General features: G+C 40.1%; 4 protein-coding genes across 7 annotated transcripts; 1 reads left to right on the plus strand and 3 right to left on the minus strand.

The window, feature by feature from the left end:
• Positions 1–1,254: 1,254 nt before the first annotated feature.
• nrap (nebulin-related anchoring protein) lies at positions 1,255–22,888 on the plus strand. Of its 2 annotated transcripts, XM_061027970.1 has the most exons (43): positions 1,255–1,418; positions 2,224–2,318; positions 2,457–2,544; positions 4,973–5,077; positions 5,293–5,400; positions 5,531–5,635; positions 5,781–5,885; positions 5,997–6,104; positions 6,188–6,295; positions 6,540–6,647; positions 7,429–7,545; positions 8,275–8,379; positions 8,544–8,651; positions 8,996–9,100; positions 9,246–9,344; positions 9,473–9,577; positions 9,724–9,831; positions 9,938–10,045; positions 10,151–10,348; positions 11,331–11,435; positions 11,533–11,631; positions 11,713–11,817; positions 13,212–13,319; positions 13,426–13,583; positions 13,714–13,867; positions 13,968–14,072; positions 15,424–15,522; positions 15,777–15,881; positions 15,958–16,065; positions 16,294–16,407; positions 16,499–16,696; positions 16,888–16,992; positions 17,289–17,387; positions 17,558–17,662; positions 17,753–17,860; positions 17,967–18,278; positions 18,366–18,470; positions 19,658–19,756; positions 19,873–19,977; positions 20,092–20,199; positions 20,533–20,844; positions 21,619–21,774; positions 21,868–22,888. In XM_061027970.1, exons 1-43 carry the CDS (start codon positions 1,353–1,355, stop codon positions 22,159–22,161), a joined length of 5,415 nt encoding a protein of 1,804 aa, XP_060883953.1. In that variant the 5' UTR covers positions 1,255–1,352; the 3' UTR covers positions 22,162–22,888. The 2 variants fall into 2 exon arrangements, with proteins under 2 accessions (XP_060883953.1, XP_060883954.1); XM_061027971.1 differs by lacking the exon at positions 4,973–5,077.
• A 42-nt stretch (positions 22,889–22,930) lies between these two features.
• LOC132955921 (uncharacterized) lies at positions 22,931–34,624 on the minus strand. Its single transcript, XM_061029012.1, has 26 exons — positions 34,494–34,624; positions 34,355–34,382; positions 34,173–34,268; positions 33,799–33,909; positions 32,921–33,037; positions 32,709–32,825; positions 32,433–32,604; positions 31,756–31,847; positions 31,406–31,667; positions 30,746–30,888; positions 30,524–30,661; positions 30,272–30,325; positions 29,536–29,681; positions 29,301–29,455; positions 27,657–27,669; positions 27,263–27,473; positions 27,067–27,177; positions 26,620–26,739; positions 26,253–26,369; positions 25,785–25,956; positions 25,290–25,381; positions 24,939–25,185; positions 24,703–24,845; positions 24,259–24,396; positions 23,309–23,451; positions 22,931–23,090 (listed from the first exon to the last, which is right to left on the minus strand). The coding sequence occupies exons 1-26, from the start codon at positions 34,575–34,577 to the stop codon at positions 22,935–22,937; spliced, it is 3,378 nt and encodes a 1,125-aa protein (XP_060884995.1). The 5' UTR covers positions 34,578–34,624; the 3' UTR covers positions 22,931–22,934.
• Positions 34,625–36,112: 1,488 nt separating this feature from the next.
• Positions 36,113–80,620, minus strand: dnmbp (dynamin binding protein). 2 transcript variants are annotated; one of them, XM_061028926.1, is made up of 17 exons: positions 80,466–80,620; positions 68,862–69,016; positions 67,430–67,552; positions 62,729–65,002; positions 44,306–44,514; positions 43,663–43,762; positions 42,730–42,877; positions 41,587–41,604; positions 40,346–40,545; positions 40,124–40,254; positions 39,925–40,029; positions 39,248–39,376; positions 38,814–39,146; positions 38,506–38,694; positions 38,177–38,375; positions 37,378–38,072; positions 36,113–37,214 (listed from the first exon to the last, which is right to left on the minus strand). In XM_061028926.1, the coding sequence occupies exons 2-17, from the start codon at positions 69,004–69,006 to the stop codon at positions 37,029–37,031; spliced, it is 5,184 nt and encodes a 1,727-aa protein (XP_060884909.1). In that variant the 5' UTR covers positions 69,007–69,016; positions 80,466–80,620; the 3' UTR covers positions 36,113–37,028. The 2 variants fall into 2 exon arrangements, with proteins under 2 accessions (XP_060884909.1, XP_060884910.1); XM_061028927.1 differs by lacking the exons at positions 62,729–65,002; positions 67,430–67,552; positions 68,862–69,016; positions 80,466–80,620 and adding an exon at positions 55,316–57,179.
• Positions 80,621–85,884: 5,264 nt separating this feature from the next.
• Positions 85,885–101,979, minus strand: cpn1 (carboxypeptidase N, polypeptide 1). 2 transcript variants are annotated; one of them, XM_061028346.1, is made up of 10 exons: positions 101,377–101,979; positions 98,404–98,600; positions 97,810–97,893; positions 96,294–96,449; positions 91,506–91,682; positions 91,298–91,409; positions 88,386–88,525; positions 88,002–88,101; positions 86,622–86,740; positions 85,885–86,409 (listed from the first exon to the last, which is right to left on the minus strand). In XM_061028346.1, exons 1-10 carry the CDS (start codon positions 101,612–101,614, stop codon positions 86,299–86,301), a joined length of 1,434 nt encoding a protein of 477 aa, XP_060884329.1. In that variant the 5' UTR covers positions 101,615–101,979; the 3' UTR covers positions 85,885–86,298. The 2 variants fall into 2 exon arrangements, with proteins under 2 accessions (XP_060884329.1, XP_060884331.1); XM_061028348.1 differs by lacking the exon at positions 97,810–97,893 and having other exon boundaries at positions 101,377–101,953.
• Between the last annotated feature and the right edge of the window lie 990 nt (positions 101,980–102,969).

The following is a 102,969-nucleotide window of genomic DNA, read 5'->3' on the forward strand; positions in this document are numbered from 1 at the left end:
CTGATCATTCTCCACCCGGTCTCATAACTTCTTTACATCCTGTACATTTGTGTTTTTAATGTTAATTTTATCGTTGTGTTGTTACTTTGTTGTTTTTATCTCTGCTCTGTAAGGTGACCTTGAGAGTTTTGAAAGGCGCCTTTAAATAAAATGTATTATTATTATTATTATTATTATAGAGTCATTCTTAGTAGCGGAAATAGTAGGCTATTTTAAGATATCTAAAACTTTATTTCTTCTTGTCGAAATTTGTTAGCCTATCTTTTAATCCTTAAAAAGATCTACAACTTCATTCTTTCTGAATGAACCTTCTGGATATCTGTAACAGAGCATATATCAGATATCTACAATCCAGTTGTTTCGATTCATTATTTAAATTTTGGATATTCAATGACATTATGGATATCTTAAATTATATGTCTTTTTGTATATATATATTAAAAACCATGACTAGTAAATGTATTTTAAATATATGAAATTTGAGATTTATTTAGCAGATAACCATAATTTTAATTTCAAATATCCAATATGAACAACAAATCTATATCCATAATGTCATTTTGAGTACCCAAAATACAATCGAAGTGTGATAGCCTAATTGATTTCTCAAATATAGTTATTGATAGGAGTGTGTTTGTTTGACTATTAGTTTTACAACATGTTGTATCAGTTTAAAAAAAGACAGTCAGTGTGTTAGACCAGCTTATATTTTGCTAGACTGCTTTATTTAGTATATACTCATGTATGATCTCTGAATGCGTCACAAATTCGGTCAGCATTAAAGAAGTAACATTGAAAAAAACTGCATTAAAATTTTGATGTTAATATTTCTTCATTTATTTCCTTATATTCCTGTTATCACTTCTGCTTTTTTCACAAGTATGTCAAGAGCTGCTTAAATACTAAAATCATTTTCTTTTTATGTGTCATTACACCTTCTTGATGAAGTTTAGTCTTTATGTCGTAGTGTCATGACGAGGTGAAGTTGACCTAACCGTCCAACTGTGGATCATTACACATATACAGTGACATTTCAACTCTGTCTGTCCCTCTCTCTGTGCAGACAGACAGCTGGACTCAGCCAGTCCTCTCGCGTGCTCCATGGAGGGGGTTGGTCCATAATGGGACATGGTGTCAAGTAAGAGTCAGTTCATAGTCACAGAGCTAAGTTTACCTCCACCAGAGACGCACTACACTACGGTCTGGGAGTCACTGGCCGTCTCTCTTCTAAACTGAAGCCTCTCTGCCTGACTGACCTGACTCTTGTCTTTTGCCGACTTTCCCACTTGTTCTTTACACAGGTCTTTTGATATTTTTTAAAAACATTTTGGAGAAAAGGACAAGCATCCATCATGCAGTCCTGTGCCAGATGTGGGTTTGTGGTCTACCCCGCTGAGAAGATCAACTGCATTGACCAGGTAACACGTCGAGATACTGTGGAGACAGTTTCCACATCTTCCTTCATCACTTTTTGACAGTCATTCCGAATAATTTTGATCCGATTTAGAACTAACAAGAAAGTTAGATTTCCCAATTAAGTATAGTACGTTATAAACGTTCAAAATAACTGAGGGGATTGATTGTATGTTTCCAAATCAACTTTTTTTTTTACTAAAAACATAAAAAACATGTAGTCTGTAGTCCACAAATATATGATAACTGTTAACATCAATAGCAAGTGGTTTACCATAGAAAAACCGAAAAACCATACAGCCAACATTTAAGCCAATCTAACAGTATAAAATTGATTTTCTTTTTCTGTATACAATGCAAAATGAAGTTATATGCAATAAGAGTAACTTCAAGGTAATGCATCATCTACTTAAGAACTGCTAGTGATAATAGAACAATTATATAAAATAACTTTTTTACAAAAGTATTCAACAGGCTATGGATCAGAACACATTTTGTACAAAACTAATAGTGTTTATTTCCACATAGAGTTGACTGTTGAAGTACGTGCTATTGGTCACTTCTGCAGTATGAAAATCTGAAAACGCTGTCATAAGATTTTACATATTAACGCTGACCTACATGCTATATTAGAGGGTCAGCAAGTTCTCTTAAAAGATCAAGCTTGATTGCCACCTTTATTTTGGTCCTTTGGATTACCTGGCACTTTTTGTCGACATAGGAAAGATTAGGATACTTTTTTTAATGAATTTTGAGCTTGGAATTGAGTTTTTAAGATCCTTGTGTGTTTTGTATTTTTTTGTCCTTTAGAACTGGCATAAAGCATGTTTTCACTGTGATGTCTGTAAGATGGTCCTCACTGCCAATAACTTTGTGAGCCACAAGAAGAGGCCATACTGCTCTGTGTAAGTAATGGACACAAAAACACCTGACGATATATTGTGTAATCTTTAAAAAAGAGGTAGTTTTTAAGTTACTCTTGTTTCCATGAGCTCAAAATTGATGATTAAAATGATAACCAATATTACATCCCATCACTGCAGGCACAATCCGAGGAACAACACATTCACAAGTGTCTATGAGACCCCCGTCAACATCAATGCAAAGAAGCAAAGCAAGGCCAGCAGTGAGGTAAGATGATGTCATGTGCAAGAAAAGAAAACACAAGCGGCAACGTGAAACCAAATATTTCAGCCTTGATCCGCGTAAAGGTGCATTGTTGACAGGCTGACATAAGTAACTGTCTATGCCAAGTTCAGGCATAGCCTGAGTTGAACATTAATCATGGGATGGTCATGACACTCGAGATGCTATTCATAGTGGTCATTGTGTTACTTTGGATATTTAGGACTATAGTTTACAGAGAGTGATGCATGCATTGCAATTAAATTAAAGTAGATCAGATTTTGTATTAGTGCACAAACCGTCTTATTTTGTAAAAAAAAAAAAAGAATAACCTCAAATTTCAAACGTAAAAAATTCAACATCTGACTCAAAACTGAGTAATCTTTTTAATTTTTTTGTAAAGCTCTTATTCCTCTTTATTGGTTGGAAGATAGAACTATGGACGGCTGCTCTGAGTCCATGGTGACGGTAGCGGTGGGGAATGGAGATTGTGGTTCAGGTTATTTCTGTTCCAGTGACCGAGACCAGACAACCCCCTTTGGCTTAACTCACTTTATACTTCAGGGGGCTAAAATTATACATCAGGAAAAACAGCCCTGCATCCCTTCCTCTCCCTGCCACCTGCTGCTGCCTGTCTGTGTCTACCAGCTCATGCAATGCCCTTATGCTTATATTAGCAGTAGGCTAGCAAGCTCATTAGCTACTGCTGTGTCGCACTTGAAACTTGTAGGACTTAACGTGTTGATATTTGATCTGAGGGGCAGACATTAGACCACGCTGAGTGACCCTCCATCCTGTTCAGGGTCTTTGAAAATATGATATGGCGGCATGATAACATGCAGAGCTTTTGTTTTTTTTACCAGTTTTCTGGGAATATTAGTTTTCAGTGATGCTATTGGGTTATGCTAAAAGTCGACCATAAGTTTTGATAGAAAGTTTGGTTAACTCGACTTAAACCGGCTTCCTTTTTAGGGGCTAGCAGGGGGTCTGCTCTGGTTGATAAATAGACTGCTGTGTTCCAGGTTATAAATCATATACATTTAGGGTATTTGACAAATCAACATTATTTCACCTCTACTGGAGTGCTCAGCAACTGAAAAGAGAGAGAGATTTTTTTTTGTTTGAGGTTTAAATAACATATTTGATGACATGTAACCAAAAACAGCAAACATTTGCATCCAGCACTAAGCTATCTATAACATTGTGGTTAGCCAAGAAGTGGCTGAAGGCTAACCCTTTGTTAGTATGCCATGGTACATTAGAATAGGTGTAAATTTCTAGCTACATAATGTTACCTAGGAAGTTAATAGCTATCGATATGTGGAGTAGGATTTAACCTCCTTGCAAACATAATGTTAGCAAGGAAGTAGTTGAATGCTAGCATAAACTGATGTGTAAGGGTAACAAAACATAGGGTAACAAATATGAAGTTTTACCTTCAAATATAACCCAAAATACAAATCACTTTCCACTATAGTCTATCAGTTGTCTTTTCAGTTGCTTATTGAGAAGTGCTGAGATGCTAATGATATAAGAGATAACATATATAAGACCCACAACTAATAGTGAAGTTCAATTTATGATGGCAGAGGAAGATAGTAGCTGTGTGAATATGGTGAGTGTCTATCGCCCTGTTGTCTAAATATGGTCAGTCACGGATCAAACAAACGAGATGACAGAGGCCAAGATATCTCAGTAAAATCCAACACCTTCAAACAATCCAAAATGCAGCAGCCCAGCCCGACTTAAATAGTCGAAAAACATTCTTCTAGGTCAAACCTTTTTACTCCGATTTCATTGATTTCATTGATATTTCAAATCTTTTATTCTAAGTCTGTTTTTATTGCCTGTTTGTTTTTATTGCTTGTTTGCTTTTATTGTCTGTTGTCTGAGTATTTTACCTGTATTGAAAGTGCTATACAAATAAAGTATTATTATTATTATTATTATTATTATTATTATGATAAGGTCTTTTTTTGTATAGGTTTTAGTTTTAAGCCCTTAATATAATGATGGTCAAGAGAAGCAACCCTTATCCGTTACAAAACAGCTATTCCAAAATGACTGTGTTATTTTAACAGCTGAAGGATCATTACCAAACAGCTCAAAGTTTCATCACTCAGTGCTCCATTCTAGATCCTTCCTGGCAGGTCCGCTTCATCTTAACTGGAACATCCTATTTATTTATAACAGCAACTTAAAATAATCCCCACAATATTAAGCACCCCGCTCAGGATGTCGGGTTTAAAGTTGACAACTTGAGTATAGCATAATGCTTGTCTCCGTGGTCCTGAGTCAGAGTATGACTGTTTGTTGGCTTTATTTGGTGTGTTCAATACCAGAATGGATGCTGTAAGCACATGTACTGTATGCATGTGCACGTGTTGCTGACCTCTGCTTATCGCTTGTTGTTATGTGTTTGTGTGTGTTGTAGCTGAAGTATCGCGAAGATGGCGAACGCTTTATGTCCACCTTCCACCAAGACATGAGGTCCATGGAGCTGGAGAGGGCTCGCTTAGCCAATCAGACGTCTAGCCAGGTAAACTCCCAGAAAAGCTACTGGTCGTTACATCCAGTTGAAGGGAGTTCAAGCCCAAACTTGGGTCTAATTTGTAATGTCGTGGTGGTTTAGATTTTTATAACATATATAACAAAGAATCCATTTTCTTTCTGAGTGTAAAGCAGTAAAGGTACAGTGCAACCAGCTTCCCGAGTGGTTGATAATGCTAAGGTTTGTCTTTATTATTCAAACAGGCCTTTAAGTCGCAGTCTGAGTTCTCACAGCAGCAGACCTGGTACTCTGGCACTGTGACCAACCAGGAGGTAGTTACCATGTCTCAGGCCCAGAAGACCATCAGTGATGTGAGTGTAGATATTTCTCTCATTTATAAATCAAAAAATGTTCCAGGGTTACGGTGTCTTTTATATAAGAATGTATTTCTTATTCAACACTAGACAGTCAACCGTGATTGCTTTTATGCTTCTTCTGCAGGTGAATTTCTCAGAGGAGTTTGAGTCAAAAGGAAAAGGCAGCTTCCCTGCTATGATCACCCCAGGGTACCAGTCTGCTAAAAATGCCAATACTCTGGCAAGTAGCGTAAGTCAGCAATGAGATATTTGATTCTTTTTACCTCCCTGCACAAAATAGCCAAAATCCAAACCCTAATATTTAACATCAGATGATTAACTGAGGTCAATGAATGTGTCTCGGCTGTATGTGTAATGTTTTCTTTTCTCTTTAGCTGGAGTACAAAAAAGGACATGAGGAGAGAGTTTCAAAGTACACCACCTTTGTTGACCCACCAGAGGTGCTTCTGGCCAAGAAACAAGGTCAAATTGTTAGCGATGTAAGCCCTTCATTTAGCATTTCATGGTGACTTTAGAATGTAAAATTATGTTTTATATCATGAAGCTTTCATTGATTAAAAACAGACATGACTGTGTTGTTTTCCCTGCAGTATGCTTATACAGAAGCGTACGAGCAGCAGAGAGGTAAAGGGAGTTTTCCTGCTCATCTGACACCTGGATACAAGATGTCAAAGAAGGCCAGTGAGCAGGCTAGTGATGTAAGTAAGCCAAATTAAAAATATCTATACACTGTTACAGAACCCTGATCATGCATTGCTAATGTTTTTTAATGTCCTTCCAGATAAAGTATCGTCAGATGTACGAACAGGAGATAAAGGGTAAGGCCAGCACAGAGGCAGCTGTGGCTGAAGCCGTTCACGCCAGAGAAAATGCAGAGAACTTGAGCCAGGTGACTCTTACTTATTTAATAATGACTTTAAACTTAAAAGCCTCATAAAGCTCTTTATTTTGCATAAACCAATATAAACGGTCATTTTTAAAAACATTTAAACATTTTCATAGTGTAAGATTTAGGTAACCGACTTGTTTAAAGTAGTTTGCTATGGGAGTAAAAAAAAAAATTATGATATTTTTGTATTATTTATTGTATTTTGGAATTACAAATGAATTAAATAAATATGCTGTCTTTCCAGATTGCCTATACTGAGGAGTACGAGCAGCAACGGGGCAAAGGAAGTTTCCCGGCCATGATCACCCCTGGTTATTCTCTTGCAAAGAAAGCTCAGGAGAACGCGAGTGATGTGAGTATCAAGTAAAAGCATCAAATCACCCTTACATGTACAGTATGACTTGCATTAGAGTGGATGTATATTTGGAGGCTATTTTGTTGGATAATCTCAAAACTCCCAATTAGTTGACAGGTGAAGTGGGTCCCTCGGGATCTCTTTTTCTAAAAAAACAAAAAAGTCATAATTTATTTTCTGAAAAGGCGTTTATATGATATTCCACTTCTGGCAATGTATGTTTATTTTGTCACCAAATCTGTTTAGGACCAGTGTCCATTTGAAATATAACATGTTAAGAAAAGGCTTTAGTGTTGTGATTGTGGACTTGTTTCAAGTTGAAAAAATGTGGTACACAAATCCAACCACAAAAGTGCTTCAGCAGAAGCCCCACTGGCCACCCATTTTTCCCCCTACATTTTGAGGATAACATTAAAGTAGTCCAAAGGTTGGTTCGCCTGAACCTCTGCAAGCTGTGCAGTTAAAAATGGAGTCTGTATCACATGTGTAACAGTGTTGTGCATGCTGTCAAAACATAACAAAGTGTAGAATGTAAGAGCCACAGCTTCATCCATCATCTGGCCGTGTCATCACCGGGCAGAATAGATGACGGACAACAATGAGAGCCTCCCTGTCTGCCTGTCGTCATTCTTTAAACTCTCAAGTCTTACTAAATTGTGTGCGTGTGTGTGCATGTTTGTATGTGTGTGTGTGTAAACATGTATGTGCATACCACCCATCTCCTCACACAACATGTTGTCCTCATATAAACACTACATTATCTCTCATCTCTTTGCAGCTGAAATACAGGAAGGACTTAAAGAAGATGAAGGGCACCTCACACTTCCATAGTCTGACATCTGAGGACAATCTTTCTTTGATGAACGCCCGCAAGATTAACAAGCTTGTTAGTGAGGTGAGTTTTTCCACCTTCATTTAGTGAAAAAAAAACCTTTCCATTTCAGTGAAGTTGGTATCAAAAGCATCCCTAAATCTACACTTAAGCCGGAGACAAATGATGCTGCTAAGTGTGTGTGTGTTGTGTGTGTATGTGTGTGTGTGTGTGTGTGTGTGTGTGTGTGTGTGTGTGTGTGTGTGTGTGTGTGTAGAGCTGGAAATATCAGACATAGTGTGTCAGTTTCCAGCAGACATGAAGCCACCCAACTTGCATTTTCGGCATCTCTGACATGCTGACCCGCTGGGGTTACAGCTTCCCTCCAAGGCCAAAGGACACCCTGTCAAAATAAAGTTACCTCAGACAGGAGCGTCATGTTAAAGTCAACATTCTCAGCCCTTAAGAGTATATATAAAAAAAACGTGCACATCTTGTCTGTGCACATAGTTCTTGTTATGGCATGAACGTTGAATGGTGACAAAACTCTCCTTGTTTGGTTGCGTGTTTAAGGTACTGACATGTTGAATGGTGCCATGCTGTCATTGTTAAGCTGAGCAACACATATTTAAGATTTAAGGACTCTGAGTCTCTTGAGTAATGATAGAAAGGTGTCACTGATGGTGACTGATCAGTGGAAGGTACTTTAAATTTAGCACATAACTTTAGCTCTAGCTTTGCATCAACAAAACAGGGGTCTGTGATGAATATTTCAACAAAGACGCTGCTGTCATTTTTCATATTTTTAACCAGGTCGAGTACAAGAAGGACCTTGAGAACACCAAAGGTCACAGCATCAATTTCTGTGAGACACCACAGTTTCAAAATGCTGCTAAAGTTGCCCAGTTCACAAGTGATGTAAGTGTGATGCATTTTTCAACAAATTATACCCTTCTGTAATCATCCCCAGCACAACAAAACTATAAAATATAAAATATATAAAAATTTGACCAAAGTGTACATGTCATCTGTGCATATGGTTACGTAACAGAATCCTACATCGCTTCTTTTATTTCTCAAAGAACAAGTATAAAGAGAAATACACCAGCAGTATGAAGGGCCACTATGAAGACTCTGGAATTGATAAGAGGACCATGCACGCCATGAAAGCCAGGAAGCTTGCCAGTGATGTAAGCCTTTTCTTTTATCATTGACTTGTCATTATAAGTCAAGGCATTTACACAAATTATAAAATCCCACAAGTGACTCCACTGGTTTTGTAATCAAGGGCTATCTTTAAAATGTTTGATATCTAAAGGCTCTTCTAATTCACTAGAGTGTCTCTTCTGCTGACAGGAAAGGATATATATTTATTATTTATATATTTCTGATATGTTCATATATTTCTTATTGTAATGGTATACTCTATACAAATGTCTTATTTCATTGCTTGGTATTTTAATCATAGAACTGTATACACATATAGTAAATACAATGTCGGTTATATCACTGACAGTTTTCTTGTAAATCCCAGATTTCTTATAAACAAGGCGTTGAACAGGAGCAGGGTGAATACAACTACCCAGCTACCCAAACACCAGGCTACCAGAGCCAGAGGAAACTGGACCCACTGAAAGACGTGAGCTCTTACCACTCATGTCCTTTTTTTTATTTTCTTACAGTCAATATCTGGGAACATGCCAATTACATTAACATTTCCAAACAGAAAGTTTCCTCGTATTTGAAACTTTTAATACGTTTGTTTTTTCTCTGTTTGACTGCAGAAGAACTACAGGCAACACATTGACCAGGTCAAATACAGTCCAGTGACGGACACACCTGAGATTATTTTAGCCAGGAAAAATGCTAAGCTCAACAGCAAAGTAAGTGTTTGCCAAGTAACTCACCACCAATGATCAATAATTAAAACATGACAACTTCATCAGCACTTTCCAGCTGTGCACTAAGATAATGACTGTTGAGTTTGATTTGTTGTTCATGTGTCTTTTAGCTTAATTACAAAGCAGACTATGAGAAAACCAAACATCAGTACACACTGTCTCAGGACCTGCCCCAGATCAAAACAGCCAAAGCTAATGCTGCTTTGTGCAGTGATGTAAGTTATGACCTATGACACAGTGACAATCTCTCATCCATCCTTTCAGTGTGTATGTGTACATCTGAGGCTCATTCCCATGCTCAGAGAAAATAAAATCAGAATTTTCAATTGATGATTTAAATATATACATCTGATTGGTACAGATTAAATACAAGGAGGAGTGGGAGAAGACCAAGTCCAAAGCCTGCGACATCGGTGTGGACAACCTGAGTGTCAGAGCAGCGAAGGCTTCTCGTGATCTTGCCAGTGATGTAAGTAAACACACGCTATCCTCCACTGCAAGGAGACTGTCGGAGCAAAAAACTTAAGTGGGTTTAGTCAAATATGATAATTAAATCAGATGGACATGGGTTTCAGATTAAATACAAAGAAACGTACATGAAGGACAAGGAAAAGGCAGTTGGGGTCAACTTCAGTGACTCCAAGACTCTTCACTCTCTTCAAGCAGCCAAGCTGAGCAGCGATGTAAGCACATTTGTTTTACACTGAAGCAGGTTTATTTCACGTGACCCAAGCAAAGTATACATAATATGCACTCTGACATATATTTACTTGAATTGCTTTCATTAGATTGCATACAAGAAGAGCTCCAAGGAGAGCCAGAGCCAGTTCAGTCTGCCTCACGACATGATGAACCTGAGCCACGCCAAAAAGGCTCAGGCCCTCGCCAGTGACCTGGAGTACCGCACAAAGCTGCACGACTACACCGTCATGCCTGATGACATCAAGGTCCTGCAGGCCAAAAAGGCTTACGCACTGCAAAGCGAGGTAAGAGAGAAGACAAAAAGAAGAGATAAGCTCCTAGTTTATTGTTCAAATAGTAAGATGCTTTACTGGAGTTTTTCTGATACCGATAATCGTATTGGCAATGTTTCTGATACAGTCTAAAATGTTATATCTGGTAATGGCATGTAAGCCAATCTAGGCTGCAACCAGAAACTGAAATGTGTTAACCCCGCCAAAAAATCTACAGTACCTGTTCCCCTTTCTCTAAAACAGAAACTGACACAGCTAAAATACATAATATGGCTTCAACTATCTACTACTGTTTTAAAGGCACAAAGAAGAGCTAGTAATATGTGAGACAGCATTGTGCTGCTAGCAAAGAGTTTACTGTAATGTTAGTCTAACAACATTTCAGTACAGCTATTTCCCATCTCTTTCATTTTAGATAAGTTATTAAGCAGGTTAATGTTAGTTGTCTGAATGTTTAGCAGTTAACAATCTGATTTTCTTGTACATAAGTCAGAAGGAACATTAGCCAGGTTGCTGCTAGCATTAGCAGAGGCTTTTTTTTTTTGCTTGTTTTTAAGTTACACTGCAGAAGTCACAGAAGTCACAAAAAGTGTGTTTGTGTAACAGCTGGTCAAAAATATCTCATTATACATAATAAAGCCATATTCAACATAAAAGTCCTTTAAACATCTTATTTCAATATATAATAAGCAAAAAATAAGATTCTAATGGCTTGTTAAAAGTTAAACATATCTAATAATGGGGCAGGTTAATCTTACTTTTTGAATGTCATGAAATGAAAACTTTCATGACACTTTTCCAGTGTAGGTACCGAGTCAAGCCATAAAACAATGTTGGCACTCATGACATCTAGGGTTAGTATACACCAGTGTAAGGATAATGATGACAATAACAATAATAATAATAGTTTTTTTCTACTGGCATTAGAGGTGTTTGATGGTGTTTGAAAATATCTGCTATGCCAAAATTATTGACACTTTTTGTCCCTCCACAGAACCAGTATCGCTCAGACTTGAACTGGATGAAAGGAGTGGGCTGGGAGACTGAAGGCTGTATGAATATCACCCAAGCCAAGAAAGCTGGAGAGATGCTTAGTGATGTGAGCAAAATTGTGTCTTTGTGTACTTGATTCCATTCGATAATTAACTTTATACTGTTTATGATACACTATCTATTAACTGCCTTTTTTCTTACAGACTAAATACCGTCAGAAGGCTGACAGCATCAAGTTCACCCATGTAGCCGACGATCTGTCCATCAAACATGCCAAGAAGAGCCAAGAACTGCAGAGCGATGTAAGGTCTTCACTGTTATGATGCAGTCATTAACATTTAAGTCAGCTGAACTCTTAAAACATTTATCTTTCTGATTTCCAGCTGGCATACAAAGCCGACACAGAGCAGATGATACACCAGTACACCATGACAAAAGATGAGCCTCTGTTCAGACAAGCAAAAGCTAATGCTGACCTTCTCAGTGGGGTAAGATATGTTTTTTTTTTAATCTCAAGAAGCCGGATACATTATATCAATAGTGTATACATAAAAGTGTCTATAAATTATACATTTCAACAAAATTGATTGATGAAGACCATTGATGAAGACTATACCTCATTAATATCATAAAATTAACTTTTGGAATAATACAATTAAAAACATGAATAAAAAATGTACCTCAGCTTTTGTTAGCACTTTAATAGTATTTAATCAGATTAATACATATATATGAGAAGTGTTTGATATGCTAACCTTTTCTAATCTATGTTGTTCTGTAAGATATAGTTTTTTTTTCTTGATGATAGTGAGTGGTGTACCTCAGGGTTCAGTGTTTGGACTGGTAATGTTTTTGCAAGATTTTGATCTAGTTGCTCTTATTATTATTATTATTATTATTATTATTATTATTATCATTATTATTATTATTATTATTATTATTATTATTATTATTATTCGGAGACCAGAATATGCTTAAGCTAGCATACATTTCATGTCAGTTTGCCTCCCATGTTTATTAAATAGAATATACAATGAACAACCTTGTTTTTAATCAAAAGGCAAATTCACTTAAAGTGAAGTTTCGCCAACAATAAAGTTGTTATAGGAGGATGTTTTTATGGTGTAACAGAGTAAAGTAAAGCATACTAAACAGTTATGACTGTGTAACTTGACCTGGTTTAACATGATCTGCTCTTAGAAGAAGGAGAATCTCAGTTATTTTTGGAACCAACGGTATATCTTCAACTGATGATTCTTGTGACTCCATTAAGTGTCCTCACATGACATTACGTTGATTAACAAAGGACTTTGTCCATTAATTCGAAATAAAGAGAATTGGGTTACCATTATAACCCTAATCCCTAATTTGAAGATGACATAATGCACTTTCCCTGTTTAGAAGTTTAAATGGCACTAGGTCCACGCAACGTTTTGAACAAAAAGGTCCTTCGTGGCCAGTTTGACTTGCATGTGGCCAGAATGTTGATCAGAAATGATCTGGGTATTCAAGAAGTGCCGTGCAATTTAATATTCTGTCGAGACTAAAGCAGTGGGAGCTGCCTCACATCTTTTCTTTTCAAATTTTCATTCATTCAAGATCATTTGATAAACATTGTTAACTTCTTTTTACTGACTTTTTTAATTGGGAGCAGAAGAGAATTTCAAATTGTCATTACACCATGCATATGTCAACACTTTTTTTCTATGTCATCCTTAGATTTATTTATTTAATCAATCAAAGAAGAAATAACAGAATCCAACCTCTTTCAAAGGAGGTTTATAGTCCATTTAAACATATCTTAATGGAGGAAGTTCACTATCTCCTTTTAATATGTTAAAAAATTAGAGTTAATACAGATATCTTTCCTTTTTGTTTTTAGAAAGTGTACAAGAGCAACTGGGAGAAGCAGAGGGAGAAGGGCTTCGAGCTGCATTTGGACTCTCTTTCTATTCTCACAGCTAAAGCCAAAAGAGACCTGGCCAGTGATGTGAGTTATTCTAAAGAACTGTCTGCAACTTGAAAGTGCTATCATAGATTTGGACTTGTATATGCTGGCTTTTGTTAAAAACCCTTATCATCTACTATCCCTGCAGGTCAAATACAAGGAGAGTTATGAGAAAAACAAAGGAAAGGTGATTGGCATTAAGTCGGTCAGTGATGACTCTCAGATGGCTCACTCTGCTCTGGCCACCAAATTACAGAGTGGCCTCAACTACAAGAAGGACTACGAGGACACTAAGACCAAATACAGGTGAGGCTCCTTACCTTTAATAAGCCATTTGAACTCTTTAATACTATAATAACTATCCATTGAACCTATGTTCATGTGATCTTGTTGTACCAGAACAAAATTTACAGTATGAAGTTATTCTCCTTCACAGTCTTCACCTGGACATGCTTAACATCAGCCATGCCAAGAAGGCCCAAGACCTGGCAACTGACACCAACTACAAGACTGTCCTCCATGACTACACAACTCTGCCAAATGACATGAAGGTGGCCTGGGCTAAGAAGGCCTATGGACTGCAGAGCGATGTAAGTCTCATATGTAGACATTCATATAAAAGCCTGTTTTATACAAAAGGAAACACAACTGAAGTTTAAAGTTGTGTGTCTACTGTATGTGTTTATTTAGAAACAGTACAGGTCAGATCTGAACTGGATGAAGGGCGTCGGCTGGGAGGCCTCAAAATCTTTGGATGTCCAGCAGGCGAAGAAAGCTGGGGAGGTCCTAAGCGAGGTAATTTTTAACCCAGAATGCATTGCAATTGGAAAATAAACATTATATAATAGAGAGATGTGTCTAGAGATATGTGGTTAAATGCTAACCAACAAAACCAGTGTGATTCTTTCCTTGACCCACGTTAAAACTTAAAGTTTCCATTAAAACTCACATATCATGAAGCATCTGATTAACCACACCCCAGTGCTATTCACAACCAGAAAAAACATGTAGGTATATTACCACGAGATGAGAAAGAGATATGCATAATTGTGTAACGTATAACTGGAAGGCACACATCTAGGTTTACAGCTGAGGTCAAAATATATTTTAAGAGCAGTGGACCATTCCTGCTCTCCAGAAACTGGGTTAAGTATGCAGGCTTCACTAGAGCTATGACTAGAGACCAGACTGATTACACCAATTAAAGCTGTCACATATTAAAAGGATCATTAGGGCTTACTTGTTCGTTGGTTCACATTCCTTTCACTGTCATTAGAGAGATCAGGAAAATTAGGATGTTTTGACGTTGCACCTTTTTGCTATTCAAACCCTCTTGGGTAAAGACTCTAATAATCCTCCTTAATGCCCAGTGTCCAGTTTCATAAGGGCTTATTTGTGCCAAGCTATTCTTGTATAAGTGTCTGTGTCTTATTGGAAAACTGGCTTTATATACAGATATATATACAGATGCCTCTATATACATAAAGGCATCTGTATGAATTTCAGTCGGTTTTATTTAGATTGAAAAACTCCTCACAGGACCTTAATAGACTTTTGAATTTCTATATCGATAAGAGACGAGCCTCTGATCAAACAAAAGCTTGATCAGAGGCTATTTTTCATCTTTTAAAAAATCAGCCTTCTCAACCTTTTACCTCTTTATAAAAGCCCAAGTGTAATTTTTTTTATAGATATGGAAAACCTTTCTGACATTTCTTTTTACGAAATCTTTTTAATAGCTGTGTGCAAGCAGTGCATAAAGATCGTTCTGTGACACATCTAGTGCAAACTGGCAACACCAGGCTCTATTCATAACCTCTTCATAAGCAGCTGACCCGTATTTAAAGGGTCATCCCGGTCAGGCTTTCCAACATTAGACCATGAAATGATAGACTGTGCATGAATAGAACAGACACTTTGAGTGCCCTCTATCTATGTACCTTCAGGTTCACTGTATATCTCTATTTCATATACAAACATTTTTAAATGAATTTTTAAATTGTATAATTTTGCAGACAGTATATTTGTTAGTCAGTTGATAACACGGTGCCCTCTACTGCTCATTAAATGCATGTGCATCAGTTTTCTATAGCTGTATTACACTGTGGCATCTACAAGGATTTAATGTTGATATTTACCTCTCTAGAAAAAGTACCGTCAGGATGTGAGCGCTCTGAAGTTTACCAGCGTTGAAAACACACCAGAGATGGTTCAGGCCAAACTTAGCAACAAGCTGGCCATTGATGTAAGTTCAGCTGTCGTATATATACAGTGTGCAACTCAAATGCATGAAATGTGATGTATTTTTGAAGCTTCTCCATAATGGATTGGTCAAATTTTGCTAAAATGTAGGACTTTTTTTTGGCTAAACGTTGGGCAAACTTCTGCATGTCTGACTCCTGCACTGATGGCTTCATATAAATACTGTAAATATGTGGTGTAAACAAAGACACCTGTCAGTGATCAGGTATCAGTAATGCTTTATTTTCTTCTTTACAGAGGTTGTACAAGGAGAAAGGTGAAAACATGAAGCACAACTACACACTTAGTGGAGAGCTGCCTGAGCTTGTTCAGGCCAAAATCAATGCTATGAACATCAGTGAGGTAAGCAAAGCTCACACAGATACGTTAAAGAATTGTAGCAAATCTGTGTTTAAACTTCTGCTGTGTACATTTTCAGAGCTGTTACAAGGAATCCTGGACTAAGGTTCGAGACGGGGGATACAAGCTGAGTCTGGACGCCATTCCTTTCCAGTCTGCCAAAGCATCAGCAGAGATCCTCAGTGATGTAAGCTTTCAAACGTACTCTTCTTTATCATCAAAAAAAGGTTACCTGCAAAAGTTGCAGACAGTTTCTTGTTCTACTTAAGGAGACTTTCTTAAATTTTCTGTCCCACTCATAAAAGTCTAAACCTTAAAAAAAGAGTTGTCAGTTTTATCCTAACGATTGCTCAGCACAGTGATGCATTTCATTTCACAACAGCACCTGGAATAAAATGATTCTTTGTTGCTTCAGCAAAAGTACAAAGGAGAATTTGAGAAGAGCAAAGGGAAGATGATCGGTCTGAAAGGACTGGAGGGTGACATCAACATCGCTCACTCTGTCCATGCCAGCCAGCTACAAAGTGATGTGAGTTATTGTAACTGTTGTACAAAAAGAACAGAAGCAAATAAAACGGGTTATTATGTGTAACACATACGGCTACCTTTTCCCTCTCCAGATCAAATACAAGAAGGACTCAGCAAAGGAGCTCTCCAAGTTCCACCTGTCCATGGACATGCTGGGGGTGTCTCATGCTAAAAAGGCTCAGTCTCTGGTCAGCGATCAGGACTACAGGCTCACCCTGCATCAGTACACCTCGCTACCTGATGACATGAAGGTGCAGGCTGCAAAGAGAGCATACGCCCTGCAGAGTGAGGTGAGACAAGACAGCAGGTGGCTGCAAACAATATGTGGTACTGATTTTAATAAAGTATTTTGTGCATACTTTCTCCTTCTCTTGTTTAGAACATAAAAAAAATCAAATACCCCAACTGGGTGGTCCTGAATTGAATTTGAAAAAACTTCCATTGTTAAAAATGTGTGTTTCCATGTGTGTGTATGTCACAGAAAGTGTATCGTTCTGACCTGAACTACCTGCGAGGTGCAGCCTGGATCGGCACAGGGGCTCTGCAGATAGAAGGCTCCAAGAGGGCCTCAGACCTCATCAGTGATGTGAGACATCTTTACCTTGTTTTGTCATTTTCTTATCCCTTTCTCAATCTTTTAAATATACTGTAGATTCCAAACTTAATGCTTCCATGAAAGTCTATATGAATTTCAGGTGTCATCTACATGATATTATTGTGATTTCAGAACATATACTGTGTGGTTATTTACTATTATTCTCTGTCATCTTTACGGATTGTGGATGTTTTCTCTTTAGAAATACAAAATGTTCAACTAAATAACCTCAGAATCTACACACAAAAAAATATTATAGAGACTAACCGTTGTTTCTTTTGTGACAGAAAAAGTACCGCCAGCAGCCGTACAACTTCAAGCACACCTCTATCGCTGACTCTCCAGATATTGTCCACGCAAAACTCAGCGGACAGATCACAAATGAAGTGAGAAAATCTGCTTTACAACTGTTCTAGAAACTCTTTCCTGGTTTTTCTTTTTTCTTTTTTTTCCATGTATTTGCTGAGTAAAGTTGACATTGTAACTTAGTCAAACGACTGTAAATATCAACCATAATTTACCCCTCCCTCTCTCTCTCTCTCTCTCTCTCTCTCAGCGCTTGTACAAAGAGAAAGGGGTGAGCGACCAGCATAACTACACAATAACATCTGAGAGACCAGAGATTACACAAGCAAAGATAAATGCAGCCAACTTTAGTGAGGTAGGGATCTATACACAAACAAACTTTTTTTTAATAGTGTGTTTTTTTCAAGGTTAATAATTGTTGTTGATTGTTTTCTCTCTGCTGTAGAGCAAGTACAGAGAGTCCTGGCACACTCTGCGGGCTCAGGGCTACAAGCTCACCATGCAGGACATCCCCTTCCAGGCTGCCAAGAGCTCCACAGGCATCGCCAGTGATGTAAGATCAGAAACTCCCCCCCCCCCCAGGATTTATATTTGTCATATAACTTCCTAATTGTAGCATAATACAAGAATAAACAGCTTTAACTTGTGCATCCCTGCAGTACAACTACAAACACAGTCACGTGCTGGAAAAAGGGAAGCACATCGGTGTCAAAAGCGTCCTGGACGACCCGCTTCTCCTGCACTGCCTGCAGGCCGGCCGGCTCGCCAGCGACCAGGAGTACCGCAAGGACGCGCTGACGACCAGCGGGCAGTACCACCTCAACCATGACATGATCCACCTGGTGACAGCTAAGAACGCTCAGGCCCTCGCCAGCGAACAGGACTACAGGAAGAGGCTGCACGAGTACACAGTGCTGCCTGATGACATGAAGGTCAAGTGGGCCAAAACGGCGTACAACCTGCAGAGTGAGGTGAGAGATCAGTTTCCAGAGGAGCTGAGGAGGACATTCGTTTTTGGGATTAAACTTGGCTGACATGTTTTCTTTCCGTGCGTGTAGAAACTGTACAAGTCCGACCTTAATTACATGAAGGGTGTGGCCTGGGACGGCGTGGGTGCTCCTCAGCTGGAGTCTGCTAAGAAGGCTGGAGAACTTATAAGTGATGTGAGAACATTTTGATATTTTCATAGTAAAGTTATAGGACCTGAACAACCTCAAAGTGTTATGGGAAAAAAAAACTCCTATTGTCTTAAAGTAAGTTTTATGGATTGTTGCTACTTGGTTCTTTCATTTTACAAGTTACAGTATTCTTTCAGTTAAATTTATTTACTTACATGAAGATGTTGGTACAGTTTCAAAGTCTTACGAAGCATTCGTTAGTGTTATATTTGTTGGCCTCAAAGTTGTCAAATCAAATAAAAAGGGCGACTGTAAATACTAACATCAGCTCATAAAAAGACCATTTATATGTTTGTTTTTGATGAAACTCCCTGCAGATAGTTGTAGCTACACACTGGATAGTATATGTAAAGACTTATTCTGCATCTGTAGAGTCATCTTTAAGCTCTATGTTCAAAAAGAAAAACAACATTTGGTCTTGGATAGGTTAAATCATTGTTTCACTGCTGTTAATTTCCCTCCCTTTAAAGATAAAACAGCCTTAGTGTTGCTTTGCAATATTTGACTGACATTTGAGCTACACCGTACTTGAATGTGTAATGTTGCCCTTAAATTTACTAATTATTATATATATATTTGTTTCCAGACAATTCACTAAATAATGGCTAACTAAAGGAGCAACATGTACATCTGACACCTAGTGTTTAAAATGGGTACTGCAGTCCAAATTCTAAACATTGAAGAGAGCTGTCTCCCCCTCGCCCCCTCCTCACTAGAGTCGAAGCTTCAGTGTTTAGCCAGCTCTGCAGCGGTCTTGAAACATTTCTGCGTTCTAACCGCTCTCTGTCTTGAATCTTATTAGAACAATGCCGAGGCTTTTTAGGTCGGGTAGAATCAGTTATATCTGAACCAGTTCACTTGCCCGCTTCCATCCCTGCAATACCTTAAAACCGCCTATCTTCTCTGGTCAAAAGAAAAAATTCCGCACCAGAACCGAAACTTAAAAGGATGACATACTGACTGCTGCGTCGACAGACAAGCGAGCACTTCAACATAACATGTTTCCTTAATGTCTGATGATATAGTAAGGGGATTTTATGATTTAATTCAGTAGATGTCTTACATATATGACCTTTAAACACAGTGTGTTCCACTTTAAATGTGACATAGTTTAACAAAAAAACAATCTGAATTTCCTGCTGCTAAAGTGTCTGTGTCCTTCTGTCATGCAGAAGAAGTATCGTCAGCTGCCAGACAGCCTGAGGTTCACCTCAGTGGCTGATTCTCCGGACATCGTCCACGCTAAGACGAGCTACCAGCAGTGCAGCGAGGTGAGGTGCAAAACATAAAAAGGCTTGCGAAATGATTCAAAGTCTTATTCTACCTTTTAAAACATCTGTTTCAAAATCATAAATGTTGATGTCCTGTTGATGTCCTGACACTGCAGAGGCTGTACAAAGCTGGGAAGAATGACGACATGCACAAATACACTTTACACTCAGATGATCCAGACTTTGTCAGAGCCAAGATGAACGCCAAGCAGATCAGTGATGTAAGGCACAAAATCACAATCTCAACATTTCACAGATTAGAAGCCGATACCACTGTGTGATGTGTTTTTTAAAATCTTTAAAAATCTTTTTTAAAAACATTTTACACCATGAAGAAAGTTTACAAGGCGTCTGGGGAGCAAGTGAAGACATCAGGCTGCGATCTGAGGCTGGACGCTATACCCTTCCAAACCGCCAAGGCCTCCAGAGAAATCGCCAGTGATGTGAGTCCATGTGGTGGTTCAGTTTGTCACACGATTTCAGCTCCTTTAGTCTTTCTTAAAGAGAAAATATGAGTCTATTTGCAGCAACCTTTCTCTGTTTAAATGATGATTTTTAAAAAAAGCTGTAGGGCCACTTTACCTTTAATATTATGCCTACACCTCATTCATAAAGCTTCATATTTTTGTCTTGGAAAATGTCGTCATTATATTTTCAACCCAAAAGCTTATAGCATAATTATCTGCATGCTGAAGTATTAGCTTGTAAATCTTGCATTAGTAAATGCATCTCAGAGTAAGCTATTAAACTTCAACAATATAATTTATTTTTTTCAGTTCCGCTACAAAGAGTCCCACGTGAAGGAGAAAGGCCAGCAGGTGGGGCTGCGCTGTGTGGAGGACGACCCCAAGATGATGCACAATATGGCCGCAAGCAAACTCCAGAGCAACCTGGAGTACAAACGGCAGTCTAAAGAAGATCAGGCCCACTTCAAAATGCATGCCGACCAGCCCGAGTTCCTGCTGGCAAAGAAGAGTCAGGCTCAGGCCAGTGACCTCACCTACCGCCACAAACTCCACGACTACACTTGTGACCCCGAGCAGCTCAATGTAAAGCACGCCAAGCAGGCCTATAAGCTGCAGAGTGACGTAAGTCCTGGTGAATTCCGAGTACATTGTTTTTCTCAAGTTGTTCTGCACCAGTCAGTGCCTATATTCAAGTAAATGTAATTAATATAGTCATGTTTTTCACATGCATTTTGATCGATGAACAGATTGATTTTCCCTTCTTCTTTATGTCACAACTACGACACGGTAATAAAAAACATTTCTAAGATATAATGCAAAACTTATATAAAACTAAAATGATAAAGTGGCTTAGGGGTTGCTCTTGCAATATTATCCCCCAACTTCTTGTCCTGATAGGGCAGCCCTTCATCAATATCTTTATTTTGATAACTTGGGTATTTCAGTTAACAATTGTGTGCATATTCATCAACATTAATCGTTGTCTTTTTCAGACACAGCAGGCAGCTTTTGAAGTAGAAAATCCCCAAAAAAGAATTGTATCCTGAAGGTGGATAGACAAAGTTGTCAACTTGCTGGCGAACATAGTGGAACATTTAGCTGCTTAAGAGCTGAGTGGTTCCCTCGTGACATGGTGCAGACCAAGAATAAATTCAAGGAAATGTTAGACTAATTTTGTCTCTGATGAGACATGATGAATACTAATGTTGCCATATATCCACTGGACGTGCTAATTGGCAATTAATTTTTGTTTGCTAAAGTAAAATTAATTTTTTTAGTTTCAAATATGGTGATCTTCATCCAAGTATTGTATTGTAGACCCACTTAAACATATTTGATTCCTACAACTGTACAGTATCAGTTCACCAAAATCATTTTTGCACCCTTTTGCTGCAGGTGAACTACAAGTCAGACCTGAACTGGATCAAAGGAGCGGGCTGGACCCCTCCAGGCTCCCATAAGGCCGAGCTCGCCCGCCGGGCTGCAGAGCTGGGGCTGGCTGAGGGGGTCAGCACAGACGAGGCCATCGCAAAGTATCAGCACATGATGATGGTGAGGACATGAGGAAGATCAATTCTGTCATTGATAAATCAATCGTCTATATTATATAGGTCGCTTAAAACTTCCTCTTCTTTGTTCATTCAGCTGCATCACCAGCAGCAGATGGAGCTGCAGCAACAAAATCAGCAGACTTCAGAGGAGGTGGAGACCAGCGAGGAGGTTCACAAAGGTGTCAACATGGACGCCATGGAGGTCCTTCACGTCAAAAGGATGAAGACCATCCAGACGGTCCAGAAAAAGTTCTCCACTACAACAACGTCCTCGTTCAAATCCATGGAGAAGAAGCAGAGCTCCTCCTCGTCCTCCTCATCAGCTGCTCTCCAGAGCTCAGTGACGTCATCCATGTCTAATAAAGCTGCTGCGATAAAGGACGCTTAGATCTGAGACTTTTTCAATGTTTAATAGAGCTTTTAAGATTTAAAAAATATGGTTACATTTTACAAAATGGATTAAGCTACAAATACTGACTTTGATGAAATGACTGTTGTGACTCGGGAGTTACAAAAAATTACAATATGGTGAGTGCAAAGGGTTTTAAGTAAGTTGAATAAGACAGGACTCGTCAAGTGAGGTAAAAGGGTTATCGGTGTATGTGTTGAGCAAAAAGCATGAATTGGAGATGAATTATATTAATAAGGTTGAATTTAAAGCCATTTTAATGTTTTTATTAAGGACTGTGTTCACCAGTTCCCAGAAAAAAAATTGGATTCAGGTTGCTTTAAGGGTAAAGGAGAAAGCATATCAAGTGGAAGTTTGCATTGTGCATTATTACAATACGTGTTTTTGAAGAAGTTTGGATTGAGATTGCCATATTGCCATGTATGTTTTTTTTAATTATCATTAGACAAGGCAAGGATAAAACATTGTTAGAACCATGCAAACCATTCATTTTTCTCCTGAAGTCTGTTCATATACAGTAGTGCACTTTGAGCTGTGAGTAAGAAATATAGGCCTAAAGAAATTATGCGTAGCCCACTCTTCATTCTGTCTGGCTGGTTCAGCTTTGTGAGTTTGTATCAGGTCCCATTTTAACTCAAAGCTGGGCTGGGAGTAAATGCTTGGTTTTATTGCTGATAAAATAAACTTGTTTTCCATGTCAAACTAAGTTGAAGTGTGTTTTTATTTTATTTCCATAGATAATACTTGAATGTTCAGTTCATCTTGCTTTTGATCCAGTTGGTAAAGGTGTTGATGTTGGCGTAGACCCCAGGTTTGTTCTTCTTACCACAGTCGTCGCCCCAGCTCACCACACCGCTGATGTAATGTGTACCGTTCTGCTCACACACCAAAGGTCCACCTGAGTCACCCTGCCGAGTAAAAACAATAAAATCAAGTTATAAACTTTTCTGTAAAGGGCCCACTGAGGAAATGATTAAAGCTGCAGTATGAAACATTATTTCATTAGATTTTTAGTTAAAATTTCACATCATAATCATTGCGTATCACCTGTTGCTTTGAACAGATGTGTGTATGATCTGTATTTGTCAGTACTCTCTTTTGTATTAAGTTATATTCATATACACACCTGGCAGGAGTCGATGCCGCCCCGCAGAGTCCCGGCACAGATCATGCTGTTGTCCAGTACACTTCCATAAACTTCAGGACGTCTGCATTTCCCTTCAGAGATCATGAACACACGAGCGTTCAACAGTTGAGGACTGTATCTCTCTGACAGACAGAAGAGAAAGGGAATTAGAATAAAAAATGTTTTTTTAATTGAACACATGAAATATCAGAGTATGAGGCACACAGCGGAAAATATTAGAATATATTTTGGTTGACTTCCAAACCGTCCATAGCTAGCTTGTGGTAATAACACCTGTGGATTTTGTAACAACTGATAAAAAAGAATCATAACAATAAGAGCATCAAATAAAACAAAAAATATCATAAAATATAATAAATAATATCTAGATTTTACTCAATCTTGAAAATGTCTTTGTGGAGAAACGGTTTCTGATAGCTTTGCTAAAGTATTTGCCAAAGGAGCTCTAGTTAGCTAGTTAGCTCAGTTAGCCAGGCAGCTAGTTGTATTTCTAGCAAATATTTCTGTACGAGTAAAATTGCATCGAAAGGACAATATTCCACACAAGTTCAAGTTAAATTCAAGTTGTTTCAGGGAAATATGACACAAAATAGCAAATGGAAAACTACATTGTTTGGTATGGGCTGTTAGCTGTGTTTGGAAGAAATGAAGCCACCAGAGATTGATTTATGGCAACTAGTGTATCTTATCACCTTGAGACTTAATCAGAAACTCTCATTACAAAAAAGGTTTTGATGTTAAAAGAAATGATCAAAGATAGGTCTTATAAATGATGTTGTGAAATTGCATTGTGAGAAATTCAGTATTTTTTGCAGCCTAACCTAAGCGTCAGACCATCTTCCCCCCAACTTTGTGGCCATACATACGAAATTCCAAAATAATATGTTTTTATGTCAATCAATAAAGACATTTAATGAATAGTTCATTACGGTTTTCTGTGGCTCCCCATCCTGAGATCACACACTCCTTTCCGGCAGGGAAGGCCTGGTCTGGCAGACATGCTGCCCTCACAAAGCGAGTTTCTTTGGCACAGTAAGGGGCATCTGTGGTTTTGAGTTTAAGCAGAGCTACACAAAAAATAAGAAACATACAATGAGTTACATTAAGTATTTGATGTGGTAGATAAAAAAAAAATGAATTATGTTAATGTTGTTGCAGTTAAGTTTGAAAAACTCAAAGGTTTGGGTATGACTCATAAGATCAACAATCTGTATGAATAGGCACATTTGTAGTATAAGCAAATGTCTAAAGAGGCCTTAAAAGACATGAAACATTAGCTAACATAAATCTTATGTTGCAGTCTGTATACTATGTACTTTCCTATCTATGGTCTGTCTGTGTTAAAACATGATAATGCATTTGTTGTAACAAACCAATGTCGTTGTAAAGAGCAAATCGAGTCTCCCTGTAGTTCTCATGAACAATGGTTTGTATCACTGGGATGGTCTGGTCCATTAGTTCTTGTTTTTCTAAGTGCACTCCTCCCAACACCACTTGGTATTCAAATGCATTGTTACTAAAATGACAAAAATACAATAAAGATAAAGCAGAAAGATGGCTAGGACACTGGCATACAATGAAAATACAAAAAAACATGGTATACACGTACATGCAGTGTGCAGCAGTGAGTACCCAGCAGGACGAGAGCAGGATCCCACCACAGAAATGGCTGAACTCAAAAGAGGAGCCTCTTGATTTGGCCTGCAGAGAAACCTGCCAAGGGTGACCACCAGGGTAAGACTTTGTGCCCCCATAAATCCTGCCAGTGCGAACAGGCTGGGTACTCAAGTCTACTTTGCCACACTGGGAGAACAGGGTAGACTCTGGTACTGGTCGGACTGGAATCAGAGGAGGGGCTGTAGGAGCTGAGGAACAGCAGAAAAAAAGTGGGCACAACGTGGGCATACAAGGAATTAATGTGTGTGTGTGTGTGTGTGTGTGTGTGTGCATTTCAGATTACCACCAGAGCACTTATTGATTTTGCAGAAATCCCACTCCAGTTTGCCCTGCTTTTTGTAATAGCACCAAGGTTTGTCGTCACCATCTGGATTCCTAAAATGTAAATCAATACATCAGGCTTGCCAACAGGAAAAATTGATACATTCGGAAGATTATTTAAATTAACCGGTAAGTGCAAATGATGGTATGCTCAATTGCTCACATGTGCACATTTTCAGAAATTCTCATAAAAGACATTCCATTTAGGTCCATTTGATCGTAGTGTGTAGTGTGCACTATGGAATGGAATAAAAATTAAAAAACTAGGTGTAGAGTTAAAATAGTTCTGACGTAGGTGTCTCTTAGTACTTAGATTCCCCTTCACCAACCTTTAGAGCACTGAAAAAACAGACTGACTACAAACCATGTCACTTCATACTTAAACCTGGATTGTTACATTATCTGTAAACGTCTTCTAAAGTAATTTATAGATGGTACAATTTTAACTTGACTCTACCTGCAGTCATTGTTATGTTCTAGTCCTGTGAAGTCAGAGTACATGACGAAAGGATCCTCTCCTTGTGACAGAATGAAGTATGAGTTCCAGTCCAGACACTCCATGCCGCCCTCTGTCATGCTGACAGCACCCCTGTATGACTCCCCGTTCCCTACATAACAATCACTGAGGGCTAGAAGAGAAGATTTCAAGTGAGCTCAAAAATGTAAGTGACAAAATATTTAAAACTTTAAATCACAACATTTTTACCTGCAGTTGAACAAAAACAATATTACTCAAAGTGTTACTCAATATACTGACTGCTGAGGTTATTGTGGTTTTAAGGGTTTGCTAAAAGATCAATATTTGCTGAGGGTTTTTTGTGTTTTTTTGATTGAACTTTGGAGTTGTGTGTGTGTAAATAGTAGAACTCCAACTCAAGCTGCAGGAATGGATTTCTTACAGTGATTGTGATGGCTGACTCCTTACCAGTTTGGCAGAACCTCCCAGTAAACTCAGGAGGACAAGCACATCTTAAGCGCTTGCCCCCTGCCACGCAGGAGCCTCCATTCTTACAGGGATTGACTGCACAAGGTGATGTTGGAACTGATTCAGACAAGAAAGAAGCCATTTAAAATGACAGTACATCATTTTAAGGCTGTAGCAAAGGATTCAAGCGCACAAAAATCATTTTGCCACCAAACCTTTCTGTTTCAATTGTTTGAAATGTAATAAATACATACATGATACAATGACTTCATTACTTTCCAAAACAACACACGAAATGAAATATCCGGTTCAGTTTCTTAAACCAATAATTTGAAATCTTGTAAAAGCTGGGGGTGGGGATACTCACATGACTGGCAGTTGGGGCCGTAGTATGGAGGTGTGCACTTGCACTCATAAAAAGGTGGTCTCTTTATGTTGACGACACAGTCACCACGGCCACATCTGACGTTCTCACAAATATCTTTCACTAAATATGAAGAATATGTTTTCTTTTAAAAGCAGGCTAACAGTAGGTCACCACAGGAAGTTTAATAATTACCTAACTAAAACATTGTGTATATATTTTAAGATATTTCAATGCACCTTTTACCTATGTACTATGCGTTTGCACTTTGTACGTTTTATGTATTGTCTGTGTTTTATTGAGTATATGTGACTCTCCCTGTAACAAAATGTACCTATACTGGTACAAATCAAGTAACCTGAACCTGGTATAGAGATGAGACATAATAATAAACCAACTGCAGTTCTATTGTTTTACAAAATCAACGTATTATGAATTTGGAAATCTTACCTTTAATACACCTCTTGCCTACGTAGGGCTCAGGACATATGCAAGTGAATTCTGTGTCAGATTTCACTCGACAAGACCCACCATTAAAGCAAGGGCTTGGATCACAAACATCTGCAAATGACGGACCGAGGATCAGATAACAGGTAAGATTTGCACAAAATGTGCAATCATGCAGAGTTTTTTCAGGGACACTCACTGGACTCGTCTACAAGTTCAAACAACCAGTCTATCGGATCAAAAACTAAATTGGGAGCGTCGGTGGTCTCGGATCCATAATCTATGACTGTGGAAGAGAACCAAACTATTTCAACACTGGAGTTTCTTGATAAAAAAGCAGAGCATGCAGACTTTAATCTTAATGATTGAACTATTGTGTTAATTAAGAATTTGAAACAGAGCGAGCAGCGTTAGGAGAAAAGAAGAGCAAAGAACAACTTCACAACTTTTAAAGCACAAATGTGGTGAGAATGAATGTTTGACTGATCAGCTGTTAAAGCAAGTCTGTTAATTCAGTTAGTGACTTATATCATTAAATTGGTCTGCTGATGGAGCATTTCACCACAAAGATCAATCATGGAAATGAGACTTACACCAGGCATTCTCCTGCAATGACAACACAAATCACAGAGGAGAAAAGATCCACAAGGTTATTTTTTCCCACCTTAACAAACATCATCTTTGCTGATATACAAACAAAGGTATTGACAAACTTACAGCTTCAATGTGGTGGACACAGAGCAAACACAGGCTGATGAGAAAGGCCCCTGCAGGCAACATGGTGCTGCGTGTAACTGCCATCACAGTGTAGAAGACTGGAGATCCTGTGATTGAGTTAAATATCCAGAACGACCTCAGTATCCGTCAGCTGTCAATCTTTAACCAGTCGCATCGATTATGTGGGAGTTTGTGTGTTTTATGAAATGGCTACCTTGTGTGCTTTCATTTATTTAACCCTTGTCTTCAATTTCACTTTGTAACACAGTAAACACATACTTTTCATGCATAGTGATTTGTGATTATATCTGCTGTATTTTTCTGCTTTGTTGTTTGGATATCAGAACAAGAATAACAAAACAAACCAATAGTACAAATACAGCTCAAAGTCAGACACAACATACAATTTGGAAAATCAAAATGTACATGGACTTCCATTGATAATTGTCATTAAGTTCAGATTTGTAAAAACAATTCTTTGCTTATCTACAGATAGAAATGGACAAACAAACTCACCTTTATACTCATGATGAGGCAACATATTTTAATAGATTACAGAAAAACAAATATTATCAAGCGATGTGTCACATTCATTTGTTTTTTGAGTTTTATTTGACTGTTTATTTTATCGTGGACTCATTGAGTTGTGTCTACAAAACTCTATGTTGTGATTCCATTACACAAATGAAATACTTGAAATGCTTCACATTGCATTTTAATTAGACATGTCTGTTAAGCATTAAAGCAAGGACAATTTCATAACAGCGGCTACAATCAGTTTTGGAAAGGTTTTTGAAGAGGTGACAGAAGCCCAGCAACGTTGGTCGCAATGTTCTTAACGTTATCGCCACCTAACTTTCAATTTATGGGAGAAATCGCACCAAGAGGTAGAGCTGAGGCCTGAAGCCTAACAGCTACAGCTTGTTGACCTGTCAATCAACTCAGCTTGCCCTAAATGAGGCGAATGTAGAAATCTTTGCTTTAAAAAAAATATATATATAATAGAGTAATAAAATCTTCAGCCCCACAATGTGAACCAAAAAAGAAATGAGACTTGTCCATGTGAAGCTTGGGAACTTCTTGTTTAAAGGAATCATAACGAAAAAAGTTTTTCCAATAATCTTTAATGGAGAGACAGGACAGTGGATAGAGTCGGAAATCAGGGAGAGAGAGAGAGTGGGGAATGACATGTGGGAAATGAGCCAAGGGTGGGATTTGAGGCCGTGCCGCCCGCTTGGAGGACCACAGCCTACACACATGGGGCGCGTGCACTGACCACTGCGCCACCAGCGCCCCCTTTCAATCATCAACAAAAACATGGACCCTAGCATTGTAACAGGACAGTGTTATTACACCTGGGTAGAGCATCCATGTGTTTAAAAAACAAATATGAGGTATTGTATCATTCTGAGAATGGAGTGAGAACTTGGTCATTCTATTACTAAGACAACAGGACTTTACATAGTCTGCATGTTTTGTTATTGTCATGGAAAGCACAATACATCCACCTGCATCTTTATCAGAGTAAATGATAAGCGATCCAGTCAACAAATCTGATCACGTTGGCGTAGACACCAGGTTTGTACTTCTTGCCGCAGCCGTCGCCCCAGCTCACCACACCCACCACATAGTGTGTCCCATTCCGCTCACACACAAGGGGGCCGCCAGAGTCACCCTGCAGAGGCAGACAGAGGTCACATTAAGGATCTCTCTTTTATTTTCAGGAATACTGGGGGTGAAAGAAAAATGACGGACCTGGCAGGAGTCGACGCCTCCTTTCATGTTTCCTGCACAGAACATGCTGTCATCCAGAGAGTTCCCGTAAACGTGTGGGGCTTCACATTTGTCCTGGGAGATCAGGAGGACACGAGCATCCAGCAGCTGGTTGGTACCGTACTTCTCTGAGACAGCAAGATAGCAGCATAATACAAACAGTAAAGTTGTACTGAGATGTTCAAATTAATTTAATGACAAATTCAGTGTAGTCCCAGTGTGTTTTCTTTTCTGTTTTTAACACTTCAATCCGCATTTCCATCTTAGGAAGCCCTGAGACTGACTTAAGAAAATTAATTCTGGTTATCCATTTTCCAACTCTAATGCATCTTGTCCCCTGTTTTAGGAATAGCTTGATTATTTTGCCAGCACATTTCAAAGCTACTTTAAAAAAAAATGTGAATCAGGTGGAAAATGATCTTGGATAAATAAGACTTTTTTTTCCATTTTAAAAAAGGTTCCCAAAACATATCTCCCTAAATCATTTTCTGTTTCTTGTTGTAGTACTCATATTGGCCACTAGAGGCTGACCTAATAGCATTTGTCTTTCGTTCTTCAGTCCTAAGAAGTGACAGCAATTTCAAGCAGATTCAGAAAATGACTCCACCGTGCTTTTTAGAATAATTGCCTCACAGGGCTTCCATACTTTTATTTTTGCTAAGTGTTTGCTACAGTTTGTAAATATAAAGCGCTGTTTGAAAAGTAGAAAATACTTTACCCTGTTTTCCGATGTAAATTCGAGCTAGAGGTGAATTGGATGAATATCCATGAGCTGCCAAAGTTTAAAACATTTAACTTTTTTATTTTCTTATCCCGTAAATGGGCTGTTCTTTAAGTTCCATGCTCTTACATTACTCATTCAGCTCAGTTAAATTATTTTTAATTAACAAAAAAATACTATTTTGCTCCCCCATTTCTGATACCAACAGTTTGTTTGTTCTATGAATACAAAAAACTAAATGTTCCTTACGTGTTTCAGTCACGCCCCACCCTGAGATTACACACTCCGTCCCGCTGTCAAAGTTCATGTGGGGGAGGCAGGCTGTTTTGACAAAGCGTGTCTCTTTGGCACAGTACGGCCTGTCTGTGACTTTCAGCTGAAGCATGGCTGCACAGGAGATGCACAAAACAAAGAATAAAGGTGAGGGTGTATCATCTCATCACAGATGAGATTTTAAATCTTTCAACTTACCAACATCATTATGAAGAGCAAATGGGGACTGCTTGTAATTTTCATGCATGATGGCTTTCTCCACAGGGATGACCTGATCGAACGTTTCATCCTTCTCGATGTCCACTCCTCCCAGCACCACCTGCATTTCCACTCCACTTTTACTGCAATGCATGAAATCATCAAGACCATCATCATCATCATCATCATCATCATCATCATCATCATCATCATCAATTCATTTTAAACCTCTTAAAACACAGAGAGGGATAACTCTCTTATGGTACAAATGGTACAATAGAGCAGATAAATACACCGTTAAACAAGGTAGAACAAGGAAAAACAGAATATTAAAAGGTAGACAAATAGAATAATTCTTGAAAAAATATGATATATATGATCAATAAAAGGTTGTTAGGAGGTTTTTTTTGGTGGGGTGGTTTTGTGCCTTTATTAGAGAGATAGGTCAGTGGATAGAGTCAGAAATCCTGTAGAGAGAGAGAGTGGGGAACAACATGCAGCAAAGGAGCCACAGGTTGGATTTGAACCCAGGCCGCACGCCTGCAGGGCCACAGCCTCCGTACACTGGGCAGAGCTTACTAACCACTACGCCACTGGCGCCCCAAACGATGGTTATGAATTACATCAAACAGTGCAGAAGCTACAGATTGTGGAGCTTACATGCAGTGAGCCGCAGTAAGCACCCAGCAGGACTCTAACAGGATGCCTCCGCAGATGTGTCTGAAGGGCCCAGAGGAGCCTCTGGGTCTGGTCTGCAGGGACGCCTGCCAGGGATGAGCTCCAGGAAGAGACTTCTTTCCTCCAAAGATCCTGGCGGAGCGGCCTGGCTGCGGCCTCCCACACTGGGAGAACTGGGCAGCAGGGACCTCTGGCTTGGCTGGAGTTGGATCGATTTCATGGATGGTCGGTACGGTGGGTGGAGCTGTAGGAGGGAGGGAGAAAAAAATCCAATTGAAGAATAAAAATTGCGAAGGCCAGAATGGTAATCTTCCTCTCTGTGAGTGTTTTACCTGCAGAACATTTCCTAACTTTACAGTAGTTCCACCTCAGTTTGTCGTTCTTTTTAATGAAGCACCAGGGCTGATCGTCTCCATCAGGGTTCCTGTAATAGACAAAGATTTTTTTTAAAAGTACAAATAAACCCTATAACTGCATTCTCTGTTTGTTAAGTTATAAGGTAGAGCAGTGGTTCCCAACCTTCTCTTCCTATGAGCCCCCCTTCCTTTTTATATTTAAGAAATGCACCCCATGACACAGAGCGATTTAAAACTCTGATCCCTAACATCATGAAAATAATTTGATAAATTAAAAAACTAAACCCTGTACAGTGTGTAATAATAAAGACATGAGCTCAAGAGACCAACAGTATTTTTCCTAGCAGGCTTTAATTATGTTTATTTCCGCTTTAAAAATGGGCATTTTTGTGCATACTCTCTAGCTTGCTTCTGGGAGCAGCCTCAAGTGGACACTTGAAGAACTGCACTTTTTGCCGCATGGATTTAACTTGGAGAAAACTTTTTAACAACAACATTGACAGAAGCTGTTGAGGCGAGAGAAAAAAAAATCAGCAAACAGAGTTTAGTCTGAGTACATAGTACACAGTACATACCGCATATGCACTGTAACCAAATATGTACACAATGTCAACAGTAAACGCATGCAATATTTACACAAGATGACTCCTCACCTGCAGAAATTGTGTGGACCGATTCCATCAAAGCCTGCGTACTCTTTGAAAGGATTTCCACCATGCTGCTGGATGAAATAAGAATTCCAGTCCAAGCACTCTTCTCCTTCCAGCGTCACGCTCACCATGCCGCGGTAAAACTCTCCATCCTCCTGGTAACAGTCATTTGGTCCTTGGAAAAAAAAATGGTTTGAACTTAAGACAGGTGATTTAAGCTTCTAAGAGGACAAAAGATGTTTGTTTCTATTTTTATGGCAGGGAGAGAATTGCATTTACCAACTTCACAGAAGTTTCCGTTGTATCCATAAGGACAGGAACACTGGAAGGACGAGCGTTTGGGACCTTTCGTGCAAGAGCCGCCGTTCTGACAGGGATTAGGTCTACAGGGAGAAGCTGTAAACGACAGACAAGGCAATCAGTGTCAAATGTGGAAAATAAATAAGGTTTGAGAAAAATTATCCATAATTGCACATTCCCTATGAACAGACCTTTCCTGCAGTTTGGTGGTTTGTACGGAGGCTTGCACTTGCACTCGTAGAACGGAGCCGTAGATGTAACAACACAGCTCCCATGGCCACACTTCACATTCTTGCAAACCTCTTTCACTAAAAAAAAAAAAAAGTATACAAAACGTATTAGACCTACATACAGAATTAAGTTGAATGGCAGATGGCAGCCAAAACTGTTTTCAGATTAACCTACTCATTAGCCATCCTAATTTATCATATTGAGGACATAATAGGTGGAATTTACCTTTTACAGATGCAGTTATTGGGAATTGCTATTTGGAAAATCTGAATACAAATTAGGAACTTCAGAATTGCTCAGACGCAACAATTCAAAGACAAAATAGGTCATGACAATAATTCACCCCTAGCTTGAAAGTGCATACAACATTTACAGTATCAGAGGGTCGTGCGGTCTAAGGCAGCGTTTTTGCACACAACTGCTCTTACATTTGCAGGAGACAAGTTCAGAGCTGGACTTTCCTGCATCTGGCAGGCATGTTTGGTTGGGTTCATAGTACCCCTCATATGTCTTACACCAGCCCCATCTACATTGTGAAGGTAAGTTTAAGGCACATAGCCTTACATTGCTCTCTGTTTACAGAAAAACAGATTAATGAGTGAGTATAAATGATAAAGGGAGGAAATACAAACACAGAAGTTGATAAAGCAAATAAAAGGAATTTTCAAGCAGACACTAGGGCTTGATCAGATTTGCTTTGCTTAATATGGGTTTCTAAGCTTAAACCAACTTTTGAAAGGAAAGCGACCTCAATTTGGACATGCCTTCATATTGACCTGTTTAACCTGGTGTCTTCTTCCCCCCATACTGTAGATAAATGAGCACATGACTCTCTTACCAGTCTGACACTTCTTTCCAGTGTAAGGCTCTGGGCACACACATATGAAAGTTCCGTCGAGATAAGTGTCACAGCTGCCTCCGTTCAAACACGGGTTTGGATCACACTGATCTGAAAGAAGACAGAATCAGCTGGTTCAAACAAAAAAAAAAAAAAACAACCTGACATTCAGATTCAGCACAGAGACTCAAAATCAGTAAGGAGCAGAGTTCAATTGATTGACTCTGCTTCAGCTGTGTATTGATCAGTACATGTAAAGACAGAAGAGATGTCTTAGTTTAACTGCTGCTTACATTCAGCGCGTACAGTACGAGCAATCAAACGCTCACCTTTGCTATTTGAGGAGGGGGGAATGGATAGTAAAGGTCATTTACCTGTTAAATCCAGGAGTTCATACAACCAGTCATCTAAACCATAAAAATCTGAATCCCCTCGAGGGATTTCAGTGGGTAAATCATAATACTCATATTCTGCAAGGAAAAAAGAAGCATTTATGCAGTATAATCAAAAAGATACATTTTTTAAACTAGAAATCAGGTTGACAAAAATGTTTTACCATCAGTGTCATCTGTTTCATCGATCACCTGCAATCAAACCAAAATAAACATACATGTACTCAAAAGTTCTGTGTTCTTCTAGAAATGCTTCAATCCCTTATTACACACAAATTCATCCTATTTTATTTGCATACTTACAAAATACTCCTGTCCAAACGCAGCGAGTGCACACAGTTGGAAGAGAACAACGAGTGAGCAGAGGAGTTTTTTCAACCCGGCCATGTTGGGACCACGCAGGGTAACTCTATGGTTTGCGTCTGCTCCGAGTCCTATATAACCCCTCTTTGAGATAGAGAACCCCGAACACTCCACCTACCTGTTAATCATTGGTACCCTGCATTGATTTGACAGGACTTATGATTCAATACTTTTTGACCCTCTGGCCTTTGCTTTTGCTGAAGTCATCACAAGTAGATGCAGTTAGCTACCTAAGTGAACTACTACATGTTCATGCTCCATCCAGAGCACTAAGGTCCTCCAACCAGCTGCTCCTGGACGTGCCCAAAACAAGGCTCAAAACTAGGGGCGATCGAGCCTTTTCTGTTGCAGCTCCGACACTTTGGAACAGATTACCATTTAAAATAAGATCTGCTGCCACAACTGAGCAGTTTAAGTCACTTTTAAAAACCCATTTCTTTTCCTTGGCTTTTACCTCTAGTTGAATGTTTTATCCCAGCAGCAGTGTCTATTAGAACTTTTACTATTGTTTTGTGTTTTAATTCACTTTTAATTTTTGCTTTTACGTGTTTTTATGATGTTTTGGATGCAATGTATTTTGCCTGATTTACTGTACAGCACTTTGGTCCGCCTCGGCTGTTATAAATGTGCTATATAAATAAAGTTGACTTGACTTGACTTAGCGATACACTCTTGGTGGCAGCAGGCTTCACAAGTTGCCCCAGATGTCCCTCTCCACACCAACATTTTCCATATTCCCCTGGGGGATCCCAAGGCTTTCCAAGGCGTTCAATTTTGTAATGTTTCCCAGTTGGAGCCTTTTTTAGACAATATCTGCAACTTCTGGTTGCTGGTGTAGTAAACATTTTTAAAGAGTATGGAGCTAGATTGTTTTGTAAAGTTTTCCTAGTATTAGTGTATTCATCTGCTGGTCATAGTCTGTATGTAAGAAATGGAGTTAGGCCAACGTCAAAGTCGGTAAAAAATATACTTTCTTCTAATGGCCAGCAGGGGGCAACTTCCCCTGGTAACAAATAGTACCAGGGAAGTCTGTGAGAAAAGGATTCTACTTTGCAGTAGACTTATTATTCAGTGAACATTTTCCAAATGAGTTTATGATCTCAATCACTTGTTTTCAGTCTTTTTAAACACAGCATGATAAATTATGCTCCCAATTAGAGGCGTGGCTACCTTGTGATTGGCCGGCTGTGGAAACATTTCTTCAGTGTTGGGTTCCACTAAAAGGTCACTTAGCTGTCATTTTGTAAGAGAATACACATAATGTGTGTGTAAATATCTGTTTGTTAATTTTGGCAGCCTCTTGCTTGGTGAGTTAGCATTACCAGTATACATTGGAGGGCTTTGCTTTGCCAAGACTTTGCTCCACCCTAAAGCAAAATTATACCGTAAAAATGCCAAACATCTTAGTGAATATATCCACTTCCTCTGTGGTACATGTAATCTTTTTTGTTTTTGTGTGATATAAAACCAGACACATGCTAAGAAAAGGAACGCCATGACAGTTTACTGTGATCCATTATCTTTAAGCACAAAAGAAACAACAGACCAAAACATTGGAGTGATTTTCATATTTTCAGCTGAGCTGTTTTTTTTATTCAAACAGTGATCACTTTACAGTGGGAGCAATAGCATATTCTCAATATTAACACTATATATAATGTACACAGGGAATATGTGGAGAAATCAGAGTTAAGTCCAGACCACAAGCTCTCTCTCCCAGTTCGTTAACCTCCTCCTCACAGGTTGAATGGGCCATCACCTGTTTGCACTGTGTCGACCTGGTTACAAAAGGGAGTGCTTGTAAACTATATATCATATGCCATTCAACTTTGCACTTGGTTTAAATTCAAAGAGCCCATTTTAGAATCATAAAACACTCCAAATTCGGGTTGATGGCTCCACAGACACTTCAAAACTCGAAACCAGTGGGTAATCATCATAAGTGCCTCAAACCTTGATTGTAAAAGAGTACGCTGCTTTAATCTTCATGCATCACTCTGGTGGTGGAATAAACCACATGCAGATATAAACACAGTCTTTAGGTCAGTCTGTCTGCATACAACAGGATTTTTTTGTTTAGAAAGAGCCAGCCTGATCCCAAAACATTCACATTGCAATCTCCCAATGACTGTTCTCTTAAACATACAATTCATTGTCTTCAGCCCCAGAATATGTGGCAACAATCTGGTGCAATTCACAGGATTTTCTCTGGAAACAAGAGGGAATAGGCTTCAGTATCCAGAAAGTAAAAAAAACAATATAAAAAGTCTATAAATAAAAAGGCATGTAATGCTAACTTGTAGGAAAAGTGCCAGCAGCAATAGTCAGTCCTAGTCAGTTTCAAAATCAATGACGACAGATCAAAAATAAGTCACAGCGTGTCCTGATGCTTGTTTGTGGTTTTGTTCTTACTGCTCGCAGAGTGAGTCTCCTTAAGTTAAAAGCACAGTCTCAGGTCCACGTAAAAGGACATCTTCATGTATATTCAGACTTGCGGATGTAGTTTGATGGCACATAGCCTCGCCGGCCGCCTGCCTCCCCTAGCCACCAGTCACCGTTGCCGTTCATGTCCTGGAACTCCAGGATCCGCAGCCGCTGGTTGGCTGAGATGCTCAGTTCATTGGCACAGCGTGCATCGAAGGAGTAGAGAGCGTAGTAAATCTAGAAACACATACATTCATTCACAAGAGACTGTTTAATAATCAGTTTGTGCTTTTCTCATATTTCAAATGCAGCTTGTTTTTTTTGATAGGGTAAAAGTCATGGTACGGTAGATATCAGATTTCAATAACAAATTGAATGTAAGAGTAAAACTAAATCTCACCTGATGACCATCTACTTCACTCTCCTCTGGTTCTGGTTCTGGTTCTGGTTCTTGTTCTGGTTCTGGTTCCGGCTCGATGTAATCATCTCTGGAGTAAGCTGACCTCTTCTGGCCACTTGTATCTCCGTTTCTCCGATGGTAGGAACTGTTGGCGTTGTCTGAGTGCCCATACCGCTGAGAGCGACTGTGTCTGTGTGAAGAGTAAGACTCGCTCTCAGAGAGGTCTGCTGTCTCCTTGTGGCTGCTCGTACTCGTATAACTCGCATCGTACGCATCTCTGTGGTTGCCCGAATGCCGGTAAGAAGGCTCTGTGTCTCTGTGACTGGAGGAATTCCTATGAGTTTGGTCCGAGAACTCCTTCCGGTTGGAGGGATTTCGGGGTGAGGAGTTGATGGAGTTGCTCTGACTGACGGAGTCTGGGTTGGGTGGGTCTTTGAGGTGACTCCTACGAGACGACGAAGAGTCTAATGAAGGGTGTGGCGATGACTGACTTTGGGGCTGCGACGTGGAAAAGCTGACTGTGGCCGTGTCCTGGTTAAAGGTTAGTGTGCTGTTGCTGTTTTGGCGGGAGAAGACGGGGGAGGAGCCTCCATAGCCGGACTCATTGGACGACTGGCTCTCGATGGAAACGTCTGACTGGCTCCTGCGTGGGTTGTAAGGTTTGAGGAAGGAGCTGTACACGAAACCCTTAGTGACTGTTGTGAGAAAGAAAGATTATATTGTCGTGTTGTTTAGGCATGAAAAATATGTTGCTGAATGTGGAGACATTTTATAAAACAGAGCGTGTAGATCCAATTACCTCCGTTGTCGATTAGCCAGCGGTTGTTGCTACCCATGGGGTCTTGCTGCTTAATCACACCCACGAGATCTCCCTCTTGGATGGAGACATCCAGATCCTGCGCTGCGTTAAAGTTTCTCTCTGCCTGGCAGAGCTTCTCAGGCCCGTAGCGTACCAGAAGTGCTGCTCTGTGCTCGTCCGTCTGCAGGGTGCAGTTTGACTGAAAGAACAAAAAGATTTGTTGTAAGAAAGAAAAGAAAAAAATCATAACTCGGATACAGGCTTATAATTCCTTATGCATTGTTTATTAAAATCTATTTTTGGACAAATGGGACGGGTGTTCAACTCACAGGTCCTTGCAGTTGCTTTTTAGAGGTCTGCTTCTCCAGAGTTTTCTTTTCAAAGGGCTTTTTAGTGGAGGCGGTCGGAGGCAGGTTCTCCGGGCAGAAGCTGAAACCTTGCAGAAGTTGGAGAACTCGACCGTACTCTTCTTGGAACTGTGAAATCAGGTTTCCCTCTGTTCCCACTTTGCTTGGAAACTGCAGAGAGATAATTTAAAAAAAAAGGTCTGAATTAAATATCGGCTATGTTCTTATTTTTAAATCAATTTCAATAAATATGATATAAGGTCGCTCGTGAAGAAAGACAAACACTCAACCTGTAGGAGGGGCTTCAGCTCTCCCAGCGTCGTCTTCATGAAGTCCTTCTGAGCTTGAGCGAAATCCCGCACGCAGCCGGTGAACAGCTCCTCTGCCCCAAAGTGAAACTTCGGGAGCTCATCCAGGAGTTGTGCGTTGAGCGCTTCGTAGTTGTTGCGTGCCACCTGCAGCTCTTCTTGGACGCGGCGGTCTTTGAGGCGGTCGGCGCGCTCCTTGCAGTTGTCGTAGTCGAGCAGCTTGTCGAAGCGCTTCTGGATGAGTTTGTGCGGCCCGGCGAACATGAGGAGCAGCTGGGTGAGCGGGTTGATGACTAAGGCCTCCGTGCGCTCCTTCTGCTCGGGGGAGATGGGACAGATAGCGTGATGGGGTTAGAGGTTATTCACACATTGAATTTCAGCAACTTACTGAGGGGTGACAAAGGAAAAGGACTTACAAACTGCGTGAACTGTTTGTCACTGATGCAGCGGTGAGCTCTCTGGAAACGCTCGGGGTCGAGAATGCTTCGCTCGGTGTAGATGTCACAGAAACTGATGGCTGCCAACACCTTCACTGAGGCTGATTCCTAAAGAGATGCATACTTATTAGTTATGAAAGAAATCCTCCAAATAAATACTAAGTTAGGTTTTTAACTATCAATACTTTTAGATATATTGTCTTTATTTTGTGGTGATGGTGCGTTTGAGGCTATAGCAACATCACATTCTGTTTTTTTTACATTTTACACAGTGCTCTAACTGTTTTCAGAAACTATGCTTTTCTTCACACAAACATTTTGAGAATATACAGCAAAAAAAAAAGTTTTTACTATGGCACCTGGCCCACCGTCCATATTGAATTACTTTTTTTAATACCTGAATAGATCATGGTTACTGAATGTCTCCTTTCTGACGTTTAAGAAATACTACCATGTACTCTGTCATTTTTGGACAAAGTGTATTTTGTATTGTAAACATGAAATTATACATTTTCCTTTAACATCTTTTAAGAAGTGCATTTGAGATGCAGTTACAAGGCACAGGGAGTTTTATCTGATTTTACTTTCCGTTTGAAAAAGTGCCAACACACTGAGAAGTAGAATGTTCTGAGGTGATCGTGTTAAAATGCTCCTACCCTGATATGTTGCAGGTACAAGGAAATGTCCCTGATAAAACTCTTGATGAGTCTCTCCTGCAGCCTGAACTTCTTCTCCGCCTCATCGAACGCTTCATCTTTAATCTGGAAAAAAAAGACGAGAGAGAGAAAGAGAGATGAGATTCATCCGTAACATTCAGGCTGTTTCTGAAGAGCGTGTTTGGGAGCAGTGATGTACCTGAGGTGAGATCCCTGTAAGGTGTTTGAGGTGGCTGCTGACTCGGTTGGATTTTTTGATGATGGAGTGCATGCTCAGTTTGGAGATCTTGTCGATGAACGTGTCTTCGTCTCCTTTCCTGTACTTCACCACTGTGGACGGCAGAAGGGAAAAATGGGTTCAGAGTGTAAAAAGGGAACAGCAGGTGTGACTCAGATCGACCAGGCATTGGGGGATTCTTACCGAGGTCCTTCCTGCGCTTGTACTCGTTGATGTTAACGTTGATCTCCTTGACGGCCTGCAGTGCCAGAGTCAGCTGCAGGCGGTCGTGGTGGCTCTCAGGTGTGGCTCCCAACAGCTCCATCAGCAGCAGCGGGTAACGCATCACCCTCTGCACCGGCTTTATTAAGAAAGAGCCCAGGTTGATGTAGTTTGTTTTACCCCTGGAAAAAAAAAAAAAAGATGAAAAGGAGATTGTTTGGTTATGATTCTGCCCATTGTAACAGCAATTTATAACAATTCATAATGGAAGAAGAAATGGTTCTCCCTTTGTTCACATCTCTGTATCATGTGGATTGTCTCTGATCCAATGATATGAAGAGCATCATCAAATAAACAGATATTCTGATGATGATCGAGACATTTTGCAGGAGATATAAAAGAACAAGAAAGGCACAATCAAAAAGAAATCTTGATTTGCTTATTTTAATGCAATCTAGGGGACTAAGTCTGCAACAGCAACAAATTAAACTGCATTTATTTGTTCCCAATCCAACAGAAAAAAGTATACAAAAATGGTTCTCTTTGCACGGCATGTCATTTTCCATTTTAACACTGAAACGTGCCAATACACACTTTGGTCATTTGGTTCACAAATCACATATACTTTCAGGTTTGTGGTGTTGGAGGTGGATTTTAAAGGCACCAATTTTTATCCAGAACAGCAGAAGCTGAAAATCGGAAAGTGAAATGTAGAGAAATGTATTCTCTATAAAGAGAATATGTAAGAAAACTAGAAAAGATACGTCTAAATGTTATCAAGTAAAGATTTGATGAATTATTTGGATTGCTGCTGCTCTTTAAGTCCAGAAGATGGCATTAAAAGTTTGACTTTGCTTTTACACAGCAGAGAAAAACGAGGAGGGGGGGGGGTCATGCACATGTTGTTCTCACAACAACAGTAAACAGTTTTCACAAGCGCATGCAAACAGAAACAGCAAAAAAATATAAAAGAGTCCATCTCAGTCCAGGGAAGGAAGTTGAAATGGCAGCACGGATATTTTTAGAGTCTTCCACACACACTCTGATTTATTTTTGCCGTCACAATGGGTAAACACACACACACACACACACACACACACACACACACACACACACACACAAATACAAAAGGTAATTTCCAGAGGGAGTTAGTGAGCAAAGGACATGCAGTCAGGATGATTCTCATGCCAGAAATCATGACGACACTCTTTAAGGACACTTACCATTCTCTGTATATGGCCCTGTTGAGGTTTGGAGGAGATAAAAAAAAATGACAGAGACAGAATTTATAAACCTATCACCTGATGACAATCTTCAATCTGCTCCGTTTTTGTTTACTTTTCAATTGTGCAGCACCGGTAAGGAACAGATACAGACACTTGAACTTTGTACGGCCAACTAAAAACGGCCGAGCCCACTGCACCCGCAGGTTGTTATGGTTTTGTTTAGAGAATCTTCTCTTAAAGCTGGACAAAGGCCCAGACTGGCAGTCAAAGTGGCCAGTTTAAGAAGGTGGCACAACACATGACCTTTTCAAAGCTCAGTAGGTTGCAACAGACGTACGCACACGTCAGAAAAGAGTATTGTTCTCCTGACAGGGCTTGAATATTTATGGTTCGACAACAAATGCTGAGAGGAACTGTATAAGAAAAGAAAAAAATGCAACTAAACACATCTTATTTGCACGCCGTGAGCTGTGAAATACTTTTCTCTTTTTCCTAACTCATGGAGGAAACAGCACTCTTTTTTCTAAAGCTTCCGGTCTAGCCCTCTAACCTGTGTTTACCTTCAAACAACGATCGTTAAGGTTACTTAAAGGGAACGTTGTAGTGTCAGCTCAAGCGTCTGAGTCACTGATGGTGAAACTCCACAGGTGAAACCAGATAGAGAGCATTCTTTGACTTCTCTGCATTGCTACAGCAAACACACAGCAGGAGCAATTCTTTATCATAACACACCCTTGAGTCATGGTGCAAAAGTCCGCTGTGGATATCAGCGATGAGGAGGCATTACAGTAAACATGACTTTTTATAAAACAAATATAGTAAAAAGAGATAAGCAGAATGCCTCTACCTCTTTACAACGAGTTCAATGTGTGCCAACCTAGTTTTTTTTTTTTTATCACTGTAACAATTATAAATGCTGAACTTGAAGAACTGTAAATGTACAACAGCTTTTCACAGTTAATCTTTGACTTAAACTGAGTATTTGTATTAGTGTCCACTCGCACGTTTTCATGCTTTGATGCTTTGAATCACTCACATGCTCAGTTCTGGTCACTCGCGTGCAAAATCGTTTAAACAAGGGTGAAAACTCAAATCTAAAACTTCCAACCGATCCATGTTTCCTTCCTCTCGGTGACTTACCTCAGCCTCTCCAGACACTCCAACACGTGGCGCTGGATGTTCTCGTCTTTCTCGTAACTTTCCAGCAGAGAGATGGCATCGTCGTGGTTCTGGCAGTAGATCTTGTACACTTCCTCCACCTCAGATTTAAAGTCCAGAAATACTCTCCCTGAGAGCACAAGACACAAAAACATGAGATCATGTGTTATTCCACACTGGGAAAAAAAGGCCAATCAGAGGTCTGTTGTTTAATGTTTCCCACCTTTTACTGAACACTACAATAAATTACACAACATTTCACATTCACACCCTCAAGTTTATTTCCCCTAATAGTGATTATTTTCAATCGCTTGCCTGGCCAATAAATATAAGGTGACATTATCATCATAAAAAAAAGTTTAAAAAGTTATTTTATTCTATGCACAGAATTTTGAGTGTATGTTAATTATTTTATATATTTTTTCTTGGTTTTATTTTTTCTTATTTAATCCACTGTGCAACGCTTTAGTTAATGTTGCCTCTTTTTTTTTGTTGCAATATATAAATGTAGGGGATTGGATTTGAATACGTGCAGAGTGCAGCATGCTGATTGGCCTGTGATTGAAACCATCGCTTCATAGCATTAATGTATCTTTTAAATAAACCCAGTAGTTCAGTCTGTAGGGACTTGGGTTGGGAATTGGAGGGTCGCCGGTTCTAGTCCCGGCAAGGACCGAGTCCGGAAATTGGTCTGGTAGCTGGAGACGTGCCCTTGAGCAAGGCACCGAACCCCAAAAACTGCTCTGGAGCGCTCGCTGTGGGCAGCCCCGTCACTCTGAGACCTCTCCATTAATGCATGTCCATAGGATCCTGTTTGTGCATGTGTGTGTAGCATGTTCATTAGACAAAAGTGTAAAACTGAATTTCCCCTTGCGTGATTAATAAAGGATAAATTATTATTATTATTCTTCTTACCGATAGAGTCTGTGTCGTGCAGGGAATCACACAGACGCTGGGACAAGTCGATCACAGAGCTGATGTTTCCAAAGAGTCCATCAAAGTCGACGTTCTTCACCTTTTAGGAAAAGCAGATAGAAGCTGTTAAAACTCTGATTAAAGCTTCTACGAGGAACTTTCATTTTGTGTTGATTTTGGAGCCCCCCTGTGGACAATATGTTACCTCCTATCGCTTTTCTGATCTTTTCCTGTACATGTGTTAGTCTTGTATTCTTCCATATTTTAAATGTCTAACTTGCAATTTACTGTGAGTAACAGCCTTTATTACTTACAGTGAGTCACCTCACCTTTTTACCTCGACACCTAACCCGCAACAGGTTAAAGATATGCTAATAAAACAACTACATCTTTCAGATGGTTTCGTTGGCTTTTGAGGGTCATATAGAGGCATCAGTATACATTTCAGCCCGTTTCATTTCCAGGTTAAAACTCCTCAAATGAGCTGCTTTAAAATGATGGAAACTGACAAAGATGCAGCAGAGAATACAAAAATCCCAGTCATCAATATTTATAGAGTATCCTGGCTATGTTTTCCTGCATAAGAAACACAATATTCTCACTTAGAAAAACTAGGCTTTAGAGATTGCACATTATTTCTTACCTTCTTATTCTGCAGCGGCTCGATGATCTCCTCCACACACATCTGCAGGTCTTTGATGTAGTCTTTCTCCGTCTGCAGCAGCTCCTCGATGACCTTGGACCTCTTCTCCTGCATCCTCAGCTCCGGGTCCTCGGTGCCCGCGATGGGGCTGGAGTCGGAGGTCGGTGTGGAGTCGAGGGGTTCGGGCTGAGAGGAGAGGAGTGTCATCTCTGAAATGACAGGAGTGGAGACAAATTTAGCTGCATTCCAATTTGATATTACACCTTTTTTCAAAGGCAAATCAGTTTAATTTCATGGATTAAAGAGTATTTAAGACAAATCTATGAAAGCCTTATAATAAAAGTATTTGTTTCTGCTCATAATAACCATGAAATTGTTGCAAACACAAGGCTTGTTGTAGCTAAATGTGACACAAAGGGGTTATTTTCTCAGAAAGAAAAACTTCCCCGACCCACATCCCTATTCATGTATCCAAACATATTCCTGCCCACCCACCCAGCCCATCCTTAACTCTTCGTCCTGTCTGACTAGCTTTTGATCAATGTCTCTGCTATCACCCTCAGGGGGCTGATCTCTCCCGGGTAGCCCCTGGGACCGGAGGGAGAGCCCGGTTCATGCGTCGCTGCTTTTTATGAATGGAGCTCAAACTGGAGTGGACTTGGGCTCTTTGTGCGCGGCACAATGGCCTGTGACAGCTACTACAGACAGACAGGCCCTCAGGGACCAGCAGGCAGTAAAGAAGAGGCAGTTAGAGAGGCTCTGAGGGAAGAGAGATAACGGGCTGGAGAGGGATGATACACGGTGAATTTAAACCTAACACACAGTTGGAATTGTTTTGAAAATGTTACAAATGTCTTCATGCATAACTGTGATTCTTTTTTTAACCCTTGTGCGCTTTAAAGTAAGGATCATTTTCAAACTTTCAACAAATCCTGTTTCAAGAAAACTGACAAGCATATTTTTTTAAAATCCAAATCCTATTACAGCTCATTTTCCTTTCATCATAGCCGTCCATTTGGACCCAAAAGCTACATCATTAAACCAGACTGTTGGACATTCTGACACATTATATCTTTGCATCAAACATGGACGCTGTGCTCACACATATCGTGCTGCTGCTGGAAATACTTCAACACCCAATCTTAGCTGGAAATAGCCCCTAAACATACACTTTTTATGCAGCCATACTTCTAAAAAGTACTCAAAATGTGATTCTTCTGAAATGTAGGATTTCTGTTGTGGACACAAAGAAGAATTAATCCCATATTGATATCAGTCTCTGAAAGAGCCCTACATGTGTGAGTTTAGGAGAGTCCCCTTACAGAAAGTAGCAGAACATGATAAAGTAGCATGCTCCTCTACAGGCAGTCAGACATCGTCACAGGGGTTCAGGATGATAAGTAGAGGGAAAATCCGTTAACAACTGTATGGAGGAGAGAAAAACACTGCTTTGGAAAGATGCCGTGTTTATTTCAACATGAAGATCTGTAACGTCTCAGTCCAGGGTGCAGCCTCCTGTGTGATGACAGATGAGGGTGACGTCACCTTTGCTCCTGGAGCAGATGCTGTCAGAGGCTAATGAAGTTAACTCTGCTTACCCTCATGTTACCCCCCCCCCCCCCCCCCTGCAAATAAATACCAGCATGCTTCACTTCACAAAACCCAGAAGCTACAGCATCACAGCGACCGCCTTCTGAACACTAGGCTAACACTAAACTTGTGAGTGATTTAAGATCAAACATAAGATCTTTGGGAAATTAATCATCAGAGATCTTTTTTTTTTTTTTTTTTTTTTTTTTTTAAGGAAACACTTCAAAAATATCAAACTTTTTGTTCATGATGATCCTTGGGCCACCCGCCTTTGGTCTCCCTCTCTGACCTCCTTCCTCTCTCTCTCTCTCTTTGTCTCTCTCTCTTCACGTGACTTGGCTAAAGCTCGCCTCAAAAAGGAGCTTTTCTCTCCGTTTGCGCCGCGTATCCCTGCAGCACCCGCCGCTGCCGCTGCAGCTCTGCCAACACTGGAGCGTTTCCACGCTGATGAGAAAGTAGTCCGCTAATGGGTTTTAGAAGTCATACACAACACAAAAGGGGAGACGCAAAACAAAAGACTCAGACTTTAATTGGAATCAAATCGGCTTATTCCCACGTTTGATCCTCTACGTGCACACACAACCACATCACACGCTCCACTTCACATGCCGTGTCCGTCCGAGACAACCTGTTGAAACCGCATGACCCAGTTTTGACCCACTTCTGAGCAATTTTACTTTTCTTTTGTCCTGCAAAGTATTGTAAAGAGGGTGCAGGAATTCACAAGTATACGTCCTCACAGCTGTTTTTATGTTCATAATAGGGAAATTTAAAATATTATTTAGCTGACAAGGGAAATTGGAAGAAACACATTACACACTGTAAATTGCCAGACGCACAATCACAGCTGCCCATTAATGTAGGTGTAACATGTCATCGTGTAAAACAGGATCCGCAGTGTCGTCAGCGGCCACAGGAAACACCCACAGAACAATCACTCAGTAGATACAAACTAAATCACACACCTGAGAGTGGATGCCAACAATCAGAGAGGCTAATCACTCAGAACAAACAACTACCTGCTCCCAAAACCTCACTGTGGAAACAAGCCAGAGAACCCAAAGTGTTTGTTTTCTAATGAGGGAAACTAAATCTACAAGGTGTTTTATTAAAGGACTTTTGAAAAAGAAAGTTTCAAACAAGTGGTACGGAAAGCCTAAGAGGTCATTTTTATTCTAATCAGCTGTGGTCGAACTGTAGACACATGTTGATGCTGACTCAGAATCAGAAATAAGACAACTAAAAGAGGACCGACTGCATCAGATAGGAAGACTGAATGAGTGTGCCAAAAACAAAGAATTGTCCATCACATAGTACTGTTGCCTTGACAACATTTAAGACTTTATTGGAGAATAAATTCAAACCCCGAGTGTACACAGAACATTTAGTCACACACATAGATGTGACATGATTTCAACCTTTCATTGTTTGATCGAATCTTAATGGGGACGAGAGAAAACCGGGCTCTGCAGGGGGGCTCACAGGGTTTGTACAGAGACCCAGCAGCATGAAGGTTTGTAAATGAGCCTCATTCAAACACTGACCTGGTTACACATATGAGAGAGTTTAGAAAAGAAAACAAAGAGTCTGCCTATATAGTCTGCTGAACAATAAAGGGTCTTTATGGGTTCAACAGGCTGATAAAGGCATGCAGGGGAAATGTACTTTTTTGATCCTGGCTCTTCACCAAATGTCTACAATATGGACAAGACGTGGATAATGGTGTTAGTCAAATTCCTACAATGGCTGACTTTTTACAATTCATTTTTGGACAAAATTGGTGGGGGGGTGGGGGGGGGGGGAGTAAAGAATACTATAGAAATAGAAGTAAAAGGAATCACTGGGCTGATAGTGAGGCTCTCATGTCAGAACTGTACTTTATCAGCTCTGTAAGATGAAGTAAATCCATCATCCCTCTAAAATAATAATCCACATATTCAGACAAATGTGAGAGAAAACACTATGGATGCTTTACACAGACATCAAGTGTCACCATTAAAGATTTAGATTTAAACTGAGAGGATATGTGTCACTTCTTCAAGAAGTTGGCTTCAAGAAGTGGAGATGTTAATGCTGAGCTTCTTTCCCAAATAAAGGTCACTTTGTTTTTACCAGCACAAATTTGGATTAGTGGAAAATAACCAACAAACATATTTAGCAATGTTTACTTATTTGTCATCAGACAATTTGTAATTAGTTTCAAGCTGGACTGTTTCTCAATTGCCACCTTATGAATCATGTTCAACATTAATCTGAGAGTCAGAAACACACGGCAGGCTGGACTTATGGGACTGGGAGTGGACATGATGGCACAATAAAATGACGTGAGCTCACAGAGCACTGCACCTCTTAATCATACACAGTCTCATGATGGCTTCACGGGTCATTAAAGGAGACAAAGGAGTAGGAATCAAGAGGCACGATCAAATCACAGCTCAGGAACAACGTGTGGCTTAAAGTTGCAGATGAAGATGAATTTTAGATTGAAGCTAGAGTGTTGCTGCAGTGAACTGCTGAGTATCACATGCTTCCACCATGATGAAGTTGGTTTCATACAAATTCTACTATGAATATTAAGTGCTTTTCAGCCTTGATCATATTTGTCAGTGGTATATTAATTAAACATATTTAGTGTGAAAATGTTCATCTGTTTAAGTTTTGCAAAGGCTAAAATACTTCAAAGCATGGCATGTTATTGAATATAGGTTTCATTTCACATCCCCTATAAAATGTTTTTTTCTAATAAAAATGAAAATGTCTAAAAATCTTCTTAAAAATCTCATCTTTAAAAACCCAACTCTAACTGTTTTAGAGATACGTGTCTTAAATTGACTGTAAATATATCAACTGAACGACATTGTCTCTGCTACGCCCAAAAACAAAAAGAGAGCAAGAGGCAGAAAAGTGAAGATGATGAGATTTCACCCACCTGCTGCTTGTAACTTTTCTTCAAACCACTTCAAAAACCAAGTGCATCCCCCACCCACACACACGCACGCACACACACACTGTGCTTTAAACCACGCCACCCATTCTGCCATGGTCCATTGTCAATCTGAAGTCCAGCTCCTGAGCCCTGCAGAGGACCGAGCGTCTCGCTGCAAAAACTCCATTCCAGACCTCCAATTACCATGAGAATGCATGGGAACCCAGCATCATTAAACACACACACACACACAAAGAAACACACACACACGAGGGAGGACGACCACTCTGGTTACAAGGAAAATCTGGAGCTGGACTTTCACTTTTTGCCTCTACTGTTCTCCAGCTTTAAACATGCGGTGTCTCAAATCTATACTAACCATCAAAGCAAGACGAAAGTATAAAACATGTTAACATGCTTGTTGATACTGTTGAACAGATAATGATACAATAATGGTGAAGTGGGCTGTGAGTCTTACAGAAACTTTTTTTAAATTGTTTTCTAAATTTAAGTCAGAAGATTTTGATACTTTTTGGGAGTTTTTAATCAAAATGTTTGAAGTGTTTCATCTCCACTGTTGCCTTTGTGCACTGCAGTGTTGGAGAATATTACATTTCAGCAGCAAACAGTGTTAAGCATGCATGCCATCTGCTTTGAGTGTTTTTTATAAATGCACTTTTTTCCCCATGCTAATTTCTGCTCTAAGTGAACCTTGTGATGGGATTTAACTTTTCCCGCTGATTTGATCAGCTCACTTTTAAGTTTATGAAATTCATAGTGACTCCATCTTTTTCTGGTCATGAGAACCCAGATGAATTCAACATCTGCGGGACATGCAAAGTCAAGAGGAGTGGAGTCCAGTTTTTTTTTGTTTTTTTTTGAAAGTCTGCTTCATGTTTCAAAGTGTTCTCACACCTGACCAGGCTCCTCCTCAAACAGGCTGAAATCTATCAAAAATAATGAATCAACATCCTCAACTCAATCCTCCAGAGTTTGCTCACACTCAGGGATATTTCAACTCTTTTATATATTCTACAACTCTACTTGAGTACACTTGCAGATATTCTTTTTCTCTTTAGAACGATATTTCTATAAAATGTTTAAATCCTGTTAAGTTAAATCATCTCCTAAAACGGTCTGATATATGAAGGCTTTTTTGAATTCTTACATTTTCTCTTTTTTGTGTTTTAACTCCTGCATTTTTGATCTATTTTTGTGCTAAATAAATAAAGTTTAGTATTGTTTTTATCATCATAATCTGCTTAAATTACGCGTCTCTGAATTCTTTGTCTCTTCACTCCATGCCACATGAAAAAGCCGAGCAGAGTCAAAAGTTTTCCCTGCACACACACCGAGGTCGGACACAATCAGTGCTGTGTTTGTGATCTGCTCCAAAGTTCACAGCAGAACGCACAGTCGCCATGGCAACACAAATAGCAGGGGGGGCCTCCTCATATTAAGCCAAGTTTTTGGAGGGCAGGGAACGGCTCTGCTGAAATATCACATGGGCCACTGTGTGAGTGTCTGGTAGTTGAGAATAAGTAACAAGCTCGCCAACAAACTGTAACAGCAATATTTACCTGACAACCTGCAGGCCATGACTTGCATTTAATACTTCAAATGAAATTCACAATTCTGGTAGCATTAGAAACAGGTCAGCACAGGTCGTGTTAATAATAACAAGACTCAAAGAGCTCCAAACTGCGGCTTCTTCGCATGTCAACTTAGAGCTCCGGTCAGGGACTTTTGGTCTGGGACACATTTTTTGTGAAAAAAGCAGTGTCTTATGGGTAAGAATTTTTTTTTTTTTTTTTTTTTAAACCAAAAAAAAATCTCACCCTTCAAATGCATCGCTCAATGTGAGTCTTTGCTGAGGGGAGAAAATGGCCGTTACAGCAGGGTGGAGGTTTTTCACTTTGTCTGACACCTTCAACATGATTATATAGAAATGATCCATTTCATTGCTGCTGGTCTAGTTTGCATTTAAAAGGTCATAAAAGGGCGACTGTATTTATTTCAGCCAGTTTCATAACCAGCTACAAACTCCTCACAGGAGCTTTAAATCCTAAAAGTTGGACGTATTATCCACTGAACATGCTTAAATTTGACTGCATTCAAAGAGTTTTGTCCTGCAGCACCAGGTAGTTGGTCGCTCAAAATAGAACAAATAGTGGGGGAAGTTTATTCAGTGGCATACCATCTTGTTTATCTCTTATAGGGTCAGATGTCAAAAGGTCACATTCCTTCTCCTGGCCGCATCTCACGGCAACATTTATGGACCATTGTTGGGGATTCCTGGTAATTACAGCCATCTAGTCAAGTCACATTGATCACGACAAGCGCAGGTCGTGTAATGAGACATGAGGCTTTCAGATTGTGATTTTCCCCTCCTGTGTTTAGTGAACACCCCCCATAACATACAAATACTCTTGTTCCCAGGTGGCCATGGCTACAGTGTAATTAACAAGTTCAATAAATGAGTTGCTTCAAAGTGGATCAAATATGTGGTCTATGGCTCCTTTGGAATTTCTAATTTGGTCTCATTTATCCGACAAACAGTGTCCAATTACTTCAAGAGACCATCAGTTTTGCATATGTGCAGAGAGATCTTCAAGAGGATACCAGACATTAAAGGGATGTGGGGGGGGGAGAGGCATTCAACCAAAAGCTCTACTGTCTTCAAGTTAATGGAAAAGAAGAGGACTATGGGTGTACAGGGTCCCACAGGTGCTTTGGTGAGACACAGTAGTGCATTCACTATATTTTCAGTAGTTATAAATTTAAAAAAAAATCCAAGGAAACCAGTCAATAACATCACACATTCACTGTTTTAATCTGTTAGTTTAGCATACAATTTGAGCTCTGTTGCATGCTAGTGTCTTTGTTTCTGTGTAGGAAATATGTGTTCTCTCTGTGTGTGTGAGAACTGCTTGGAGGCGTTGCGATGACTGAGCAGGCAGCTTTAAACTGTATCTGTTGCTCAATGCAAGACAAGTAAAGGCAAAGATCTGCCTGAGGGCTCTTTCAGTTTTCCCACGGCAAAAATACGGGAAAAAGTGAAGTGTTCTGCACACTGCACGAATAGATGATTGGAAGACAAAATGCTCGTTGTTTTATTCCCAAAGCATCTTCAAACAATGACCCCCTTTTAGGAGCAACAAAACAACTACCTGCCTGGAGGGCAGATATTTCAAATTGAACCTTCTGTTTTATCATAATATCAAATAAACTGAACCAGGCTAATGATTGCTTTTCAGGCCTGTTATTGCTCTTAGAATTATAACTCCATTCAGCACATATCCTCACATAATCCATAGCTGTGTTTATGCATACACTAACACTGTAAACGCAAAATGTAAATCTTGCACTAATACTGCAGTGACATTTGCCATAAGTGGCTCCGTTCACACAGCCAGGGTTTGACTTTGACACCATATTGACTTACAATTGAGTGACTTCACTGTTTTTACAATTTTGACATCTTCACTGTGTGAACACGTAAGAAATTGAATCCCGTGAGATGATGTCAGTATAACTTAGAACAACACTGTGACACTCTGTAAACATCAAAAAGGACAGCTCCGGGAGGATTAACCACAAAACAACCATCATAAAGGTCAGTTGTTTAACTTTGTTTATCGGACTGATGACTGGCACAAGCTATAGCGCTGAATAAAAGCACTTTTAGTGTAAAGTGGAGAATTTGGCTCACAATACTTGGAAGAATAGCTCTGATGGACTCAGGTTTTGATATATGTTTGTGACTTTGTATTAGTAGTATACATACATATGATCATTGCCTCTGTCTTATCATGATCAAACTGGTCAATTGGAAAAGGTTAAGTCTTTTCCCACACCTATATCCAATACAGAACTCAGCGAGTGAGCCTTAACCAACTTTTTCTTCGCTTGCTTGCAGTGAGACAAGATGTCTTCAGTTCATCAATCTTGTCCAAAGATTTCCTGTCTTAAAGCTCCTAAACCCCCCTACCCACCTCACCTCAGTCCCCTTCTGCCCACCAATGACAGCGACCGCTCAAGGATTAAACACAACAAGACAGCATACGCTTCCAGATCATAGAGGGATGATGACACATTGCCCACACAGACGTTCAAACTGCAAATACAGCAGAGAGCATTTTTTAAAGTTGAGTGGTTGTTTGTATTTAAATTCAGGTCAATTCTTACAATGACGTTATTTTTTTTTTTTAAGGTTGAACATTAATTGTTAATCTGCTATGCCTGCATACACACATAGACACACTGTTTATAATAGAAATAACTGAATGAAGAACTGTAATAGCTGTATGCATGTTAGGTGAAATATTGAAAAGCAGCTGCGAGTACTATCCTTTTAGGACTAATGAGACCCAGAGACAGGTCTTTAATCTAAAACTGGATTAAGGAGAACAACAAAGGCCCTCAAACTGTGTTAAGGGCCATCTCAGAAAGCCTCGTCCATCACCTCAATGTCACTCAATTACAGCGTAAGCCCAATAAGCATTGCAACAAGATTGTCTATAATGTTTTTAGCCATGCAATCAAATACTTTACTCAGGGCAAACCCCTGACAGAGCTGAAACAGTTTAACAAGATTAAAGGATGACAAGACACTGCACAGCCAAGTGTACATGTGTGTGTGTGTTTTAAAAAATGGCGTCATCTTTCAAATAAGCCTTGCAGGGCCACACATACACACGCACACACGCACACATACACACACACACACAAGTCCTAAAGTGAAGGAGTCAGGCTAGTGCCTGCAACCGCCTGGCACCAGACAGACCCCCGCTATCCACTCACCATGCTGACGCTAGGGATTAATACTTGGACTCCCGAAAAAAAAAGGCTGTGAGGTGGGGGCCAGTGTGTACTATGTGTGTGTGTGTGTGGGGCTGTGCGTGTATGACCGGTGCGCGTGTGGGTATCTAGGTGACTGGGGGAGGGGACCTGGTGCGCCACCTGCTTCTTTTCAGACACAATAAACTCGGACAGAGGAGTGCTCTCTCCTTCCTCAGGAAACACTACACACACACAGAGACACGCACGCACACACACGCACACTTTCTCTGAGATGCTAAGTTTGTTAGTTTCTGTATCTTCAGACCATGACTGTTTATGAGTGGACCCAAGTGAGCCCTAATGATCCCACCATCAAATGTTCCAACTTAGATTTAACCGTCTCTCCAATCTGCAAGTTTGCATCCTTCAGCCTGTCTACAGGTTATAAAAACATTATCCACTGAAAGGACTGAAAGTCAGAATATTCGCATCAAATGAATGAAGTTATTTTTCAGATGTCACTGTTAACTGCAGTCTGTTTTGTAGCCACTTAAAAACTCCTCACAGGGGCTTTAAAACATGTTTACTTCACTAAAACCTTACTCTAAAAATGCTTAAATGTTGGGAACTTTTGGTTTGTTTATGTTGGTGCCCCCTGTGGACAAAGTTGTTCCTCTTATCTCTTTTGTCCTCTATATACTTCAGAAGAATTTTCAGATGTAGAATCTCATCTTGATTTTCTTTTTACATTCAAACATAATATTATTCAAACATTATACAGCTACTGTGTTCACATGTAAGGATTTGTAATTTCTACCTCTTAGGTTGGGTAAGGCATTGGCATTAAACTTAATATTTCTTCAGTAATAAGTTTAAGGCTTGAGTATCTTCAGTAAATGTTCCTTTCTCCTTTATACAGTATGTGAGTCATTATCACAAAGCCTCAAGTATGGTTCATATAAGAACTTCGACAAATGGAGTGACTTGTGACATTTAGGTTGTGTCTTCAGATTGATAAGATATGGTCTGTTTACAAAACATACGCTACTGAAAAGATATCACAAAAGCAGAGCCACTTTCCTCGTCTTGAGTGAAAAATAACCACAACACTAGAAGGTTATTACTGAACAGACTAGTTTTGGGAGCACATAGCATCAGTGGTGTAGAATTCAGCAGCAAACAAGAAAACTGCAGACAAGGAGAATGACCGGGACAACAAAAACCCAAGAGCCAATAAAACCCGTTCTGCAGGTTCTTACACCTACAAATACCTGACAGTTCACTTTCCTGTGTGATAGGTGATACTGACACATACACACACACACACAGGTTCCAGCACACACTTTGTATGGCATTGAGTTCAGCTAGTCAGCACTTTAAAGCCCCCATCATTGATTAGAAGATCAGCTCTGGAGGTCACCAGTGATAAGACGTGAGACACCAAAAGACTGTTGACTTTTCTAGACTGTTTTATCAGGTTTGAAAGACAACAGCCCTTTCAAATGTTGTCTTTTTTTTTTTTTCAAGATCACTGAAAAAAAGTGAAGTGGTTTGTACCTGAGTCTTTATCTTACTCTTGATGAATTAATTGTTGAGCGGTCTGAACCGAGCATAACATTTAGAAATGATCACACAAACTTGAAGCACAATATGCTGTGCAAATACAACATTTGCACTACCTTCCTCTCACATGACAATATCCTTGTGTTTACCTTGATTCTTTTTCCTCGTTGTGGCGAACTGGGAGTTTCGTATTGAGCTCGGGGCTGTCTTCCTGTAGAAGCTGTTCCGATCTAGTGAGCCCACGTAAACAGGCTTGCGATGCCGTTTTGAACCTACGCTCCCAGCACTCGACTCGTATCCTTTTTCCCGCTCATCACTGTGCCGGTATACCACCGGATCCTCAAAAGACCGTATTTCCTTGAGTGCCAACTTCTGGTTCTGCTGTTCAACCCATTCCTCACAGTGTGTCTTGCGATCTTTTTTAGGGTAGTCCTCGTATTGCTCATCCACAGATACGGAGCGTAGTTCTCGGTATCTGTCTCTGGGCTTGCTGAGGGCACGATCCCCTTCTCTGGGTTCGTAGTGGTCTGCATTCCTTCGCTCATAGTGCTCCCTTGCTTTGTATTGGTCCTTCCTTCTGTGGTCGTCATCTCCTCTCTCATAACCTGTATCCCTGTACCTGTTATAGTGGTCTCGCTCCTTGTAACCACTATACTCGTCCAGTTCAGAGTCGTACTGGCCCCTTCCTTTACCGTTGTAGGTTTCCTCATCCCTTCGGTTGTAGACTTCCCTGTCTTTGTAAATGTTTTCCCTGCGTTCATATCGATCCTCCGCATGCCGGTCGTAGTGTTGGTCCTTGTGCTTTCGTTCTTCATTGTACCGCTCCTCCTCTCTGCGCTGACAGTATTCCTTTTCTCTATAGCGAGCTCTGTCTTTTGAATCATAATAATCCTGTTCACAATCATAGTAGTGGTCATTATCCCGGTAGTCGTCTCTACGAGCATAATTGTCTTTTTGATCATAGTGGTCTTCATACTCACTGTTGTAACTGTCCTGTTTTCTGAGTTCATGTCTGCCGTTTTTCCTGTTGTCATAATATTGTTGCTCTCTGTCATCATAGCGCTCTTTATATTTCCTGTCATAATGGTCCCTGTGCCTGTATTTGTCCGTGTGATCATACTCCTCTAAGTCTCTGGGACTCCTGTGATCATAACGTTCAGTATCGTGGTCATTTTCTCTTACCCAGTCGTCCCTTCTTCTTCGGTCCTCGTCCAATTTTTCATACCGCTCTTGAGTTCGGAAGTCATTAGGGTCTTTTTCTTTCGGCACTCTGCTGTAGTCCTGGCGTCTGTTATCCTCAGGACCCTGGTAAAAAATATGTTTGCCTTTCCATTCAGAAACCCTAACATTTAGGTGACCATCTTCTGAACCAGGATGGAAGTAAACATCCTGGCCTGGAGGCCTCTCTCTTTGGTGGCAAACATTGTTTGGTCCAATTTGGGCTTGGTTGTTCCATTGTACTGGCCATTGAGCTGGCATATGCACTGGAGGTGGCATTTGCCCGCCTGCAGGAACCATCATGCCACCATGAACTGGCATAGGAACTGGGTCACAAGGACTTGCTATCATAAATGGTCCCTGTGGCTGACCAGGAGGAACTACTCCATACCCAGGATATCCAACCTGTTGCTGCTGAAGCTGCAGTTGATGTAGTTGTTGTATTTGTTGCAGATGGGCCACCCTCTCCCTCTCTCTGGCCCAACCGGCATCCCCCAGCTCCTCCACACTCACCCCTCTCCTGACTGGGGCACCAACTGCATGATTCCAATCCGCTGGACCAAACATGACTGGGTTGCCATAAACCACTGGGCTCTTCATGGCTGTAGAGGTTTAAATCAGCTCACCCATAGCTGACACAATGTCTTGTTCAACGTGGCGTATTTCCTCTTTCCAAAGTCCTGCATTCCATAACAAAGCGCTGTGGGAGACTCCACCTGTCAGGCATATTGTCTGTAACTCTCCCACTTGTTTTCTCTGTCTCCTCTCCACTGCCTCAGCAGAACTGCTCGGCCCAAGCACCTCCCAGCCCTGAGTGTAACCGAATCGTTCCCTCCCCGCAGCTATCTCAGCGAATCAGGGAGGGAGAGGGGGAGCAGTGTTAGTGAAGGTGGGGCCTCCTTAGGTTAATGATTCAGTTGAGTCACATGAGAGGCGGATTAGCCCAACAGCCCCTCCTATTCTTTCAATTGGCTAGTGCCTCTGTTTGCTGGAAAACAGTCTGGCAGAAGATTGTCTTTGATGGAAGACGGAGACTAACTTTAGTCTGCCTTTGAGGGGTGGACAGACTTTGGCACCAAATGTTTTCTTTCACTTCCATGAAAAATTCTCCATCCTTCCTTGTATCCTGTTTCCTTTGTTTTGCTATTTCCTCTAGATTTAACTCCCATGCTCAACAGCAGTGACAAATGCACCACATTTCACAACATGCTCTTTCACATTATATTTTTCAGCACAATCCTAAGGCTGCTCTGTTAGTTAAACTGAAACTGACCAAGAAACTGACCTCAGTCCAACTGTTTGACTTTGCCCTACATTACAGGGAGGAGCAATCATTCCTACGTATGACTACACTCACATGTTTTTGGTTGACCCAAGTTTTCCTTTGGAGCAACAATTAATAGAAAGAGAAGTGTGAAGTAGAAAACGTGAAGGGGAAAGATTTTATTACAGAAAAGTTATTCAATTTAAAGCAAGTCCCTGAGTGTGGTGCAAAAAAAGATTACACAGCCTGATTAGAGCAGCCAATGAAAAAGTAGCTGCTGGTGTGTACAAAGAGCTATTGTTGGGGACCGTCCCCTCTCTCAGAAGAGACACAATCTTTTAGTGTGAGAAAAAACTTGAGTCTATTCATACAGGGAGAGTATAATATATCCCTCCCCCTTAACTCTCCATGAAAGAGACATGAACTATAAGTACAGGTTTAAAGGACAATCTAAAACACGTGACACACACACACAAATATGTTGATTGGTGTAACTTTAAAATCAATTTTAATGCAATGTTATTGCAGCTGGGACTTGTTTGTCCTTTTAAAGCCAAAGATTTTTTTCTAGAATTTAATATTTAAGTAAAATTAAGTTCCTGGTTAAAGTAAGGCAAGCCTCAATTACTCTTCTCACAAACCAGGAAATAAAATGTATTATTGTAATGTACTTGCTTTGTTTACATTTCAAACACAGTAAACCATGATAGAGACATGAAACACGCCTTAAGATTATTATTTTTTTTTTAACCAAAGAAAACACCGGTTACTTTATGATTTTATCTGGCATCCCTTTGTGTCCAGTGTTGGGTTGTTTACTACAAAACAAGTCAAACTAATCTGAAAACGAATCTTAACAGATAAAGTGCTTTTAAAGATCATTCAGGTTGCATTTTGTTAGGAATTTTTTGAAATGTTTATTATTCTTAACTAGTCTATGAACCATTTTTTATGAACAGGCCCATATTTTCACACAGACTTACAGTTTCATAAATTAAGACTCAACACTTTAATGGAACTTAATCGTTCACTTTCTTACGTAAGGCTGTTTAATTATCAGTGTGCAACATCTCAGCTTTCAGTGACAAAAACACGACCGAAACTACTTTTGTGTACGAGTGTCTACTGTAGGAATGTATAATACAACATTCCTCTCAGTGGCTGTGTTAGCTTATGTAAATGAAGCTGTCAGACGCGTGATCAACAGACGGCTCATCTTTTTTTAAAAAAAGAGGTGTGATCCAAGGAAAAAGGTCAAATATCAAACTGTCTGCAGCCATGAAGAAGCACAGTTTGTGAGACAGATCGAGGGAAACCTGAAGCTGAAACAGATCCTGAAAACAGCGTTAAGTCGATCAGACTGTGGTGTCACTGAGGCTGATGGAGGCCTTTTAATGATGGGGTTCTAAGACTCAAAAGAGGGGGAAGGTCAAAGAGCTTGAAGAGGAAACACAAAGAGACGCGGGAAACAGAAAGTCCTGCAGTCAAGTGTGAGAAGAACGGCAACTTTCACAGATCACACTTTAAGTAATTTTTAAAAAGTTATAATATTAAACATCCCCCTTTGCACCAGCTATGATATGATGCACTTAAATACAAACACATCATACAGTATAATACATTCCAAACATTACATTTGATATCTTTTTGGTTCCAAAGAATCACTATCAAACACTAGCAATAAGCAATGTCTTATTAAAGAGATATTAGTTTTAGCTGAATTGTATCCTGATTTAATGGTCATAAAAAAACATAATGATGTTATGTTATCACGCTGTAGGTTATTTGTGGATTTAAAGTGAAGCAGTATAACATAGCTCTTTAACAGAACATCATCCTGATTATTCCTTTTTGAGTTTTCATTTGCCATTTTCTGGTTCTGATGTCAGAAAAACATAATTTTTGTGCCGATTGTTTTCAACCATATCCCCCAGTCCTTCAGCAATGCATGCAAAACAGCCTAACCTGCAAATCTCCATCCCCCCCCCTTGTCACATTCAAACTCACTTACTTAGAAACCGGTCTCTCTAGTATCCTATATGTACAGACTAATATTTGAACATTACACTTAAAAAAGTTGTCTGAAGACACAAGTCTCACTCTATTTGCATGTCTTTTTGTTTTGAGCTGCACTACAGTGCCTCTCCCCACTTCTGCCATGGGTTTAAACATACCTCTGCACAGTGCGGTACACACAGAGCCCCCGTGTGGAAATAACTCCCTGCCTTGCAACAATAAGCTTCCATTGTCTTTCAAATGTTACACTCAGGAACACACCCTGCAAAACCACGGAGAATGCTCACTCCCGCGAGCGTGTGTGCATAACAAAGCGATGACCAAGATCTTGAGACTATGTTTGATAGTTACGAATCTTTCAATGTGCTTGGCTTTTCAAGGGGAACAACATCCTATTAACGAGTCCGACTGATGTGTTTATTACCATCACATCAAACTGTTTCTCCCATAGAGATGCCTGGTTACAACTCTTACAAATCTTGTCACATTCTCGGTCCATTTCCACATCAAACGTTGCAATAAATACCCAAACAACAGAAAAACAGAGATTGCATAACTGATTTTATTACTTTGAAAAGAGGGTGTGAGAACCTCTGCAGTGTCAGGAGTGAATGGAAACTATGTGGTTGCATGACCTCTAGAGGCACCTGTAGCCAGCCTGCAGGCTGATTGCTTTCATTGGCAGACGTAAATATCAGACAGCCATTGAGGAGCATCAGAGGGAGTCAGATAACAGGAGATGAGTCATTTGAATGAAACGAAAATAGAAACAATAAAAATGGGATTTAACTCATTATAAGCATCCAGTTATCACTGCTGGAATCATCCAGTACTAATGAGATTACATTAGCGAGATGAGCTTAGTGTAGGTGAACAATAGTCTCAACTGTGAAGAATGCTAATCTGTTTTTGGATCATTAAGAAACTTGATTAAGCAAGAAAAAACACTTCATGAACAATTGCATGTCCGGTGGTGTGTGTATGTTTTGTAACAGAAATGATTGAGCTCTGCAGCGAAAAGTTGATGGCGAGTAGTTCCTGTCAAGCAGATATCAGTGTCTGTGATTTTCCTTTACAGATAACTCGAGCACTGATGGTTCATCATTTCGTTGATTGTAAATACAACTTTTTTGTGTCCGTCTGCTTGCTTGTAAGTTCAATTCTCTTTTTTACATATTCAAAATTCAAATCAAAATTTAAATGAAAAAGGACATATACTGGTTAGCTATCCTTCATTTGATAACCAAGATTTAAAATATGTAAATAAACGAGTTATTCACATTTCTACCTCCTTCCTGCTGGTTGCTTTTGAGCAAGTAACCCACCAAAACACTGCACTGACTCAATGAGCACAAAGCAGAGAAGTCAAATCACTTATTAGATGTGTGGCCAAAAGAGATATTCAAAAACAGCAACACTGCCTGTCTAAAAACACAAAGGTCTGGAAAATATCTGCTTAATTTAAGCCTACCTGCCCCTCTGTCGGACCTGGCCTCCTGAGAAAGTCCAAACAGTGTAGAGAGGTGAGCCACGGGCCATGTCACAGCTCGCCACAACCACACTTTGGGCCGCACTCTGGAGTGGGCCATGCCCTGATCGTCTCCAGAAAAGCAACACCCCCCCCCCCGCCTTCAAAAAAATAATGTACTCCTTCTTCTCACTCTTTCTGAAGAGGAACTGATGATGAAGGAAAAGCATGAAAGGTGCAGAGTGAGGAAACTCTGGAAATTTGGATGTAGAGAGAAGGACTGAAAGGGAGCAGGGAGGATGGAAAAAGAGACAGAGGCCCATGTGCATTGCTAACCCTCTCGTGATATGTGGAATGCACTTCGTACCTATGTGAAAGAGTGTTGGGCTGTTTGGGACAGCAGTGTACGAGCAGACAGTATTAGATGGCAAAACCAAACCGAGATAATTGGATATTTTCTGTGTTTAAAATTGATTTGTCTTAAACGTTAAAATCTTGCATCATCCAGGACCAATAAAAGAAATGTTAGACAATCTTCATATCCTTGAAAACACACCTGTAATTCCTCAATTTCACATCGTTGTCTCCTTTAGATATGCATGAGCATTGAGACTTCAAAAAGTGTTGTTTCTTACTGAACACATGTTGAAAAGGATGAATTAGTAATGCCAAATAAGCCATTAACTACAAATACTTCAAATGTAATTTAACCTAAGAAAACCAAACTTAACTTATCCCAAAATTGGACAAAAATAATTGTCCAGTGTCCACCATAACCTTGCAGCAAAGCACTCATCCTGCAAAATTTTGGTATACTTTTCCAAGTTAGCATTGTCAGGGGACAAAGAAAATTCCTCAATGCTTAGATACCGGTATAGGAAGTGTTATGATAACGCTTGAGTTAAATACACAATACTTCTTCCTCTGATCATTGTGGCAGTAAATAGGGATGTCTTGTTTGCATAGTGCACCGAGGAATTTGAATAACTACTGTTTCTATGTGTGTGTGTGTGTGTGTGTGTGTGTGTGTGTGTGTGTGTGTGTGTGTCTGTCTGTGTGTGTCTCAGGATTGGTATGGCAAGTCCAAGAGGAAATCTGCTAAGCACTGATGGCTCTCTTTTAGATTCCTGCTATATTACATTCTGTCTCCTGTGACAAACCTGCCGGCAATGACGCAGAAGAAAACTATTCAGTTGGTTTTCTGGACCACTGGTTTAAGACATTTAACCTTCAATGAAATATTGGGAAACTGTAACCACAACATTTAGTGTCGATCAATATCTAGATTCCTGGTCATTGACCAAATGGTTAATCGACTTAACAATGCAACTCAACATTGCAGAAACAAAAGAACGCAGCGTTCAGTGCTGAATCTATGAACCCATTTCTATGACGATCTTATTTTGGGTCCATCTTGGGACACTTAACAAAAACCAATTTAAGAAGGCCCAGATGGTCTCGGGCTTTAAGGGCTTAGATAGAAGCATCCCCAGTTTGATACTAGTCTGACCATTTTATCAATATTTCTCTACTGTCAACCATCCTACAAAGACACAACATTACTAAAATACTTCTCCCTATCCAAACCCTTCTTACCTTGTAGCTGCTGTTGCTCCAGGGCCAGTGTCTCCAGTGTGTAGTTACAGAACTCCAGATTCTCCATGGCTTGCGTGCGTGCTGTCTCATCCTCCTCTTCCTCCAACATCGTCCGCAGCTCCTCGGCTGTGTGCGCATATGCATCCATGTCGTTCTCCACCTCTTGCAGCCGTAGCAGCAGCTGGTACTTTTCCTCCTCTTCCCTCTCTCTCTGACTCTCCAACTCCATTGCTCTCTCCAGCTCTCTCTCAGCTTCCAGCTGGCAGCGGATTTCATGTTCCTGGGCAGCAGCAAGGTCACCGTGCTCAGTCTGCCCGTCTGTTATTTGGTCGAAGACATTTGTATCTGCTTCGTCAGAGGTGTAGAAGACCTGTCTGTTGGGGAAGGTGTTGCTGGTTGGAGGAGCAGTGTTTTGTCTTGGGAATCGAGGAGGTGGACGCGGTGGAGGGCGAGCAGGTCTGTACACAGGTTGGGCTTGGGGACGAAGGACTCTGGGACGTGGAGGAGGAGGGCGAAGGGTCCTGCGTCTGTCAAGTGAGGAGTTTGCCGAGTTCGACCGCAATAGATGGGAAACTGGTGAATGAGAGGAACCTCGGATGATGTCGCTTTCATCGCTGAAGTCCATTATAGAAAAGTGGCGCAAGATTTGGGATTGCTGGTTCCCATCGTCTAGAGGAGAAATGTCCCTTGGATGACCAGAACTCATGTTGGAATCACTATATGAAGCAGTCAAGCTTTTCTCAAATTCAAAAAGCTGCTGGGACAACTTGGACTCCAGGTCACCGGCTGAGGTCGTTAGAGCATCTAAGGTCATGGATGTTGGCATGAAACCATTGGAGCTACGCACCCTTTCATGGGAATGTCGATGCCTCTCAGAAATACCAATCCTCAGATCAGCATCACTGGCGCTAGCATGGCGAGTTAGTTTGCTTTGCATATGGCCCTCGGCAAGGTTTAATAACACCTGGCCAAGACTGGAAGTTCCGTTATTGGTGGTGGAACTGTCTTTTGTTGACTTTTGATTGTATCTGCTTCCTTTAGACCAATTAGGCAGAGTTCTAGGTAGGGTAAGACTATGGGTTAGTTTTGGACGTGAGGATTGTGAGTTACCATTAGTATAACTAGATCTATTAGTCTCTGAAGATGGACCATGGCTCCTACGGTTGCGTGCAGGAAGGCTAGGCCGAGCTGGGAGTCTTGGCCTTGCCGGAGGAGTAGATCTGGGTCTCTCTGGCCGTCTCTGTGCTGGAGCAGAAGGTCTACGCGGTTGAGTGTCAGGCCTGATACCCCCATCTCTTTGTCCTCTGTTGGTAGTTTGAGCTCCAGTAGTTTGGTTCTCACTTTGCCACCTCCGCTCCTCCGTCCTCTCAAAGTAATCCAGGTCCCACACTGTGTGATCCTCATAGGTCCTCCAGTCAGCATCATTCTCAGATTCATTGGAACATAACTGGCCAGAGCTGTAGTCAGAAGTAGAGCTATTGTCTTTGTCTTCTTCAGGTTCGACAACATTTGCTTCCTCTGAGGGCTGCTGCCCATTATCCTCCATTTTGACGAATCGATGAGGAAAAATACCACGCCGCCCATGCAGCTCCCCTTCAAGCCAACCATCATCCAAAGTGCTTAGAAGATGTATGCGATCTCCTGTATCAAAGTCCAACTCTCCTTGTTCCATGGCCCTGAACTCATACAGGGCCACTACATAGACACCACCCTCCTCCTCCTCCTCTTCTTCTTCTTCTTCTTCTTCTTCTTCTTCAACTAGAGCCTCTTTCTGCTCCTCTTCCTCTTTCTGAAAAGTCTCTCCTTCCTCCTCAGTCCCCTCTCCTGCATCATAAGGGTCCTCATAGTTAAACGGTTCAGAATCATTGTTCAAATACTGGCAGTCCATGGGCACCTGAGGTGATCGCAGAGGACTCAGGAGCTCCACAAATCCCTCTGGGAAGATGCCACGGCGACCCTCCAGCTCCCCCTGGAACCAGCCTGGCTCCGGGAGTCCAATAATGATGATCAAGTCCCCTTCACGAAAGTCCAGCTCCTCATTTAACTGAGCGTGGAGGCTCATAAGGGCCCTGGCTTGACCCAGGGCATAAGGTGGGAGCTCTGAAGCCTGGGCCTGAGCTGAGCGTTCAGACAGCTGCCTGGAGCGGCCTGACAGGTTCAGCTCCTTCACACATGATGTGGGGAAGAGGCCACGGACGCCCCAGGCATTACAACCACGCTGCCAGGTTTCTCCAAGGTCCACGGACGCGCCCGCCTCCCCAACAACCACATCACCTAGAAAGACATAGAATAAAGAGAATCATATCCCATTTTCACATTACTGTTGTAATGTGGGCAAAATGCAAAGCCCACTTGTAGTATTTTCAGTATTAACTGTTGACCAGTGGAAAGACGCTTTCAGTAAGTTAAAATACTGTACAAGTTTGTCAAGGTTTTTGAACTTCCACCAACATCTACCACTACTCAAAAGTAGTGATAGTAGTGACACGCTGTACTGCTTGGTTCTCTCATCCATTTAAAATAACTAACGTTGATATTGTTTATAAAACCTTTAGTTAAACTTATGGCTCGAAAATGAAGCAAAGAACAATAATCCTATAGTTGCAGATTGAAGCGAGTGCTTGGTAAGTGAGTCTGGCACTGAGCTTGGGAGATGATAAGTTTTCTTTTTGTGTGAATACCTTGCACTGTTTTGGTTAATAACTTAAAAAAATGCAGTGAACAACACTAGATTGAACTCACTTGAGATACACTAATTGAAAAAGGACAAAGGTGAAACTAAATAAAGACTATTCTTAAAGCTGTAGTTGGTATTCAGGTAGACCAGGTAACATAACATCCATTTTTAGGTTTGTCTTTGTTATTTCATTTCTAATAACTGTACCAGGGTCAGCACTGCTGCTAATATAACAAGAGGTTCAGATTATTGGAGTGTTGACTGTACGGCCAGAAGTCACAGGGGTCACATTCCAAAGGCCTGTGGCTCCACCTCCCATTGTGTCTGCAACCAAAACTGGAACACAGCCAATATGGACAATGGAAAATCATACTGGAAATGAACATTTAGACTCTCAAGTGGCCAGTAAACACGGTTTCCAATGTTTCCTATGATCCGGGGAAGAGTTATTTATCAGTGGGAAAACAAAAAATTACTATGATATTGCTGTCAGGCCAATTTGGTTCATGGGGTTTAAACAAAACTAAACCAAATAAAGTAAGACATAAATGTGTATGATGTATATTGAGTGAATTTCTAAATAATTCATTGACATTAATGTGGTGTTGGGGGGGGATGGGGGCTTTAGCTGCAGTAACATATCCATGTCCTGGATTCACTTAAAAGTTAATCAACTTTTATTGCCATGTATAATTCACAATACTTCAACTATTACTACCCTAACTATGACTATGTCTACTACTAGCTCTTTGAATTAAAAGATAAAGGACATAAATAAAAAGGTTTACCGATGTAAAGCATCTCTGCAAACATCACTGTTGTATCTCTGGGAGTGTTGTGGATGAAAACGAGAGAAAGAAAAACACACAGCAACTAATGGAATAGACTGAAACAATTCAGGAATGTAAAAAGAAAACAGTCAACAGTCGAGTGAAGTCAGTCGGCGTTGGTGTCAGTTTGGTATCTGGAGACATCTAGTGGGGAGTTTTGGAAAGTCACTATGTGTTATGTATGGGGTGTGATGCTGCAACGTTTCTCAAATGCACATGTATAAAGGGTTATTCTTATTTCATATCATCATCGTCAGGAGGTGGACTGCTTTTCTTAAGAATGATCTGCACGTGGAACAAATAAGGAAATACCCCAAGATTTAAAGAGAAAACTCTATGAATGTGCAGAGAAATTAAATCACCATCATTGACAGGATTTTAAACACTTACACTTACTTACATGCACAAAAAGTTCGCTGTAAGATAAGCAACATTTTACTCTTAGTGAGAGTCTTTATGTGTTTTGTACTGAATATGATTTTTAACTAATAAACAATTGACTACAAGGTTAAAGAAAGGTCAAAATGATTTCAGAAAATACAAAAAAGGCACAAAATGATGTCTTCTTGGGATCATAAAGGAAAAAACACATGTTTAATCTTTATATCAGTCTAAGAACCCTCAAGGGTTATTAATGCAGCAGAGGATGCCATCAAAGACAGTTATAGTGAATCTCCTATCATTGTGGTGAGTGCAATAGGAGTTTGATTTATTCCAGTGTGATTAATAGAAAGGTTATTGGAGTTTCTTTAACTCTTTTTTCATTACTGTTATAAGTATATCAATCCCTGATACTGACATCAAATGGTGCAGAAACCTGTATTTTAGTTACTATTGTGTGTACACTCTTTCCCAGATTCCCAGATTGTGGCAGCTGAGAATGTATCAGTCAGGTCAATGTATCCAACACAACACAGGTACACAACAACACAAAAGTCACAATTACCTGAGCGCAGCGACATCAACAAGAAGCGTTAAGCTATGTGAGGAAACATGACCGGTTGTTAGAGTTAACAGAGGACCTACTTGAAACAAAGTGCTTGATTTGAGTTACATCCAGTATCTTTCAGAAAACATCCACCCCAAAAAACAAACAGACAACAAAGCCCATGTGTGCTCTGATAACAATCTCACTGTTAGGATGATAAAGACTAGGAGTCCGAGTCAGTATGAGTAAATGCAATATGTCCGTACCTCTCTTCAGGTGAAGGTTGCCCGGCTCTACTGAGCTGAAATCGTTGATGCACACGTACAGCGTGTCTTCAGGTTTGGTGCTGGGTATGGTGACCTCTTCCACAAAGGTGCTGGGAAACTGACCTGGAGGGAAGAGACACAGGGAGTCACGATAGATTGACTACAGTGAACACTCCAAATAGCTGCTGTTGTTGAGAAACTAGTGCCCGCATCTGAATTTTATAACATGCACATAATGTCTTTACAGGAAGAGGAAAGTGTAATTTAAAGACCGAATACACTGTCTGGTAAGTCAACACATTTGTTTCCATATTCTTGATCCTTTATTCCCCAACTTCTTCCAGAGTATTCTTACTATAAAGCCACTGTGAGGAGTTTTTAGCGGGTTTTGAAATAGAGTGAATTATTACCAGCGTCTATCTGTGAAAGCAGACCATCAGCAACAAGACTGATTGTTGTTTTTATCATATTGATTTTCCACTGCAAAGTGTGTACAGGACAAAATCAGCGATGAGATAAGGGATACAGATTTGTCAAAGGGTCCAAAATTAACCCAAACCACAAGTTCCTCACAGGAGGATATTTACTTCAGGAGCAGTTTTAGGATCAGTGTAAGATGTATTTGCTTGAAAAGAAAAACAAAAGAGGTTATTAGTTGTTGTTTTCTGTAGTGTTCTGAAAACAGTACATGTTGTTTCTTTGAACTTCATTTTTTTTCATCACAAAGGAAGTTTAATTGTCTTGTATCTGGCATCCGGTGTCATCCCATTTTTCCAGCAAGCCAACACTGACTTCCCATCTGCACTTCCCCTCTGAGGGAATCCCCTCCTTCTTCTTAAGAGACGTCCGACTCTCGGAAAACTCAAGTGGATTTCTGTGACTTTGACCCTTCAAGGGCAGAGTGTGACGAGTTACACCTCACGAATGCTTTGTGGCAGTTTTCTGTGTAAAATCTACGACTGAACTTCAACTGGAACGAGCATGGTTTGGTTTCATGTGTAAAAACGTACTTATTAAAGTAAGATACGAAAGACTTATTTCCTTGCTTCAAAGTGAAGCTTTAATCTATTTTTTTTTCGCAATCATCTCACCTGCTTAAGATCGACATTGTTCCATTTTTAGTCCCCTACACTTCTCAAACCCTGCACACTGATCTCACAGGAGGCCAGTTCTGGTTTGTAATGTAGTTTATTTAAAAGTAAAAGAACATAAACAAAGGAATGAGAACAAATGAAGCATTCTTGGATGAAACTGCTTGTAATAAAAAGTTCAAAGTTGGCTATTATTTGTGATCAATAATCTACCGATCAGATCTTTCAAGTTGTTAAATAAACAGCTTAAATCTTTTGTGGTAAACAAAGCAAACATTGTTCAAAAGAAATACTTTAATTCATATGAATATAAATAAAACTTGTGACGCATGCCACCTTACCTGTGACGCCATCTTTGTTACCAAGCAACCAGAACTCATCCAGGACACTGAGCACCTCGATGACATCACCAGGGAAGAGTGGTAGCTCCTCAGAAACGCTGGGGAGGAACTCGAACACGGCACGCACCACCGATCCTGCTTCCATTACTCATTACCTTTGGGAGTACAGAAGAGAGACGCAGCAATTTAGAGACGATTCTAGTCTAAAAGTTTAACATTTACATTTTTCAAGTACCAAAAAGAGCGGAAGTGTTTCCTATGTGAGATTGGTCTCCTCTTTGTAAACAAGGCATCCTGCTGCTATTCAAAACCCTCGCTATACAAATCAACAAATGCCTGATTAAGAGAGTGAGCTTTCATGAAACGACAGCGAATAAAAGTGAGAGCGTGAGAAACCTGCTGTAGAGAGGAGAAAGAGAGAAAAAAGCTGAAGAGAGAGGCGTGCTTTAGTAGGCTGCAGGACATTCCTCAACAGTCTTCCATCCTTATCCCATTTCTCACGAGGGGAATAGGAGCAGGGATGCACAGGAACTACAGATCTGTGAATGATGGGTAACTGGCAAACAAAACATTGAACAGTGAAGTACTTTTACCTCCTGTATGTTATCTCTGACCTTTGAGCCTCACGCGTCATTTATCCCACCCATCCACCTTCTCTAACCATAGATGAATCCATTGTATGTTTCCTGTAGCCTGGGTGTTTTCATTTCTGACACTGTCTGTTTCCTGATATATTGAAGGAAATCAAAACTTTGCAAGAATGCGAGCATATTTGTGAGAAGAACCCCTAATTTAGACTTTAAAACCAGCGACATTCATCACCTTATGTCACATAACGTGTCATTACAATAGTTGTCTACATTTGTGGTTAATCTCTGACCATTTCAAGTATCAGCATAATGAGCAACTGCACACAAAGCTACCAAGCATGTGTTTAATTAGTATTTCTGCAGCCCTTGTGTATGATTACGTTCAGACAGACTAACCACAGGTGGGGAAGGAGGCGCTGAAAGAGACTGGAAATAAGAGAGGAGAGCTGTAGTTAGCATCGATCAATGGAGCCTCTGTTAAGTGGGCTGATGGAGCCCGGGGGGGGGGGGGGGGGGGTGTATAGGACTGTTACCCGGTTTAGTGTCACTGTCTCTGAGGAGAGACGTGTGTCCAGTTATCCACCATGTGAAGGTAAAGATACAAAGGCAGGAGACTAGTACTTACAGAAGAAAAACATAACTGAATATGTGAGTTATGTACTTCTTTTTTTTTTGCTTCACAAAAGCAGATGCTGCTCACAGAAGTTGTGAACACAACACCACACAGTGTTAGAGCCAGAGTGAAACCCAAGCCAAGGACTTAACTAATGCAAGAAAACGGGAGGCCAAAAAACACACCAGACAATAACACGAATGACTGTGTACTCCCATATATCCAATGAAACAGGACCCATGTTGTTGCTGTCCCACCAGCCTCTCAGAGTCAGATTGTAGATATGGGATGTCACTCTATTCGTGTTTTAATGTTCTCACATGTATGGCTGTATCTGCTACAGTACATGCCGGTCAATAGTTACTCTCTTAAGTAACTTCCTGTTTTTGAAGGAAACATAAAAATATGCAGACACAAATAGCAATCAAGCAGTGTCATGTAAATAAAGACTTAAATGTACTTAGAAGCATATTAAGGCTCATCTTTATATGAAACGAAACAACAGCCGACTGTCGACACCTAAGCAAGTTAGAACGTGTCCTGGCATGCACACGGGTGAACACGTATCACTCAGCCATGAGTGGATGGTGTCTACGAAACAGTGACTGATAATGATCCACCCCAAAAACTCACAGCCTCACCACTAGGATGTCTACATTTAAAGAAAAAAGACGTTCCAAATTCTAGAAGTAAATAAGAGTTGCGGTAGATCCTCCTGAATTTGTGTGTTTGTCATATTTGGACTTTCGACAATCACTCATCTTTCTACCAGATGACAAAGGACACTAAAATCAATTTAGAAAACACAACCAACATTTCAGAGATTTGTGAAAGGATGCCTGCTCATTATATCACGTGAAAGAAAACATGTTTTTTTTTCCTCTAACCTACTTTCTCGCTACTCTTTAACCACCAGAAAATACATTGGCATAAATTGAATAGCTCATGCGAGAAAGTCACAGAGACACCTGTAGCTGTAGCAGAAAGGCGTCTAAAACAAAAAGTGAAACTGTTTATCTCTTGGTAAATGGTAAATGGACTTGTTTAGTGCTTTTCTAGTCTTCTGACTATTCTTTTACTTTTACACCGCAGGTCACACCTACCCCTTCATACACTGATGCCAGAGGCTGCTATGTAAAGTGTCCATCAGTATAAAATACTCAAATTCATACACTGCCGACGAAGCACAGGGAGCAACTTGGTGTTAAGTGTCTTGCACAAGGACACAACGGGCATGTGGCTGCAGGAGCTGGCGATTCAACCCTGATCATTCCAGTCAAGAGACAACCGACTCCACCAACTGAGCCACAGCCGCCCCAAACCTATTCTCTTGATAAACACCTGAAAGCAATCACGCAGATTTCCTGGAAAGACCCAAGATGTGAAATCTTTATGTAGACTGTAATCGTTTTATTTCCTTATTATCTAAATGTTATATAGTGCATCAAAAATGATTGTTGTCAAAATCAGCAGGATTCCTTAATGCACCATTTTCCACTACTTGACTCGTCACGTCTTGTTCACAGCAGCCAGCCACACACACAGCTGAGCTTACAACCAACACCCAGAAAACCAAACCTCGTCCCACACGTGATGCAGCGCGAGGACGTGCACGGAGTCACCGGGCTGCTGCAGCGTTTCCTGAACTTAATCCTTCGGATCTGCATCCAGCCAGACAAGCTCCTTAAAAGGTTATTTACGGGTCTGTCAGTGTGTCAGTGGACCCTGTTGCTCGGTGACTTTTACTCTCTGCTCCGGAAGTTGACAGTTAAAGGTGCCTGATGAAGACGGGATAGATTCTGGAGGTAGTGTAGTTCCATACAGGAGTTGATCAGATTTTATACAAAACTGTTTACATATTTAAATCAGCTAATATCATTCATACACTCAACCACAAAATGCAATAAAGTCCTGTACAGATTTTGTTTCCTGAATGAATAAAAAAGTAGTTTTTTTTCCCATTTAGCAATTAGGTTCACAATTGTTTTGATTTGAAAAGGGGAAAAGCTGGATCACGTTGGAAGTAGCAGACATGTCTGCAGAAAACCATGCTGCAGGGCACACGATTACTATCCATACATGAATGCAATATATCACTTTAGGAAAAAAAAATGATTTTTTCATACTAGAAGCAACTTCCACATCCTATAGTCCAGTAGAGTTCATATATAAAGAAATGTGAGGTGTTACCTTCTAAACACATCTTGTATGCTGGAGGTACAAGGGGCAATTCGCACAGTGTGCGATCTTCTTCAGATCACTTAAACAGGTGTGTCTATTTAATTATGATTTATGAGGTCTTGACAAGCAACAGGACTCTGATCATGAGTATCCTAAAATAAACTAATGACAACAGAGAAATCTAATTCAACGTATATGAAGAAAAAAAAAAAAACGAGAGAGCGTTGTGCGTCTGCAGGAATAACTTTAAGAATGTAAACGCTGGCTTCTTAATACAAAATTTTTCCCACATTAGCTCCCCTGCTGACACAGTTTAAGGACAGCCGGCACTGAGAGGTAGAGGTAGATTGAGACCAAGGGACTGGGACTAGTGTGTTCCACTTGGCATCGTCATGGAGAAAGTAACAGGATTATGGCAGACAGCTCAATCAACAGCTGAGCCACACACACTGAATATACACACTCAGTTCACAGCTGACAGCGGGACAAAGCACCGACTGTCTGACCCGAGACATGGCCTTAAAACAATCATCACTCTTTACTTTACTATCTTTACATGTACATGTGTACAACAAGGATGAGCAAACAATAGAAAGTCTGCAAGTTGTATTTACAAAGGTTTCCAGCAGGGTTATCATGAAACCAGAATTAGAAATGTAGATGATACTTGTAAAAATCAAACAATAATCAAAGTGCTTTCTCTCTTCTTTTCATTTTGATCCAGAATTTTGTGGGTTTTTTTCTGTGACTGATGTCTGATTTCACGACAGCTGACTGTGTTTAAAAAGTTGCAATGCGAGTTGCAATGTTTAAAGGCTTCTTTTTTTTATTGTGTGTAACACATTGCACAGACACCGCAAGCGACTGGGACAAACACTCCAATTAAACCTATTGGCTGAGCAGGCTGTTTGTCTTCTGGCATCACTTCAGGTTGATCTCCGTGTCAAGATGCCAAATGTCGGGGCGCTGTTGGCCGAGTGGTTAGTGCGTGCGGCCCACGTACAGAGGCTGTAGCCCTCGAAATTCGTAACAAAAACACCCACTAACATTTCACTAGTAAATTCTTCTCTGGGGCAATTCTTCAGATACTTTCCTTCATTCATGAACTTCAGGTACAAATCGCAAGTATCAGTGTCCTCAGTGATCCATTCTTTGCTACATGGGTATCTACAGTTTATCACCATCTGCTTGGGTATAGCAGGTACTACAGGTAGTGTGCTGAAAAACAGTGTTAGTGTGAGTACAGATGGAGGAAGTCAGACCTGCTGACTGCCTGTACCTTTTATTGAACACGGTCATCTGATGCCAACAATGAAGCCGCTGCTTCATTATCTGTCTGCCTGCCAGGACGAGGCTCACACTGGTTCACGGCCTATGTGCCATTCATCCTATTCAGATACACTGAGGTGGCAGACTGGCACGTGCCTCACACACACACAAACACACACACAAACACAAACACACAGGCTGGTAGAATCCTCTGGAGTGAGCTGGATGACAGCTGATCTTTTGATTCAGACTGTTTACAGAGAGCTCGTTCTGTCGTCCACACATGCAGAGTGCTGAGTCCTCCAAAACACATTCACCGCCTAACAACGTCTCCCAAACAGGTGACCAGCCGGTGGACGGTTCTAGATATTAAAAGCTGTGGGGACATCTGCTGCTGCTTTTTCTTTTCACCGTCTAGTCTTTCAGCATATGTGATGGAGGGCGAGGAGGGGGGACGGAGGGGGACGGAGGCTGACAGTTGTCAACACGAGTCATGTGGTTTTCTAACCCTTTGTGTAGAGTCAGTGCCTCACAGAACCCAGAGCCACCATGAGCCACCATGAGCCATCATGAGCCATCATGACATAACTACTTTAGTTTTGCTTTCTTTTTCACTTTACCAACAAAATATGTTGTAAATAATAATCATATTAAGCAAAAATGTATGAGATCCAATCTGTTAGGGTTCTCTGATAATTTGCAAACACTGAACAAACATGTGGAATTATTTTGATTCAGGATTTGCAGCTAACTTGCTGATCCAATAGCTACCAATTATTCTTAAAATCAGTTATGCTATGTCTATAAAATGTCTTACAGCCCAAGGTTACCTTGGAAAAAAAATATCTCATTTTGTCTTAACAGCGTACACAACCAATTATGTTCAGTTTACTATAACATGTGGCAAAAGGGGGATTACATTCATCATTTGGAAGATGAAACTTTTGCATTTTTTTGACCAGTCGCTTAAATTGTTTACCAAAAAGCAGCAAATGAGCCTCAACAAATATTTCCTCTAAGTGTTTCAGCTGTAACGTGCATACCATGTCATTTAAGGGTTCAAATTTCAGTCCAGGGCCATACAGTAAGTGAGTTATCAGCCATCCCAAACATCCCAAACTGACTAAAGTTATTGCAGTTCATCTAATCTTTTATCCACCTCATAAAGGCCTTCTCATAAATATATAGTATTTTTCACATTGCGTTCTAATGTGATCGCCCAAAACAACAGATACAAGGCGGGAGAGTGAAGAGAGCAGTCCAGCTCTAAAGTACATTTCATCCAGATGAGGCAGCACGACGTGGCCTCAGCCAGCTGGAGGAAGAGAACACATCTGGCAAGCTGAGTCAAATGCCTGAAGAAGACGCCAAACTCTGTAGAAATATTCCTGGTACGCTCAAACATACAAATACACCGAGATATTTAAAGAAGAAAGCAGACACACTATACTATAAACTAACATGAAAGCTCTGCATTTCAATACAAACAACCACTGCAACAGAAACAAAGCAGTTTAGGACTTCAGCAATTCAAACTGATTGATCATAAGCCAGAGGGAACTGTTCCTTTTTTATGACCCAAGCAGAAAGCAGAATTATGTGGAAAGCATGACACACTGTATCTTTCAAAAAATGTTGTGTATTCACTTTTTCAAGTGCTGTGTCCACCCTAAGAAGGAAATCCCCCCTGAAAGCAGTTAAGACTGCAAAAATTGTGAACATGACTAAATGGATTGATATGTAGCTTCTGCCAGCAGGCAGATAGCTTAGCTTTAGGACTAAACATAAGTGTAAATAGCTTGCCTGACACTGACAAACAGATAACAAAACCAGTAAACTAGCACCTCTAAAACAAAAGTTAACTCATTGTTCCTTGAGTGTTTTTAACTACACAATCATGAGATACTTGCCATACAAGTTGTGCTGGGTTTATATGGACAAAACCAGACGAGCTGCTACTCACTGGTTCCAACACTTGTGCCACGATAAGCAAACCATCACCTGCCACAGATTAAACTGGTGATGAGTCGGTAAATTGGAATTGATGTAAGCCTGATGTTGATCTACTGGCTGAACTCTTTGCAAGGCTGTAAGCAAGCTATTCCTCCAAAGCCCTGTTTCCACCAAGGGGTCCAGTTTGGTTCAGTACAGTTTGGTATTCTAAACCATGATCACGCTTGCGTCTGCATAGCCAACTGTACCCTTACTTGTTAAGGGGAGTGTAAGTCTGATAGAGATAGCCGCGTCAGCTACGCAAAAGCGTGACATCATAGCAATGCAACACAGTATAGCCCGCTAATTAATCCAACAACAATAATAATAATAATAACTTAGATTTATACAGCGTCTTTCATGAAACCCAAGGACACTTTACAAAGTGGGGGGGGGCGTAATGTGTCTGAGGAGGTTTTTAAAAATGACCAGAGATGCAGCAGTGCGGATTTCGGCGGGGAGAGAGTTCCAGAGCCACTGAAGGCTCTGTCACCAAAAGATCGCAGTTTGGTGTGGGGGGTGGAGAGCAGGCCTGTGGCTGAGGACCGCAGCTGTCGGGACGGGGTGTAGGGATGGAGGAGGTCAGTGAGGTACGGCGGTGCTAGACCATGGAGAGATCAAGGACGAGGAACGAGGCACAGTACATTTATTTCGACCGACCAACGGCCCACAGTGTGTCTAGCTACAGCGTTTAGGGTCGGATCGGTACACTTGGCACCCCAACAGAAGGGTAGCAAAGTGGAAACGCCAATAAAAGCAAACTGTACCAAAACAAACTAAACCAGACCGCTTGGTGGAAATGGGGCTCAAATATATTGCTTGCCTCATAAAACTTGAATCTCACAGACAGGAAAAACATCAGCCGTATTGATGGTCCAGTGCAGATTCTCCCTTTTTTATGAAGAAGTGGAATTTAACCATAAAGCATGCTGGGAGGGTCGTCTAGATGCAGCTTTATACCTGTTTGGCCAAGTCAGGTCCTGAATGGCAGCAATTGCTTTATTTCTTGGCTAACAGGGGGATGAGTCACGGCAGGACAAGCCCAAGAAAATCTGCTTCCACCCATGTAACTTCTACAAAGTCCTGTCTTGTTCCAGTTTCTACAGGAGAAACTATTTGGTTTTCGAAACAGCAAAAGTGTTTATATACCAGTTTGAAGATGCTAGCTTTCTACTTTGTCAAAATTTCAAGTTGCAGAGGGAACTATTGCAGGAGCGGCTCCATGAATGCAGGAGAAAACCCTGGGTGGGCCCTTGGAAAAAGACTGCAAGTACTCTCTTTGGCTCATCCATAGCTCGAGATTCCCCATCCTGTTCACATTTTCTTTCACGTTTGCATTCCAGCATCTTTTTCAGATTGTAGTACACAGAGCATGTGTTGTTCTTCAGACTATGTTTCATACTTTTAATGTCTTTCCATCACTCTTTTTCACTCGCACATTTGTTTCTCCTTTCCCCTCTCAAGCATGCGCATGTTGAACATTACTAGCCTCACACACATATACACAAACAGGGTGGAACTGTTCTTTTGCATAAACATTTCCACAGTGAAGAGGACAGCTCAGATGTCTGAGCTCAGGGGGAAGAGGCTGAAGTTGTCATGGCTACAGGGATCTGTTTGGACCGCAGGAGGGTTTTTCCTGCTAGGCCCCCAGAGGTGCCTGACGATATGCCCTGGCCTTAAAACATGGAGGGCTCTAATAGTTAGCATGTGAGCTGTTACGTAACTGATCTCTGCCTTGGACTCACACCATGACGTGCCTGCAGAAACACGATCAATTCATGGAGGGGGAAATATGCGTTCTCTTTTAGAGAGATCTGAATCAAGTTCTCACTGCCAAAACTTTTAGAGAATTCATGGTGAATTGAGTACAAGACCATGAGACTGCTGAGATGGCACAGCCCAGTCTGCTCAGATGACTGTTTGTAAATCAACTCTTGCAAAAAACTCACTGTGACTGGCAAAAATCAAAGCAGAGGTCTTTAATATCTGATGCAGATAAATACATTTTCTAATGGTCACACGCTGATTCAAACAATTTCAGATAGATCTTAATTTCAAACATATAGTGCATGTTAAAAATGATAAAGAAAAGATATCAAACTGTTCACAACAAAGCCACATGGTCTAAATGTTACCACCAGAATTACATTTTAATATGGTAATACAACTATTAATCTTATTTGTAATACAACCTAAGATAAAGCTTGAGACAGTACAAAAAACGAGAATAAAAGCCGAACAATTCCAACTCTTAAAGCTAAACAATGGAATTTCAAACATGAGATTAATCGGGATGACTATCAAAATTCAGCAATTAAATAACAATTTTTTTTTTTTTAAATGAAGCCCTACTGATTTGTCTTCTCCTATGTGCCATGAAAACATGTCTGACTGACAGATCAGCTCACTCATCAGGCAGAGCCCTGAGCCTTCAAACTGGGTGGTTCTTCAATGGTCTGTCTTCTTGTAAGAATTGTCGTCTCTGTCTTTTTGTAGACATGTTGTTGTTTTTTTGGCTTTTTCAGACTGATATTATAGATATTGCATCGCAATCTGTTGGTCACTCTCTCTTTTTCTCTAATTAGCTTTATCCGTCACCGTCTCTAAGCCTCAGCCGTTGTATCACTGCCGTAAAGCTGTACACACTTCTCACAAGATGACTGGGCCGGAAAAAGGTACACGCTGCAGTAAACAGACAACCAGCCGCTCTGTGGACACGGGAAAGACACAATGTTGACAGTTATTGTTCTGTTAAATCGACTGTTTTAAAGCGAAAAGTCACATATGTTGCTTTCGAGCACTGACCAACGTAAACCACACTTGTCAAACATATTTGACATTGTTGGCTCGCAGAGTAATTCGCGTTGCAAAGTGCCATTTCACATTTCAGTGGCATTTATAGTCGCCGTCAATTTTACTATTGCAGAAAGTCATGAATTGTTAGAAAAAGCAATGAAATAGGCTACACACAATATGCTTTAGCGCAGTGTTAGCTGTGTAAAGTGAATGGTGCACAACTTTGACTTGAGTTTTTTTCTTAACTTTAGACTATTTGTCTGAATACAATTTTCTCTTTAACTGACAGGAAGACAAGTCACAAGGAGCATCATTTGTGTTGTCGCACTGAATACAACTTCAGCAGCCAGTTCAGATGGACTGAGTGATATTTTTAAATCAGTTGAATTCCTACATATTTCTCTGCCTTTTCTGCCAAGAAAACTAAAACTGTGCTGCGAGAAAACAACTGAAGAATGTGATTTTAAATGTCTGAGTAATACCGATATTACATAATGAGATGAAAAATGAATGTTCCTGTTTCTGCCCCCCCCCCCCCCCCCCCCCAATGAATCATCAAGTTATTCTCATCATTGTCCTTTTTTATTTGCTTGACTCTGCCTGACTCAACAGTGTTTGTGGCATGCAACACATGCAGACTTACACTAAAGTCTCAGGTTTCTTCGTCACCTGCTACATGACCCTGCTGCAAATGCAAATGTTGAATAATTCAGTGTGTGTGTAGGGTGTTTATGTTCTTCCCAAATCCTGACTGGGCACTGAACACAAAAAGCTGGACAAAGATACAGTATGATTAAGGTTGATGGTAATTAAGGAAGCATAGCCAGCCTCCAGGTGTTTCACCTCCAGGTATGACTTGGAATAAAAGGTCAAAACGTGGTCATGCACAGACACACATAAAATAAAAAAGTTATTGAGTCTTTAATTTTCACATTAACAATGATGGTTTGATACCTACAGGCAAAGAAATCGAAAAAACTCTGATTCCCATGCAAAGCGGTACAGCTCATACACTGTTATTAGCAAAATGTTCATATTGAAAATATTGTGATTGCAACACACTGCATTTGTCTTTATTGCTTAGATAGTTTACTTGGATTTTCTATGTATCGGGCCAATGCAAGTAAATAACAGGTGTGTTCTATGGCCATAGCAGGTTTTAACTAGAATTCATTTTGTTTCAAAGTAAATGTGCGAGTCTTCATATAAAATGGTCTGCACAGTAATGAATGATTTGTACCACAGAGCACATCTCGGTATGGCGTTGTAGTACAATGGCAAAGAACAGAACAGAACCATACAGAAGGAGGGAGAGTAGGACAGAATAAAATAATAGAGCGGCGCAGAATAGAAGAGATGAGATAGAAAAGAACATGTTGGAAGAGAACATAATAGATGATAAAACAACAGCACAGAATGAACATGAACATTAATGCATACAACAGAACAGAGAAGTTAATAACATTTGGATCACATAGAATAGAAAGAAATATAACAGAGCAGAAATCAACAGAATAGATTAGAATAGGACAGCATGGGAAATAGCTGTAACTAAACATTACATTTGCCTACAAGTGACCAGTCCAGAAATCACCAATTAAGTGCACACGTGTTCGTGTCTCCCCTCCTTCATTCAGAGAGTTTGTCTCTCTCTCTCTCTCCCTCCCTCCCTCTCTCTCGCTCCCTCTCCCTCCCTCTCTCTCTCTCTCTCTCTCTCTCTCTCTCTCTCTCTCTCTCTCTCTCTCTCTCTCTCTCTCCTGGGTTGAACAACTGACATTAGCTCGGCCACAGGTGACAGACAGACAGCGGGGGGATTATTTGGTCTGAAGCGCTTGTGTTCACAGATATCACCCATTCAGCTCACGTCATGACTCAGTTAGCTTCATAGCTCTGTATTCACTGAGGATACTGTTCAAAGTACGCCCTAAAAGACGACACCAGCACTTGAATGTTGAAGCACAAATTATTATTACATAGGAGAAACCACACTTTTATGACTGCGAGTGCAGCCTTATGTTGTTGCTTTGAAAGTAAGAGCCTGTATTTTGTGTCATTACAAACTTACATGATTATCTAGCCTACTTATCCTTCAGGCGTTCCTCTAGTTCAAGCAGGAGCAAAAGGTCAACCTTTTTTTAAACATTTGGTGTGTTTTCTTACCTGTAATGTGTCTGGGTCCAATGGTAAACGTGGGACTGGGCCGTTAGATCCAGTCAGACTAGATATCCAGCTTCTGCTTCTTCTTCTTCTTCTTCTTCTTCTTCTTCTTCAGTCTGGGTGATGTGTTGGCGGAGTTGCTTTTTCTCCCCCGACACCCACAAAAGTTTTTTTCCAGCAGGCTACAGTTCCCTCCACAGACCCGAAGCCGAGCGCAGATTCATTACTTTCCCGAAGAGATGTGACTTTAACTCTGAAGTTCTTTTCACTTTCACGCGTCGCTGACACGTCGGTCCCACGGTCTCTCTGTCTCGGCAGAATCAGCTGTCATCACATCGGACACAGCAGAAGCCGAGTCGCTCCGCTTCTCTCTCCATGCCTACATACAACAACGCCACCCACTTTTTTTTTTTTTTTTTTTCCATAGAGAGAGCCGTGGGTGGCTCAGCTGATTGCCTGACTGAAAAGGAGAAGAAAGTTGCTCCTAAAGAACAAGGGGACCTGACTTATTTCCATTTAGCTTACATTTAAGTGCAAAGAATAATAAACTTCATGAATGTAACACTTTCTCATAGTTATTTCTTAATTGTTTCCAAATAACTTGCACAGTTCCCCTGAACAATTAGCCCAGCTAGTATGCTATAATATGCTACTTAAACAGGATAATAATGTACTTTTTCTCCTCTATAGCAGTCTAACAGCAACAAGTCTGTGTTATATATTATTGAACTAACCATCATAATATTAACCAGATGACAATACACCAATCATATAAATCACATAAGGCTAGCCTATTCATTTATGGGCTGTTTTTTTTTTCCCCAGAGTGACTTCATATTCTCTTAATTGATGCTATTAACATCATTTAACTTATTAACATCAAGTACGATTAATAATGATTTATAGTTAAATCCATTAACCCTGAGAAAATAAAGAAATAAGCCTACTGTAGGGAGGCCTATATGTGCTCCCTAGGTTACAAAGATTTACTATCATATAAGACAAAGAAAACTAACCTATAGTCTGAAAAGGCGAGACAGCTGATTTTTTGCTCAAAGGGATATGTAAATACATTTTGTATGCATTTCCCCATTACCCCCAAGTTCATTTTTGTACTTGCACTCCTGCAGTTTAATGTCACTGTGGATGGTACTCGCTTCCACTGCAGACAACATAAATCCTATCAGAAAGTAAACACTAAATTAGAAGCCCAGAAGTCCATCTGTTTAACCAGTTTGATGCAGCAGGATAGATCACGTCCACTTTTTAAAATACCCTATAAATTCCCCATCAAAGAAAATGTAGCTGCTGTGTTTTTTGTTTTTTTTTTGCTTACAGATATAATTCCTCTTTACAAAATGCAAAAAAAATCTACATTCATACAGCCTAATAAAGCTTTGTAATGTTTGTTAAATACACGTGACAACAAAAAAAACTTTTTGTGGTACAGAATGACAAAAAAAAAAAAAACACGAACATTTCCTCAATTCATTTAACTCATTCCTGTGCAGGTCAGCATATGTTTGAGCTGGCCACTGCACCCAGGCCTCACACCATTCTGCAGTTATAGGAAGTAGCACTGTCTATGTATGGAACTAAATCATCTTTCTGTGTAAGGCACAGCAGTCTCACTATTCATTTTGCACGATTTAACCAATGTTATACTCCAGTATTGTGCAGAAAATGTAACCCTGTATTAGGACTTTCTGACACCCAGCAGGAAGGTGTAACCTGTATTCTGTTTGTGGCTGCAGATCTTTCATTTGGGACAATAATTGAGACAATGACAACCTTTATTTAGAGAGAGAAAATCATAGTCGTTGCATAAGGGATTATACGTTGGGTAACCCTTTTCTCGGCCACTGCTTCGGGATGTTGTGGTGTGAAACACTGAATCCAGTTTTTTCGCTGCGTCTGCAGTAATAACAGCTTCCTCATATGTGATCTAGTATGTGCAGGACAATAGCAGGAAACCCAGTGAGTTGGATGCTTTTGCCTTCAAGTGTTGTCATGGAAAAGGAGGGGTCAGGTTGAAAAACACATAAAAAACAGCCTCACTTTTAGACTTACATATCTGCAAGCTTTGCTACACACCTTGACATATACGGATCAGCTTCATATATCACATCATGGCAATTGTTATTAAAATCTGACACAACAATAATAACAGCTTAGATAGTCATGCTTGTGTCATATGGAGTTTTGATATTATCTTGAACATCATCCCATGTGAGCACAGCTTTTGCTAACCTTTAATCCTATTTTCATCAGAACCAACAACTAGCTTTGATAAACTTCTTAAACTTAACTAACATATATTGAAGTTAACTTCATCAAAAATGTATGGATTTGTGTTGAATTATATCATTTATTTCTAAATGAACTGGAAAGTACATATAAACATGCACATTTGCAATATGTAACACTTTTAATTTAATGTTAAAGCTCCCATGAGGAACTTTGAGTTTGTGTTGATTTTGGCGTTTTCTGAAGAAAAATGGCATCCTGCTTATTTTAAACAGCAATACATATCACTGATATAAACAAAGGCGATTTCTGCAGCATGCTGTCAATCACCTCTTCTGCCACCTGAACCTGGAAGCAGCAATTGCAGGCACTAAAAATAAATAATACTGAAGTCATCAATTTTCTTCCTGATGGTCTGGTTTCCTTTTGCAGACAGTAAATAAGCATCAGAAATGAATTTCAGTCTGTTTTGTTAGCCGCTAAAAGTCTCTATACAGGAGCTTCAAATCAACAAAACAAACAATCTAATATAAAACCTTCAGAATAAAATAAATACATATTCAAACTGTGTGCTTATGTATGTATTAAACATTCATGACTGTGTATGCACTGACAAAGAATCGTGAGAGTGTTTACAGTATCTGCAGTGTGTACTAGCTCCAACCTATTCTGTATATTATACCATAACACACTAATTTAAGAAAATATATTGTTAAGTGACAAACACTAAATGAAATAAATAACATTTTACGTTGACTTATTTTCTTTAAGCAACACAAATTAACGCTTGTCTCTGTCTCTTTTTTAGAGTTGGAACTCGGTTCAGTTGGGGAGGTCATGATCTCTTTCAGGCAGACAGTGTATTCTTAAGAACCCACTTCATCCCTTCCACGGTCGAGTTGTTTTTGCTGTGTTTGCACTTTTCCCTTGACATTTATGCGTGTGTGAGACCTCACTGCCTCCTATCCTTCCTGGCTTGGTAAGTAGCGACCCTACTCACCAGACTCCACCTTACAAGACCTTGGGCTGCATTCCTTCGCACTATTTAACACTGGGTTTTTTCATTCTTGTGTCATATTATTGTAGGATTTTACCTCTTATTTGTTTAGTATTTGTAATAAACAATCAATATTTATTCTTGTTAACTTTGTCTTTGCCACTTCCTTTGTGTTTTTTATTGACTGGGTGAAAAGAATGATTGACTTCATCAATTGCATCTCTTAACCTCTGGTCACATATATCATATGTCAAGCAAGCCCCATCATTACTTTAAACATTACTAATGACACCTATATATTTCTCATCACGTCATTATATTCTCAATGTCCAATTAAATCAATGTGTCTCCAAATCTCATTCTGGTTTTTTTTTTGGTTTTTTTACGTGATTCAGTTTTAGAGTGGTGTTTTGTCATTTCTGAGAAGGCCTCCTCCAGGTTTGTAGAATCCCACCATGACCTCTGAGTCAATGAATATGCGTGAGTTGTTGAAAGAGATGTGTGACACTGTAGCACCACTGGTGGGCTTCATTGACGCCACTTTAGGCGAGCTAATTGCACATCAATACAAGTGCATACCGCCTCTCTCTCACACTCACACACACACACACACACACACACACACACACACACACACACACACACACACACACACACACACACACACACACACACACACCACATTCACACACTACTACAGCTGAGAAAACTCCAGATCAGTGTCTGTGTATGAACGTTGGCTTTGTCTTCTCTCACAGTGACCACTTTCATTCAAGGCCAGTATGTGGGTCTGTTGTTGTCGTTCAGGATTTGCTGCCAGTCGATCGTCACTATAATGCTCTGTGTGCAGAGAATACATTTGGCTGACGTACAATTACCCAATTGTGTCTGATCTGAGAAAGATCAGCTGTGACAGAGTTAGAGCTGGAGGAAAAAGGAAATTATTGTGCTCATTATTTGAGGTTTACTGGACTGCTCTTTGAACTGATTTGAAGGATTTAGGACTTTTGTGACAGTGGGTTTGATGCTGATCTCAGTTATTCACAGATATGATTTTTTGATTTTATGTTTTATTTTGTGACATTCTTGTGCAATCCAAACACATTTATTTCACATAAACCTCACATGTCTCCACCCGAATAGACCCGGGAAGTTTAAGGAGTTAGGCCCATACACTCTTATCTCAACTGAGATTAGCAATGTTCTCATATTCTAGTGTATTCTACAGTAATTTGATCATCTAATCACATCCTAGATTCAATAGAATTCTGATGAATATTTCTGAATCTTTTTGTCCTTTAATTTCTCCATTTGGAATCTGGCGTTGAAATTTCCCATTCAAATCTTTCCATGATACATTTTCCATCAGTAATATACCATCTGAATGTTTTGGGTTTACATTTTCCTTTTTAAAAATGTGTCTTCAAATTTTCAATGTGTATTATTAAGCTTGACATTTTCAGTTTTGTTTTAAAACGGGATTAACAAGCATTAAAACATTCTAAGTAGCTGGCTGTGTTGGTAAATACTGAACATCTTTTAGAAGTAGATATTTGCCTGGTAGGGTCAAATAAAAAGTGTTTTTTTTTTTGTCAAGTAACACAACTTTTATAAAATTATAGTAAACTGATACAGAGCAATGTGATTTTCTATCTTTCGTGTACAGCAGTGACATCTACTGTTCTCTGTTGGTAGTGCACAGCCTGAGAAGCCTGACACGTTAACATATGTTCCAGTAAGCATTATTTCCAGTTGTCAATAAAACCTCCCACTGAATTAAAATTAATAACAATAATAGCAATGATTATTATAATAATTATTATAATAATATTCTCAATATCCTATCACTGAAACTCTGTACTCCAAATGATAATAATTGAATAAAATCAAAGTTTGAGGTATTTTTTTAATATCATTTGTCTCACGCATTTAACAAAATCTCTTCTGAGCCTTTGGGGTGCATTTTTGCATCAATTGTTTTATTTTTTTATTATGTTTTTTTTAGTTAATTTTCTGTTATGCTCCTATTCTGTTGTTATTTATTCTTTGTAGTTGCCTTATATGTGTCTGAGTGTGTTTAAGAAAAGGATTTGAATACTAGAAATAAACTACCATTGATTTTTATTTTAATCACTTATGGGCAAGAACTGTTTTTTTTTAGTCAATAAAGAGTCAAACTGAAGCAGAAACGAAATATTAACAACTGATGCGTGCTTTATTTCACTTTCAATTGTCAACAAATTATATAAATCAGAAATAGAAAATACAGTATAGCTGTGTTCATACAAAACAAATCTGTTACATAAATACATCAGACAAACCGATTATCTTAATCAACAAACAAAACGAACAAAAACACAAAATGGATGAAATACATAATAATAGGACTACAACGATAAAATAACATACTTATTTAACGGTCAATTATCTTTTCAGAAATGTGCGTGTGTATATGTGTGTGTGTGTGTGTGTGTGTGTGTGTGTGTGTGTGTGTGTGTGTGTGTGTGTGTGTGTGTGTGTGCGTGTGTGTGTTTCATGTTGGATTCTCAGTATTTGTGTATTAATGAAAGTTTGTACATTTTAGACCATGTCTCATCTAGGGCCGAGCTTTAAGGGGGACTTGGGAGATGAGAGGTTCTTCTTGCCGTTGTGAGGCTTCCCTTTCAGGTTTTGTTTTGGTGCAGGTTTCAAGTAAAAATGAAGCTGTGAGGGAAGAGAGGAACAACAAGGTGTGAGCGCTCAAAGCTGGAGTACATTTCCAGACTACAAGAACAAACGATTCAAACCAACAAGACCCTGAAGGTGTATTTAAACAACTTAAAACCTGCTGCTTCTTTTTGAAATGAGTGAATCTGCTTTCATACTCTTGCTTTAAGACAGCCTGTTTATACACATTACACAGTAAACACACACACCTGTATGGCCTCAGCTGGTCCCACTGTGACGGTGCTGGTGGAGGCGACATAGCCCGGAGCAGATGCTGTCACAGTGTAGGTGCCTGGCAACAGAAGTCTGAAATAGTCGCCATCCACTCCTTGAAATGTGCACACACAGGAAAAGGTGAGAAGTTAGACATCAACTCGTCCATTTACATTTAAAATCTGAGTAACGATGCATCAGGTCCTTCATCAGGTTCTTAAATAAAAGTAACAATACCAATATCTGTGGAAACTGCATTCAGATCTGCATTGAAATTAAAGTAATATTTTAAGCAAACACACTTATTATTCATCTTACAGATAAAAAGAAGCTCACACAGTATACAGCTTTATTTGGTCTGTTATGACTATTATCGTACAATGGCCAATATTAACAAACATCAGCTCATTTTTAGTGTATGTAACAGACATTACTATTCATGTTTGCTGATGATTCTCCTTTATTCATCCTACATCAGCATCCTGTTAGTGTCCCATATAGCTAATGTGTTTTTCAGCTTAACACGGTGTTACACTGTGTCTGTTCAATATGAGAATATTGAACAGCAAAAATGTAACTTTGCTGTTAAAATAAAGTCTCCATTATAAGATATAGTGTTATACTATTAGACATGTTAATTACCAATACGTTGACATTAAAGTATGTTCTTTGATGAACTTTGACTTTTTAATTTAAAGGGACACCATCTCTGCGGCTACATTCAGTGTTGCAGTATGCAGAGGGTAACCAGATTTGATCCATTATGTATGATGTGAGGTGGTTTAATTCACCATATTAAAATGTTACATACATTATGTGCTAATTACAGGAGTGTAAAGAAGTGAATTTCTGAAGACAGAAAACATACAAGAAAATAACAATATTTCTGTCTAAATTGTAGTACTGTATAAAGTTGCAAAAAAACACTATAATACTGAAGTAACTACAAGGAAATCAGAATTGAACAGTAAATGAGTAAATGTAAAATAGAAAGTAGTGCATCTATTGTTCAAATGTTTTTAAAGTGCAATACCTCCATTGCCCATTGGAGGGTGGCATTTTTCTTTCCAGTGTAAATGGATTTATTAGTTTCCAGTTTTCAAAATATTTTTTATCCACATTGTTCGGAGCTTGATCTTTTTCAGTTGCAGAACAAGACAGCTTACTTTGAATTCACTTTCTGTCTGTTTTGACCACAAGTTATAAATAGCGACATCAGCAGGTCATTTAAGACAAGCCTTACATTTACGACTCCCTAAACTTCTTCAACACTTCATTATAAAGAATAAAACACACAATGAAAAAAGTAACCACATCTGTAAAATAACCACATCTGTATTACAATAAACAGACTCCGACCCCAAATCCCATCTCACCGCTGGTCACATCATGGTTGACTCCAACCACTGAGATCTCTGCGTTGCCAACAGGGTTGTTGTTTTCATCATATACCATGCCTTTTATCCCATGATGCACCTGTAAAAATTATAAAAAAGGAACACTATTTTTAAGCATTACAGTTACTTTTGAGTTTAAAATGTTATTGTTATGAATTCTTTAAGCATTTGTTTTTACATGTGTTGAGATGTACAGTTAGTTTAAGTTTCTATATCAAGGAAGGAAAGCCAGCAAAAGAAGCCCGGGATTTGAACTCTTGACCCTCAGTGGTTGGGTTTTTTGATTTGTGTGCTGCTAGCTGGAAACGATATACCTGCGCTTTTGCAAAGAAAAAAAGCTAGTGTGTGTATATGTGCGTTGACCTGTTCAAGGTATGAAACCAGTGCTTCCCGGTTTCCAAGCCATTCTCTGGGCAGCGCCGACGCTGGAGGGAACTTATCACAGCTAAGCTCCAAGGTGATCTCGAAACAGTTGCTGTACAGGTAGTTGAAGTCCTGCATGCCTGAAAAACACAGAAAAGGAGACTTTATCTTTGATTCAAGGGATGGTACAATTTGATGGCTTCTCCCTGTGTGGTTTATTGAAACCTTGGGTTACCTATTAAAAGGGGCATTTTAGAGTTTTGAGGAGTTGATGTGATTTGTCATTTCGGACCTATTTCATCCTTTAGAAATCAAATTTGAAACAATGTTTTTCTGGATCTTTGAGCTTCCAAAACACTGCATTTTGCTGTTTTGAAAAAGATTCAAGAAAATATTTTAGATTAACTGATAATAAATCTTTTTTACATGTTTTTGGTTTTGCAACTTTGAAACAAACTACTTTTCATATGCGGCCAAACAAGGGAGGGAAAGTTCAAATGTAACTTCATAGACCATGACATAACACTTGGAGACTAGAGGACTTGTTAAAATAAACATAACGTGCTCCTACTAAATGCGCCTGCCGGCGTTTTCAACTAATTCTAAAGCTTTCATGACTCAACCAAAAAGCTCAAAGGATTTACTTTTTTTTTTTTTTTAAATGATCCAGACCAGCCCTGACCAGGACACACAGATCAAAGATGTGCACTCTGTTATTGCTGGTGTTATAGATTAACTGTTCTGAGGCTGAAAACATGCCCAGACTGTTTTAAAGAACTTAGTGCACTGCTTCCGAGAAGTCTATGGCATAACATTACAGTAAATATTCAACAAATCTTAAAACAAAGCACTTTTCTTTCTTACCCATAAACCAAATAAAGGATTGTGGGGACTGTGACTTAACAGTAAATTCATATAACACTAAATTAAACCAGAACCTAATAAAAGAAAATCTACGCTTACTTATTTTAATGGAAAAATGTTAACTGCCTTGACGTATTTATTATTATTGGCATAAGATGCTGAACAAAGTTTTTATAAGCAGTGAAACCAGGCATACTGGAGGACACACTACACTGAGAAGACAAACTGTAACTGTACGTTTCATTAAAGTGAAGCAACATGGGCTTGGTTGGCTTGAGCACTTGTAACCTTTACAAACACATATATGAATGCACAATGTGTAGCGGGTGGGGCAAAGATTATCTGAAGTGTAGTATTGACCCTTCAAGTTTGAACAGGAATCTTAAAATCCATTGGCTTATATCACATTATTGTAGCTTTGAATGAATACCAAGCAGCAACCTCCAGTGTTGAAAAAATCAAATTGAGTCGGGCTGCAGAAGCACCCGAAGTCACATACACATCCCGTCCAAAAACCTGCCTCAGCTCTCAGCCTGTCGTTAGGTTGACTGAAAGTTAGGTTGAGACAGCATTTCCAGCATGGTGACAGCCATCAGTGGGCTTTGAAAGCCCCCTGCAGTAACAGATGGATGACTTGATTTAGGCTTTGTCCATTAATATCTACAGTCTATTATTACTACCTACAAAAGGATATCTGCATTATGTTGAGAATGTCTTCACCTCGGTGTGCGTGTCCCAGTGAGCACTGACTGTGATTTCAACATTGAAATTTGGTTGAAAACTGGGGGAAATCTGTTCAGTCCATCAAAGATCATTTCAGCATGGTTCAACTGGCTAAAATGTGGTTATAACTTCAACATGTCATATTACACAATTTTGTTGTATAATTTCTCCAAGTTGTTCATTTTAGAGCGACAGGGAGAACAGAAATCATGAATGTAGTGGTTGGTTTGCAATGGTTGGTGAAAAACCGTCTTTACAAAGAGTTCATTTTAACAAATTTTAATTTCAATCTAAATACATTGTTTATTGGCTGCGTGATGCTTACAAAAAGTGTCAGAGGCAATGTAAAGAAAAGAACAGATAAGACTGTGCATGGTGCTGACATAATTGAATAATATTATTATTATTACCTGACAGGATGGCTGGTTTGAGAGATTTTGGTGGCTGATGGTGAAAAGCAGCTGACATACATGCAGGCAGTAGTGAGACTGAATCCAACACGACTCACTAACCCTTTCATTGTTGACTGTGATGCACTTCTCAGTATAGCTGTAGCTGTATATAGTATATAAGATGCTTCTTGAAAATTGCTGTTGATATGTGTGTGAATGTGTCTCGTGACAGTAGCAGATTTCCCAGTCAAATCCAGTCCAAAAATAGACAATTAATGTCCTAATATAATTGGTGAAAAACTCAGTTTTGAACGCCTTTTAACAGAAAAATGCACACTGGGGATCTCACATGTTCGACCATAAATAATGACCAGCACACAGAAAAGGAAGTCTTAACAAGGATATCTCTTACAGTATCTATTATCTGGATTTCCATTGGCTACAGTGTGCTGCTAATTTGAGGGGTCAGTGGAGGTGCAGCTGTTGGTGCAGGCCAAACAGGTGAAGAGGTCAAAGTCACGAGGCGAGTAAAGCAGAGGCCTCAGAAAGAGTCGCAGAGTTCATGACCACAGTGGGTATGAGTGCTGAGATTACATTTCTGAACTAAAACAAGTAAATCAATTTAGTTTGACACTGAGATTTTTTTCTGTGATTGTCCAAGTCAAACAGAAGTATCAAATTGACTTGTTTGTACATAGAACAATACTTGATGCTAACTTTTGTAAGTTAGCCTACAAAAAGAAGCCAACCCTCAACAGCAAATGGAATTTCAACGGTGAAAATTTACTACCAGCTAAATTTAGAATCAACCAACAACAGACCAGTCACAAGAAATACATTGAGCCATTCATTGGAGTATTTGTAGAGAAATAAATTGGAGATTTAGGGGCACTATTAAAGATTGTAACAACATGCAGAGGAGTGTTTGCTTACCTTTAGATAAAGAGTACCAGCTGGCCCCATTGGTGATGCCCTCATCAAAAAAGTCCCCGCAGTTCCAACCCTTGTGCATCCAGCTGTGAGCATATGAGTACGTCCTTGCCAACTGTCATTGCACACAGATTTTTTTTAAAACACAATTATAAAGTGATGAGAACATCTTTGTTTAGCATCTGGAAATAATCCGTAATGTGTAGCACACCTTTCTGAAGACTTTGTCATCGGGAGTGGCTGCATACGTGGTCCTCCCTCGAATTCGTGGATCTCTCGACTTGTCAAATGGGTAGTTAGCTACTACAGCTCCCCCGTGGAGGTTGGCCGACAGGATAAAATTGTAGTTTTGCATCCATTTTATGACCGCCAAAGTCTCAGGTTCAACCTGTGGAGGACAGTAAATGAGATGGATATAAAGTGACCAGAAACTTTCAGCTCTTGTGTACCTACAGGATCAAATGTCAGGACCAAAGATCTCATGGGGGGGCCCAAGGCTCTGTTTGCTCCAGGGTGGTCTAACCTACATTTGCACATACTGACTAAACAATGTTAACCCACTTACTGAATCATAAAATAATCTGTATAAAATGGTGTAAAGATAAATAATGTTTCCTCAAAATATCAGGCTTTTTACTCAGCTACACCTGTAATTCTGGTTCTAATGAAAACAATTAAAAGTTCATGTTAATTTTTGTCAGCAATGTATCACTTTTTTTTCATGTTGGTCCTTTGTGGGCTCAGCGTTTCTTAGATACAAGGCCGAGATTCCAAGGAAAAAGGTTGGGAACTACTGAACTCATCTCTGCTTTTTCTTTACTGCTCTAAACAATAGTTACTGGAAAGCCTACAGCGAGCCCGCATTTCATGTACAGAGGATATAGTCCTTAAAGAAGGGGGCTCGGGTTTGACTTTGACCCATAACACTTTACCATATGTCATTCCAGAGAGACGCTCTCTCACCCTATAGTTTCCTATTCACTGTCTTCTACTTTAAAGGCATAATAAAAAGCCCAAAACAAAAAAAACAATATTTTCTAGCTGCAGCCATGTCATATGTCATTGCTCTGAAGCCAACTTTTATGAAGACAAAAACAAAGTCGATTTTTTTGGGGGTGATCTAGTAGATAATAGTAATGCATTCGGACATAGGCTTGCGTCCTTGTTCGACACCTTGTTTGACAATTTTTCACTCTGTCTTGGAGGCATTTCAGAAAGGTGGTTTATCAAAGTCTGTTGATTTATTTCCGCACAACATATGAAAATGATTCTCCATAAAGTCCATAGATTCCTTCTGATCCTCAAATAAAACTGTACAAACACTTTAAGTTCTTGTCAGATGTTACGTGTATCGTCTGGTTATTGATAGTGCGCCTAACCTTCACTTCATCCCAGACATTCCCTAAAAGCCATCCGTGGACTTACCACATCTGGTTTTCCTTTCACCTAGAAACTCCTGGCTCCTCTGCTTGGCCTGTTATCTTGATAAATTCTTGTTTTTCTCTGCTTTACTGTACGCACATTTTTGTGTAACTTTTTCCCCGCTTCGCACTTTTGAATGTAAGGTAAGGATTAGGAAACTGCACGATGCCCTCCTGTATATGAATGCATCTCATTTGATCTAGTCTCTAAATACTCTTTGTTTCTATTTTTTTAACTGTCTTAATCAGGAGGAATGATCAGTCAACAAGATGATGTTACCTCCCTGTCTTCTTACTGAAAGTTTTTTGGCATCTCACATTCGCATGCGGTATAAAAAAAAATCTCAAACCTTACAATCCCCGCTCAGGCTGCCTTTTATTGTCTCTGTCAGCACTAACTATCCTCACATGATCCTCGCCGTATATCACACATGGCGACAAGGAGTTATACTTCTCCTTGAATGAGGTATGTAGGACAATAAACACAGTCTGGTCCAGCTGGAGGATAATCTAGGCCTCAGAGACTATCGGCTCAGAACGCAGCCTTGGTAACCAAGAAGCTGGCCTTCTGTTGTGAGGTGTTTATTGTCTGTGGATCTTTATATACACTTGAACAAGCTTTGAAGTCAGAGTTGTCACTATGGTGTAGGGTTACATATGAAGGACAGCCACACAAACTCACGCATGCACACAGATAATCATATCAACTCAAATAATGGATTGTACCGTGCCATTTTAAACACAAATACACAAAAATCTGCCCGTTTGAAATCTCTTGGCGGTTCATTGACGAACATTTCAAGGTTGGATTTTACACTGTTGGAGGACAAACAAATGTCGGTGGTTCATGGTGTTCTTCACGGGATGTAAAAATATGGTATGCAGGGCTTGGAACAGACCCTTCTGTCAGTCTGTGGGTGGTGGAACGTTTTTAAAAAATCGATTCCTGATAAGGATTATGCACAAAAATCACAACTTTACAGGAAGACTTTTTGGCATTTGGCATGGAGCTGTTTCTGTCATGCTAAGGAAAGAAACAGCATGAAGCATCATCAGCCAGCTAATTAAAATGTAGCATGGTTTTGCGCATGTGTAGCCTCATGTAGCCTGTGAGAATGTATTCCTGGGCGGCATGAATGAAGTATCTGTAACAGTGGCACAGTTCCTCTTTTGTGTTGGCCTTTCAGGAGGCAGTCATGTGGGTACACAGCCAGCCTGCGACTGGGAAGACCAGCGTTTTAGCTCTCTCAACAAATTAGCCAACCGAGGATCAGATAAATAGGAAAAAAATACAAAACCAATGGTGTGAACTTGCTTGCAAAACACATTTTATTGATATTTAACAATAAGCTCTGTCATGACTTCTCTTGTCAAAAACCTTGCCAAATTATACTGAAAACAGTCAAAGGGTGTTTTGAAAGAACATATTCATCCCATTTTAGTAGAGGCTCAATGATGTGGTTTCTAACTCATTAAGTGGTTATTTAGCACTCCTTTGTAGCACTTATTGCAATGTGTTAAGAGTTTGGTATGCTTACAGAATTCATTACATCATACTTTAATTGATAATGTCATTGTAAGAATATGTAAGACTAAAAGTAAAGTCATGTGTTTTTTAATCTGCTAAGTAAAGTCATAATTTTTTTCATCACTCTTTAACTTTGGATTTGTGTTGTTTCACTTCATAAGAATCTATACCAATCAGCATGAACAACGCGCCGAAGGGGAGACCAATGAGAAAGTCCATTTCGGAGCAAAACCTTCAAGAAAATCAACCTTGGGAGCAGAAGCTTCTTTAGCGTCTGCTGAAGATAAGACAGCTGCAGACGGGACTTCCCCAAGGACCTGACCTTAATATTTAAAATAATCTCCTCAGTTAGATATCAGCAGCAGTTTGACAGCACACACTTTCATCCGTCCCTTCTTTTCACGTGGACCTCATTGAGCTGACATACTGGAACAAGTGCTCAGTTTAGCGTTAACTGGAACAGAATTCTGTCTAAAGCAGCCAACCCGGTCAGCAACGTGCAATATCTGAGAAGAAACACGTCTGAGTATTTTTTTTAATGATTGATTCAATTCATCCTCTTGTCCTCCTCCACCCAGCTTCTTATAGTTTTACTTGATAGGGCATGCCGTTACATGTACAGTACCTGACTATTCAGAGCACTAAGATTGTTTTTGCCAAGTTTGAAATATTTCAAGGATCACAGTGCGTCATAAGTAAGTGTCAATAGAATCTTACAGAGAAAACTATCCAACAGGGCTCTGCCTATTGTTTGTAGCCCTCTAGAAAATGGGATTTAATGTATTTTGAAAGACTATGAGCTTATAAAGCCACTGTGTTGGAATGCAAGAAACAGAAGCTTTCTTTTTAAACAATCCTACTTATAAGTAGTCCTGTGTTATATATTTGTGATCTTTCGGAGGGGCCTTACTCAAGTTTGGGACCACTGGATCAAAGTACAAATATAAAGTAGTTACTGCTCTTCTTCACCACCTCAACCTTCTTTAAAGAGTAACATTATCCTTACTATGTCATATTAAAATAACGTAATGCATTTTGTCATTCACAACCTGTCTGATCAAACTACTTCTGTACACTTTCAAATGCAGGCCTTGCCTTAGTTGGTCCTCTTTGTATGTATTGGTACTTTACTAAAATAAAGGCAAGACAGAAATAATATTATGAGGGGCCACAGGTTTGTTACGTGCAGTCTCATATGAAGCCAGCAGGTAACATGTACACTCTGAGACCACAGAGTAGGTCAGTTCAGACTCTCATGGTGGTGACAGAAAAGACAAAAATGTTTAGCTGAAGCTTAAAGTCTTTATGTACAGTACCTACAGTATCCTGCTCGTGCTTCAGAAGACTTCTTATTTGATAGGCCTTCCTCTGATTTGATTTTTACATTTTACAAAAACAGCTATTAAAACAGTCAAACTCATTTTTTAAACTTTATTGTTAGTAATGCTCTTGTTAAAATCTCAAATCTGGAATGAGTAAAGCTGCCCTTTTTGCGCCTTGTTTCATAACGGAAAGACAAAGGAGAGTTGCCAAGAGGTTCGACCCAGAGGACAAACAGTGTGTATGAGGAGGTTTAGGTTTCTACAGTAAGATAAGCAAACACACCCATCCAGAAAGGTCAACCTGCACAGGCACATAAACATACACAACATGAACAGATTATCTACTGAGACATTCACTTTTCCTACTTGCTGTTGAAGTTTATGAGCACTTTCTTTTACAGTGAGTAAAAGTTAGTTGGAATCTGATCCAGTACAAAAATCTCTATGTCAACATGTCTAAAGCCAAGATAACCCAGCTATGAAACAATTGCTCATTATTGCCCCATATTCAAACATTAAACACACTCACACAAGCATGAGACATGTAGTCATCCATCTACTCCCTCCTTCTTTCTTTCTCACCCACACAGGCACATACATGAATAATCATGCACTAGCACATACACAAAGATGGATGGTTGTGTGTGTGTGTGTGTGTGTGTGTGTGTGTGTGTGTGTGTGTGTGTGTGTGTGTGTGTGTGTGTGTGTGTTTTTCCAGCAGCACTGACCTGTTGCTCCCAGTTGTCGGGCAGGGGCAGGTGGTGGTTTCGTCCGTTGGTCTTCTCGTAGTAGTACATGAGGGCATTCAGGTCTGGAAAGTTCCGGTTCAGATCAATGTCTCTCGAATTTCCTCGGCCCACCAGGTAGCCGTTGAACTCTGGACCCTGTCCACAGAATATCAATCATTCATTTTGGGGTCTTGGGTTTTTAGCTCTGGCTATTATTGCTTGGAAGCAGAGAAGGAAAACAGTTTTATATGTTCCACTGACTGGAGTGTAACAATAGTGAATTATTTGTAGCAGGTTTTTTTTCTGGATATAACCTTTCCTTCACAATGATTCCCTTGTTTTTTAGGACTCCAAACATAAGTCCTTCACAAACCTTTAAAGGATGTTTAGACTATAAACAAGCTGGAATGCCAAGAGATTCCGAGAATATGTCTTGAGAACAATAAAAAGTGTTTTCTCAAGAATGACAGACATAATATAGTAGGTTTCATGAATTTGTTGACATTTCTCCACATCTATCTAGGGTATAGGGGGTGGCTGTGGATAAATAGTAGAGTTGGTCTTCCCTCAATCGGAAGGTTTTGGGTCAATCCCAAGCTCATGCAGCCACATCTCCTATGTGTCATTGTGCAAGACAGTTAACCCCATGTTGCTCACCCTGCTCAGCGGTGTATAAATGTGTATGAATGGGATTAGCTACTGTAATACTGATGGACTCTTTACATAGCAGCCTCTACCATCAGTGTGTGAATAGGTGTGAGGTTGGTGTGACCTGCAGTGTAGAAGCGCTTTTAGTAGTCAGAAGACTAAAAAAAACTATACAAGCTCAAGCCCATTGACCATTTTGGTGTGAAAATTGGCACAAATATTCATTTCCCACTCAGGATAAATCATTGTGTTTTTGTGATCTCTTCACTTTTACAATTGCATCACCATCAGAAAAAAAACAGTTATTTTGTGTATTACAAGCCATCGTCAGTGCCTAAAAGTATGCATGCTCCAAATTCATAATATGCTATTTTTGGTATGTGAGAAATTCCTAGATACATTTGAGAGGTTAACATAGGAGCATCATCATGACATCATCCGTTTTGTGATTATCATATATGAAGAACACCATGCTGCATTAAAAAAATGCTTTTTACTACTGGTCAAAGTAATCAATTCGTTAGGAAAATGTTAACTGAGTTAAATATCTATAGCAACCGAAAAGAAAGGTTATTTTCTCATCTGGTTTCATACTTCTTTTTGCATCCAGTGGAGTCGCCCACTGCTGGCCATAAGATCAAAGCCAGTTTTTAGGCAATTCAGCATTGTCTTTACTCCTGATACTCAGATCCATGTGAACAAGACAACTATTAAACCTGCTTAACATCAACTTTTTAAACATTGTCGCAAGCTTGTTCGCATTCTGATAAGCTTTAAGCTCAAACCACCACAGTGTCTAAGTAGAAATAGTTGCATCTTCTGATGCCATGGGTATAAAACAATTTGTTGTTGTAAGCTTAATCAGTACCCTAAATCCACACTTTGCCATCTTGGATGCTGGTAAATGGAGCTGCCTTCTTGTTTCTGTCCAGACTTTACTGCAACCCAACATCTGTTGATGCAAGAAATTACAGTGCTGCGTGAACGTGTTGTCTGAGTGGCAAAGAGAGGCACTGTCGTGTGCAAATTGCTTCCTCAAGACATATAATTAGTCTGAAAAAGATTGTGTGTACGGGTTTGTTTTTAAAGGGGATTGCATGTATGTCTGTTGTTTAGGATCCTTATAGTTACTCCCCAAAGGTAAAACTAGGGTCTCTCATGGTGAGAGGATAGATGGGATTATTACAGACATTAGCAAACTGTGAAAGATTTGTTTTCAAAGAAGGAACTGTAAGTTTGGGGCTGCTGGTTAGTGAATACGCTATACTGGCGTTAATATTACTCCTAAAGAACTTTACATGTCATTTCCACAGGCGAGAACACAGTCACAGTCACAGTGGAATCGTCTTTCTTCAAATGTGATGAATGATTGTTTAAGAAAAGCAAAAGCATGGGAAACTTTCCCTTTTGTTGTTCTCAAAGTAAGCCTGCAGCTCACGTTTATCGTCAGGGTGCACATTACCTGTCTAGCAGCCACCTCATAGCCATCAGGGTTCATGGAGGGCAGGATGTGGATGCGGGTGTCGTGGATCAGTCTCATGATCCGCTGGTTTCCGGCCCGGTACTCCTCGCACAGGAACTGGGAAAGCTTAATGAGCAGCTCACGGCCCAGCACTTCGTTGCCATGCATGTTCCCCACGTACTTGAACTCCGGCTCCACTGAGGAGGAAGTGGAGAGGTGAAGGGGGACATAAAGGTCAAAAGGTTGCACAGGGCTGCCAAGCGTGACATTTGAAATGACTGCCTGAGCGCGCACACGCATAGGAACACACATATGAGTACATTTATGCTACAGAAAATACAGTTGACTCAAATAGTATAGGTGATTTTTAAGTTTCAAATTGAGGCTGAGCCAAACCAGGAGAATTTTATGAGCCATTGTGTCATTATCTAAAGTATTACACGATTAAAATTTAAAGTCAATACAAAAAAATCTTAATTAAACTGTTTTGGTGAAAAGCAAAAATGATACTAATAGAGTAATACTGTATTACATTTCCAGTTATCGAGATTTTTATAAGTCAGGTGCACTGAAGGCACATTAGACGAAAACAATGTATTTTTTTTAATTCACACATTTTTCCTGCTTGTTGAATAATGTTGGGTTTTTTTTTGAAGAGAAACGTTACATAGAAAGTGGCTCAAATGGCAGGTGTTCTGTTGAGATTTTGGTGTGTTATGCTAGTAGCAGCTAATTTAGCCTTCAGCTAACCTAGGCTTACATAACTCTGGTAACTCACTTATTTGAAACGCAACACTTTCTTTTTTAAATTTCCAACCAGGTGACATTTGGGCAATTTATTAGCAGCTATCTCTGGTTCCACACAAGGTTAAGCAAAATACCCTTTTCCCTTTTTACAAAACAACTCCAGGAGATTTTTAGGAGCGTTTCAGTCAGCTAGCGTTAGCTACCCAGAGCAACTGGTAATAACAGACTGAGTAAGGCTGTATCTTTAAGTCCCTTCTGTGTTTCTTGAGCAACGGTGCCTGTTTTATTGCCTATGGGTTCAACTTTTCGATATAAAGGGTTTGACATTTACTTTCAGAACATATTTAGCTAAAACCTCATAACTTATCGCAATATACATTACTGCCATTTTTTTTTTGATAGGGTAGCTTAGGTCATGTCAAAGGTGAACTCTGGGTAGTGAGTCTGATTACCACTGATTGAATTATTTGGATAGGGTCATCTTGCATTCCTACGGCTATCTGTCCCTGATTGGGTGAGCCACCTATCCAAACAGTCTCCCTCTCTCTGTATAAGGTTCCCTTCTCCCAAGGGTCCCTTCATTAATCATTGCTGGAGTGTTGATAGAACCAAGGACCTCAAAACACTGATGCTGACAGAGCTACTGCGGAACATTGTGCCCTCTCTATGGTTTTATACTACAAACATGGCACATACAGTAACAATGGCATTTCTTTGATCATTAGTAGAACTTCATGGACTTTTGGAGATGAGATGTTGGAGTGAGCAATTTAACTTAAAACTTATGACTAATTGCTTCAAGCATCCAAATGGCAGCTTGGGTGCAACAATTCACCTCCTTTTTCTTAAAGTAACGGCCAACTGGCCTCAGGTTCAGAAAAGAGTGTTGGCTATAGCATGCAGCCACACACACACACACACACACACACACACACACACACACACACACACACACACAAACTCAGCAGCATGTGAATGAAATGAACTTCCTAAAGACAGCAGTGGGGTTGACCCAGACGAGACCCGAGGTCACTCCCCTCAGTGAAGTGCACAGTTCCTGTTTTTCACCCTCGGTCATCGTGCAACAGAACAGGCGCACATCCTTCTATTCTCCTGAAGGAAGCACCTACGACTGCAAATGATGATAAAAAATGCAAGCCCAGGCGCAGCCAGAAAAGCATTCCCCGCAGCTGTCAATCCTTTTTTTTTTTTTATCCCCTCAAAGAGTTGCCATGAAAGATGAAAGAACGGAAAAAGACTTTAAATCTCTTCTGACCTTTTGGCCTGTTTTAAATACAAACACTATGAGAACATTGTCGTCTTTAAATTTGCAACTGATATGCAAAATAAACACCTGGAAGCCGAATTGAGTGGTGAGATGAAGGAGGGAAAACAAGCCAAGCGTTTGCAGGAGCGAGTTCAGGGTTAAAGACATGTTGACTTGAAGTGAACTCCTGTGTCATCTGCTCAGCTTTGAATAACACCCCACATGTTGTCAGCGGTTGGATGGCAAAAGAAAAAAAAGAAAAATCAAATGAATCACAGATGTTTTGCAATTCTTTGACATTGGGGTTTCACTTTTAGTTCTCCACAGATTGCTGTCACTGATGTTTATCAAAGAAGCCAGCTTGGGAAAGCGCCTCTTTTTCCCCCTCTCGCTATGAAGCCACACAGTAATTCAGCTTCTGAAAGCTACATGGAAAGCTTGCGTTTCATCTCCTGTGGGAAAAAAACTAAAGCCCCCACAGACTGCTGTCTCCTGCCAGCTATGCTCTCACTTCACGTCAGTAAGAAGTGCAAAACAAATGGCCTGTGCATTTGAAACCCATGGTCATTTTCAATTCCTTTGCTGTGACACCAAAACATATTTGAATATCAGTTTCTAAGCTTACTTACTTTGCTGCATTTTTTACATTTTTGCAGAATGTGAGGGATGGCTGCAGATCAATGAGTGGTTCTCTGCTGAAGTTTTCCGCCTATTAGAAGGAAGTTTTTCCATGCAACTTTTGCCAAGTACTCACTTGTGGTAGATTTATTGTTGGTCTCTCTAAAGAATATAAGATTATGGTCTAGTCCTTTCATGAGATACCTTATGGTATAATTTGGTGCAACTGTTTTATTGCAACAAAGGGATAGTTGCCTGTTTCACAATGGTTTCAGTCTGCATGCAAACACTTTTAATCCTAATCCACTGATCTGTCAAACTTTGAACCAGGTGTTACTCACATGCCTCATGGATGCCAGGGTTGTCGCTGAACTCCAGCACGTAGAGGTGGCGCCCCTCCGCGCTGCGCCCGATGCTGTAAATGCGAGTGATGTAGGGACACTCACTCTGCACTGCAAACAGGGCTCGAATCATGTCCTCATAGCGGTGATGCTGGAAGTCCGAGCTGCAGACCAGGAGCCCCATCAGCCCCAGCAGGAGAGCACGGAGCCAGGGAAGAAGAGTCCAGCCCTGCTTCATGGTCACTCAGCCCCAAGTTTTGCAGTAAAGAGGACACTCTGCAAAAACCTCACAGACTCTTCAAAGTATATTTATCTCCTCACACACCAAACATACTTCTCACTCCCTCTTTGCTATTCCTCTTTCTTGCTCTCTTCTTTCTCTTGGTCTCCCCGTGCCTCCTCCCACATACACTGAAGACTAAGTAAGGACGGCCCCCTGCTCCCTCTTTGTCTCACTCTCCTCCTCCAACAGCTGCTTCTCTCCCTCTCTCTCTTCCCCTTTGGGTCCTTGTCAAGTACATGCTACTTGCTTTATTGGCTCTTACAAAGCTTCTGCCTCAAGTAGTTTTGCCCCACGGCCCCCCTCTGCTCTCTGCACACACAATCTGAATTTCATTCTGTCTTGGAGACACTTGTTTTCTGTCCCTTTCTTTGTCTTTAACTCTTGTTCTTTACTCCCTTCCTGGGAAAGAGGGGTTGTTTCCACGGCACTGCTCTCCCCAACCCCTGCAGCCCTCAATCATCCATTCATTAACTCTTAAGTCAACACACAACCCCTCTGTGTGTGTGTGTGTGTGTGTGTGTGTGTGTTTGTGTGTGCGTGAATGCTGCTTTGAGAAAACAGAGCAACCAAATCAGTCCAAAGGTTGCGAAAGACCTCTCACACTGATTCATCTGAGGAGTTGAGATGCATGTGCATGCACTCCCTCACACTCTCTACCTCTCTCTCTCTCTCTCTGACACACACAAACACACACACACACACACACACACACACACACACACACACACACACACACACACACACACACAAACACACACACATAAGAAAAAGTGTGTGTATGTGTAAGAGTCTCCACACATGCTCTTCTGGCTCAGAGAAGAAAGACCAAATGCTGCAATTAGACTAAAAGACACAGGTTGATGCCAAGACACATGCACACTGCCCCCCCCCCCCCCCCCCCTTCCACAAACACACACTTATTGAAGAGTGTGCAAGGGGTGCTGTCAATCAAACCTGCAGGAGAAAAGAGGAGCTTTCTCTCTTGCAGTGTTGTGCAACCGCTTGTGGAGGTTTGCAGTAAAGAGGGAAGGAAAGGCAAACGTGAAGCAAGACAGAGAAAAAGTAACAGATGGAAAATTTTGCAACAGAGGGCTCAAGATGCAGGGGAAATGTCAAAAACAAAGTACAAGGAGGAGGAACAACTTCTAGGGATGCAGAGAGAGAGAGAGCAGGAGGGAGAGAGATGCAGAGGGGAAATGAGACAATAAAGGAAGGCATGCTTGGCTGCACTTGGGTGTCATTTCTTTAAGAAAATGCCCAGGACATCCAGAAAATGTAAAGCTGAAATTGTTCGTATAACATGTCAATCT

This window comes from Labrus mixtus, chromosome 21 (genome assembly GCF_963584025.1).
Source record: "Labrus mixtus chromosome 21, fLabMix1.1, whole genome shotgun sequence".
Taxonomy (NCBI): Eukaryota; Metazoa; Chordata; class Actinopteri; order Labriformes; family Labridae; genus Labrus; species Labrus mixtus.

Excerpts from the sequence above, each read along its gene's own strand:
- dnmbp (XM_061028926.1), bottom strand. The coding sequence starts at position 69,006 with ATGGAAGCAGGATCGGTGGTGCGTGCCGTGTTCGAGTTCCTCCCCAGC. Across the intron at positions 40,255-40,345 it reads CAAGCGCAGGAAGGACCTCG|TGGTGAAGTACAGGAAAGGA; the intron begins GTAAGAATCCCC and ends TGCCGTCCACAG. Across the intron at positions 38,695-38,813 it reads AGCTGAAGCCCCTCCTACAG|TTTCCAAGCAAAGTGGGAAC; the intron begins GTTGAGTGTTTG and ends ATCTCTCTGCAG.
- nrap (XM_061027970.1), top strand. The coding sequence starts at position 1,353 with ATGCAGTCCTGTGCCAGATGTGGGTTTGTGGTCTACCCCGCTGAGAAG. Across the intron at positions 5,886-5,996 it reads AAGGTCAAATTGTTAGCGAT|TATGCTTATACAGAAGCGTA; the intron begins GTAAGCCCTTCA and ends TTTTCCCTGCAG. Across the intron at positions 11,436-11,532 it reads CTGGAGAGATGCTTAGTGAT|ACTAAATACCGTCAGAAGGC; the intron begins GTGAGCAAAATT and ends TTTTTCTTACAG.
- cpn1 (XM_061028346.1), bottom strand. The coding sequence starts at position 101,614 with ATGAAGCAGGGCTGGACTCTTCTTCCCTGGCTCCGTGCTCTCCTGCTG. Across the intron at positions 97,894-98,403 it reads ATGAGGTGGCTGCTAGACAG|ATGTTGGGTTGCAGTAAAGT; the intron begins GTAATGTGCACC and ends TTGCATCAACAG. Across the intron at positions 88,102-88,385 it reads TGGTTTCATACCTTGAACAG|GTGCATCATGGGATAAAAGG; the intron begins GTCAACGCACAT and ends TAATTTTTACAG.
- LOC132955921 (XM_061029012.1), bottom strand. The coding sequence starts at position 34,577 with ATGGCCGGGTTGAAAAAACTCCTCTGCTCACTCGTTGTTCTCTTCCAA. Across the intron at positions 31,668-31,755 it reads AGTTAGGAAATGTTCTGCAG|CTCCACCCACCGTACCGACC; the intron begins GTAAAACACTCA and ends TCCCTCCTACAG. Across the intron at positions 25,957-26,252 it reads TGGGAGGTTCTGCCAAACTG|CCCTCAGTGATTGTTATGTA; the intron begins GTAAGGAGTCAG and ends CTTCTCTTCTAG.